The sequence below is a fragment of the Amborella trichopoda genome, chromosome 2 (genome assembly GCF_054954075.1).
Source record: "Amborella trichopoda isolate Santa Cruz 75 chromosome 2, AtrichopodaSantaCruz75HAP2 v2.0, whole genome shotgun sequence".
Classification (NCBI taxonomy): domain Eukaryota; kingdom Viridiplantae; phylum Streptophyta; class Magnoliopsida; order Amborellales; family Amborellaceae; genus Amborella; species Amborella trichopoda.
The window spans coordinates 14,530,527-14,674,705 of NC_142337.1; the positions used below are offsets into that span (position 1 = coordinate 14,530,527).

The 144,179-nt window shown below is 37.2% G+C and overlaps 5 protein-coding genes across 22 annotated transcripts in view; 3 read left to right on the top strand and 2 right to left on the bottom strand.

Moving 5' to 3' along the window:
• Positions 1 to 1,612: 1,612 nt before the first annotated feature.
• On the top strand, positions 1,613 to 23,177 carry LOC18445037 (ribosomal protein L11 methyltransferase-like protein). Of its 3 annotated transcripts, none has more exons than XR_016049291.1 (7): positions 1,613 to 2,073; positions 2,658 to 2,741; positions 4,269 to 4,409; positions 6,606 to 6,671; positions 21,420 to 21,553; positions 22,214 to 22,537; positions 22,781 to 23,177. XR_016049291.1 is itself a non-coding variant. In XM_006855184.4 (7 exons), the coding sequence occupies exons 1-7, from the start codon at positions 1,819 to 1,821 to the stop codon at positions 22,889 to 22,891; spliced, it is 1,149 nt and encodes a 382-aa protein (XP_006855246.2). In that variant the 5' UTR covers positions 1,613 to 1,818; the 3' UTR covers positions 22,892 to 23,177. The 3 variants fall into 3 exon arrangements, 2 of the variants coding, with proteins under 2 accessions (XP_006855246.2, XP_020529681.2); XM_006855184.4 differs by having other exon boundaries at positions 21,386 to 21,553; XM_020674022.2 differs by lacking the exon at positions 21,420 to 21,553.
• A 13,398-nt stretch (positions 23,178 to 36,575) lies between these two features.
• PRA1.H (prenylated RAB acceptor 1.H) lies at positions 36,576 to 53,196 on the top strand. 2 transcript variants are annotated; one of them, XM_006855183.4, is made up of 4 exons: positions 36,576 to 36,975; positions 48,158 to 48,294; positions 52,755 to 52,826; positions 52,903 to 53,196. In XM_006855183.4, exons 1-4 carry the CDS (start codon positions 36,596 to 36,598, stop codon positions 52,977 to 52,979), a joined length of 666 nt encoding a protein of 221 aa, XP_006855245.1. In that variant the 5' UTR covers positions 36,576 to 36,595; the 3' UTR covers positions 52,980 to 53,196. The 2 variants fall into 2 exon arrangements, with proteins under 2 accessions (XP_006855245.1, XP_011627347.1); XM_011629045.3 differs by lacking the exon at positions 52,755 to 52,826 and having other exon boundaries at positions 52,859 to 53,196.
• An 11,906-nt stretch (positions 53,197 to 65,102) lies between these two features.
• Positions 65,103 to 88,758, bottom strand: LOC18445034 (uncharacterized). 7 transcript variants are annotated; one of them, XM_006855182.4, is made up of 22 exons: positions 88,655 to 88,758; positions 88,177 to 88,273; positions 87,766 to 87,872; positions 78,646 to 78,702; positions 76,987 to 77,014; positions 76,747 to 76,869; positions 74,725 to 74,836; positions 74,515 to 74,552; positions 74,352 to 74,405; positions 71,843 to 71,911; positions 71,621 to 71,737; positions 71,423 to 71,491; positions 70,110 to 70,189; positions 69,787 to 69,912; positions 69,282 to 69,546; positions 69,080 to 69,172; positions 68,801 to 68,974; positions 68,567 to 68,694; positions 68,297 to 68,435; positions 65,833 to 65,957; positions 65,532 to 65,726; positions 65,103 to 65,436 (listed from the first exon to the last, which is right to left on the bottom strand). In XM_006855182.4, the coding sequence occupies exons 3-22, from the start codon at positions 87,852 to 87,854 to the stop codon at positions 65,397 to 65,399; spliced, it is 2,121 nt and encodes a 706-aa protein (XP_006855244.1). In that variant the 5' UTR covers positions 87,855 to 87,872; positions 88,177 to 88,273; positions 88,655 to 88,758; the 3' UTR covers positions 65,103 to 65,396. The 7 variants fall into 7 exon arrangements, with proteins under 7 accessions (XP_006855244.1, XP_011627345.1, XP_020529678.1 ...); XM_011629043.3 differs by having other exon boundaries at positions 65,103 to 65,460; XM_020674019.2 differs by having other exon boundaries at positions 87,766 to 87,877.
• Positions 88,759 to 109,565: 20,807 nt separating this feature from the next.
• On the top strand, positions 109,566 to 135,880 carry LOC18445033 (AICARFT/IMPCHase bienzyme family protein). 5 transcript variants are annotated; one of them, XM_020674020.2, is made up of 12 exons: positions 109,566 to 109,647; positions 109,876 to 110,002; positions 113,752 to 113,827; positions 122,675 to 122,771; positions 124,656 to 124,758; positions 124,996 to 125,129; positions 125,217 to 125,394; positions 125,475 to 125,629; positions 131,576 to 131,785; positions 132,322 to 132,669; positions 134,448 to 134,574; positions 135,478 to 135,880. In XM_020674020.2, the coding sequence occupies exons 2-12, from the start codon at positions 109,951 to 109,953 to the stop codon at positions 135,627 to 135,629; spliced, it is 1,632 nt and encodes a 543-aa protein (XP_020529679.1). In that variant the 5' UTR covers positions 109,566 to 109,647; positions 109,876 to 109,950; the 3' UTR covers positions 135,630 to 135,880. The 5 variants fall into 5 exon arrangements, 4 of the variants coding, with proteins under 4 accessions (XP_020529679.1, XP_088714271.1, XP_088714270.1 ...); XM_088858145.1 differs by having other exon boundaries at positions 109,568 to 109,647; positions 125,472 to 125,629; XR_016049294.1 differs by lacking the exon at positions 109,566 to 109,647 and adding an exon at positions 133,728 to 133,973 and having other exon boundaries at positions 109,770 to 110,002; positions 125,472 to 125,629.
• Positions 135,881 to 141,286: 5,406 nt separating this feature from the next.
• The window catches only part of LOC18445032 (ADP/ATP translocase 1, mitochondrial), a 7,066-nt gene continuing 4,173 nt past the window's right edge, over positions 141,287 to 144,179 (bottom strand). For all 5 annotated transcript variants that reach the window (XM_006855180.4, XM_088858148.1, XM_020674018.2 and 2 more), the window contains exons 2-4: positions 143,380 to 143,911; positions 142,368 to 142,739; positions 141,287 to 141,885 (exon numbers count right to left, since the gene is read on the bottom strand). In XM_006855180.4, coding sequence (XP_006855242.1) covers positions 141,586 to 141,885; positions 142,368 to 142,739; positions 143,380 to 143,892 — 1,185 coding nt within the window. In that variant the 5' untranslated portion in view covers positions 143,893 to 143,911 and the 3' untranslated portion in view covers positions 141,287 to 141,585. The remainder of the gene's footprint in view (positions 141,886 to 142,367; positions 142,740 to 143,379; positions 143,912 to 144,179) is intronic.

A 144,179-nucleotide genomic window follows, 5' to 3' on the forward strand; every position in this document is an offset into this window, starting at 1 on the left:
TAAACTCTTTTGCAACAAATTTTGGACGTCCATTCCTCTATTAAATTCGCACTAGCGAAAAATATAAAAAAAGAATTTTCAATAAAAAAAAAAGACCAAAATACCTCTGAAAATGTCAAGGGGTATTTTGATCATTATATTTTATCAAAAATTTATTTTAAATATTTTTTATAAGTGCGCCCCAGTCAGAAGATGACACGTACTAAATTTCATATTCATACAATTTGTATAAAAAGAGTTAAAAATAAAATATTATGAGATGTCGGATCTACGATGAAACGGTGAGTGGCTCTCTTGATCAAAATTGGACGGCTAGATGGTAGGAGAAGATAGAACTTCTGTGTTGTAGGGGCAGCATATAAACCTTTCCCAAGAGTGAAAGGGGAGAGGGAGAGAGGCATGCCTATCAATTCTTTTTGAAGCAAGTTGACAATGCCTTATCTTGCAGGGGACAATGAAATGTGGATTCCAAAGTAAGAAACACAAAGCAAAAGAAAAAAAAAAAAAAAAAAGGGAAAAATTTATTAGAATGCCCTTATGATGCAAAAAATAGTGTATTGTGTAACAAGTTATTTGGACAGTCTATTTCTAATATTTTCAAGTATTTATAAATCTGCTCAATCTATACTGTTTTTTAGAATTTTAAATTTTATAATTAGAGTTAAACATGGATTTTCAAGTCACTCTAGTTTTTTCAACACCAGTACAATATCTTATAGCAAACACTAGTACATTATCTTATAGCAAACACCAGTACAATATCTTATAGCAAAATTTCGAGATGCGCCTTTTTTATATAGTATAAGGTGTGCACCTTGTACACCTCAAATTTAACCTTTTACCTATATATTTTTTTAATTTCAACATCTGCCCATCAAAATGCCTCTAACTTTGAGTTGGAATAGTAGGGAAAGGAAAAATAGTTCTATTTTGATAGATTTTAAGGACAAATTTGAGAAATATTTTCACGTGAAAAAATTATCTTAGGTAGTTAAATGTGAGAATATTTTCATATTAATCGGTTCGGTCCATGTGCATTTCTTTAGACCGATTGGCAGTTAATTGGTGTGAAAAATACAGGGGAATTTTTCACATGAAAATATTTTTCATTGCACGCTTGGTTCGTATAAAAGAATTTGTTTTATTTTTTCCTGAGAAAATTTTACATGAAAAATTTCAGCATGTGAAAACTTTTAGGAAAAATTTTAGATAAGGATGAAACTTTATAATGTAGATCTACGAACGCACCTCAAAAATCCATCAGAAAAGTAGTTTTAATGTTGAAAAACCATTTGATTGATCATCTCCACATCGAAATGTATGACTTTGAAAAATAAAAAGATTTGAAGTCTCGGAAATAGTGCATTTTACAACATATTATCCACACCGTCTATTTTTAAAATTTTCATATGTTTATAGATCTATTGATTTTAACTATTTTTAAAATTAAAATTTTTTATAATTAGATATAAAAATAGATTTTGAAAAATCCTAATAACATTTTACACCATGCTAAAATTTGAAGGTGCACCTTACCTCTACGGCTACGGATGCATCCCTATGCCAAATGCACCCAACTTTTTAACACCGATTGATTCAATGCAGAAAAGTTGACCGTAAAAATCGACCGTCCGAAAATAAAAATGTATGAGATCTCTGTCATACGAGCTAAACATGCCCCATGGGAAAAAAAAACAAAGCGGAAATGACCCGTGGACTATTGACAAACACTTCAATATTTTCTTTTTAGGGACTCCCACTCTTCACGAATTTGCTTCCCAATAATCTCCATTTTTTTTTTGAATATCAATAATCTCCATGTTTCTCTGCAACACTCGCCTCCCTCGCTTCCTTTCACAATTCCACCACCACGCCCATCTTCATCTCTTATCTTCCTCTTTTTCTCAATCTCAACCCAAAAAAACTACCCAACCTTCGTTTCTTTCTTCTTCTTCACAATGGCGAAGCCACTGCAATTTGACAGCTTCGGTTATTGGGAAACTCTCACTTGAGGATGATACGGTTTCTGCTTCCTATCTCTCAGCTCGCATTTGGTGCCGCAAGGATATTGCAGTGAGTAATTCCCCTTCTCAAATCCATTCCTTCATTTTCTTTACTGGAGTGGCAGGTGCAATCCTTGCAAAGTTGCAGAAAGTGTTTGCCTTACTAATTTGAACTCTAGCTTTCCCTCTTTTTCCTCTGTTTCATCACATAATGCGAACACTTGCTCCGCATAGTTATATTTTTTCTGCCATAACATACGGAATGTTTTCAATTTGCATTTGATGAGGACTAAAATCTTTCAAGTAATGCTTTTAGGGTTGCATCTGTTTCATATGTGTCTGAAAACTGTGGGCCCACTTAGCTTATTTATTACTTATTTGCTTTCGAAGTTACAGTCTCAACTATAGCTGGTGAGTACCCAACCTTTCTTGTTTTTGCTACCGACAATAATTACATTGGTTTTTAGATAACGGAATCGCTTGTTTGCCTCATTAGTGCACCGAATCCTTCATATGCTATGGACTTGTTAGCTTTATTTGATTGTTAGGGGCTTCATTCTTTTTGAGCTGTTGAAAGGAAAGAAGTTGATGAACAGAGGTATCTGCTGTCTTTCATAGTATGCGTGAACTGTGTTATGTCAATACTTTGGATAGGGGTTGCTATCAGATGCTCTTTTGTGCTTTGGTGCAAGCTCCGCCAGCATTGATGATGGAGATGGTGACCCAGATGATGCTAAGGTGCAACCTTATTAATATAGTTCTTTTCTTTGGTATGGTTAACATTTTTATGTGTTTTTTTTCTGGCTTTTCCTGCTTTGTTATTTCTGTGAGGCGATCGAAATTTACTATGTTGCTTTTCTTCTGTTGGGAATCCCCGAAACTTGGTATAGGAACTGGAGGTCACTTTATCTAACAATCATCAACACCTTGTTTATGTTTCTTAATGAATTTCGCTGTATTATAGGGCATTAGTGCTATTCTAGAATTTTCTAGAGCCAGTATTTTTCTTGTCCTTTAAATAAATCTCTTGATGCTCCTCTAATAAGGTGCAAAGCAACGGGGATGCTTCAAAATGTATACTCAATTCTTTTGAGGTTGTTTCTGCTATTATAAGACATATTATATTTGTTGAATCTTCCTCACTGGCAATTCAACATTAGTGTATGGCATAAAGGGATATTGGCAACTGGAATGCTGCTGGATTTGGTCATTTTGACCAAATAGTTCATTGTGGGCATGTATTCACTGGCTTAAGATGTACAAATGTTAGGAGTTTTTTACATTGTTCTTACCCTAATTTATATTGAAATTGTACCCTAATTAAATTTTTTTATCAATGCTCCATTTTGTTTTTTTTCTTTTGAAAATTCTTCAATCCACTGGATTAGATCAACTTCTTGCAAATTTTTCCAAACTTGGGCAATCCTTGTCTGAGAAATGCCAACAGGGTTTCATTAGCATCATTTTTTTCATAAGTCCAATATATCAGAGATTTGAAAGCCCAACTTTGTAAGAATTTTCCAACTGCTGCAAAATGTGGACGGTTAAACCGCATTGAATTTTGAAATTGACATGGTATGTAACATGAACAGGAAAAGGAAATACATGTGTAGGGCTCTTATCGAATCATCTCTAAAGGCAACAATTATTCTTGATAAGGAATTTTATTAATCATTTTGGATTTGGAAAAGTGAATTTTATCCCTTTTCTGCTTATTGCTGCAAAATCAAGCCTTTATGACTGTCCAAATCAATCATTTTTCTATCAATAATTTCTTTTGAAAGTTCTGAGGTATGAAAATTCCCTCTTTTTTTTTTTCTTAGGAGCACCTATGAGAGCATTGCTATCACCCAGCATTAATCATTAAACAGTTTCTTATCTGGTTTGAATTAAGCCAATTACATTAAGGAGATAAGCAACTCCTTTTGCAAAATAAAGCTGAAGGGCCTTCTATGAGAAAACAGCTGTAAGGAAACAGATTGTATTCTTTTATCAAAAACACAAAATTGAAAGTGGCAATTTCTGAAATGTTTGAATTTCTTTGATCTTTGTATCCATCTTACTATGCTCCTCTTCAGTTTTTGTGGCAACATTTGGAGGTGTTCCTTATGTAATACAGATTTATGCGATGAATAACCTTTTTGTAGGCCTAAGAGAGGTTAAGAACCCTTTTTTGACATAGGTCACACGGAACCCTCACTTGCTCTATCGATTTGAGTATCTATGATCTTCCAAAATACCTGTTCAAAGGTTTTGTGCTTGCAGATTTGTGTCACTTCTTTCTTTGAGGAATGCCAAGATGTGGCTGGTTGCATCTCACACGCTGCTGATTCCATTGGCATGAAGGAGACTCCTAGTTATGAAGTCATAAATGGCAAAGAGCAGGACTGGGTAAAGATTGTTGAGGTTAGTACTGTATTTTTTAGGGCTGAGCATCTAAGAATGAGTAATAATGAATACATTCACGAAAATACCGTAATGCTCCTTATCTCTATATATGATACTACTGTGACGTTATATCATTGTGATTGAAGACCTTGATTCCCTTAGGCCCTTAGTAATAATAATAATTCTATTATATCCTGAGCGACCAGCACACCTGTGTTGGCCCCTCTACGGGGGAGTTAGAGAATATTAGCTCAGAGGATAAGAACATGTGGATAAACTCGGATTAATTCTTCTAAACTTTACAAAGAGGCTATGGAGTTTTGGACTGTTTCAGTTACTCTAGTTTCCCAAATAAAATTGTGAAAGGTATATGAGCCTATCAATAAATTTAAAGTTGCTAGAAAATATAGATTTTGAGATAACTTGCAAAATATTCATCTTAAATTTCAATTAATAGAAAAAGTTGAATTGATTTAAGAAAGTATACTATTAATGTAACTTACTGTTGTATATTGCATGCTGAAATCCACTTGGATGAAGAAAAATGCCTGACCTTGCCATTGCAGTTGAAATTCTAGTTTATGTTGCAGTCCATATAAACCATGAATGGGAAAAATACATAGAGAGAGGTCAAGATGAAGAAAGGAAGAGAGAGTAACTGCTCCTTTAACATTGTTAATGAATTTCTTGTGGAATGGGGTACTATAGGTGTGTATAGCCCCTTGACTCACAAACCCTAGGCACTCATAACCCACACCAGATCAATAGAAATATCTGAACTGCCTCTCAGAACACAGCCTTTAACTCAAATATGGACATAATTAAATAAATATCCACCTCTATAGAGTCTTATGCACATGTAGCCAATTACTCAACTCGGCAAATGTGACAATGTTAAGTTTGATTCCTACCATTGCTGATAGACTTTCCTATATGCATCCTGGAACAAGGTGACCATGGAGGTCCTTGTGATCATGCTCACAGTCTTGTAACTACTTAAAATTAGAGTGAGCATCATCATTCTTCCTCTGAATCCAGCATGGAGAAATCTTTCTTGTGAAAGGAAAGAAGTTGTGCTTTGAATTCTAACATGCACCAAATCCAATCTTCCATGAGCAAACAAATTGGTAAATTCTCATATAACTGGGAGGCATACATGAAAACTGAGTACTCATAACTCCATATATGATAAATGAAGATAAAATTGGAAAGTTCTTAACCAAGACATGTACTACTTCCCTTTCTTGATTGTTGAGTTGGATCTGCTAAATTTGCATTGTGTGACTGGAAAATGAATATTAGAGTACATAATTTCCTGTTGTAGTGTTTACTTTCATATCTAGGGTGGATTAATCTTTTCTTGTAATTTTTTGTTCTTATTAATAATTTCATCACATCACCAAGGAAACCTTTTTTTCCCTTCAATATGGATTAGTGTTGTAAAAATCGGCTTCGGCCACTTAGGTGGGCATCTAGATACTTAGGTGGACTTTTTAGAGAAGATGGGGGGGGGGGGAGGAGGGAGAGAGAGTGTAGGGGTCCATGTATGTGTTTATGAGAAAGAGGCCTTGCATCGAATAATTGGAGGTCATCTTGTTTTTATTGTTCTTCTTACATTTATAGAGAGAGTATGGATCTGAAAGAGAGCGGGCTCTCACATTGAACACTTGGAGGTCATATTCGTCTGTGAGAGAGAGAGAGAGAGAGAGAGAGAGAGAGAGAAGGAGGCCTCATATTGAACACTTGGAGCCCTTTGCCGAGGGCCTTTTTCAACCCTTGGCCAATGGTTCCATTGGGCCACCTAAGCAGGAGCACAAGCACATCTGAATACGGTCCGGCCCAAGGCTGATTTGTTTTGATAGCTCCCTAGCCTACCGAGGTGGCCAAGCGGGCAAGAATTTTGTTCACTTATCGACTTAATTCTCCAATTTCAAGTTGTTGTAATCATTTGTTTATGATTGAATTGATTTAGCAGCTTCTCTACTTATGTTGTATTTCTTTGTTTAACATAAATACATTAGTTAATGAGAAAAACACATGAGGCAAAGTATTAGTTATAATAAAATAATGTATGATGTGATAGTTTTGATCCTGACTTATGTTTGTTATGGTGCATATTATTTACATCTTAATTTCTAGGATAGTCCTAATTGCTTTTAGCAATAATGTAAGTAGCAATTTCAATTTTTGATCCTCTTTTTTAAATTTATACAGGACATGTTTCACCCAGTGGAGGTTACAAATGGTCTTTGGATAATTCCTGAGTGGAGAACTCCTGTAGTATGATTCTTGTCCTATAAATTAGAAGTTCTTTCCTTCATAATGAATATAATCTTATAAACAATGCCTTAGGGTTCATTGTTCTAACAACTTAGTAACTTACTCCTCTGTCTAATATATTTTATCTATTAATATCATTTGTGGAAGATAATTATATAAAATAATTGGGATAAGGCTTAGTTGATGATGAATTATATAAAATAATGTTAAGCATAATTAAGAAACTTGTTGATGTACTTGTCATGGTTTCAACGTATTATCATTTGGTCTTCAAGTTTAACTAAAGCTCATTAAAATAGGATTTATACCAAGCCTTATGCGAAAAGGGTCTTGTACAAAACAAACTTTAGAATCCAAATTTGATGGAGAGCAAAATTATTCTTATTTTTATTTTTTTATTTAATTTCAAAGGATGTTTGTTATAGTTTTAGTTCTAGGATTTAATTCTAGAGGTTTTTTAGTTTTTTAGGGATTCTAGGGTTTTTATGTTTTTTATTTATATTCACAATTACTGTTCATTAAATACTGTTCATGGGTACTATTCATAGGGGTAAAAACTGTCATTATGAATTTTAACTTAAGTTAGGATATATGGGTCAATGTATCATTTGTTTGGACACTTTTTGTACTTGGAACATTAAATTATTATATATAAGAGGTATGTGGGGCCTTAAGGGGGTCATTCCACATGATTTTTAGAAATCGAAAGAGAGAAAAGCTTAGGCTTTTGGAACCCTAGCTTGGGGTATGGAGAAGATACCCTAGGTTTATTTGAATTATGCTTGTGTTTGGCTTTGTTTCTTGCTGATTTTACTCTTCCCTTAAATTTTTCAACTTCAAATATGTATTAGAACAAGGAGCTCAACAACAAGGGCCAGGAACTGTAGCCAATGTAAGGTTTGCTGAATTTGGCCCAATTTTGCCAAATCAGCCTAGAGATTGCTGATTTTAGCTAGTTTTTGGTGATCATCGGCTTAGAATTTGTGATTTTGGTGAACCCATAGCAGCAAGAAGGGGCGGTGTAAGGGGGCTTTTCTTATATCCGCTCTGTGATCCTATAGATGAGAGAATTGATGAACTTGAAAGGTAAGTTTCAGCAGCTGATGCAACAGTTCACGAGCCTCAATAATGGGCAAGAGGGTGATCTTTCAGCCCAAGAGGATTTTGAGTACAAGCCTTTGCACTTTCGTGCTCCGCGTGTGGAGTCAAGTGATATTGATAGTGATAGAATACCTAGATGTTGGGATCATAAATATAGGGTTTTCGATTTGAAGGATGAGATTTTTTATTTTGACACAGATTGCATTGAAAACTAGCAAGTCGTGGATTGAGATTTACCACCAATCTTCGATATTGTTGGGATTTACCAAATTCTTTTTGGGAGTTTCCAAATTTTTGAATTGAAATTCAAATATTGAATTTCAAATTTGTAATGTTGTGCACTTTCTAATTTGGATGAGCGTTGCTTCCCATTTTTTGAGTTTTTATCATACCCAACCCCTTCACACACTGTTCACCCACATCCATTACCTGACATTCATACCAACTTAACATTACTGTACGCTGCTGATTCATCCCACATTATTGAGCAATCAACATCTTCTCCAACCTATATCATGCTTCCATCATCTCCATCTCCATTACCATCTATGCTTCCAAATGCCCCCTGGCGTTCCAAACGGTCTCACAACTTCCAAAATATTTACAAGATTACCATTGGTTAATCAATGTGTCTTCTCAACCAGCTATAATTTCTCCTCCTCAAGATGTTCTCTATCCATTAAGTATTGTCGTCTCTTATGACAGACTTTCTGCCTCTTGCAAAATTTTTGCCACTACCATTTCTTCTATATGTGAACCCACTTCTTTCAAACAAGCCTCCACTGATCCCAATTGGAGGGAAGCAATGAGCAAAGCGATCATTGTATTAGAAGCCAATAATACATGGTCCTTGGTTGAACTACCCCCCGGCCCCATTGGTTACAAATGGGCTTACAAGATAAAGTACAAAGCAGATGGGTCTATCGAGCGTTACAAGGCTCGATTGGTTGCCAAAGGCTTCTTTCAAACAAGCCTCCACTGATTCTAATTGGAGGGAAGCAATTAGTAAGAGGAGCTTGATTATCATGAAACCTTTGCTCCCATAGCAAAGCTTACCACTTTTTGTTGTCTTCTTGCATTTGTTGCTATTAAAAATTGGTCTTTGTACCAACTGGATGTCCAAAATGCTTTTTTGCATGGTGATTTATACAAAGAGGTATTTATAAAGATATTACCAGGTTTTTCACGTAAGGGAGAGCATTGAGTTTGCTGTTTGAATAAGTTCGTTTGTCGACTTAAACATGCGTCTAGGCAATGGTGTGCCAAATTTTCAGATGCATTACTAGCAGCAGGATATGTTCAATCAAATGCGGATTATTGTTTATTCGCTAACATTTCTAGCAGTTCATGCACATATGTCATGTTCTGTGTAGATGATATCGTGATCACCGACAATGACATTAATGTCATTAATACTCTCAAGACCTTTCTCAGTGATCAATTTCATATCAAAGATTTAGGTTTTAGGTCCTTTCACATACTTTATTGGCATTGCGGTTCCTCGTTTTAAAAAGGGAATTCTCCTCACATACACTCTCGAGATTCTTCAAGGCATGGGTCTTTTGGCTGCCAGATCTGTTGCTTTCAACAAAATTTAAAATTGAATGCAACCAATGGACCTTTTTTGGATGATCCTATGCCTTATTGGCATTTGATTGGAAGACTTATATATCTCACCAATACAAGGCTCGATATTATTTATCTTATCCACATCCTTAGTCATCATGATCCAACCTCGCAAACCACGTTTAGATGCTGCTACTCAAGTCCTTCATTACTTAAAAGAAACACCTGGCTAAGGAATTCTACTTTCTGCTACTAGTATTATGCAACTCTCTACCTATTGTGACTTTGATTGGGCTAGTTGCCCTATGACTCGACGCTCAACTACCGGATACTACACTATGTTTGGTTGGAAAACTTAGAAGCAACATACAGTTTCACAATCATCTGCAGAAGCTAAGTATCGTTCCATGGCAATTGCATTGTGTGAACTTATCTGGCTAAACTACCTCTTATCTGATCGTGGCATTTCTCATAATGGCCCTTGCGACAACAAATCCGCTCTACATATTGTCGTCAATCCAGTCCTTCATGAGCGAACAAAACATATTGAACTTGATTGTCATCTAGTTTGAAAGAAAATTCAGCAGGGCCTAATTCGTACTGCCCATTTCCATACTAGTCACAAAAGCTCTTGGGAAAGAGCAATTGCAGTTTCTTATAGGCAAGTTGGGCATTCTCAATGTTTACGCTCCAACTTGAGGGGGAGTGTTGGGATTTACCAAATTCTTGTTGGGATTTACTATATTTTTTAATTGAAATTCAATTCTTGAATTTCAAATTTTGTAGTGTTTTACACTTTCTAATTTGCATAAGCATTGTACACTTTTCTTTTCTTTATTGGATGCATTCCTATTATTATAGGGATCACAATTTCTTGTATCTTCCATAGATATCTTCACGATTGGGTAATACAATTCATTTAAATTTGCTCCAAAACTTGATATAAGAACAGTCCCTGGTTTGTCAGAATGATGTAAAAAATAAGGGGATTGGGTCGAAATAAGATTAGTACCATGAGGATTTTGTTTTTCAGACGAAAGAACTATGGTAGTGTTGTTATTGATGTCATTCATGGCTCACAAAACTTTGAAGAATGAGGAAGTGCAGCAGCGTGGAATCTCTCAAGTTTGTAGGGCGTGTGATCAAGATGGAGATACGTGTAGTGTCTCAAGTTGACTCTGATATCATGAGCCCTTGGTTGGTATGGTCTTAAACTTTGTGGATGCAAGTAGAGATCCTTCCCAAGTGGTGCAAAACGATGTTGTTGCAAGCATGCTTATCTCAGCGGCCTTGCTTTTTGGGTTCCAATATCTCTTAGGCTACAATTAGTATGCTATGTCAAGAGGTGGTCTTGCTAGCTAGACTGAGACAACTTGAGAGGTTCTCCAAAAGACCAACGGTGCAAAAATTAGGAGAAGAGAGAAAGTGTCAAAAGGTGCTAGAGAGAGAGAGATTGGAAGAGTACCAAACAATGGAGAGAAGAGGGAGAAGGTCCCAAATGATGGGAGGGAGACTTAAAGACCCAAAAAGATTGAAGAGAGAAATGATAGATAAGAGCATTCTGCTGCTGATGCAAAGTTCTTGGAAATGTGTATTAGGCGACAATATCAATCTATTGAGAAGGTAAACCATGTTATGATACCATGTCAAGTTTTGGTGCAAATTTGAATGAATTATATTTATCCAATTGTAGGAATATTTATAGAGGATACAAGAAGTTGTGATCCCCTTGATTTTAGGGATCTATCCAACAAAAAAAAGAAAAATGTATAATGCTTATCCATATTCAAAAGTGTACAACATTACAAAATTAGAAATTCAATATTTGTGTTTCAATTACAAAATTTGGTAAATCCCAATAGATATATACCTCGATGAACAAAAAAATCATTTAGGGGATTTGTTCTATGTTAAGGATCAAGATGATGATGAAGAAATTTTGGGAGAGGGTTGAAGAATATGAACAGAAGGCTGCAGGAGGACTGGTCCAAATCATGGCCTTTGAAGCTCCCATTAATATCAAAGAGATAGAGCATTCAAGAAATTTAAGGCATGGAATCAGAGTAGCGCAATGGAAGTGTAATCGTCTGATAAACCGTCGATTTTAAGTTTGAAGGACAAAAAATTGGGTTTGAAGTTTCCTCCACCATTTTTAATGGGAGTTCAAGAATAGCCGAATTTGATAAATTTGCATTGATTCCTCAATATAAATATTAGGAAACATATCTTGAGGAATTCTTTTTACCATGAATAAAATTTGAGCCGACAAAGAAAAAGAAGGTTGAAGAAGGTGATTTTTATGTTGAATTAATCTTAGTGCACTTCAAAACTCGAGGACAAGTTTTCTCCAACCTGAAGAGACTGATGGAGGGTAAAATTATTCTTATTTTTAATTTTTATTTAATTTCAAAGGATGTATATTATAGTTTTCATTTTAGGGTTTAATTCTAGGGGATTTTTAGTTTTTTAGGGACTCTGGGGCCTTTAATTTTTCTTATTACTCCATAGTACTATTCACAATTACTGTTTACAAGTATTGTTCATGGGTACTGTTCATAGGGGTAAAGCTGTCATTATGAATTTTAAGTTAACTTAGGATATATGAGTCAGTGTATTATTTGTTTGGCACATTTTGCATTTGGAACATTAAATTATAATATATAAGTGGTGTGTGGGGCCTTGAGGATGTCATTCCACATGATTTTTAGAAATTGAAAGAGAGAAAAGCTTAAGCTTTTGGAACCCTAGCTTGGAGTATGGAGAAGAACCTTAGGTTTCTTTGAATTATGCTTGTGTTTAGCTTTGGTTCTTGCTGATATGATGTAAAAGGGCATATGTGTCTAGCGCATATAATCCAATGGGGTTCACTTCTTAAGATTGCGGAGCCATGGGGTTGTGTCACCTTGGGACTTGTGGCCTTGGGCCTCATGGAGACCTCATGGCCATGGTTATGAGCCATAGGAGGTTATAGACTCATGGCAGTAGAGCAACGTCCTTGCAAGGGGGGCCTTAGGGTGGCAATAGGCCTGACCATGGTTAGCACAACCTAGCCTGGGACCTAGAGCCATAACTTGGACCGGGCCAAAGGGGCCATGGCGCTAGCTCTTGGCTAAGTGGCTTGGCTCATCCCAGCCTAGTTAATGGGTCGAGTTGGGCCACTGGATACTGAACCAACTTCTTAATTTTATAAATGAACACAAAAGAAGGGCTTGTCTAGGTTGGGCCGAACACTGGCCCAGTTCTGGCTGTGCCCAGCCATCTGCCCTCGAACCAAATTTAGTGGCTTGCGCCCCGCCTTCTTGCCAAATTTAGTGGCCTAGGCCTTGCCTCTCGCCGAATTCAGTCGCTCGTTCTGCCTAGGGCTCATTGCCATCATTAGAGGGCATGATTGCGTACATCACAATTGTAGGGTTACTATTTTCATACATTTTTCCCTTTGAAAATTTTTTTTTTTTTGATAAATTTAACTGTTTCATTGAATAAAGAAAGAAGTAAATACAAGTGTTGGGTCTAGCGTCCCTTACAAAAATTGGGATCTACCAGAACCCTAACGAGCAAAGTAATCTCTTTACAAAAAGCCAAAAAAGAGTTCAATACTGTGACAACAATGAGTTGGCTCAACAAAAACAGTGAGAGGGTTTATATAACACCCTATTTACAACATGTATGTGAGTAGTGAACAAAAGGAGAGAAAGGCTCATCGGCTAGCTTAGAGGGAGTCCAAGACTGTCTGAGAGGTTGGCTCTGTCATTGGCCATGAGATCTGCGAGCGCGTTGGACGTCCTGAATGTATGCTTCCATGAGACGCTGATACCCCTGCAAATGAATTCAATCTCATCAAAGATCGAAGCGATATACCTGGGTGGTATAGACTTTTCGGATGCCCAAGATATAATATTGTATGTGTCCCCTTCAACTATCAAGTGGGATCCCCAAGAGGGGTTAAAAAGCTTGAGCCCTAGCAACAGTGCCATTGCTTCAGCATGTTGTGAATTAGTATAGCCGAGGGATTCGGCGTACGTGAGCAGAATATTCCTTTCATGATCTTGGAATACTCCCTCAGCCCCATCTGGTCCTAGGTTGCCCCTTGAGCAACCATCGAAATTGAGTTTGATAGGTCCTCTCGGGGGTGGTTGCCAGTTGTTGGGTTTTTGAGATTTCCTAGGTTGATTAAAAAGGATGTTACCTCATTGGCTTAGAAAAAAGTTCGTGGATGTACCCGCAAAGACTGTGGTTGGTTGCCCAAAAAGTTACCAAAGTCTTAACCTTGTGGAGGAGTGCAGGCAGCTGTTGATAACATCCCTGGAATATCCTATTATTTCTTTCTATCCAAATAACCCAAACAAGCACGGCAATGACAGCCTTCCATATGATTTTTCCATCTTTGGGCCAGGGCTTGGCGAAATCTGTGGATAGAAGGGAAGGTATCGTGGGTGGAATAACCTTTTCTAGGCCAAAGAGTATTAAAAGTCGCATGTTCACAGTGAATGAACAGATGAGCATTTGATTCCTCCTCTTTATGACACATCTGGAGTATGTGTTCCCCTCTTTTGTAGTTGGTCCACTGTTAACGCTCTCTGTGATCCTGCTATCCAATTGAAAGTCTGAACCCTTGAGGGTGCTATGGAAGACCAAACTTTGGCTAGGATCGAGGGGGGGTTGAAAGACAGAGTGGGAGATTGAATGAGCCTCCTATAAAGAGAGCCGACCGTGAGGCGCCCAGAGGGGTCAAGAGTCCACACCATAGCATCATTCCCACTGATAGGAATGTAGCAGGCTTGCAAGGCTGCTAAGAGTTGGGTAAAAGAGGCTGATTCTGCTTCAGAGAGGTTCCTCCTGAAGGACGTATTCCAAACTCTTCTCTCTCCTACTATAGCCATTTCTTCTGCCACTAAAGATTCTTTATGTGAGGCAGTGGAGTATAGGGAGGGGTAGAGTTCCCTTAGAGGGGTATGACCAAACCACAGGTTGGACCAGAATTTTACTCTCGACCCTTCTCTGGCGTGGAATCTAACAAAATTATTGAAGAGAGGGAGGGAATGTGCGATCGAGTTCCACTCACCTGAAGCACGACTTCGACGCCTCACATGTGGTACCCAAGTAGTAGCTGGAATCTTATATTTGTGACGAATAACTTTAGCCCACAGTGCATCTGGTTGTGTAGCTAGGTGCCACCACCACTTTCCAAGGAGTGCCAAATTATGTTACTCAGGATTTTGATCCCAAGTCTTCCTTGCGATTTCGATTGGCAAAATTTATCCCACGAAATGTGATGAAATCTTACGTGTTCAGCTTGGACGGACCATAGAAAGTTCCTGGAAAGTTGCTCTAAACGTTTGGCTACTGAAGCAGGCATGTGGAATAAAGACTTGGTAGACAGGAATGTTTGCTAGAGTAGCGTTGATTAGAGTTTTGCGGCCTGCCATAGACAGGAATCTTTCTTTCCAACCTGAGAGACGTCTGTCTACCTTATCTATCACCTTGGACCACCAGCACTTTGTCGGTTTTCCTAATCCCAAGGGAAGGCCAAGGTAGGTCCTCGACTTGGCATACCCAATTTGGGATTAATGATCTAATCTGATTAGTCATGATGGCCACCCCCATCATTTTCGATTTATCCATGTTGATCTTGAACCCTGTGGCTTCCTGGAAATATCGAAGGAAAATCCTCAGATTATCAACTTCTTGTGAGGTAGCATCGAGGAAGACAAGTTTGTCATCTGCATACTGCAGGTGGGACACAATGGGCCTCTGAGAGGAACTCTTAAAGCCAGATAGCAAGCCTTCTTGATAGAGATGGGATAGGGACCTGCTGAAAACTTCGGCCACTATCGTGAAGAGGAAGGGGGAGAGAGGGTCCCCTTAGCGTAATCCCTTGGATGACGGGAAGTAGCCTTTAGGGGAACCATTTATGATAATAGAAAAGTAGGGATGTGAGTAACAACCTAACATCCATTTTCTCCAAGTGTGGCCGAAAGCCATTCTAGCCAGAATTTGGTCGAGTAAAGATCAATCAACATAGTCATAGGCTTTCTTCCAATCTACCTTGAAGATCAGGCCAGGCTTTTTTAAAAAAGACATGTCTGGAGTGGATACACTTATGTGCTACGAGAGCACCATCAAGGATTTGCCTATATCTGATGAAGGCTGTTTGAGAAGGTGAAATGATCAAAGGGAGTACCTGTTGAAGCCTAATTGCCAACACCTTGGAAAGAATTTTATAAGAATATTTGATGAGGCTAATGGGTCGGAAATCTTTAAGTTCCTCAGCGCCTTCCACTTTGGGTACAAGGGCAATAAAGGTTGCTTTGATAGTTTTGTGTAAAATGCCCTTAGTGTGGAACTCCTCAAAGAAAGAGATGAAGTCTAGACGGAAAGTGTCCCAGAAAATCTTGAACGGCGCAATGGGGAACCCATCAGGGCCTGGGGCCTTGTCTTTTGCAAGATTTTTTATGGCCCCAATAATTTCTTCTTCCGAGAAAGGTCTCTCAAGCCATGTTCTCCATTGATCCGATAGAGGGAGAAAGTCAAGAGAAGTCATCCTGGGCCTACTTGCCGAAGGAGCGGCGTAGAGGGTTTGGAAATAATCCAATATAGCTGCTGTCTTTATTTCCCCAGGATGAGTAAGAGAGATGTTGTCCTTTTTGAGGATGGAGATGGTGTTATCCCTTCTACGACAGTTGGCTACCCGATGAAAGTATCTCGTGTTCATGTCCCTTGCTTTCAACCATTTCACACGAGATCTCTGGAACCAAAAGAGTTCTTCTTTCTTAAGCTTTGCAAAATATTTCAATCTCACAGAGGATCTAAGGGTAGCTTCTTGGTCAGTTAGAGGTCTGGTTTCCTCTAAACAATCCAGAGATTGGATGACCTGAAGAAGGGATATTTTATTCTGGGAATAGTTCCCAGGCAAGGACTAACTCCAGATTTTTAAGGCTACTTTGAGGAGTTGCATTTTGGTTTGTAGCCTATACCCTGCCCTCTCTGTTACTAGTGTGGACATTGAGTTTCACCATTGGGGAATCGGTGTTAGGAGTGATTCCTCTTGAAGCCATACCAGTTCGAATCTGAACTGCTTGGGGCCTCTATGTACTGCAACCGTATCTAGGAGAAAAGGGCAGTGGTCGTATGTCGTTTTGGGAAGAGAGAGGGCATGAGAGCCAGGGATGGCCTGCTTCCATTCTATAGAGATCAGGAATATATCGAGCTTGGAACAGATGGGTTGAAGAGAGTGGCTAGACCAAGTGTACCGACTCCCCTGGAGAGGGATGTCTATAAGCTCCCCTGGAGCATCTTATAATGTTAAAATTCCCCCCCCCCCCCCTCCAAACACCAACAAGGGTGAGGTAGTGTAACAATATTGTCGAGTTCCACCCAAAATTGAGCTCTATCTGCTTCTGAATTAGGGCCATAGACAGCAGTGAATTTCCAGAGAAATCCATCTAAGATGCGGGAGAGTAGAATTGTGACTGAGAAGTCTCCGGAGTGGAAGGAGACCAGAGTGTTATCTGAAGGATCCCAGATGAACCAAATGCCCCTTGCCTCCCCATTGCAGGCCGGGAGACCCATTGGCTAGGTCTACGTCCCAAAACCTGCCTAATAAGGGGGAGGGTAGGCTCAGGAAGTTTAGTTTTAGAAATAGCCAGAATGGTTGGTGAGAACTTTACAGTCATATCCTTGACTGCAGTTCTTTTGCAAGGCTGGCCCAAGCCTTTGATATTCCATGGGAAGAGGTCAATAAGACTGACGTTCTCGGGAGCGAGGTAGGGTGATCCCACTGAGTTCGTGAGTTAAAATCATCAGGTAAGAGAGAGGAAAAGAGGTTCAAAAGTTCCCTCTGTCCCTTTGATCGCACCTTAATGCGACTCTGAGCATCAGCCTATAAGAAGAGGTGAGCGGGTCCATCGTGTTCGAAGCCCATAACTTTGTAGATATCCTTCATCTTTTCTTGGTCTCTGACATGTTCTTCCCTGTTATTTCCATCAGTGGCATTTGTGTTGACATGTTTGGAGCTGGTTTCAGCTATAGGTGTGCCAGCTTGAGCAGTGATGGTGGATGTGTCTACATGATGAGTCTCTCCATCAGAAGAAGAGGGTGCAGAGACGAGAAGAGTCTCTTCATCATTAGAAGCGGGTGCAGAGACTAGAGAAATCGGGTCCTGATGAGAAGGGGGAAGGACGTAGGGTAAGTTCTGGGTTGAAAAGAGGAAAAAAGAGGGGTTTGGTCGAGGGGAAGAGAGTGGGAGAGGGTTGGGTGGAGGGGAAGAGAGGGAATCTAGTGACCTGGTGGGGGGTGGAAGAGCGTGATACTTCATGATACCCGTAAACAAGAGGAGAAAAAGGTTCAAAAGGGGAAAGAGAGGAGAGGGGAGAAGGTGCAACAATGGAGGTCAGAGAGGGAAGGTAAGCAAGGTAATGGTGGATATGCACAGAGGAGTAGTCTGCCGACCAGTGTTGATAAGGGGGGGGGATACTGAACGTGCATTGTTCTTACTTGGTAGACCCGAACGAGGTGTGACTCAAAGTAAAGGTGAGGGGACAACAAGCCAGAGACTACGTCTGGTTCCAAAGGGGAAGAGTCAGAGGATTGAACCAAGGCAATACCAAAAGGGAGCAGGTTTCTATCCATTATGCTAGAAACAGCAGGGCTAAGAGGGAAATAAAAGAAAAGAAGGGAGGTGAAACCTAGATAGGGTAGAGGCAATGGGACGTTGGTCGATGAAGGGACCGTCGCAGGGGAGGCGGAGACAACAAAGGGAGCAAGGGAAGTGAGCAAGGGCAAAGAGGACGTAACAGGGAGAGCGTCAAGAGCTACAGGCGAGAGGGCGAGAAAGCAAAGGGAAGAGCTAGGGTCGGTGAGGGGAGCTACACAAGTCGCCTGGGGCCGTGTGGATGGAGAGAGATGGTGGCGAGGTAGGTGAGATGAGGGGTAGAGAACGGGGCGAGGGAGGGGCAAGTGTCAATCCCAAGGGATCCTGTCGACGCATGACAGGTGGGTAGGGAGACGATCAAGGCGAGGGGCTCGAGGGTACAATTGTCAGGGGAGGAGGGATGGCAGTCAAAGAGATGGGAGGAGAGAATGGGCTAGAGACTTGGGTCGAGGGGGGTGGGGGGGGGGGGGGGGGGGGGGGGGCACGAGTAATGGGATAGCCGGGATGTGCTGATGGTCAAGAACGTGTTTGGGCGAGCTGAAACCAGGCCCAACTGAGCCATCAGCGCCTATGTCTAGCCGGGGTGCTGAGTTGGACGTGGGGATTTTTGAAGTTTGCTGACACACGGCTCCTGCCTTGACTAGCAGGTGGCCGTTTGCATCCGGGGGGCAGAAGAGTGGAGGCCACCAAAAAATCTTCGACATTCCGTCTAGAAACTTTTTTCCATCGTCTTTTCTGTTTAACCAGGGTCCACTGAGAGAGTTTCCTAGTGCTCTCCCGGGGGTAGGAAGGCTGGTTGAAGAAATGGGGGGAAGGCGAGGATGCAAGAGACCAAGAAAGCGCAACCGAAAGTAGGGGTTGAAGGTATTTGGTAGGGGTCAAGCACTTCCAACATTAGTCGAATGGACCCGAGAGGAAGAAACTCTGGGGATTTCCAAAGGATTGAGACAAGATCCCCACAAGCTGCTACTATAATCTTGAAAGTAGCTGGAGATATGATCAAGGGTAAGCCAGACTCTCTGTTTGGAGAAAGAGCCGACATAAGGAAACCAAAGGCGAAGCTGAGCGGTGGCTCCTTTAAAAGAGAGAGGAGGAGCCTCGTTTAAAACATGCTGAGCTAGTTCTGGGGAGGGGAAAGAGAAAAGTACTTCCCCTCCTGAGAGCTGCCTACAAGAGAGATTTTCTAGGTGAGTTTAGCAAGCTTCTCAATCCCCCTAATGTCATATCGCCTTGGTGAGAAAGATCCGACCAAGGACGCCTCGAGCTTGGATTTGAGGGGTGTTGACACTAACCGGGGGACGAAAATACAGTTGCAAAAAGTTGCTGGGTGTTCCTGCATAGTTAGCTGTCGTAGAGAGGCATTTGGAGTAGGAGCCCGAGGAATCCTAGTTTCGACCTCAGGAGATCTGCTGTTCGTAGCCACCACCTTTGCATTACTAGAAGTAGTTAGGTTGGCTCGAAGTGGCTGTTTGTGAGGGAGAGGAGAGCGGCGAGGGGGAGGAGGGGGCTTGGGGTAGAGGGCATAGATCTGGTTCCAGATGAGAGAAGGAGACGCCATTGATAGTGAAATTTAACAAACAATGTTTTTCCCTTTGAATTATTTTGAGACATACAATAAATTGAAGGGATAAATGTAGATGCCAATGCAAGTTGCACTGGCCCCTACAACAAATGCTTATTTGTTACCGAACTATGTACTTACGTGCATGAATTAGAAACAACATTCAAGTGGAATGATAAATTATTCACCAAATTGAAGGAGGGTGTCAAACTATTTTAAAAAAAGGGGAAAACATCATTAAAAAGGGGAAAACCCCTCAAAATATCATTAAAAGGTCAAATTATCCTACTTACATTTGAGGTCATACTTTTTCTTTTCCATTTCACTGATATGGCTCCTTAAATAGTTCGTTTACCCAACAATGACGGGCATTTCAGTACTTCACCATGAGGCTTTACCCGAATGACAAATGTACCCCTAGTTGTTCTGCATTACAAATAAGGAACACATTGTTCTGTATTAAATAGATGAAAGAACTAGGGCTATTTTTTAATTTTATCGATGCAAAGCATTTAAGTGCAGAATTACAAAAAATACCCCTAGTTGTTCCACATTACAAATACTGATCAAAGCATTCTTTATTTGTAATCCAAAACAACTACGGGTATTTTTGTTATTTGAGTTGCCCACTTTAGGATGCCGGGGGGGGGGGGGGGGATTACTGAAATTACCCTCATTGTTCCTAATTCCAAATACTGAACAAGGGTAATATGGGTATTTTTAAAAGAATTGTTTGAGGAGGCATTTGAGTGAAATGAAAAAGAAAAAGCATGGCCTCAAATGCTAGCGGTGATAATTTACCCCCTTTAATGATATTTTAAGGGGTTTTGTCCCATTTAGTGTAAAAGTATGCCCTCAAAAAAAAATAAAAAATAAAACTATATATATATATATATATATATATATATATATATATATATATATATATATATATATATATATATATATAGATAGACACTTAAGAGGCTTGAGAAAATCTGGAAATTTTGTGAATCTATCATCTTTATGAAATTTGATTGCAAGAAAGAACTAAGAACTAGGCATTTTTGGGAACAATCACGTTATATATAATTTAGTTGATGACACCATTATGTTAAATGAATTTGGTACTTTACATATGAACTATTTACCTCCGACAAATTCAAGGATTTGATTGAATTGTTTTTTATATTTTGTTGGAGGTGCAGTTTTGGTGTACATATTTATCTATAGTCATTCTTACTCATTTTGTTGATAGTGATGAATTTAATATTGGGAAAATATCTCCGTACACCATGTTTTTAGGTTTCATTTCTCAACAGACCCAAGGTTTGAAAACATATCTGGTTGCATTAGAGATTTCATCTATTATATCTTCTAATCCCTTGAACCAACTTTGCCTACTTTAACCCCATCTGTTTAGCCCAAACATATGTTAAAAAGACACGCCTTTCTAAACCCTTTCTCTCTCTCTTCCTGTGTTTCTCCTCAAATTTCTCTCTCTCTCTCTCTCTCTCTCTCTCTCTCTCTCTCTCTCTCCGTACACGCCTAAATCACAGGGAGAAAGAGAGAGAAGTTTGGGGAGAAACAGGGGAAGGGAGAGAAGGGGTTTAGAGAGGCATGTCTTTTTAACATCTGTTTGGGCTAAAAAGATGGATCAAAGTGGGCAAAGTTGGTCCAGGGGGTTAAAAAAATAATAGATGCAATCTCTATGCCTCCAGATATGACTTGACTTTGGGTCTGTTGAGAAATGAAACTTAAAAATAGGGTGTATGGAAATAGTTTTCCTTTAATATTTCACCTACTGAAGTTTACTAGAATTTGTTATATTTCTACTTTGTTCTTAATTTATGGTAGGATATTCAAGCAACAAATATAATTATCAATCCAGGATTGGCATTCGGTACTGGAGAACACCCAACAACCAGACTTTGCCTTTTATTGTTGCATGAGTTGATAAAGGGTGGAGAACATGTCCTGGATTATGGCACTGGTTCTGGGATTCTTGGAATTGCAGCAATAAAGGTGATGTTAGTTTATAGCTAGATATTGCTGACAAGTTAAAGTTTTTTTCAGTAAGCTGAAGGTGGAATTTGAACCTAGGATATTGTGCATATGCTTATCAATATTGCCAGGTCCCCAAATTTTGAAATTCTCAACATTCATTCTTGGTGCTACCAACATGCAGTTTATTGGTCTAGGTGATCTGCACGATCTTTTGATTTATGTGAATTGCTTTTATCCCAGTTCATCAAACTTCCTCATATGACACTCAATTTGTTGGTTGACATATGATAAAATTATCATGTTTTGTAAACAGTTGTGTGATTTTGTACATGTTTTTTGGTCCTTCAAAATTTTTACAGGCATTTATGTTATGCCCGTAATGCATCCTTGGCCTTCATTGTTTTCTTAGTGAATATTTCACTTTATGCATCCTAGCTTCATTTTTTTCCTAATGATAAATTCATATCAACACCAAAACAATGAAGTTTTCCTTATAGGTACAGTGATGGGTTTGCTTGCAGCAGAATTACATAGTGTTTTCTGCAAACAGCTCTGCTGTAGAATGGCTAACATTTATATGGCTCAAACTTAAAACTAGTAAACATTCTGGTCTTTTTGTTAAGTTCCATTAAATTGGTTAGGGAGAAATTTTCAACTGAAGGGCTATTATTGATGCAGATGGGTGCTGCATTAGCTGTTGGAGTTGATATCGATCCTCAGGCAATAACATCAGCTCACCGGAATGCTGCATTGAATAACATTGAACCTGACCAAATGCATTTCTACCAGTCCAAGTTCAAAGTCCCCATGCCTTCGTCAGTTGGAATAGAAAATGCTATGGGGGAGAATCCATGTGATGGCGATATTATGGCTGAAACTGCGAAGTATGACATTGTCATTGCAAACCTACTTTTAAATCCTTTACGAGACTTAGCAAGCCATATAACTGCCTATGCGAAGCCAGGAGCATTCATTGGCCTGTCTGGAGTTTTATCTGAGCAGGTACTTTTACTGACCATAGATATCCGGACGTATTCAAATAGAGGTTATGAAATTTTGTATATTTTATCAACATCTCCAAGGGTCTATAGTATCCCCTTAATTCGATGATAATGAAACCCTAAAAGAAAAGGAATCTCTTGTTGGGTTTCCTTGGATGCCTTGTATGCTATAAAAATGAAAACCAAGATTTCAAGAGCTTTCAAGGAATGGTTCTTCATCATATTCCAAATCTGATTCCTGCAGGTTGCACAAATTCGAGAAATATATAGTTCGTTCTTGGACAACATATCGGTGTCAGAAATCGATGGGTGGGCCTGTATAAGGGGTATAAGAACTCCTGATCAACCTTGTTGAGAACCTCAATAGCCTGTTCTCAACCATCTAGCAGATTCCATGACTCAGAATTATTTGGACAGTTTGGTGCCTAGAGGATGGACGTAATCTTGAGAAATTTGCATCACACTGGCCCTTTGGGCTTCAAAACAAAACATGTTAGCTTGAGAATCATTTTCAAAGAAACAGATACAGTTGAACCAGATCTGTTATTTGTTTTGAACGCGGATAAGTGTAAAGTGGCAATGACTTAGATCCTCAGCACCATTACTGGTGGCTTCTCTAATAACCGAAAATATTTCCATAACTCTTTTAGTTTATGAATAAAATTCAAAAAGGGTTGACAAAATCCAACAAAAACAGTGTTTTAAAACATTGATATGAAACATCCAAGAAATAACATCAGCATGGAATAATAATATCCTCTCTATAAGACAATGCTTAGATAATTCATGAATCAAGGGGATCGGGCCTGGTCCTGAGCTGAGTCGAGTGGCCTAGTATTATTCAAGTTTTAGAAATACTTTATTTACAAAATCGAGGAAAAAGATAAAAACTAATGCTAGTTAGTCCCAGCCCAAAAAATTGGGTAAAACTCAAAGATTCAGGACCTGCACCTTTAGTACTTGGAAATCTGCCAGGTTGATTCAACCCAGATGAGTCTTCCGAGCCCTAAAAATAAGTTTTTTTGGATCATTTAAGCACAATAAAGACTTAGCATCTTGATCTGAGTGCCATGGATATAAACATCTTAACCTAAAAATGATAGAAGTGCCCCTCGAAGTAGCAAATATGCCTTAAAGAGGGGATAAGAAAGCAATAGAACTAAAACATTAGGCCGTATCGCACACTTTTCCAACTCTCATTATGCAATCCATGATATAATTTTCCAGCAAAGATTGTTGCTCTGAATATCAGGAGATATTTGTTAATTCTACGAGATAACTTCTCCAACAAGAATGGTGATTCTGAAAACTGGAGAGCTTTTTGATAGAATTATTCCTTTCATTCATGTACACACCTCGCCTAGAATATCGTCCAGTGTAACTCAATATGGTACTTTTTCTTGGATGAAATCTGCAAGGATGTAGTTTGTACAAGGATGAGGCCCTGAATAATCAAAGTAGTTTATCATCAATAATTATAAAATTTAAAGATAAAAAATAGTGTAAATGAAGCATATCTATGAATATTTGAAAATCTTGAAATTTGACGGTTTAGATAATACATTATAAGATGCATTATTTTTAAGATTTTAAATTTATTTTTTCTGATGTCCATACATCTTGAGGTCGAGATGATTGAATTAAGAGTTTTTCAACATTGAAAGAACCTCTTTTAATGAATTTTAAATTATTGAGGTGTGCCTTAATTTGATTGTTTAGGGCCTCACCCTTATATAAACTTTGCCCATTCTAGACCCTAGTTAGCAAGTCAGGCAATAATAAAATATCAGTAAATCAAAATATCAATTAATAAATCGGTTTTATTTCAAAAAGTTGAATGAAAAAATTGGGTGCAAAATATGGATCTCCAAAAACTAAAGTAAGTCATAGAATCGTGAATATCTTGGATTTGGTTCAAAAAAATGTAGCAAAAAAATTAGATATGTAAAGATACGTTATATAGGATTATGATTTGTAAGCTATTGCATAGATATATTAAAGCTATTAAACAATTATTTTATAGCCTTACTAGTGTCATTAGAATAATACTTGACAATTTTTTGTTGACAGTTTCAATAAATCTAGCAACAATGCTTACTTTGTTGTTAGAGTACAAAACATATCGTAGATTTATTGGGAGCATAAAATGAAATAACAAGAACGATACTAACATAAGAACTAAGAAGCAAATACTAAAAACTGTGAACCAAAGTTATTGGATTATTTTCAAAGGAAAAACAAAAAATAAAAAACTCCGTCAATATAGGATTGTAGTTAATTAAAAGAAAACACTAAAACCCAACTATGTAAAATAGTGGTCCATCCAAAATGCCATACTGTATATACCAATGAAATAAAAAATAAAACACAAAATCAATCGAACTTCTCTTTGCATAAAAAAAACAAAACAAAATGCTTAAGCAAATTCGAATCACACTAGATTCCTAACTGCCTAAATCTTTAGTATCATTACAATCTCTCTCTTGCTCTTTACAATTATGCTATGGATTAAAAAAATAATTCATTGGGTTACTCTTCTTCTAATTCTACCTATTATTTTGAGATATATGATTGTTTAGATACTTTTTTGGGGGAATATATTGCTTGTATTTTTTGGTACACTTTTCTAAAGGAAACTTTATGGTTAAACTTTTTATGCAATTTTTTGTTAAATCAAGATTCTTAATTTACTCTCATTGTTAATATACTTATATTTAAACCAAAATTTAATAATATTTAGTTAATGAAGAAATAAAGTTATAGAGAATAATCTATTTTTAAAAAGATAAAATACATATCTATATTGGTTACATTAAAAATGATTTTTTGAAGATCTTTTAAAACACTACAGATTTCAAAAAATTGTGTTTTAAATGGAGGCTTGCTAGCTATGTAGTAACCTTGTTTGTAGAAATAAAGTTACAATTTTGTACATAATCTTAAAGTGTGATTTGACATTATCTTTCAAGATATTGTCAAAAGAGACATCTTTTACGATAATGTCATATTTGTATTATTTAAATAAAATAGACGATGTAAATTTCTGCAACTTTGTACAATTAAATTTGCAACCTTATATAAGTTTTTTCTTTTTGTTAAACCTATTGATGAGCTATGAATTCGACTTCTCGTTCATTTTAAAAAAATGAACCCCTCATCAGAAATAAATATAATGAACAATTAAAATTGATTATTTTCCAAATATTCATGTTTACAAAATTCCATGTTCAACCAAGTACATATTCGCAAATTTTCATGCAAATTGTCAAACGCAATATATTTTTAGAAAATGACTTCTACCCACCACCACGTAATTTCCATGCCCATTAGACGTTTGGGTTCAAACTCCCTTGTACTTTTAGGTTAAAACTTTAATACCATTAGCCCCTCAATTATATTTGGATGCAGTTGGTATATAGCCGAGTAAATAGTATCGAAAAATATAGTTTCAATGTTGGAAATCTTTGTGATAACTTTAAAATATATTTTCATCACTAATTGTAAAATTTAAAACTTAAAAAATAGTATAGACCGAGCAGATCTATGAAAACTTGAAAATTTTGAAAATCGACGATCGACAATATAAGATGCACTATTTTCAAAACTTGAAATCTATTTTGTTCTCATATCATGCATCTTGAGGTTGAGATGATCAATTTGGATATTTGGGCATCAAAATGACATCTTCTAGTGAAAATTTTGAGCTGCGGCTAATTTAATTATTTAGAGCCTTGCACTTAATAATATTTTTCCATTGTTCTTTTATACAAATTTAATCTTAAGAAAATTATAGATACCTCCCAATTTCAACTTTCTACTCATCTTACCCACAATATTTTTTGTATTATACCCTAAACCTTAATACTATTTTTCTTTATATTTACCCCCAGTCAAATAGTCTATTGATTTTGAGACCAAAATACTCTTCTTAATACTTCTCCTATAATTTTTAGATTTTGGGGTAATTCAGTAGGGAAGACATGCCCATACCCGTTTTTAACTAGATTAAGAGTTAGCTTTTTTTTTAAGGTATTAGTGGGGTGGTGTTAGTGGTGGAAATGGAAACCACCCCTATCTATTTTTAACGGATTAGGAGTTACCTTTTTTTTAAGGTATTAGTGGGGTAGTGTTAGTGGTGGGAATGGAAACCACTACGTGGTGACTAGAGAGTATGGGGTGCTACTACTACTATCGACCTTTTTCCCAAAAGTGGCATATCAATGGGGATTTAGGCCCCCCTTTGGTGAAAATGGAGTCAGAGACCTCACATGACACTTGCTCTTCTTTCTCCACCAGACATCTCTCTTTTTAATCTCTCCACTGGTTTCTCTCTACCCTCCCTCACTCTTTTTCTCTTTACCCTCCCTCACCGTTTTGCTCTCTACACTCACTCTCTCTTTATCTCTCTCTCTACCCTCCCTCATTTTCTCTCTATTGTTCACACGCCTATAATGCGGCACAACACACCTTGTGTTAGATCCATAGTTAGCAAATCGCCATTTAATCGATAATTTTTTCAAAAAAAACAGTTTTAAACAATGATTTTTTGAAAATAAGGGGAAAAAATAGCGTAGTTTTCATAAAAACGTTTAAAATGCGCTTTTTTCATAATAATTTAATGCCAAAAAATCATATCTTTTTTTACCTATAATTTTTTTCTAAAAGATTTTTTTTTTTCTTGTTTTGTGTATTGCAGCCATTGCTACTTTCATGCTTTTGAAAAAAAAAATTTATTTTAAAAAAAACTAAAATAGAAGGTTTTATCCCCCTTGTGTTCTTCAAAGCTACAGTTGCAGATTGAAGGTATGAATTTTTTTTTCCTTTTTTTTAAAACTTAAACAAACAGATACAGATTTCAGTTGTTATAAATGAAATGCTATTTATAGCAAATCATTTGTAAAGTAAATCATGTGTAAAGACAATTATATACATGTAGATTTTTGTGATAATTGTTTTTATGAAAATACTATTTATGGCACAAATTAGAGCTCAAAACATAGTCTTTTACCGATGAATGAGAAGCAGAGAGTGACTAAAGGACCAAATAATCAATATTTTGTTTTTGTTATGTGATAACAACGGTAAACAATATAGTGTAAACTGTAAAGCGTTATGATGCCCAAATATGTCGAGGCTCTAAACAATCAAATTAGAGCCCACTTCAAAACTTTCACTAGAAGAGGCAGTTATGATGCCCAAATATCCTCAAATTGATCATCTGAACATCAAGAAGCATGGACATGATAAAAAAAATGGATTTCAAGTTTTGGAAATAGTGCATCTTGTAACGCGTTTTTGGACTGTTAATTTTCAAGATTTTCAAGTTTTTATAGATATGCTTGATCTACACTAGTTTTTTTAACTTTAAATTTTATAATTAAAGATGAAAATATATTTTAAGACTATCATAAAGATTTTCAGTATTAAAACTACATTTCTCAACATTATTTGAAGGTGTGTTTTACTTTGATTGTTTAGAGCCTTGGTTCTATACAAACTGCACCCTATATATAATATAGCCTCCTATTTTCTAATATCAAATTTCAAAGGGCGCACTAGTTAGGTAGTGCTATCTTGGGATGGTTCTTCATGGAAGGTCGGTCCTGGTTTCGGTCCTCGTGAATCCACCCCCTTTTTTTTTTTTCAGGGGAACTCAAAAAATGAGGGCGTTTGTTTGGGAAAACAAGCCCCTGATGTGATGGGAAAGGTGTGTGCCTGAACCACAATGTCATTCAAACATCTTTGAAATAAAAGTGACATATTAATGACATATTAAAATTGTTTATGGTTTAGTAATGGGGGATAGGAAGATCCATCTTTTCTCTTGGCAGAAAGTCTGCTGACCTAAATCTCTAAAAGGGCTCGACATATGAAACCTAAAAGACCTCTATCCTGGACTTTTCTTGTTGGCCAATGACTTTAACGCAACTGTGGAATCCCAAATCCAACTGATTGGCAATAGGAAGGTGTGGAGTCCCATCCTCATAAGATCCCTTTAGGACCCAGAACTTCACTGCCCTCTCCAATACTCTTATTTGGACCCCTAACCACTCGGGTTCTTTCTTGGTGGCCTTCTTTTACTCCTCTCTAGCTCACCTTATAACCCCGCTTCTCTCCCACTTCTATTGCAAACAAAGTTTGGATTCCTTTGGTCCCTCCCAAGATTCAATGTTTCAATTGGATAGCTGGGTCCTAGAGATCCCTCACAATGGATCAATTACAAAGAAAGGGACTCCAAATCCCAAATAGATGCATTATGTGTATTGAAGATGAGGAGACCAATACTCCTGTCTTCATCCATTGCAAGTTAGACTCATCAATTTGGGTTGACATCCTTCAGTTGTTCTAATGCCAGTGGGTGACTCCTGATGTCCCTCATCTCCTAAGTTCAACTTTCTCAACTCCTTGGCCTAAAGCCGGCACACTGCTGTTCCAGGCTTCAGTGGCTACCACTCTGTGGACAATCTAAACAGAGAGAACGCCAAAATATTTTGAAGCCAAATATCTTCGTTGGATGTACTACTAGAAAAGATCAGAGTTGCTGTCATTTTCTAGACCACCCACCGCAAACATTTCAAAAATCTTTGCCACATTGATTTTCTACATAGTTGGACTTCCATTTTTTCCTTTAAACCTCTGAGGCCCCCGCGCTATGCCTATTGGAGACCACCCGAAGCAGGCCAACATCAAACTCAACTTTGACGGGTGTTCTCTCGAAAATCCTGTCCTTGTAGGTATAGGTGGCTTGTTCCACGACCACAACAGCAATACCCTTTACTCCTTTTCTATTCCGATTGGCGACTCAGATTCAACAGTTGCAGAGACTTCAGCCCTCTGGGAAGGCCTCAATAAATTAAACACTACCTGGGTGCAGTCTATAACCATTGAAGGCGACTCTTATAGTGTTATAGCTTCGGCCTCAGGCATACCCCTTGGCCTTCGAGGTTCAGCAGTATCTTCGAGGTGATCTGTTAACTCACAAGGAATCTACAAATCTCGTAGAATCACGTTTGGAGAGAAGCAAATAGTGAGGCTGATTCCCTAGCAAAAGCAGTTGCAGCCTTGTATCACTCCAATCTGAGTCACCCCTAGGGGACCATTTTTTGCTCGGTTTCCTATCATAAATTGGAATTAATCTCATTAATGGCTCAATTCATGTAAAGCATTTTTGATCTAGCCATGGTTTTTGTGTAGGGCACCCGTATGTGTGTAGCCTATTTTTCAAGCGAAGCCCGTCTGTGAGAATCCTGCCCCCCCCTCTTTTCACACATTCTGTACTTGTTTTAAATTTAATAGTCAAAATATTAAAAAAATAATAGACAAAATACCTCCATAGAATTTTCAACTTTCGTTTCTTTCTAAACTCGAAATTTCAAAATCTACCGTCTAACTTTCCAAATAACTTTATTTATTTTTATTCTAACTTTTAACCTGAACAATTTAAAAAAAGATTATCTTTTTTCTAACTTTCTCTCTCTTCACGTGTTTAAATCTCTCTCCTCACGTGTTTCTCTCCCTAGACCGTTCTTCCTCAATGTTTTTGCAACCCATTTCTTTCCAACTCAACAATGGCGGATACCGGGAGATTGTAGAGAATGTGAAAATATAAAAACTTACAAGCTCTCTCTAAATCAGTAACGCATAATATGCCGCCTCCACCTTTGCCAGATTTGCAACACTCAGAAGAACTAGTGGAGGTGTCTGCTGCTTTCATACGTTCACAGACAAATTATTTTCTCAAGGTTTCACAGGATATCGCCCTTGGAAAGGACTCGAAGCTCTTTTTCAATCGCTGCTTATCTATGGCTAATCTCAGTTATAGGGAGCTGGACTGATTTCCTCACTCTAGGATACACAAGCCTCGTCTTGGTTCTCACTGTCCCAGCATTGTACGAAAAGTATGAAGATCACATTGATACATATGTGGAGAAAGCATACACAGAATTGTTGAAACTCTATGTAAAACTAGATGAAGAGTGCTCAAGCAAGATCAGGAAATGGATTCAGGCAAAGAGGAAATCAGAATAATATCCTATATTTTTGTGATTTCACTAAAATACGAGATTGGTTGGCTTCATGATGCAGAATCTTGATTGTATTTTTTGGGTGCTTTCTTTTTCATGTTTTGCTGAAGAATTTGAAGTTTTGATTGTTTTTGAGTGATTGATTTCAGGAGTATGCACCTCTGTTTTTTAGTGCAGATGCAGAGAGAGAAAGGTGGGGAGTCTCTCTCTGTATTTTTTTCTATTTTGCTTTTAGAGAGAGAGAGAGAGGGGTGAGCCAGTGAGAGGGGAAGGAGTATGTGGGTGAGTGGATTGACAATGGAGACGCAACTGAAGGTTGGTAGTTTATCTTATTTTTCTTGTTTGGAAAGAGGGGTACATAGCACTCGACTCGGAAGGAGAGAGAATCTCTCTCTTCTCGGGCCTTTTTTCTAACCTTTTTCTCTCTTAAGATATGCAGGGGCTCCCAATATTAACGTTATATGGAGATTTAAAGGTAGATATTTAGTTCGATCGAAATTAGTGTTTTCGGTTCGAGATTGAAATTAGATCGTTAATCCTGCGTTATTGGATATGGTGGTTCGGTGTGGAGATGTAATAAACTTGAATGAGATAAACTTCGACATCTTTTCTTTTACTTTCGTGTTTTTTTTATTTTATATTTTCAAACATAGTATTAAATTGAATAAATGCTATCAAATAGTTGAGTTTTATTTTATTGTTGTGCTGTTTTATTTTGAAATATTTATTAATTATAATAAAATCATCTGTAAGTGATATTTTTGTTAAAATAAAAAAATAATTATTATTATTAAAAAAAAAATTATACTCCTTAATAAAATATTAAATAGGTCTTTCTTCCATAAAATACATCGCACGAGCGATTCGATGAGTTATAATGCATAGGGTAAGGTTCTAAGCCACATAGGCGAGATTGGGTACAAAGCTACAGAGGGTGGTGGGCCGCATACCAGAAATACACGTAATGAAGCCACATGCCAGAAAGGCAAAGTTTTACGTGGTAAGGTGCCAGAGAGCCAAAACACGGATCGCTAAAAAAAGTAATGGAGCCGTCGGTATCACCGATACCCAATCTAGATAAATTTAAATATTATATCTGATACCATACCATAGTTACAATATTTAATGAATAAATTTATATAATATATTTGTTTTTGGTATGTGGTAAGTAGGTTTGATGTTTTGTACAGTATTTAATGGGTAGATTTATATAGTATATTTTTTTTGGTATATACTAGTTAGTCATGTATTTTAATATTAAAGTATTTAGTGAATGAATTTATATAGTATATTTGTTTTTGGCATGTAATAAGCAGGTGTGATGTTCCTTAAAGTATTTAATGAGTAGATTTATATGGTACATTTTTTTTTTTAGGTGTGATTTCTATAAGGTTACAACCTTAAAGAATCCAAATAAGGCACACCTCCAAATTTTATCATAACATGTAATTTTGGATGGCAAAAATTATTATGATTATCTCAAATCTATTTTTATATCTAATTATAAAATTTAAACCTAAAAAAATGATTAAAATCAAGATCTATAAACATATGAAAATTTTGAAAATGGACAGTTTAGATAATGTATTGCAAGATGCACTATTTTTTGACTCAAAATCTTTTTTTTTTCTATATTCATACATCGCGATGTTTAGATGACCAATTCGAAGTTTTTTCAACATTAAAAAAACCTTTCTCTGTAATTCTACATTTTAAAGATGCAACCTTATATAAACTTTTTCTTTTTTTTTGGTATATACTAGTTAATTATGTATCTAATATTAGATGATTGGATAAGAGTCACGGGTCATCTAAATTAATTATATTAGTCTAATAAAGTTTTTACGGATGAATTAGTTATTAATGGCTTTAACATAATTTTTATTTCTTAAAATTTTAAAATGTATAATATTATAAATTTATCCAATTTTTTTTAGCCTAATCCGATATATTAGCGATATCTTTATATAAAGTATTTTTTGCCAAACAATTTGTTACACGATTCGTTCATCAGACTTTTTAAAACAAAAATGATTTGCTATTGATTTTATCGTGAGCCGATCTATTCATGGTCCCCGGCTTGCTAACCGTAGTGAGATCGCATTGTATTCCAGTAACTCAATGCCCATAACCGGACCGCATTATATTGGCTGATATCTGAAGGTTAATTGAGATAATGGCACCGGTGTGGTTTCTAACAATGGGGCTCATTCTCTCTTTTCTCCTCTCTCTCTTTCCCTGCCCCTAATTCGGCTCCAAACAATCGTGGTCTCTTCGCTCTTTTCCTGCCGCTACAGCCGCAAAAGATACATTTTTTTCATGGGGTTTCATCTGATGTACTACTTAAAGGTGAGAGCTTTTGCACATTATTGCCCCTTCTTCCCTCTCTCTCTCTCTCTCTCAAAGCTCAACATCATTCCCGGCTTCTTTTGCAGATAGATTTACAGAAGATGTGGAAACAATATTGCCTGACATGAGATACTCAGAGCCCATGAAAAAAGGATGAGGTTGTGGCTCCATGAAGGTGGCACACTCCATTGAAGAGCTCCCACCTGCAAGGCACAACACACCAGCTAGTAGGTCACGGCCATTGAATTGTCTAACCCAAACATCGATATATCAGAGTTGAATGATTGCCATTTTTCCAAGCTCAAATGCCAGTCGTATTGGAGCTCGAGAGAAGAGGAGGAGGAGGAGGTTTCAGAGAGCTTGAGGCATTTTGAGATGGGGGTGTTTAAGGAGCAGGCAAAAGTACAGATGCATACATGGTGGATATGGATGCAAAACACCAGAATTCCGCGGAGGGAGAGATCGATTTAGCAGAGGGAGGGAGAGAGTTCGCGATATTTAGGTAGAGAGTGAGAGAGAGACGAGAGTTTGGGGAGAGATTGGAATTTCAGGAGATTATAAAATTTCGGTAGTGAGAGAGGTGACGTACTAAAAACTAAAAATTTCGGTAGAAAGAGAGTTGAAGCTTTAAAACCTAAAAATTATAAAATATAAAAAAATATTAATAATGGTATTTTTGATCTCCCAATTATTTGATTATTTTAGTGGAGGTCAATATAAAGAAAAATAAAATTGGGGTTTAAGGTATAATACAAAAATTATGAGATGAGATAGGTGGAAAGTTGAAATTGGGGATATCTATAATGGGATCATATACTTTGACACCATTTACTTTTAGTCACAATTACTTACAATAAAATATGATAGTTTGGATGTATTACATAAAATTTCTTCTGAACTTTGAGCGTGGTCAATGAAATAAAGAAAAAATTTATATAAAGCTGAGGCTCTAAACAATCAAATTAGAGCCTACCTCAAAATTTCATTAGAAGATGTTGTTTTGATGTCCAAATATCCTCAAATTGCTTATCTCGACATCATGATGCATGGACAAGAGAAAAAAATGGATTTCAAGTTTTGAAAATAATGTTAATACATTTTTGGACCGTCAATTTTCAAGACTATCATGTTTTCATAGATCTGCTCGATGTACACTATTTTTTAGCTTTAAATTTTATAATTAGACGTGAAAATATCTTTTGAGGCTATCCCAAAGATTTTCAATATTAAAACCACATTTCTCAACATTATTTGAAGGTGTGCTCTACTTTGATTGTTTAGAGCCTCGGCTCCATACACACTGCACCCATAAAATAAATGCACTCACACAATTTGAGTCAATATTAATTGTGACCACACTCTCCAAAAAAAATAAGGAAAAAGTTTATATAAGGTTGCAACCTTACCTCTACTACTACGGATGCACCTCAAAAATCTGTCGGAAAAATAGTTTTAATGTTGAAAAACCCTTTGATTGATCATCTCGACATCTAGATGTATGACCTTGAAAAATAAAAAGATTTTAAGTATCATAAATAGTACATTTTACAACATATTATCTACACCGTCAATTTTCAAGATTTTCATATGTTCATGGATTTACTTGATTTTAACTATTTTTAAAAGAGCAACCTTTCTATGCTTCCCCTGCAGCATAGAAGTTCTATCTTTCCCCTTATCCAACCATCCATTCTGAATGAAGGGCTAAGATTGCCCCAATCACAATGTCACGTCTCTACACTATTTTATTCTTAATTTTTTTTTATAAACTATTTTGACACCAAATTTTGGACGTCCATTCCTCTATTAAACTCGCACAAGCTAAAAATATTCAAAAAATATTTTCAATAAAATAAAATGACTAAAATACCTTTTAAAGTTTCAAGAGGCATTTTGATCATTATATTTTATCAAAAAAATATTTTTAATATTTTTTATAAGTGCGCCACAATGAGAAGATGGCATGTACCAAATTTCATATGCATACAATTTGTATAAAAAAAAAGCTAAAAATAAAATACTTTAAGACGTCGGATCTAAAATCAAACGGTGAGTGACTCTCTTGATCAAAATTGGACGGCTGGATGGTAAAGGGAGGATATAACTTCTATGCTGTAGAAAGAGCATAGAAACTTTTTAAAAATTTATAATTAAATATAAAAATAGATTTGAGGTAATCCTAAGAACATTTTACCTCAAAATTATATACCATGATAAAACATGAAGGTGCACCTTACCTCTACACCTATGGATGCATCCGTATGTACACTTGCGCCCATAAAATAAATACACCCACCCAATTTCAGTCAATATTAATTGTGACAAAAAGTAAATCGTCTTATCGAATACTTTCCCACAGCGTTTTAAAAAACGCCGAGTCGAACCGGACTCGCCCGAAAATCGGAAATCGTCCGGTTCTAGAGAGAACCGGACGATTCTGTACAGTGAATCGCCGATTCACTGTACGGAATCGGCGAGTCCGAACAGTGAATCGGCGATTCCGTACGGAATTTTTTTTTTTTTTTTTTTTTTTTTTTTTTTTTTTTTTTTGGTAATCCATGATAGATTTTTTTTGTAATCCATGATCGAATTTTTTGGTTTTTTGTAACCCATAATAGAATTTTTTGTAATCCATGATCGAAATGTTTGTTTTCTTTTCTTGTAATCCATGATCGATTTTTTTGTTTTTTTTTTTTTTTTTGTAACCCATGATAGAATTTTTTGTAATCCATGATCGAATGTTTTGTAATATATGATCGAAATGTTTGTTTTTTTTTTGTAATCCATGATTGAAATGTTTGTTTGTTTTTTTTTAATCCTTGATTGAATTTTTTGTTTTTTGTTTTTTTTGTAACCCATGATAGAGTTTTTTGTAATCCATGATTGAATTTTTTGTAATCCATGATCGAACTATTTTTTTCTTTTTTTGTAATCCACGATTGAATTTTTTGTTTTTTTTGTTTGTTTTTTTTTGTAATCCATGAACGAATTTTATGTAATCCATGATTGAATTTTTTGAAAATTTGTGATTTTTTTTGTTTAATCCATGATCGAATTTTTTTTTGTAATCCATGATAGAATTTTTTGAAAATTTGTGATTTTTTTTTTAATCCATGATAGATTTTTTTGAAAATTTGTTTTTTTTTTTTTTTAATCCATATTATTCAAAGAGAAAACGAGAGAGATGATGATTCTGAGGCCACCCTATCCCAGCCATATTATTCACATATCGAGTCCCAACAGCAACAGTGTAGGGATGAGCACGAAATACTGTAAATTAAATGCTGAATGGCGGTTCATGCAGGGAAAGAACATATCAATATTCGCATATTCATTCAAAAACATGAAAATTCTTAATGGAGTACCCTAATTTTTTATTGAATTCCTAAAAACCAATATTTATAATGAATTTTAATAATTTTTTCGGATTTTTTTGAGGTTTATTCTGACCGATTCACCCGATTCCGATCCGGATCGCCGATTCGCCTATCCGGATCGATTTTTGAAAAGCCCGATCCCGGTCACCGATCCGGTTTTTAAACCATTGCTTTCCCATGTATAATTTTCCCCTTAAATCTTTTTATTAACGGGTATCAAAATCACGGAACTAGAAACTCCAAACTTCCATGTCCGGCTTCTAGTTACCAAATTTCCCCACAAAAACACAGAAAGTAGGGAGCAACGCCATGGCCTTCTCAGCCAACCCTCTCTCTCTCAGCGTCCCTGAAGCCGCATTCGAGACATGGCTCCAAGAGACCGGATACCTGGAAACCCTAGACACTCGCAACATCCCACCATGTGTGGACCGCTGCACAACAAGCACAGGAGGGGCCACATCTTTTTTCTCTCTCTTTGCTTTCAACCCTTTCTCAAAGCTCACTGTGGAGGATTTAAAGCGCCAACCTGCTTCATGGACGGGAGAATTCTTTGACTGTGGTCTTGGTCCATCGCGTACTTACTCTTTACCTTCTTCAGTTTCACAGGCGCGGCTGAGAATTCAGGAGAACATCAGGAGATACCCTCGCAATTATGCTTATCTCTCTCTACTCATCTTGTGTTGTTTCCTGTAAGTGACACTTTGTTTGATGAAACCCTAATTTCTCTATAAATATTAGTTTCTAGTTTCTCTGTAAATATTAGTTTGTTTAGTGGTTGTTTGTGAATGATTAGGGGTTGATCAAACCGTTGTTTAAAGGAATTTATTGAAACAATGTGGTTTTTGTGCTATTTTAGCGATTTTCTCTATGCAAAAAATAGTTCCTCAAGAATGAATGTCACTCTTTATGCAATTGTAGTTTAGCATCATATATCATTTGGGAATGAGAAAATATTGTTGATGTGTTTCGTATTGAAGAAGGGGTAGCATTTTTCCCTTAAAAGCTTTGGTATGTGTGTTTTATCATGCTTATTAGGTCACTTTAAAATGGACTAAGTACTTGTTTGGTAGTTTTGGATTCTATGCTTAAATCGCAACAAAGCAAAAATGCAAAAAACGTACACAAGAGTGATCGGAGATTACATACCTTTTTCAAATCTGATCAATTTTCTTTGGGTTTGCCATCTCTTTTCACCTCAGGTGTGTGGTACTCCTCTTGATGGGTTGAGAGTTCGATACTCACATCTTTAGACTGCCCCATGATTACTAGGATCAAGAGTACAAGTTAACAGCGTAAATCCTCGAGCCCTTGATGGATGTCACCTAAATTTTTTTGCAAAGGGATGAAGGAAACTCTTGTTTTTTCTAGAGAGAAAACTTAGGTAAGGAAAGAGGAAAGTATAACACTTGAGCTCATGGAGAGAAATGAACGCTTCTAGAGTTTTACATGACTTTCCAAAAATGTTAGTCTCTCTCTTTCTCTACACTCTTATATAAAGGAGCCCCTTCTAAGATTCCTTATCATGGAAGGATTCTTTCCAATCTAGAAGTCTATTTTAGTAGGATGTTACTAGGAACAGGGACCATCCTATACGCCTCCATGATAATGACATTCACAATAAGACACACGTCATAGTGTAAATGATAAGAAGTACTAGCATCTACGTCGAATTTACACCATGTAGGTCTTAGTTTAGTCATAGTCGTGCATCCTAACCATAGTTGTTGGGTACGGGAAAAGGAACGGTTATGGGATTGGGGGCAGGATCGGCGGATCGAAGCTATACTGAAGATCCCTGTGTTAAGGATCGATGCCCGTATAGCTTCAAAGGTCGGGATCGAGGTCCATGTATGTTGGGGATCGAGCTCTTTTATTACATAGGATCAAAAATGATTATATAAAGGTGCGAGATCTTATACATAAGAAGCAAAGTTCCCAGGGGCATTTTTTTAGTCTCTTAACTCAGGGAGCACATTACTAAAAGTGATCCAAAATATTATGGAGTGAGGAATAACTTTTATAGGAGCGAGCTCCATTTTCTTAGAACACAAGTTCCTCGTGTTGGTAATAAGGATCCATGGCTTTAAAATGTAGCTCCTGGCATTGTTAGCCAATAACATGTAGGCTTAGTCCTTCTATTAAATAAATAAGGTACTTTAAAGCAATACCATATTGGTGGGATCTAGATGTCATATATGGCGATGCTTGTGTTCCGTTATTTTGGAATCTAGATCCCAATGCACTCTGGAGCGCGAACCATAAGACTAGGGAGCTAGATCTTATAATGTTCAGGAACACGAAATTAAATTGTAAAGGAACTCGTTCCCTTTTAAGATGGAGCGAGATCCCGAAAACACTAAATTGATTTTCAGACCATTTCTGCTCCGGGATCGAGAGAATCGAGGTTCTGCAAGGGATCACTGGGCAAGGGAGGAGATCTCGTTAATTATGATCTTGACAACCAATTTGGCCCAAAACCGCACCCAAGCAACTAACCTTTATATCCCCAATGTTCACACCTGGCTATCATACATGCTACATGATCTGGTGGGATGTCATATGGATCATTTAGATTCCTATCCATGGAATCTCATCTCAATCTCATGTTGACGTCGTTGTCACACAACCTATGTGTGTCTCATCCTCCAATTTTAGTGACATTGAGGACAGTCAAAGCTATGCAAGAAGCTGACCTAGCTTGGCGAGGATTTATTGCACAAGAAACATGCATCCGAATATTTTAGTGTAAATATTCATCCAAACTAGTATTTTAAAACCCGGATTGGGCAGGCAGATTAATCACCTAATGGACCAATCCAGATAGTTGATCCCAGCCAGATTGGGCCCGCTTCTCTAGGGTTGGAATTTGTCAAAAAAATTTAAATAGGATTTCTAAAGTTTGGGAAATAAAAAATGAAAAATAATAGGACGTCATAGTGGGTGGGAACAGGGTGATTCTGTAAATTTGGAATGCCTGGTTCCTTATGAACTCGCTTGGTTCATTTACGGAATCCGGTGAGTGCCTATAAAACGAGCCAATTCTTGGTTCCTAATCGAGATCGACATTTTTTTGGACATTGATCCAAACTATATCTATGTGCATCAAATGGAGCATAATTTTGTAAATCTCTCAAATGAATGGTGAAAACCAATCCAAAACAACATCCATCATCCATGTATTAAAAGATTTAGACGATGATGATGTTACAGAAAAACAATTAGCGACTTGTGGGTCGCAATCCCTTGACATGAGTCTTATGCTTGAGAGAATACTTTTCTCAAGCATAGGCTTAGTCATGGGGTTTGCTACCATCCTGCTCATGTGAATATATATTCCTTTGAATATATATTCCTTTTAGTGACGTCTTGCACATAATGATACCCGATCTCTTCCTACTACATCTTACTATAATACTCTCTGATCATTTGCAAAAGTCAATGCCATTGTGTCATTACAAAACATGGTCGCTAGCTCTTTAACACTTAAAACAATCGTTAAGCTTGTAGGAACCTTGTGTACCACAAGCCCTCCCACGATGCTGCAGAACTTTCCATATACTCCAATTCCATGGTAGACCATGTCGTGCAAGTCTCCCACTAACAAAATGAAGGAATATCCTGATATCGACCATCAATGACTTAGGTCACCCATCCAATTAGACTCGCTACACCCTAGCAACCGGAGATTATTTCTTAAAAAGATCTTCAAGTGGTCTATGGTTCTTTGGAGATATCAGAGTATCCTTTTCATAGTTTGCCAATGTGATGTAGAGAAGTTGAAAGTACAGGAAAATCAGCAAGAAAACATGCCGAATGCAAGCACTAACTAGGAGAAACATAGGGTTTTCTCCTCACCCCAAGCTAGGGTTTCAAAAGCCTAAACTTTTATTTCTTTTTCAATTATGAAAATCATATGGAATGACCCCCTTAAGGCCCTACCGCCTCTTATATATTATAATGTAATATTCAAAGATATTAGATGTCAATACAATAATTAAAATGACCCAACAAGTCCTAAATTAAACACAGTTTGTAACGGCAATTTTACCCCTGTGAAGAGTAACCCATGAACAATACCTGTGAATAGTACTTGTGACGCGTAACAAGTGAATGGTGAATAAAAAAAAAACTTAGAATCCTTGAAAAAGTTAAAAACCCTAAAAATAAAACCTAAAATGAAGATAAAAATATACATCTTTTGAAATTGAATCATCATCATCATCATAGCCTTTTCCCAAATAATTGGGGTCGGCTACACGAATCTTGGTCCACCATTCTGTTGTATTAAAGACCATACCCTCAGTGAGGCCATAAGTCCCCATATCTTTTTGGACTACTTCCAACCATGTCCTTTTGGGCCTACCCCTGGCCTTTTTCAGTCCTTTCACTTAAACTAACTCATACCTCCAAAAAGTGTTGTACTTGGTTGGTGCCACATATGGCCAGCCCACCTAAATCTACCTCTCTCATTTTATCGCCTATTGGTGCCATACCTAAATTCTCCCTAATGGATTCATTTCAAATTTTATCCCTTATTGTCTTGTCACTCATCCATCTCAACATCCTTATCTTCGCTACACACTCATTCTATGGGTATATTGTTTTTTGTCCGCCCAACATTCCGCCTTATAGAGCAAAGTTGGTCTCACAGCTGTCCTATAGAACTTGCCCTTCAGCTTCATTGGGCAGATCTTTTGAAATAAAAATAAAAAATAGAAATAAAAATAGAAATAATTTTATCCTGCATCATTCTCCCCTGATTGGAGAAAACTCGTCCTTGAGTTTTGAAGTGTGCTAAAGATGAATTTAGCATCAAAACCACCTTCTTCAACCTTATTCTTTGTTGATGGCTCTAATATTATTTGTCGTAAGAAGAAATTCCCTAGAAATGGATCCTGGTATGTATAGTAAGTAATTGATAGAAACTTATCAAATTTGGCTGTCCCTGAACTTGCATTAGAAATTGCGTGCAGAACTTCAAACTCAATTTTCTGGCCTTTGGAAGCTTTCTCGACCTTCATTTCATTACACTCTAAAACTAGAGCTACAATTAGTTGTGTATGAGTCGACCACACTTCTACTGCACTATTATGTTTCCAATGCCTTAAATCTCTTGAATGCTCCACCTCTTCAATATCCTTGAGATCTTCATCTTTCGTCAAAGATTGGTTTAACCACAAAATCTTGATCATCATCATATATTGGATCTCCTACAAGATCTTGTTCTTCATCTACATATGTATCGAAGATTGGTGGCAGATCCCAATATACAACCTGCTGATTTTCAATACAGACTAAGTCAAAATCAAGAATCTCCTTCAAATCAAAAAGCCTAGAATGATGTTCCCCATGTCTAGGGCTTCTATCACTTTTCTTTTCACTCCACTCTTCACACGGAGCACAGAGATGAGAAAGGTGGCACTTGGTATCTTCTTGGGCGGAAAGATCAATGTCTTGCCCATGAATGATGCTCGCAAATTGTTGCGCCAGTTGCTAAACTTGCTTTTTAAGTTCCTCATTTTTTTCATCTCTGGGATCACGAAGTGGGTCTATAAAACCTCCCCTCTTACGAACCCTTACACTGCCATGGGTTCGTCTAAATCACAAACCCTGGCCAGAAGATCAACAAAAACCTGCTGAAATCAGCAAGATTTAGGCTGATTTAGCAAAACTAAGGCCGAAATCAGCAAACCTAGACCCGACTAGCACTTCTCGGCTTCATTGTTGAAGAAAACTCTGGCTCTGACACCAAATTAATATAGAGAAATTGAAAGAAAAGTAAAATCAGCAAGAAAACATGTCAAATGCAAGCAATAGCTAGGAGAAACCTAGGGTCTCCTCCTTACCCCAAGCTAGGGTTCCAAAATTTGGAGCTTTTCTTTTCTTTTTTTTTCTTAATCTGAAAATCAGGTGGAATGACCCCCTCAAGGCCCTACCGCCTCCTTTATACTATAATTTAATATTTAAAGACAGTGAATGTCTATGCAATAATTAAAATGACTTAAAAGTCCTAAATTAAACATAAATTTCGTAGAAGTCGCCAAGCCGCCTCGGCTTGCCTAGGTGGTGGGGTCTAGGAGGGCATGCTTAAGGTGCCCGCCTAGGCAGATCTGGGTGCCCACCTAGGGCCATCCCTTTAAAAAAAATAAAATATCCACCCTTAAAAAAACAAAAATTCAGACATGTATAGTGCGCCTCTCTCTCTCTCTCTCTCTCTCTCTCTCTCTCTCTCTCTCTCTCTCACGGGCCCATGTGCTCTGTCTAGATATGAGAAGAAGAAGAAGATGGCCTCCAAGAGTTCGATGCACACTTCTCTCTCTCTCACACACACATATACATGCACAAACACAAAGATACTCATGGACCCATATGCTCCCTCTTACATGTAAGAAGAAGAAAAAGAAAAAAGATGATCTCCAAGTATTTGATGTGAGGTCCCTCTCTCTCATAGACTCTCTCTCTCTTGACATATTAGAAGGAAAAAAAGAAGAACGTCATCCAAGTGTTCGAGACCTCTCTCCCACAAATACAGATCCAAAAGGAAAGAAAAAAAAGAAAAGAGGATGATCTTTAAGAATTTCATGTGAGGCCTCAAGCACACATATACGCACACGCGCTCACACACTACACACACACACGCTCCTCATTCACAAAACACACACACAAAATAACATATGCCCCCCACCCCAACCCCCTATTCTTAGAGTCGCCCAAGTATGTGGGCGCCTGTTTAGGCGGCCAGCCGCTTAGGCCGTCAGGGCCCCTAGCCGCCTCTGCCTTTTTAACATTGGAACTTCTCAAAAACTTAGAGGTGTACCCGTTTGGCCTCTTCTTCTGCTTCAGTCCGGCATCCATGAAGATCATCTCATGGAATATTAGAGGTCTGGGACACCCTTCCATAAGAAAGGCTGTCAAGGATCTTACACATAAACATCTACCCACAATCCTCCGGGAAACAAAGCTTCCAGAACCAAATCTCCAGTTGGTGAGACAGGTGTGGGGTAGGTCGCCCTGCCAATGGGTGGCTAAACCTTCGGTAGGGGCTTCGGGAGGGTCTGGATAATATGGAACCCAACTGATCACCATTTAACTTCCTCTTTCATAGGGGACTTCACGGTCTCGGTCCTCTTCAGAATTGTTGACGGCTTCCCTTGGAAGTTTACAACAGTCTATGACCCAACTTTGGGTTCTCAGAAACTGAACAGTCACTCAAATCCTCCTCCAAACTAGAATACCTCTCAGTTCTAAAAAAAGAGGAAGTCTATTGGTACCAGAGATCCAGAATCCTCTGGCTTAAAACAGGAGACCTAAATACAGGCATCTTCCATCGGATAGCAACCTGTCACAGGAGGGATAATACCATCTCGATTCTGAAAGTAGGAGAGAATCATCTCACGGATCCAGCTGGAATAGAAAGGGCCATACTAGACTTTTTTCAGTCTATGTACTCAGCCCCACAGGCCCGTAGACCCCGTATGTCTGACTTGGATTTCTTATCTCTTCCTGCAGACAAGGCAGCTTTGCTTGAGAGGCCTTTCACTGAGGCAGAAATTCACAAAGCTGTCAAGGACCTGGCCAAAGACAAAGCCCTTGGTCCAGATGGTTTCCCGATAGCACCTTTCCAAAGATATTGGGAAACTTTCTGCCAAGATTTCCTCAGTTTCTTTGAGGAATTCTTCCACAGGGGTATCCTTCACAAAGCCCTTAATGCTACTTTTATAGCTCTGGTGCCTAAGAAAGAAGGGGCAGAGGAACTAAGAGACTTTCGACCTTTCAGTCTCCTAAACTCCTCCTACAAGATTCTAGCCAAAGTGCTGGCCACCAGATTACAACAGGTCCTGCCGTTGGTCAAATGGCGTTCATCAAAGGTAGACAAATTCTAGATGGATCGCTCGTGGCTCACGAATGTCTCCACTCAAGGCACAGATCGAAAAAACCGGGTCGGATTTTCAAAATAGATTGGGAAAAAGCTTATGACCATGTTGACTGGTCAATCTTAGAAGAAACAATGAAGAGAATGGGCTTCAAGGATACATGGAGAAGGTGGATGAGAGGCTTCTACTCCCATCCTCATTTTTCTATCCTAATAAATGGGACGCCTAAAGGTTTTTTCCCCTCGTCTAGGGGTCTAAAACAAGGGGATTCTCTCTCCCCATTCCTGTTCACCATCTCGATTGAAGTTTTCAGCCATTCGCTTTCAAGAATGTACTAGGCAGGTCTCTTATCTGGATTCAAGAGTAGCCGCCAGGGGCCAACTGTATCTCACTTGCAATATGCAAATGATATGCTGGTCTTCCTTGATGCTACGCTAGAAGAAACACATAATCTCAGGCTATTTCTCAAATGTTTCCAAGAGGCAACAAGATTCAAAGTTAACATGGCAAAATAAAAAATGATGGGAATAACACTCTCCATGGAGGAAGTAAAAGCCCTTATCACAAACTGGGGATGCACAGTGGAAGAGCTACCCACTTCCTACCTAGGACTCCCTCTGGGGTTGGGTAAACCTAAGAAGAGACAATGGGCACCCATCATAGACAAGGTGGACAAGCGACTAGCTGGATGGAAAGGGAGATATCTCTCAATGGCAGGTTGATCAACCCCCATCAAAGCCACTCTAGCTACTACACTTGTCTATCTTATGTCGCTCTTCCAAATTCCCAGCTCAGTATCCTACCGTCTAGAACAACTCATGAGGAACTTTCTCTGGTCTGGCCAACCAGAGAAAACAAAGTACCACCTCATTCCTTTGCACAAGATTTGCATGCCCAAATCACAAGGGGGATTGGGGATCCGTAGTCTAAGACAACATAATTTGGCTTTATTAGGGAAGCGGTGGTGGCGTTTCGCAACCTAACCAGATTCCTTGTGGGCACAGATATTGCGATCAAAATACCGCATCACCCAAAATGCTTGGTTACCCACTAGCCAACAGACCCCCAACGCCTTGGGAGCATGGAAGAGTCCCTCTCCTCTGTTCTCCCATCTTTCAAAAAGCACATCAGATTCCAAACCAAGGAAGGAACTAGAATTAAATTCTGGTCCGACCTCTGGGCAGGACATTCACCACTCAAGGACAGCTACCCCTCTCTATTCTCCCTTACCTCTAACAAGGAGGCAACAGTGGCAGAGGAAATGGTCACCCAAGGAGGTAGAAGGACTTGGAACCCAATATTCAGAAGAAATCTCACTGATGAGGAAATAAGCTCTCTCTCTACACTTATGGCCTTTCTCGACTCCTATTTTACCACCACCCATGGGCAGGATGCAATGATCTGGACCCCAGATCCAACAGGAAACTTTTCGGTTTCTTCTTTTTACAGGATGCTCTCGTATCCACCATCCTTCCCTACCAATCCCAACTCAGGGCTCGCGAAAGCTTGGTCCACTATAGCCCCTTCCAGAGTTCAAATGTTTAATTGGATTGCTCTTGCTCAAAGGGCACTTACAGTGGACCAATTGAAAAAAAGGGGTCGCCAAATGCCGAATAGATGCGTAATGTGTCAAAGCGAGGAAGAAACCAATTCGCATCTCTTCTTACATTGCAGCACTGCCCATGAACTGTGGACTCAAGTCCTTCAGTTGTTCAACATTCATTGGGTAACTCCGCCTTCCTTACAGGGCCTTCAGATGATGAACATAGCAGCATTCTGGCCAAAAGCAGGTAAGATCCTATGGGGGGCAACAGTAGCTGCAACCATTTGGATCATTTGGAAGGAGAGAAACTCCAGGATCTTTCAAGGCCATTGTAACCATACTCATGCACTCTTCCATAAGGTTACTTCCCTACTAATATTTTGGGCCTCCAATCACAAAGCCTTTTAAGGTATCTCAGCCAACTCCTTCCATACACACTGGCATTGCATACTCAAACATAGGCCTCAAAAACCAACAAGAGCTAACAACTGGCAACCCCCACGCGAAGGTACCATCAAGCTCAATTTTGACGGCTGCTCCATAAGGAATCCTGGTCATGCAGGGGCAGGAGGGGTATTCAGAGATCATAATAGTTAGATTCTCCTTACTTACTCAGAATACCTAGGCCACCATGACGCACAGTCTTAAATCATTTAATAGAGACTAGGGCTCACAACGACTGGTTGAAGGAGAGTCAAAAAATGTTATAGCATGGGCAGGTGGATCTGTGACACCACCTTGGTACCTAACATCTATATTTCTTGAAATTGCACATGTATGCAGGAGTATGGACGTCTTATGGAGGTATACTTGGAGGACGTCAAACGAGTTCACGGACTTATTAGCAAAAGACGGAGCTAGGAAGATACCTTAGCACGGCCTGCAGCTACCTCACCATCTCGTTTTTGAATCTCAGCACCAACTTCCTTATAGAACCTTAGCTCCAACAACACTTTGTGATCTTGTTTTTTCTACCTTTGTGGTATGCTTCCCAGTTAAGGGGTACATGTAAGGGGAATTTTCATAAGCCCATTTTGTAGTCTCACACAGAGGGACCCACTCTCAGGGTCCTCTCGTCTTTTTATCTCTCTTGTACTCTCTTGTAATCTTACTTCAGTTATATAAATGTTAACACTTATCCAAAAAAAAAAACTTAGAGGTGTACTCGTGCTTCCTCTCAGTTCTGAGAACCTTAGTTTTCTTCCTTGATTGGTTTTGAATCTCCAACTTAAATTCCTTGGAGCAATTGAGTGCCTCATACTTACGTCAATTGAGTACACGAACGATAATGTGAGTGTTCATACTGGCATTTGTGTGGATTTTCAGATCAAAGGGACCATATACCTAAATGAATAATATCTAATAGTTCTTTCGATCTTTGTGCCTTAGGAAATGGGTTTTCTATTGGATATTTCTATTGAACAAGGTTCTGACATACGTAGGTTTACTTTTATCAATGATCCTATGAGCTTTTCTAAGCATCCTATCTTTACTGATTTGATCCTATCTAGCACCATAATGAAGAAACAGAAAAATCATCATGTCTATAGAAGGAAGAAAGGGGTGCAACAAGACTATTTTTAAGTCCAAAGCAAATGAGTCATTTACATAAAAACAAGTAACCATGCGCTAGGCTTATCCGAATACTATCCCCTTCACCAAGAAACTGAGTGTCTTGTTAAGGAGGATCTGGACATTGACAGGAACATTGAACATATGATGGAGCAACATGTTCCAATCATACTGAAACAGTGATCCACATGACCCTATACCCACCACGTTCTGGGTGGCAATGTTTCTCATTGAGTGCCACGCCTTAACTACATGTTCTGGTGCTCCCAAATCCACAATCCAACCATTTAAAAAGCTGGTGAGCAACTAGCACCCCAATACATACATTGTTGTAGACAGTGGAGTCAATGAACGGTGCAAGTTTCGCCTTCTCTCGATGATCTTTAGCTGGACCATGGTCATTCCGAAGCTATTTGACGTTTTACCAGCCAGTATTTTCATTGAGGTTCCTTTTGGTTCATGGATCACCTGCCTATGTGGTCTTAGCTGTTATTAAGATGCCCTCCTTTAGTGAAATTTAATCTTATTGCATTTAATTGTTTACCATTATATTTGAGCTAGTAAATATCAGTTATCAAATGTTGTTTTGCATTATTAAGTAATTAACCAGTTGAGATTCTTGAGAAGATTAAAGGTATTGTCGTGGAGCATTGCTTTCTAGTTATTTATGGTGGTTGTGTTGCTGCTTGTTGCATCATATTGTCCATCGTTTCAAGAGCACGAACCCTTTTTTGAATGTTAAGAAAGATAACCGTAAAATTTAGAGATCCTTTTTGGAATGCATGCACTATAATGTTGAAATGTCTACATCCTAACTTTTTTTGCCCATTATTTTCCCCGTAAGTTTGCTCACTCAGCAATGTTTAATGTTGCGAATCATAGGTACAAGATCCCCATTGCTCTATTTGGTTTGGTTTCCACTGTAGCACTATGGGAGGTCTTAAGGATATGTAGCAACAGGTGGCAGCTTGAGAAATATCCTGTTATTCTACATGTTATGGTTCTGCTGATGCAACTGTGTAAGTTATTTAATACTACATATGACCACAGGTAGTTTGAAAAAATTAATATCATCACATTTTTCATGGAATTCATCACATTTTTCTTGGAATTGATTGAACTTGATATCTTTTTTGAATCGCTAGAAGCTCATCTAATAACATTGAGAGTTGCATGTACTGCTCTGTCTCTATTCATTTGTCTTTGATGAAATCACATTTTCCCCTTTTCTATCTTTGGTCTATGTTCTCCAATATCTTAGCTTGTTTCTTCTCGATATGAACGAAAGTGTACTGGTTCTAGGTTTTGATTGTACTTTTCATGTTCTAGAGTTTCTTTATGTTTTGAAGCAGTGCTTTAAAAAGCGGACCGCCCAGTGCCTAGGCGGTCCAGAAGGCTTGAGCGCATCGCTCAGGCCTAGGCTTCCAAACTAGGCAGTCGCCTAGGCGGGTGCTCGGTGCCCAGCTCTCAGTGGCCGCCCAGGGCTTGCGCCCTGCTCAAGGGTGGAAATACCGTTTGTTGAGGGTTTTTTTGAAAAAAAATTGTTTTTAAAAGTGGGTTTTAGGTTTAAGTTGAAGACCAAACCCGGTCCACCTCCTTTCTTGATTTGGACCACAGAGGGAACATCGAGTAGCAGATCTCTTTGTAAAGGGGCAAAACTATAAGGCCATGTTTTTGTAATCTCACTATAAATCTTTTGTTATCGGGTAGATCTATAAGCCCATTTTGTACAGGGTCGACTAACCTAATTTTTTTACTGAGAGTCCCGCCTAGTAGGGACTCTCGGATTAAACACTTTATGTACAACAATACTTTATAGCAATACAATTAACTCTTATAAAAAAAAAATTGGGTTTTAGGTTCATTTGAAACCTAAACCCACTAGAGCCCATTTTAGAGAGAGAGAAACCTAAAAAGAAAACTAGATTTTGTGATTTCATTGGATCAAAGTGTTTCTCAAAGTTACGGGAAATGGATCCAAACATCGCCCACTAAGATTAGATTTAGTTTTGAAGTTTTTTAGGCCTATTAGAGGGTGTTTTTGAAGATTATAGCACCAGAAAACATCTTAGAGGTGGAAGTTTATCTTGGCGATATTAAGGGGATGTTGCCCTATGTAAAAATGTTCCTAAAGTTATCAAAGAGGAGATTAACCAATGTATGAGTTCAATAAAACACAAACAAGAACAAAATTTTTGTCATTTGAATAGGTCTACTTCTGGTTCTACTAGAAGAAGTGATCTTGGTTGGAAGTATGGTTATAAACCGAAACCAAACAATAAAAATTGTGTAAGGTGCAATTTTTGTGAAAAGATACCAATGGGGGTATTAACCGATTCAAGAAACACCTTACCGGTATTAAAAGGAATGTTGCTTCTTGTAAAAAGGTTTTTGAAGCTATTCGAGATGAGATTAGACAATATTTGAATTTAGTAAAACCAAAAAAATGAAAAAAATGAGCCTTGTTTTATGGAAATATCTTCTACAAGTTCTTCTAGAAGTGGTGATCCGGGTTGGAAGTATGGTCATGACTCGAATCCGAATGACAAAAATCATATTAAGTGTAATTATTGTGGAAATGATACTAATGTGGATATTTACCGGTTTAAAAAACATCTTGCCAGTATTAAGGGGGATGTTGCCCTATGTAAAAATGTTCCTGAGGCTATCAGGGAGGCTATTATACAATATTTGAGTTCAGGGAAGCACAAAAGGAAAGAAAAAGGTGAAGAGGCACCAGGTAGAGCAGTCAATACTCCTAGGGCCTCATCTGCACAGAGTAAGAGGGAGGTAGAAGAAGAGGAGGAAGAGGCAGATTCAAAAGAAACAAAGGAGAATGAGCGCTATGTTGAAGAGGGAAATGACTCCGATGATGATGGCCTCGAATCTTATATATATGATGAGGCTTACCCTACTCCTTCTAATGATAGTGATGACTGAATAATGAAGAGTTGAAAACGCTGGACTCTTGGTGTTGACTATTTAATCCTAGACTGTATATTTTCTGAATTTCTATATATTTTCGTTTTCTTATTTTTAATTTTTAGTTTATACTATCTAACTCTTGTGTGTATGCTTGTATGGTTCTAGCATTGTATGAAAATATGGATTATGGACTATCTAAATTCTCCTCATTCATGGAAATATGGATTATGGATTTTGTTTTATAGTTATACTGTATGACTTTAACTGTTAGACACTTAAACTAACATTTTTCTTTCCACTGGGCTGCCCAAGTTCTGGGCGGCCGCCTAGGCGCTAGGCAGCCTGGACCCCCCGACCGCCTAGGTGCTGCCAGTGCTTTTTGAAACACTGTTTTGAAGCCACCTCATGCATCAAACATATCAATGTCCTAGTCCCCCAGAAATGAAACTGTGAAACCTATAGTGCTTTAATGACATATTCTCAAATTGTTAAAGAGTTTAACTTTCTGCACATCGAGGTAGTTAAAATGATCAGACAATAATTTGGTACTGGTCTAGATAGCAGCCATTTGTTTTCCTGTAAACTTTGGTTTCCCATTCTCTAGAAATGAGGAATCCATCAAGAAGTATCACAACTTGGTCTTATCGATTATGTCCACCTAAATAGTATTTGTATCAAAATGCCCTAGGTTTCTTGTGCATGCCGTTAATAGGAAATGTGGGTGTACCACAGCGGCTACCCCATGGCCATACTCATTGCAAGAGCCAAGGAACAGCTCAACCCTTTCCATTTGAGTGTCATCTAAGGTTCTACAACCTAGTTTCCAGAATGTGGTTGCTTAGTTTTGCCAAAGAAGTTATTTCTCTTTCCTTTTTTTTTTTTTTTTTATTGAAGTGTTAATGCTGGGAATGGAGCCTAGGACGTTATGTTGAGGCAACTGCCCCCCTAACTACCAATTATTTTACATTATATTGATGAAAAGTTTACTCGGGATTTCTTTTTATCATTATATAGGATTTGGGGTTAAACTTATAGCTTGCTGTTTTTTCTCAATGAAATCTGGGAAATTTCCAGCTTACCCCTAACCACACCCATCTCTGCGAAAATCCTCACCTTTAATGGCACAAATACATCATACCCAGTTTTCAACTTTTGTGTCAAACAAACCCCCACAGGACTCTTTGAATCCTTATATGAGAAATTTATTTTTGAAAAAGCTCTTTGATTCCTTATATGAGAAATTTATTTTTGAAAAACTCTCTCTCTCTCTCTCTCTCTCTCTCTCTCTCTCTCTCTCTCTCTCTCTCTCTTTCTCTCTCTCTCTCTCCTTGAATCCTTGAATCCTTATTTGAGAAATCTATTTTTGAAAATCTCTCTCTCTCTCTCTCTCTCTCTCTCCCCAACCCCAACAAATCCACAAACCCGCTCTCTCATGTCTGTCCATCTCTTCCCTCCCCACTCAAACAACCGGATTCCCTCTCTCTCTCTCTGTGAAGATCCGGAATCTCTGTACACTTCAAGGTTTGAGCAGCAAGGGGGAAACTAAATCTTGAAACTCCTTCCCAAGATATGCTGATCATCACATTCTCTGTTATTCTAGCTGTGAACCTGTGCGAGAATTTGCTTGTAGCTGAGCCTGGAGAATTAACCGTAAAATCCAGAGCCCCATCAACATGGCCTTAAAAGGGGCCATTGCTAACTAGAGTGAGAATGTTTGGGGAGCTTTAATGATCCCCAAAGAATATCAATAAAATGTTTCTGGTTTTCTATAGGAAGTTCTACACGGCATCATCAACAAAATTTTCTGACTTCCTTCTCTAAGATCCCATTCTTTTGTGAAATCACCAACCCATCATATCGTCGTGCTCTTCTTTGATTGCCACATTTTTCTCCCTCAAGAGGGAGGGAGGGGGTCTATGGTGGTGTTAAATGGAATGTAGGGTGGAGAGGGAGAGGTTTTACCGTTTTATGTTTTTTTTTTTTAATATATATATATATATAGAGAGAGAGAGAGAGAGAGAGAGAGAGAGAGAGATGGAGATTGATTTTTACAGCATATGATATACTGGATCCACTTAAGAATCACTAGGTAGTTCTTTCAAATAAAAACAAAAAAAGAATTTTGGGTTCTTTAGCACTTCAGTTACTAAAAATTGGACGATTTACATTAAATTTTAGGATGTTATTTTTTAGGTTCACATAGACTGATTTTGAATTTCTTTATTTAATTTAATTTCTTTTTTTGGAAGTTAGTGCTAGGTTGTTTCAGGTCCTAAAAGTTCTCCTATACTGAGTTTTACCTGAGAGAGCAAATGGACAGTATGCTCCCCCAGGGGCTGGAAATCATTAGAGGATATTTTGGTGCGAAACAAAATGTAGAACTCATTGGGGTTCTTTTTTTTAACATGAAAGTTGGATCTAAGGGGTTACTCATGTGCCAGCATGGTTGGGATATTTTGTAGGGATGATTTTGGGTTAGGGTTTGGATGTAAATTTATGGTTGGAATTATTTCCGAGCATTATTGAGGCATATATTCCTCTTCTTTCATTGCAGTAACAGCATTAATACTGATTTACTGCAAAGTTGTTATTACTCTGTGCTGGGGCGTCTTTGTCAGTTTTGGAGGTAATCCTAATTCCCTCTTCAATCTTGAGCAGGCTTTACTTTCCCCGTATCTTATTACAAAATGTTGTATTCCCAGTGATGATTTTGCATAGTTCGCTTCGGAGGTTGACACCTTCAACACAACAAGCAGATAAGAAATCAAAGAAAGCCTAGTGCCAGAGACATGTATGTATATAAGTTGAGAAGACAGCTTAGCTATTCAAAGAAGAAATACAATTCCCCAGTTATGGCCAAAGGGGACTCCTGCATGTTATCATGCTGTAAAAAAATGGTCACTATTCTGAGATATGAATCAGGTAAGCAGGTTAGTGATACTTCACATTGTAGCTTTGTTGTAGATCTTTATTGTGAAGAAATTTTGTTTACTCTCTCTCTCTCCCCTCAGCTTTTTAAATTGTTTCATGGGATCCGATTGCCCAAAGAGTAACTACCATACCATAAAAGCAAGGTGTCAATGCAGATAAGCTAGGTTTGAAGGCTGATAGCCATATAAGCTAGGTCTGAACCCAAATCCTCAATGTAACAAGAAGCATGAAACAACAGAGCTGTTTCCATAAACTTTAGGAGAGGACAGTATATCATAGAACGAAAATGTATTGGTGCGTTAGCTAACACATATATCTCTCTCGTTTCAACACTACATTCCCAAAAGAATCCATAATGTAAGAATCACCAAATTATACAAGAACCGTACTCTCTCACAAAAAAAGGTTCAATAACTTAAAAGAATGTAGTCTCAATCTATTATACCGCATATGGCCGTGTTTTTATGTGGGTATTGCATCATTAAGTTCCCTGGATTTTACAGTACATATCTAACTTCCACAATAAATACGATACTTTTTCAAAGGGTGGACTGAATATTTTCCCCATTTGAAGAACACCCAACTTTGCACTGGCCCTGAAACACAGCTAGAAGTTGAATGATTGGTTTTGAGATAATTTCAAAGTTCAGTAAAGACTTGAGGCATCCGAGTTGGAGCCAGGATGAACATTGTGGATCATCTCATCATTCCATTGAATTAGGCAGTTCCATTGATGGGTTTTGAGGTATCGATAATTTTGCATGCATGGTGAAGAGGAAAAGTTGACTGCTTTAGGCGCTCGATGAGCAGAGCTAATGTTGATCCACCATCTGTTACAAATTTCTTCCATCTGATAGAGAAAATGAGGGACGTCGCTGGGGACCAGTGTTAAGAGAGAGCGTTGTAAAAAATAAAACCCAATGAGGGTAAAAATAAGGGCGGCTAGTTGCCCATGTCTGGGTTGCTCATGGCAAAGGTTATTGGTGCCACTAGTTGGATACTGTAGATCTCAGGGTTTGGTAACAATTGCCGGCCTTTACGCACCAAAACTGAATCCATAGAAATTCTGGATCTATTTATTTCCTACAATAGGAATGCAGTTTTGATGAGAGCTCATCTATTCATGTGTTCCCCTCCCAATATCCATATCCGAGATGGATTTTGGATAAAAATTCAAGGCATCGCTAATCTCAACCGCAGTAATCATGAGTACGGTATATGGAAAAATACATAAAAACAAGTACTTTAAATAAAAAAGAAATAAATTATAGAAGGTATTAAACAAAATCAAGAAAATTATACCAAAATGATGCTTTGGAAAGAAATGGTTATAAAATAGTCAATTTGAAGCATTTTGTTATCGCTATTCAAATTTCAATGTATTTGTTGAAATCAATGGTTTAAAAAACAGATCGATGCACCAGATCAAGCATTCAAAAAACCCATTCGGATCGATGAATCGACAATTCGGATCGGGAATCAGTCGAATTGGTTGAATTAAGCGTTATAAAAAATTTTAAAAAAATTTTAAAATTCATTATAAATATTATTTTTTAGGAATCAATAAGAAATTGGGGTACTATATTATTAACTTTCATTTTTTTCATCAATATGCGAATATTGAGATGTTCTTTTTCTGTATGAACTTATTTTAACTATTAAATTTATATCGAAAAATTATAGAATTATCATGGATGAAGTATATAATCATATATGGATTTTAATAAACAATGGTTTAAATAGATAAAAAAACTGGCCACCAAAATCGGGAATCGGCGGAGAGCCCTAATCCTTTATTTTTTTGACAAGAAACACTTGTTGTATTACCTTTTTTTCTTTTTTTTTTGACAAGAATTTTTTTTTTTTTTTTACAAGAAATATTTGTTGTATTGCTTTCTTTCTTTTTTGACAAAAGCTTTTTTTTTTTAACAAGAAATACTTGTTGTATTACCTTATATATATTTTCTGACAAGAACGTTTTATTTATTTTTTTTACAATAACCTTTTATTTATTTTTTTTACAATAACCTTTTATTTATTCTTTTTGACAAGAAATGTTTGTGGTTTTTTTTTTTTTTTTTCCTTTTAACAAGAACCTTTTATTTTTATTTTTTTTGTTTGTTGTATTACCTTTTTTTTTTTTCTTTTAACAAGAACCTTTTATTTTTATTTTTATTTTTATTTTTATTTTGTCGTATTACCTTTTTGGTTTCTTTTAACAATAACCTTTTATTTTATATTTTTTTGACAAGAAATACTTGTTGTATTACCTTCTTCTTCTTTTTTTTCTTTTTTTTTAAAAAAGAAACAGAAATTTGACAAGAAAAAGAATAAAATAACGTTGCCAAAATTTGAACTAGCAACCTCCAATGTGAATGAAGGACGTGATAACTGCTACACCACGGCCCCATTTTGTGATGTTATTAATCCGAATAAAGTATTATATTATATCACCTTTTCAAATATTACATTTTATTCACAACATACCACATCGAAAAAGTGGAAGAAGATTGAAGTGGATAAATACTTCATTGGTACCAATTCAAATCACGTGCGAACGAATGAGGAAGCTTGAAGCCCTGTGGTTAGGGTCACCTGGCTTGGAGGTGTAAACCCTTGGTTCATGGCCTTTGACCCATGTCATACACACGAGCTAGGTTCATGGCCTTTGACCTATTTTAACCCAAAAATATTATAAGAATGCCCACGTCATACACGCAAGCTAGGTTCATGGCCTTTGATCCATTTTAACCCAAAAATTATATGGTTCATGACCTTTGACCCATTTTAATCCAAAAGTATTACAAGAATGCCCACGTCATACACACGAGCTAGGTTCATAGCTTTTGACTCATTTTAACCCAAAAATTACAAAATAATCCAAAAATTACAAGAATACCCACGTCGTGTGAAGTTTTCATTCTATATATGCCAGATCATGAATTAGTAACTGCACCCAATCTCTGAAAAAGTTCCAATTGTTTCGATCTTTCTATTTTTGGAATGGGATATTTACTGAATCCCCACGAATAGAATTAAGTTTTATTCCATGGTATTTCCATGAGATTCCTCTTTCTTATTCTTAAGCAAGCCCCCGAGAGAGCTTAGTTGATCCATCATTGATGTTTCATCTCTTCTTTTTTTTTCGTTTGTTTCAAGAAACATATCGATCGATTCCGATTCTTTCTTTTTCTATTGATTCTTTTCCGATCGAGATGTACGGATCCATGGATCTATGTGTCTATATAGATTCTTTTTCATGGATTAACGAAAATGTACAAAAGTTCTATTGGCATCTGCCATTCTATGAGTCTCTTCCTTTTAGCGTATGGCATCGCCATTCCTTTTGGCAGCATCCATTAATTCGGAACTTAATTTGAAAGCCATATTTCGACCCGGACGTTTTCGGGATGCCCCTAATAACCAACGAATGGCAAGTGCTTTTTCTTGTGTAGATCTTATTTCAATGGGATCTTGATGAGTCGATCCACTTACTCGTCTTTGACCATATTTAACCTAAAAATTATAAGATAATCCAAAAATTACAATAATGCCCATGTCAAATACACGTGCGTCATCATTTTAACCCAAAAATTACAAGAATGCTCACGTAACGTCCACGCCATACACACCCAAAATTTACAAGAATACCCACGTCATACACCCAAAAATTACAAGAATGCACCCGTCATACACACGAGCGTCTTGCAACGATTTATTGTAGAAGAACTAAGCGTCATGCAGCGATTTACTGTAGAAGAACCGGGGGATTCATGACATCATGCAGCGATTTATTGTATAGAATCGCCCGGTTCTAGAACAACGTGTTTTATATGAATTGACACTGGGGGATCGATTCTAGTGCCGACTTGGGCGAGTCCGTTGCGACTCACCGATTTTTTAATCACTAGTTGAAACAATAAGAGAAATGGAATGTTTTTATATCAAAATAAATTAACAATTGAAATTGGGACTTTCGTTTTCTTTTCACATTTGATAATTGGGAGATAAATTTGAAGAATGGTGGACGAGGATTTTCAAATCAAAAAATGAGGATTTTTTGTAGGAAAAATCTGTCAACCAAAATTGAACAAACAATGTTCTGATCTAGTTTAATAGAAGTTGATTGGTACTGCAATCAATCGAAAATGGGCTGATTATAGCCTCATATCAATATCAAAAACAAAAAAAACTCAAGGATTGGGCTAAAAGATCTATTATTGAAAATTATTTTACTTGAACTATAAGTATCAATTGGCTCATTTGGAATCGGGGCAAGATCCAACCTAGTACTTTCGAAACTCGGACGATTTCGAGTTGGCGTAGTGAGTTTCTATACTCTATTAGAACAAAATGTTATTCCAATGGCTCACGGGGGTGGTTTGGTTTTTCTTTGCTTTTCAAATCAATATAGAACAAAATGTTATTCCAATGGCTCACGGGGGTGGTTTGGTTTTTCTTTGCTTTTCAAATCAATATAGAAGTCGACATATTTCTTTACATGGCGAGGCTCACTTTTGCTACGATTGTTGGTAGAAACTTCAAAATTGCCTCCCTTTTTGATGGGCTGTCCATGAGTCAGCCAACTCATACTATACATATAGGGTCCCCTCTTAAACCATGCTAGAAATGGATTTTTAATCTAAAATTTTAAATTTCCTAGTTTTACAAAATTTTTAATTTCCTTTTGCATCCATATACGTTTTAAAACAATAAATAAATTGAACTATATTCTTATATTTATCTAACCGAATAAGTCTCTCTATCCAAAACCACAAGAGCTTGAGCTTCTCTCTCTACCCCAACCCACAGACTACTCTCTTTAAGGTCTTTTGTTTTTTGTTCCAAAACTCTGGCAGAGCCTCCTCTTAACTAGAATCAGTGAATAAATCCTTGAAAACTCTACTTCCCATTTGCCCTGTAATGATTAAGTTTCGTTTTAGGGTTTATGCCGACAAAGACACTCTTGTTTCCAATTAGACACCGTAGGAATTAGAACTGTTTCCAATTAAGTTAAATCCTATAGAATTAGAATTGGTTTCAAATGTTATGGAAAGCAGTGTTCACAAAATCGAACCGGAGCGGTTAACCAAACATGGGCTCGGAAGCTGTTTAACTGGCTTAACCGGTAAACTGACCGATTCAACTACTCTAATAGAGCAAGTCCGAGACAGTAAAAAAAGTGTTGAAAAACACAAACAAAATATAAAAAAATTCTATTAAAATATGAAAAGCATATAAAAAAATCAAAAAAACTGAGAGCACCCCCAGCATACAATGAGATCCTTCCCCGAGTATCTGAGATGCAGGCTCATAGTATTCGCTTAAAAGCACAGATAAGAATATTAATTCATCTTCCAATCAGTAATAGTGTCCAAAAACTTCAATGGGGAGAAACAGAGATACTGAATACCTCTCAAGTGCATTAGAAAATACAGGAAACTCACTGTTTTGCTTCAATCAAGATGACCAACCGACTTCCACTAATTAACAGAGATGTGGCTCACAATCGATGATGCAATATATACCATTTTAGCATGGATATACGATTATGAACTTGTAGATCCTACTAACTTCCTTGGATCATATGCTCTACATTGTTGGGTTTTGTTACATATACGTAACTCATTGGTATTATAATACGTATAACTCATGGCAACAAAAATTTCACCGAAAATTGCAAATAGGGTCTCAAGTAACCACTCATCCTCTTCAATTTGTTGTGTATGGGAAAGGGACCATTTATTTAACTTCGAAATATTTAAAACGAAAATCCATACCTCGTAGTACAAGGAATTTGTTGGTTGAAAGCACGATCATTATCGTCAAAGCCTTATCCCAACTTTTTGGATTCGGCTTCTTGGTAAAAAATCTAAGTTGGAACATAGTAGGAATAATTTAAGACAACAAGAGCAATCAAGACAATTGGGTGATGAAAATTCTTTGCCATCATTTTGGTTAAATCATTAGTCACTGTGAAGAGTCTCAGATTTATTTGATGAGATTCAAGTTCTATCGAAGATTATGAATATACAAGCTTGGCTTAAATAGATAAATACAAATGACAAAAATAGAATTAATCATAAACACCTATACTTTACACAGATTTATAATAAAATACAATATATTGTACCTACCCTTCCCATATATATCGATTACAATACACACCTTCCCAAATATACAAATTACTATGTACACCTTTTATATTAACCTAATAGGCAATATATATTTTCCTTTCATAATCTCCCTCAAATTCAAGATGCTATGAGAGAGAGCAGCTGGAGTTTCAACACTAATTGCAGGAAACGAGTAGGATCTTCTGGTGCATAGTGTGACAGTAGAAACAGTAGTTGTCATGCTCAGATTGCTCTCTGATCAAACATATTAGAGGGTTGAGGGAGAGGATATTAAATAGATTAGATAATTGAAAGACGACTCGGTAGAGAGACAGATCAGACAGTCAAAACACGACTCAGCAGAGAGACAAATCAGATAGTCGAAACATGACTCGACAGAGAGATAGATCAAATAGTCGAAACACAACTCGACAAAAGTTGCACCAATTGGGTGAGCAACAGACTCGTCTTGAACCTTACTCTAATACCGTGTAAAGAGTCATAAGTTTCTCTGAAGAGACTCAATGTCCATTGAAGATTGTGAATATGCAAGCTTGTCTTAAATAGAAATATAGATGACAAAAATAGAAATAAATCATAAACAGCTATACTCTATCGAGACTTACTATAAAATACAAGATATTGTACCTACCCTTCCTATATATACTGATTACAATATACACCTTCCTAAATATATAGATTACCGTATACACCTTCTATATTAAACTAATAGGCAATATATAATGGGTGCGATTTGCATAAGGTTGCAACCTTAAACAATCCAATTAATGTGTGCCTCTAAATTTTATCATAACATGTAATTTTGATAGAAAAAATTCTTAGGATGGCTTAAGAATCTATTTTCATATCTAATTATAAAATTTTAAACTCTAAAAATGGTTCAAATCAATAAGATTTACAAACATATGCAAATCTTGAAAATGGATGGTCTAGATAATATGTTGCAAGATACACTATTTCGCGGACTCAAAATCTTGTTTTTATTTTATATTCATACATCTCGATGTCGAGATGATCAATTAAAAGGTTTTTCAACATCCAAACAACCTTTTATGATGGATTTTTTATGTGCATCTTTAGTTCTACATTTTAAGGTTGCAACCTTATTTAAACCTTTTCCATATATAATTAGTCTCTCTTTCAAGGGTGTAGTTTCTATAAGGTTGTAACCTTAAACAATCCAAATAAGGTGCACCCCCAAATTTTATCATAACATGTAATTTTGGTATAAAAAATTATTAGGATTATCTCAAAATCTATTTTCATATCTAATTATAAAATTTTAAACTCCATAAATACTTAAAATCAAGTAGATCTATAAACATATGAAAATATTGAAAATCGACAGGCTAGATGATGTGTTGTAAGATGCCTTATTTTTGGGACTCAAAATCTTTTTTCTTTTATATTCAGACATCTCGATGTTGAGATGATCAACTAGAGGATTTTTAGTAATTCTACATTTTAAGGTTATGTAATTCTACATTTTTAAGGTTGCAACCTTATATAAACTTTTTGCCTCTTTCAATAAAGTATCAAACCCAATTCAAGTAGTTGGACCAACTTTCCTAATTCCCTCCGAGTAGCCAGATACATAGTTCCATCTCATCCAATCCCAACATCAGCCTATTTCAAGGTAACAATTGTCTATCAATTAAAAACTTATTTTAATAGAGTGCTAGTTTGCTTTAGTTTAACTAACTCGAATACTTTGCTAGGATCATCTTTGATCATTTTTTGGACACACGTCCCCAACTTTTTTTGACCAATGTTACAGAATTTTATTGATATTCTAAAAAGAGATTACATCAGCAGAGAGTATAGGCCAACACCTCCTTTAGCCAAAGCATTAGCAATCACATTAGCCTCTCAAAAAACATGGGAGAAAGAAATGTATAAAGAAGCTGAAATATCCAAGACTTGTAGCCGTAGAGATCGGAGTTCCCAAGGAATTGACAGCTCTTTCCTACACCATTGTATTACGTTCAAAGAATCTCCTTCAACAATGAGATTAATGCCCAAGTTACGATGCTTAAAAATAAGTAAACCTCTGAGTAAGGCACTCATCTTAGCAAGATTCGATGTTGCCCTACCGATAGGTCCTGCATAGGAGAGAATAGTGTTCCCGAAACAATCACGAATAATACCCCCAATATCCGCGGGACCTGGGTTACCAATTAAGCTACCATCAAAATTAATCTTAAGACATCCAAAAGGAGGAGCATACCATAAAGCCACCGTGATTTTCTAACCCCAAGTGAGAAAATACTAGAAAGATTGGTCATGACATTTACTTTCGTAATTCCCCATCCATCTTTAGTCACAAAAAGACATGACCAAATTGAATGTTGGATTATTAGAATAACCTTTTGATATGGTAAAACCACACCTTCAAAGGCCCTTCTGTCTGCGGCCTTGCCATAGACACACCAACCAAGCTAAAGAGCCAGTGCCAGATTCGAGAAGAGAAAATGCAATGCATCAACAATTGTGCAACAGATTCATCGTCTTGTTTGCAAAGTAAGCAAACGTTAGGTAAAATTTTACCCCGCTTGATAAGGTTATCTATAGTCAAAATCTTATGTTGTGCCGCTAACCAGATGAATAGCTGAACTTTATGGGGAATAGGCCACATCCCCAACTTGAGTTAGGAAGCAAATATTTTCACGATTTCATAATAGAAAGGTGCATATATAAATATGGAGTTTTCTAGTTTCATTTGATTAGATTTTCCTACACGACTTCAAATAATTGGGATAAGGCACGATGACTTGATTAGTTTTTCCATTAGTGCTTGTTGGATAGGAAGGATACGTTGCATACCTGAAAATCTTATGGGATACAATTGGCAGGCCGACTAACTCATTGAAAGTGCCTCAACACCCTTTGATACAACTTCATGACATATTCACTGATATATTTGATTAAATTGGTGTAGGTAAATGTTAGCTCAAAGATGCGCACTGCCTCAACATGCATGGTTCCATTTGCTCATATCGTGTTGTTCAGTACCATCTTAAGGAATTCCCGGGCTGTCGAACTCTGGCTCCAATATCTCAAATTGAGGTCGGAGCGAGAGTTATTCAACCATTGCCATTCATGGTTACGGAATATTTTGCGAGTTTACTTTTGGAATATGGAAGATGCCGTTCTAGATCTTGATAGCTCAATTTGTAATCCGACGTAGGTTGAAATCATCATACCCACATGTATATCGCATGACATTATCCAGGCGACAAGATGACCCGAGCATGTGTTAGAGAAGAGAGCTCTTGAAAATTTGGGAGGAGTGGCCAAGGAAAATGCAGTGGATGATAGTACTGAACCTCCAACAACTTAGCAGGGTTGACTGAGTTTGGTGGAAGACTGCATGATGAAATTGCAGCCCAAATCTTGGCCAATTTTAGGAATCATGGGAGATTTTGTACTTATTTTTTGCGTTGAAACCAATGGTTTAAAAAACGGATTGGTGATCCGAATCGGATTTCCAAAAAACCGATCCGAATCGGTGATACGGATCGGGAATCGGGTGAATAGGTCAGAATAAAGCTTAAAAAAAATCCGAAAAAATTATTAAAATTCATTATAAATATTTTTTTTTAGGAATTCAATAAGAAATGAGGGTACTCCATTAAGAATTTTCATGTTTTTGAATGAATATGCGAATATTGATATGTTCTTTCCCTGCATGAACCGCCATTCAGCATTTAATTTACATCACACAAAATGATAAACATATAATTATCATGGAATAAGTATATCAACATACATGGACTACAATAAAGCATAAAATTAGTAACATATGATCAAAAAATAAAATGATAGACGACGTTATTGTTCTTCTTGGTCACGCTGGTGCCATTGATTGAATTCGTTTAACAATTCATTGATTCGATCTAAAAACGAATCATCGATATTAGCAAGCGTCTGACTATTCTCAAATCCTTGAGTGTTAGTGTTTTGTTGTGTTCCCAATCTAAAATCCCCGAAGATTGTCCATCCTTCATGCTCATATGTACTGTTGTGCTCATCCCTACACTGTTGCTGTTGGGACTCGATATGTGAATAATATGGCTGGGATAGGGTGGCCTCATAATCATCATCTCTCTCATTTTCTCTTTGAATAATATGGATTAAAAAAAAAAATAACAAAATTTCAAAAAAATCGATCATGGATTAAAAAAAAAATCACAAATTTTCAAAAAATTCTATCATGGATTACAAAAAAAAATTTGATCATGGATTAAAAAAAAAATATCACAAATTTTGCAAAAATTCTATCATGGATTACAAAAAAAAATTCGATCATGGATTAAAAAAAAAAAATCACAAATTTTCAAAAAATTCAATCATGGATTACAAAAAATTCGATCATGGATTACATAAAATTCGATCATGGATTACATAAAATTCGATCATGGATTACAAAAAAAAACAAACAAAAAAAAACAAAAAATTCAATCGTGGATTACAAAAAAAGAAAAAAACAATTCGATCATGGATTACAAAAAATTCAATCATGGATTACAAAAAACTCTATCATGGGTTACAAAAAAAGCAAAAAAAAAAAAATTCAATTATGGATTACAAAAAAAAAAACAAACATTTCGATCATGGATTACAAAAAATTCGATCATGGATTACAAAAAAACAAAAACAATTCGATCATGGCTTACAAAAAAATCGATCAAGTATTACAAAAAAATCTATCATGGATTACAAAAAAAAAAAAAAAAAACGGTACCGGACTCGCCGATTCACTGTACGGACTCGCCGATTCCGCACAGTGAATCGGCGAGTCACTGTACAGAATCGTCTGGTTCTCTCTAAAACCGGATGATTTCCGATTTTTTAACCGATACGATCCACTTTTTGCGATTCCGAGTCGAACCGGACGAGTCCGATTCGACTCGGCGTTTTTTAAAACACTGGTTGAAACCATTAACTCTTTCCATTGATGTTTATATTATAATTTATTTTCTGTTGCATCTCTTCTTTGAGTGAGAACATAAATCGCTCGATTACATTTATAGTTAGCAAAACACTTTATGACATGCAATGAAAAGGATTACTTAAAAAGAGTGCTCTACTGATTTGATTTGAGGAGTTCTAATCAGCATCATGTCATTAAATGCTAAAAATTCTGACATGGTGTTGGTATTCCATTCCACTTGAGGGCAACTCTTTCTACTCATTAACCCACTCTTTATCGCTCCTATTTACCAATAAAAACATGAACATGTCGAATACAAAATACAATATCGCACAAAGACTTCAACCATTTTTTGGTAATCTTAACATCTATCTTGTTTGTTTACCATGGATAGGCTACGATTCAAATTTCATTACTATTCCACAACTATCAACATCTCATCGACTAAGTATTCAACAAATGGTTAATTTGACTAATTTTCACAACTCCAAAATCTCATGTTCAATAAGTAAGGATATTACAATCACAAGAATTTGAGAAGTGTGATTAAAGATCAGGTCTTGCAGATCCAAATCCAGAAACCTAGGATCCTAGGGGCCAGGATACAATTTAATAATTTTCTATTATCCATTATCAAATGAGCCCCAATTGCTCATTCAAATTCAGGAGGCATGCTGATCCATAAAACACAACCTTTATGTATGTTTTGGGAGCAGTGTGAATGCCATCGTTTTTTGAACAAGCAAAGGAAGGGGTCTCGCTTGCAACCAGAGAGCCGGACTGTAAGACACCACCACATTAGGTGGCTGAATTTGTACAGAAGACCAAGGGCTGTAATTTTTTCATGCTTCTGCACATAAAATAGTTGGTTACCCAACTTAACTCGTCCCACCACACATTATTTTTGTCACATAACTTCCTTTATTCAATGAAAAACAGTTAACAGAAAAATAAATAAATAATACAGATTTTCTCAACATGTCCACAAACAAAAAATGTATTTCAATATTATACATAGCAATCAAAACAATGATAATGATCATAAGCAGGTGTTGTCCTTATGACATGACATCAAAAAATAGAATAGGCCGCAAAATGGCAAACAAGCGGCTGCCAGACATTCCTAATGACACCTAGATAGAACAAATATTCACATAAACAAATTCTCAATACAATCACACTTCATGTTCCTCCCCTAAACTGAGTTAAGGTCACGAGAAACTTGACCCTGCCACCTGACAAATAAAGGCCATTACATCCTGAACATGGAAAGGAGATCTAATTATGTACAATAGAACATATGAAAAAATGAATGTAAGAGTATCAGTACCTTGATATTAGAAATCTTGCGAGGGGACTTAGGCCTGAATTCTCGGTCTGATCAACATTTGGTTGCCTCTTCCCATTGCTTGGCTTTGATGATGTTGCTTCATTGTTTGCACTCTCCATGTTTGGTGGAGCACTGGTTTTTGCAAAGATGCGTGCTGCCAGTTCTTGGAGCCCTTTCACAGAGGGTTCCTTTGTGCTGCAAAGGTTTTCCCTCTCATTTTAGTGAACAAAGAAAAAATGCAATATAAAAGTGATAACTTGAATAAGAGAGAATTGAGAACATGGATTAAGAATTCACAGACCTTCCAAGTTGTTGAAGCAACCTGCTGACAAAAACTTCACATGAACTGGGTAGTGCATGCTCCATTTCAATTAAAGAGTTGGTGACAGCACGCACCACCGCTCCTTCTGAATCGTTACCAGAGGCCTAAATATTGCCATATGAAACTCATGGATTTAGGGAGACAAAATCCAAAAACTCCCTCACCAAAATATTCACAATCGTGCATGCATTTTCATGCGTATCTCCCAAATACAGGTACTCACAATGCAGACAAATATGTAGAGAAATATTCTTAGACAGTGTAAAACAATGGCATGCAAAATGCATGTTGAATCTTAAAAGATGCTATTTTGACTAAAAATTCCAAGAGCTCATTAGTTTTCCACTAGCAGATTGGAATGTATTGAAACGGGAATATCACAACACACTAGATAAGCAACCCTATTCTATAGTAAACTTTTGGATCCATTCTTTTAGTCTGCAAGAGGCAACAGTTTCTATAGCCATCTTGTTATATTAATCTCTCTCTCCAATCATTGTTCAAGTGATATCTAATCCCCAGCTCAACCACCATAAGTAAAAGGGAAGAAAGGAACAGAAGTTTCCTGTCCTAAATTATGACAAATCTCATGATTGTTTACCAAAAGAGGAATAGCATGTATGGGAGGCTGAATCAAGTGTCCCGAGTCCCAACGGTGAAAAGAAAATCTCCTTAGTATTATCACATTCAGATCACCTTCTTCCATCAAAAAGGCTAAAAAATGATGTCAAGTCCTATAACCACCATATATCAACAATGATGGAAATATTCAAGGGCTTTGGCACTCAGAAGGCTCAAAATCGTTCGACCAAAATGCCAGACTCTCACCCACAAGAGTTCAACGCATAACTACACTAGATCCGAAATTCCTGAGTACTCCCTAGTATGCAGACAGGATCAAAGTACCAAAGATTTTGTTTATATGGCATCAAGAAGCATTATGAGAGGACTACGTCAACCTGTCTGAAACTCCCCATAAACCACGACGCAAGAACCTTGAAACAACAATTGTAATAGCTGTGATCCTTTTTTTTTTTCAACTCCTTCTCACAGAAAGTAATCCTAGTATTATCTTTCCAAACCTCCAGCAAGTCAAAGACAAATTCCACACCACTGAGCATCTAACTGGAGAATGAATACATCAGTGTAGGAATGGATAAGCCACAAGACATGCCTGTTCCCCATATATGGATGAGGAATGGTTTTAGAACTACTTGAAATACTTGTAATGAAGACAAATAATGGACCATACACACTTCTTCCCCTCAAGAAGAACAGAAACTACATACAACCCCAATCTAGGAAACAAACAAGCTACTTAGTTTGGCATTGGAATCACTAACTTTATTAACTATCATCAATCAAGCCATTTACTGGCTTCCTGTGTAGATAGGCAGGTGAGAGCAGCACAGGTTCCACCATGTGGCTTTTCCCTCCTCACAAGTTTGAGCCTTTCCTAAGTACGGTAATAGATAGCTGCTCACTGGGACTACTTAACAGCATCACAGCTTCAAGTTCCCAAACATTGAACTCCTGTCCAGGACATTTATGGAAACTCTGACAGATATTCTTACCATGCAATTTTGCCCGAGATATTATAATTTATTCAAGTTATTTGGAACCTATTCAGCCACTCCATATTCGTTGCCCCATTTGTGAGGTTCTGGCAATCATGGCATAGTTTCACGATGAGGTTGCGACATTTTGAGGATGTGCTCTCACTAGATATCATAAAGAGGATTTGAAATGTTCGCATTTCTAGGGGGCATTACCTCCCAAAATTTCAAGGGATTAGTGCTGGCAGTCCTTGATGTGAATGATCAATAGTCACTAAGAGTGAAGACACAACTTGACCTACCATTATGTAGCCTACCTCTCATATTGGACTTGAAAGCTTAATCTTGATGGTCGTTCTCTTGGCGACTCGACCTTCTAAGGTTGCAGAGTTGTGAAATAATTCTTAGGGATCATTAGGAGGCCATTCTCCAACTTATCAGCAAAATATTGAAGACATGTTGCCTCTTTTTCTGTAGAAAATCCCTTGTCAGTGCACCCCTGATGAGACTAATTTGGTGGCCTATCACAAGGGAGTGCACAAATAGAGAGTCTTTCACTTCCTTCCTAGATAAATTATTCAGTATTCTTCTCACAGCCTCTGTGCTCTTAAAATGCTTTATTCTGGTTTCTTTTGTTTCTGCCTTCAAAAGATATCTTTGTTTATCTGCACTTGAAGCAAGTCAATGTTATTGTGTCATTATATCAATTAATGTTTTTTCTAATGTTACCAAAAGAAGGCTAGCTACAAATTCTCAAGGTGGTACAACAAAATTCCCAGTACTATCCTACGCCATAGGTGCATATGAATGAGCATGCATGCAAGAGAATGGCAGTATTGGGGAAAAAACGAAAAGAAAAAAAAACAAAAGTAGCTCTGGTTATGAACCTCTTTCAGTGCAGGAATAAGCAATAAAGACAAGGATGGGGAAGACACAGCTGCTGCATAGCGGGCACCACTCTCATCATCACTTGATCGACCCAATCTCGACAATAAATTTGGTGCATCCAAATACTCATGAGAATCTCTGTGACAAAAGTGACATCAAGTTGAGAAAAAGAGAACACGTGAAAAATCAATTTATATCACATGCTCATAAAATATCACATGAAACAATAGTGTTACTTAAGTTATGCACTACAATATTGTACAATTCACCTAGAAGAATCCGAGCTGGTTGGCCTCTCTGCAACTTTGCTTTCCTGCCCATCTATATGAAGCTTTCCAAGTTGAAACCTTTCTCGAGTATTTCCTTTTCTCAAGCCAGCCTGCAGTGCTGCTTTTGCCTATAAAATTACAACCCCAATAGAAAGCCAATTTAAGGATCATATCCAATCATTGAAATGAATGATACTGTAAACATTAACAAAATATAGAAATCACAATAACAACCTCTGCTAGGTTGACAGCACTATCTTCTTGTGAAGCTCTTGATGCCTTCTCTTGAATTCCTAACCTGGACCTTGGTGTTCTGGAGGGCGGGTCTGCTTCATCAAGTGGCCCTCGAACGACAATGGTGCCACTGGGAGATAAATCACCACTAGATGAACGTCTGCTGCTGCTTGACTACAAATATCAAAAGCAGAGATGAATGGGCAATGTCAAAAAGAGAGATCAAATCTCAGGATATGTAACCAACAGACGCATGATCAAAACAAAAGTTAATCATACTGCAGTGCTTTGATCAGTGAAAAAGGATGATTTCTGTGTCACTCTAGGGGTTCGTGAAATGACAGTCCCAGAGCTGTTTGCAGATACTTTGCCCTGGTAAAGGAGTAATTCACCAATTTTAAGAAACAGATAACATTGCAAAATTGCGTGTTCTTGTCTTTGATAAGTACTAGGACATTGAGCATCACAAATGGGATCTTACATCTCCAAGTGAAATTTCCTCTCTCTCATCAGTTTGCTGATCTCTTCCTTTTATCTCAGTGGTGAAGTTTAAAGTTGAGTCTTGAGGCGTATTTCCCAATGTGGAGTATCGACTATCTAGTTCTGAGGATACCCTGGGAAGAACTTGAGTATATTGCGCATCTGAAAATTTTTCTTTGGTCGCATTGACTTGGGGTGGGCTCACAGCATTGCTGATAGTGCCACCACCAAGATTTCCACGCACACTGAAGTCCCAGCCAGCATTCCTACATATCCTTAAACAACTCAATAACAAATACACCATATATGACTTTATTGTTGATAATATATCATTGAAAAACTGAAGACAATATATAACATAACTATCCAATAAATATGTTAAAAAGAAAAAGTACAGCTAGTTTTCATTGATTTGCCTAATCTTCAGCAATATGATGAACATAGCATAGAACATTTAGACAAAACAGAAGAAATTTAATAATATCCATATCTGAGTTTATATGCACCTGGCTCTCACAGTCTCCTCATCTTTCAGACCTTTGGTTTCTCGAACTGGATTGGATACATCTTCAAAGGCAGTATGACCATTTCTCTGGGTATCCGGATTTCTAACCAGCACCTTTGGGCGTTCTCTATCAATTAAACAAATGTAAATATAAAGAGACATTTTGCTCAATCATATAAATAAACTTGACACTTCTTAAAGGAAGGACCAAATGAAAGTATGCAAAGAATAATATATATATATATATATATATATATATATATATATATATATATATAATTTAGGAAAAATGCTCTTTAAGGAAGGAATTCAAACATCTTGTACCTTATTCTTTCCAAAAGCCTTGGACTTCTACGGACATTTTTTATAAAACGATGCTTTAAAAGTTCCTTGGCACTGGGCCGCTGAAGTATAAGAGACAACCAGTCTCCATTAGAAATATATAAAGCAAAAAAAGTAAAGGTACTGTCTCAACTGGCCAATTGCACTTCATGTGCCTAATAGCATATTTCCGAGGAAAACTCCCATATAATTGTCACCCACATCAGGGACAATAGAAAGTACAAAAATGACAAGGATTGCTTAGTCATAATAAGTTATCAAGTGGAATTGCTAGCTTGGAAGTCCACATGCAACCAAAAAGTATAACTCCATGCTCACGACCTCAATCAATTAGTGCCAGTTTGGATCTACCCAAAATTGCAATATTTTTGGATTTGCAATTCAAAAATCTTGTGAAACAGATTTGAACCATTTGGACAACCTCAAGATTTTGTTAGATTTCTAGATTGAAATAAAAAATACTACAGTGTCAAGGCAAAAGTTACCATAAAAAAAATTCAAATCAAACTTGAATTTTTTTTTATGAAAGTGCAGCTCTCTCACTCCTGTGCAAACCTCAACCCATGACCCAACAACTCCGTGAAACCTCAGAAACCTCAAATCTAACCTCTTTCTCTCGATAAACAGAGCATTTTCATTTTCTCTCTCTAAAAAAACCAAAAAAGCTCAAGCCCCATCCATGGCAGCCCTAGGTGGCATCTTTGTAAAGTCAAGACCCTTTCTCTCTCTACAAAAGGCAAGCTTTTTCTCTCATACCACACCCATGGGAAGCCCCTTCTCTTCATGAATAAGGAGAAGCTCGGGTTGCAAAAAAACAGAGAAGCTCAAGCCCCATCCATGACAGCCCTAGGCGGCGTCTTTGTAAAGCCAAGGCCTTTCTCTCTACAAAAGGCGAGCCTTTTCTCTCACACCACAGCCATGGTAAACCCTTCTCTTCATGAATAAGGAGAAGCTCGGGTTGCAGGTCTGCTTATTGTACGGAAGCAAATTTTTTATTGCTGCGAGAGACACAAGAAAACCTTTTGGATTGGCAAGAGAATTTTGGAAGGGTAGAATGCGACTTTGCTTTTAGTATGTTAACTCCATCCAAACAGTCCAACATAATAATAAAAAAAAGATGGCAATGTTTCTTAATTAAGGATGAAAAAACTTAAGATATTTTCAATTTGAAGGTTCTATTATTTGACATCCAAACTGGCCCTTAGTCTTCCGTTTCAATTACCCTTTTTTTTTGTTATTAGTGTCAAAATATCATAAAAGAAGCCTAAAGAGCATCAGAGTTGTGAAACAACTACCTCAGACGGATTTTTTTTCAAGCATAAAGAGACGAATTCTTTCATAGGACGTGAGAAGTGATCATCTAGCTGCAAAGCACATCCATAAGATAACAACATAAATAAATGCCAAATATTTCAGAAGCTTGCACAAAATTAAATTGAAGGAAAAAAAAATTGTTTTGCATTGGCATAATATGATCTAGCAGCAAAGCAAACCTGCGGAGGGTTTTCTCTAGGTATGATGAAAAGAACCCTCATTGGATGGATATCCGCCAGTGGGGGTTCACCTTTTGCCATCTCAATAGCAGTGATTCCCAATGACCAAATGTCAGCCTGCATGAAGCAAAACAAGCTAGTATAATTTATAAATGTATAATGAACAATATAATAAGAAAAAGAATAGATGTCAATTCATTTCACCAGTGTACAACAATGTACCTTCTCGTTATACCCATCAGTATTCTGAATCACCTCTGGAGCCATCCAGAATGGTGTTCCTACGAAGGTCTGTCACAAGAGTAATAGTGAGAAGTCAACCAAACGATATAATCACGGTCCAAGCAGTAATAAACTAGCTAGAGAAGGAATTGATACATAAAGTCAAAAGGTTGTGACACAAAGATTAACTACTAACATAGTTTAACATCTTCAACATCCCAACTACCAAGTCACCCTCCATCATACTTGAGCCTTAAGAATTGAATATCTCGAACAATTGAAAAACAAAAGAATGGTCCAAAGTCTAAACAATGAGTCAAACAACAGTAGTGGCAGTAAATTGGGCTCTTCGCTGAAATTTCGTGGTGGTGAATGATGGATTAGGGAGAGAGAGTGGAGGAGAGAGATAAAAGTGAAATGTATACAATAAGACCACTTATTGTACGTATAACGAGATCACAATCACTATAGCCAATGGATATATTAAAGTGTATTCAGAAAAGACATCCACAACTACAAGTTTGATGCACAGATCATCGCATAATTATGGAAGGTTTCCATCAGGAAAGCTTGTTAAGCTGAATTGTGCTTTGATGGGGAGTGTTATAAATCAAAGAGCAACTGTCTTTGTTGCCAAAGGTTGGCCTTATGCTCCATCTAAGGGTCATGTGAAGCTGTCTAGTATTGTAAATTTGGGAAATGTAGGATTGCAACCAGTGGTAGGCAACCCAGTTATATCTATCGTCCAAGTAGTCAAGCCTAAAAGTCACAAATATGTCTGGATCCATGTAGATTCATAAGGTCACATGAATGTTTAGTAGTCAAGGGATTATTGAGAAAAAAACAGTCAAAGTGGATAAAATATAATAGAAGGCCATGTTTCTTTAAGTTAGAGACTGACTAACTTACAGCGAGAAATTTCTATTTTGTTCTTTGATAAGTGAGAAATTCTAAATCACCCAAGGATATTCTTCAAAACCAAAAGGCTTGGTTAACTAAAATAGTTCTGAATGGATAGGAACAATTTGAGAAATATAAAATGATGGCTACTTTTGATTCATAATAACATATAATGATGGTCTTAGTGTCTTATATTGTTTAAACACATAGAATCAGGCAGGACATGTGCCCAAGTGTTCCAGTTTGACTAGGGCAAGTTTCTACAGGACCCGATCAAGTCTGTAGAAATATACAAAGAAGGGGCAGAAAAGGTAAGACTTAAGCGATTCCTGAGTTAGTGGGTTACGACTTACCAGGGTCCCAAGCCAAGATAACTCAGGCAAGTCCCCAATCAGCTCGACAAGTGTTTAAATACTAGTCTTACGAGGGAGCAATCAGCTCGACAACTTTTAAACACTGGTCCTACAAGGTAGTTTTAGTAAAATGCTTTTGATCATAGAATAGTATTTTGGCTTCCAGTACATTTAAGTTTAGAAGGAGCGTTCTCAGAGACTCTGTCTATCTTCTAAACAAGTTAAAAAATATTATTAAAGTTAGGACAAATTAAAACTAGCAATTTTTTAAAATTTTCTAAGTTTTGAAATAATATAATTTAGAAGACAAAGCTTTCAAAGTGGGACCTAGACTTGGTGTTCCTATTTTATTTTCTATGTACTTCTGTGTAATCCGTCCAAGGTTGCAAAATGAAGGAGCTCCAAAAGGGAAAAAACAAGGTTCTGGGAGAAAATTTAGGGTATGAATGAAGGACAACTAAGGGTTTTGAATGGGAAGAATAAATCCTAGATGCAAGCCACAACTTGTGTTTAAGTGATATAATTTCCAATAAGAAAACAAATTGCAGAAGGGAACTACCTCAACGTTCCTTCTTCTTTCAAGCAACATTTACATGCCCTAGGAATGGCCTCAAGGCATAGGTGGTCAGGGTGGTGGGTGCCACATAGGGTTCAAGACCCCTTCCCAATGATTTAACCCCCCCCAAAATAAAAGAAATAAAAATAAAAATAAAAATTAAAACTTTTTCAAGTCTGCAGCAACTAGGCTCGGTCCAAGCTTCTACATACAAAGGAGATTTTACAAGGCCCAGCCCAGATTCACATCAGTGCAAATCTCCTCCATAAAAGAATTATCTATTTGAAACTTATGATGGCAGCACTGCCATATTGATTAGATAACAAGGTGTGTATTATATACTAAGAATGGGATGATAAATGTGAGGAACCCATTCTGCTTTGTAGCAACAACAGTAAGAAATTAAGACTAGGCTCAGCCCAGTTTCAACATAACAATATTATCAATATAAATCGTTATTAGGTGAGAAACAGAAGCCTCAATAGGTACTCGCTACAAGAAAAGAAAAAAAGAAGCCTCTTAAGGCACAAATAAAACAAAAAACAAATGAACGCAACACTAAAAATGAGACTGAAAGCAAACCAGAATTTCTACAAGATTTTTTCGAAGGCAACAATTTATTCAAGTTAAGAAGACAAATGTAAATACCCTCACAAATAAATAGTGGGACCAATGTCATTAAAGGAGATAGAACAATGACCTTTCTCCTCGATATGGTTCGTGTTAACTGTGCAGAAACGCCAAAGTCTGCAACCTATGGCACAAATGCTTTTAAGTAAATTTTGTATGAAAATGAAAAAGCTAAGGAAGAAGACTACGTCCTCTCCAGAAAATCTGTTTCAGATAAGTTATTTCATAAGTACCTTAACATCACCATTCGCTGTCAACAGTATATTAGCAGCTGAGGAAAGCAAGACAGAAAATTAAAAAACACACCCACAAATTTCTCAATAAACAAATTCGAATTCTATAAAGAAACGTTTAAAAGGGGAAGGTGTGATACATCATCAATTTATGCCATTAGAGTTATAACAGGCTCTATCTCCCCAAAATAAATTACAAAAGGTTCTGACCTTTGATATCTCTGTGAATCTTTCCCTCACTGTGGAGGTACTCAATTGCATGTAGCAAGTCACGTAGAATGCATGCGATAGACATTTCATCCAGAGGTGGTCCTGTTTGAATCTACAAATATGCAACAACTAAAAGTTAGCAGGATTAAGCAACAATGTACTTTAATAACCCCTGCAGTATGACCAATTTTGCTAGGGGACGTACAAATAAAAAACACCACCAAATTTGCTATGGGACATACAAATAAGAAACAAAAAAAAACTCTATAGCGATTGTATACTACATGACTATTTATTTTTAGTACAAAGAGGTCACAATCACTTTCAGCCATTAGATGTTAAATCCAATAGATGAAAGTATATCACAACATTCGAGAAATTCTATTTTGGACTTTGAGCCTAAACAATGACACATCCTCAACCACCCAATTTTAAATCTAACAGTCAATGATGATTGTAACCTCCTTGTATCAAAAGTAAACAGTCTCATTGTATACATGTTTTTGAGAAATAGTCTCATTGTATACATTACCAACTCTAAATGTGAAAACTCATGACTCAAAACATGATATGTAGTTCGATTTAAAGTAAATACAGGATGAAACTCAAGTTGGGAGCTATTCTAAGGAAATAAATAGAACTGCTTCAGGTCAATCACATCAAGGTATCCCTATCTCATAAAATGGTCAGTCTTAGTGCTGACAGTCCCACCTATGTCGGTCTTTGTTTTGGCAAATCTGTTTTCGAAAATGAAAGAAATTATATCTCATCAATCTCAAACTTCCGGTTCTCTTCAAGAATATTAATAAAATGAGCACTTAAGGAGCAGACATCTCTCCGTCACCAGTTTTCTCAAGCATCTCAGCTTTCTTTTTGCATCTCAACAATTAAGCAAGACCATGAAACCACAGTCATTACGCAAACCAAAAACCGAAAGTCTGGAAGGCCCAAAAGAAACCAACGAACTAGAAAACAATAGCACTATCAATATAAAACAATAGCGCTAGGGGGTCCAGGCCGCCCAGCGCCTAGGTGGGCGCTCAGAACCTGGGCAGCCCAGTCTAATCCAAAAAGGATGCCCAGTTAAAGATGCTTCTAAGGACTCAAAATCTTGTAAAAAACCCCCCAATAGACTTATAAAACATCAAAAATTAAATCTAATATCAATGGGTGATGTTTTGATCAATTTTTATCAACTTTGAAAAAAAAAAAAATTCCTCCTTTGAGCGGGGCGGCTGCTTAGGCGGGTTCCGTACCGCCTAGGCAGCCGCCCAGGCGCCAAGATTGGCCACCTAGGCCTGGGCGATGTGCCCTGGCCTTCTGGACCGCCTAGGCAGTCCACTTTTTGAATCACTGGTTGCAACCTTAAACAATTAAAGTAAGGCGCACCTCAAACTTTATCATGAGATGCAATTTAGGTGTCAAAAATTCTTATGATGGTGTGGGAATCTAATTTTATCTCCAATTATAGAATTTTAAACTCCATAAATGGTTCAAATCAAGCAGATCTATCAATGCATGAAAATCTTGAACATGAATGGTCCAGATAATGTGGTGCAAGATGTACTATTTTTAGGACTTGAAATCTCTTTTTTTCTCCATATTTATTTATACATCTCGATGTCGATCAATTAGAGATGTTTTTCCAACGTCAAAGTACCCTTTTTCGAAATATTTTAGTGGTCCACCTTAGTTCTGCATTTTAAGGTGTCAAGCTTATATAAATTTCTCCCTAAAATAATGTGAGACTTTTTTTTTTCTTTTTCAAAGTAAACATCAGACACCTCCAATACATATAAGCAGATGATGAATACGAATACTAACAAAAAGTATATCATATAATTATACATGAATAATTATCCACCAGTATAACCGTCAAAAATATTATCCATTTAAGTAGCAGTATACCAAATATTTCACATGCATCATTTTCTACTGGTTCTACAATAGAATATCCAGAGCAATCAAAATGGGTATTGAACAGTCGAGATATAGACCCAGCAGAAAGCATAAGTAACCTACTAAGTCTGCAACAGAGCCACCCGCCATGAATTCCATAAGTATCCATAATTTTGTTTGATGGAGGTAGGAGCCGTAATACTCAGTAATATAAGGACAACGGCACTGGGACAAAACTGAGATTTCCTGGTAAGAGACAGATATTATTACCAATCCAAAAACAACGATGGAATTAAAGGAAAACTCATTGGTTTATTCAAAGCACAAACAGATATGCAAGATTATACTGAATGATGGCATTACCTTATGAATATCCTCAATTTCATCCTCCCTGAAAACAATGAAAAATGTCTCAAATCACATCCATTAGTTGTGAAGTAGACATGCATTTTTCTAATAACAGGAAAAATACATAACAGAAAATCTATCCAAATTGATCATTTTTTTTATTGAACAAATGACAAAAAAAAGAAGTATAAAATGTAAAAACAAATTCGCCAAGGATATCTATGTTTTTTAATCACTTGCAGTCTTCAGTTTTTTTATATTAGGGTAAGCACTCCCATAGCACCCACAAATGAACAACTGAACCTATAAATGAACAAAGTAAAGCTCTTTCCACATTATATATCTTACAAGCCAATTTCTTCAGAGACAGGGCTCCACTCTAACTATGGTGATCCCAGGTGATTAGAAGGCATTTCCTGCTAAAACTTTAACCTTCTTACTTTCCTCGCTATACTACTGGATTTTAATGTAAGCAGCACATCTATATAGGCATGTCAAGGTCTATGGTTGAAAAATTTTAAAAATATCACACTTGAAATAACGTGTAGGGGCACCTTCCAGTTTTGGTATAAACAGGGTTTGGCATAATTAGGTCATGATTCCATACTCAGGGAGCCAAAAGAGCCATTATTTGTCAGTGTTTCCCCAATTATAAATTTATTTTAGGGTTTTGTTAGACTACACCACTTGTGGTGTATACCCTTAAAGTCCTCAACATGTTTGGACACTTAAATACCCTTGAATTGCAATACAAAATTTTTTGAGTAGGGGCATTTTTGGTCATTTAGAAGGGTAGAATGGATATTTCTATAAGAAAATAGTGGCATTTTAGTAGTAGCTAAAAAACAATTAATGCATCTTGTGAGTGATGCCACACACCATGTCGGTGATGTCATGGTCCACTATTGCTAATAAATGCTTTTGTTTCTATTCGGAATGTCTACTTTACCCTTGACTAATTACTTAAAATACCCCTAGACAAAAAGTTACTATACTATAGGATAAGGGTATGTAAATGTCCTATAGGATAAGAGTATCTAAGTGTCCAATAGTGTTGAGGACTTTAAGGGTACACACCACCAAGTGGTGTAGCCTAACAAAACCCTTTATTTTAAGAAACAAACAAATCTTGAATGACAAAAGCTACACATAAATGTCCAAAAGCATGCAGCATATGTAATCCCAAAGTAAATCACTATCGCAACCATATGTCTAACATAACCAGCACATAAATAACCTCTTCCTCTATTTTATTTGAAATACATACAGAAAAACCCCATGTAGCATTATCTCATATATGAGAAAATCAATTCCCAAGCAGCACTGAAAAGATCAGAAAAAGCTAAAACTTTAAATATCCATGTTGCCAGTGAGCCCCAAGTGTAAATGTATTGAAAGAGAAATCACCAAGAACAGCCGAAAGGCATGCATAAATTCTCAAAGAAAAAGAAATATTGGCAACATACCTCCTTTAGTAAATTCTCAAGGTCAGTTTAACATATACAAGAGATAAAGGAAGCAACCCCTACTAAAGTATTTGCAGCATATTTGATACTATGACAGTAACTTTTTTATGCGAAATGTATTACTAAACAGTTATTAGCAAATCTTGACTGTAAGGTAAAAGGGGTAAGGAGAGCTCAAAACAGAGATGCAAATTAGTTGTTCACTCACGCTTCTTCCAAATCAATAACTTTGATAGCGACATCTTTGTTCAACACTTTGTCAAAACTGCAAGGAAAATTAAGAATTAAATTAATAAAAGTTCATACAACAGAGAAAACAACTCACCATCAATAAAATTATTTCTTCAGGAAGAGTCATGAGATTTTTTTACGGGTTCTTTTTTTTTCTTTATGGGTTAGTATCTTTTAGTGACTAGTGGTGCAGGCAACTGTGTAAAATCCATTGGAGCAAAATGAAAGCTAACACATCAACCAAAACAATTCACCACAAATTAAATTTTTTTCTCCAAGAAGAAATATAAGATATGTGTGAATGATTTGTAATGCAATGTTACTGCAATGAACGAATATGTTTTAAATATTTCTCACAATAATGCGATCCACCCAAAGCAAGGTTTAGCTGCTCGGAACCTTAGACATGGCTCGAATTTTAGCCATAATGCAAGACAGAGACATATGTTTCAAAGTACTCAAACAAAATTTGTTTCAAACGATCTACACAATTTCCAAATAAATAAATATATATAAATAAAGCTAAATAAATGAAAAATCCTGACTGCCTACATTTCTCCAATAAGTTGTATTTAGATCTTCCAAGGTTGCTGCATAGCATATATAACTATAGTATATATAACTACATATCAAGGTTACCAAAACCATTGGGCAGCCCTTAGGTTCCTGGGGGAGCTCTAGAGTGCCCAGCACCAAGATGGCTTCCCAGAACCTCAGGCGTCTTAAAGGTGCCAGATATACACATATGTTATGCTGTCCAAACACACATATATGTAGATATATGCATCAAATATGTTTATTTATGCATTTATATGGATTGTAACTAACTTTTCTAAACAAATACATGCGCATGAATGTCCAAACGTGTTCAAGTCACTGAAAATTTTGATTCTTTGAATTATTGAAATAGTGAAAAATAAAAAGAAGTCCCTGTGTGTTAGTGAATTAGTGTACATATACCATACTTCACACTTCACAGTCCATATTTTTGTCATACTCATAACTCCAAATTTCCGATAAGAAGAAATGACCAATTTAGAATGATGCAATACAAAATAAAAGAAAGAGGAGATTCTCAATTCTTATTTTTTTTTTAAGAAACAAACTCATAGCATAGGTAGTCAGAGTGGTGGGTGCCACTAGATGATATCTAGAATTCCATTCCTACCATGGGTAGGGGACCCCTTCCCCACTGGTCCACCAAAAAAAACAAAACAGTTCCTTTTTTTCTTTTTTCTTTTCTTTTTTTAGCTCAGTTCAGCTGTAGGAATCAAACTTGAGATGTAGTGGAGGAGATTTTCAACTCTTTCTATGAATGATTCAAATTTCAAATAAGATGTGGTAAGTTTTCAGATGATTCTACAACCTTTTCAAAATTTTCTCGACCCTAAAAAAAGTCGATTTTGGGTGTTTCTAGGGCATAAAATGAGTATTCTTACTTTGGAGGATTAGAATTACCCCCTTGCCTTTCTCATGGGTCAAAATGAACCAAAATGCCCCCCATCAGAGTTCTTTCCACCATTTTTGCGGCAGCTCCTGGGCACTGGGCTCGTTCTGGGTGACCACCTAGCCCGCCTGGGCACAAAACGGCCTGCCCAAGCCAAAGCAAGGCACCTACGGCCTCTTGGGTATTGGTGGGCCGTTTCTTGGAACCTCATTTCATAAATTACATTAAATACCTGGATGCAATCATCGTTTATAGACAAGATAATATAAATTCACAAAATCATGAATCTAAGAGAAGTTGATGAACAACAGAGTATTACCCACACAATGAGTCACTACCAAGACCGTTAAAGGCAAGCTTGCGTACTACTGATGATATTCTATAAACATGACTTAAGATAATTGAAGCTATAAAAGCTAGAGGACGATGAGAACAGTAACAGTCTAGAGTTAAAACTAGTTTGCAGGCTGGTGTTCTAGTATGATTCAAGTAGATAATCATGAGTCCTTTAATTTATTTGACAAAGGTTTTCTGAGTTAAAGAACGAACATGAGCATGCACTTCTAGAGTTTTTGAGAACAGTTGTTTGGCCAGCAATCTTGGGTCGTAGCGAGATTAGAGAACATTGTCATTATAACTCAAGCCCCAACTGATAATGTAATGGAAGAATGGATGCAATCAGCATTGTCGCAGGACAATGCTTTTGCATTGTCCAGTCATTGATAGTATTATATAATTTGCCAAGGTACGCAAGAGACTCCTGAACTTTCCCAGGCTGAATAATGGAGAAGTCTGGTGTAAGGATTGAAGAAGAAAGGGGCAGGAAACCTTCTAGGAACATTTCATTGGTACATTACAGTCGTAGTGAAGAGGGCCTGATGTAGGGAGAAGCGGGAAGGGCACATGTAGAATGGGGTGAGATGGTGGGAGGCTCGAAGGGAATTAGTTAGCTGCTTTGATGGAGGACAACAGTAGGTGCAAAAGCCAGTAAGGAGAGATGGGATGGAAAAGATGAGAGCATAAATTTGATGTTACCAAATCCAAATAAGCAGTAGGATTGATGGTAACCTTGAGATTCCTCAAAGAACAGCTTGAAGGCTTCTAAAGTTTAGACCATAGAAATGGGGGCACTTATCTGTTGTTAATGAACTCCATAGCGCTTTAGGGAGGTGGAATGATGTTAATAAATTGAGAAAGATCCCTTCTAAGCAGACCGTAGTTACCAGGATCGGGAGCGAGGGAAGATCCCGAAGCCGAAGAGGGAATGTGGGATTGAGTGAGGCACAAAGATCCGTAGTTAGGGGATCGAGAACCATACATCATGTGGTAAAGGGATTAAGATCCCAACATGTAGGAAGCGCAATTTAAATTTGTCTAGGATCGAATGATGAAGCATACGGGATTGGGGTACTCTAGTGTATGTGATCCCGTATACTAGGAAGTGTCCTTTACTCTAATTAAGATCCCAACATGTAGGAAGCGCAATTTAAATTTGTCCAGGATCGAGTGATGAAGTATATGTAATAGTGGTGAACTTAAAATTGAGGCTCCGAAATATCACTTGAATAAAGTACTCTAGTTCAGGAACGACTTCCAATACAAGGATTCAAATCTCAGTGTCCTTGACCTTGTTTCCTCCTTTTGGTCCTTTCACTTCAACGTCATTAGTTGATAGGGTCAATGAGAGGGTAAAGGTCTCTTCTCTCTCTCCCCTTTATATTGTTAATGCTAAAAATTAATTTTTCTTTTCTTTTTACTTGTGCTTTCTCTCAAAAAGTGGTAGCGATGCCAACATTGCTTCACATTCACAATGCTTGCGACCTCTCTCTCTCTCTCTCTCTCTCTCTCTCTCTCTCTCCCCCACACGCACCAAAGAAAAAAAGGGAGGTGGTCAGGACCCAGTGAATTAGCCTCAAGGGAGTTAAGCCTATCAATCTCAACCTCTTTCCTCACTTATAATACCACAATTCATCTATCCTCATCATCTTCTTCCGTCTTTTTACCTCTTTCCCTGCCCTCTCTTGTCGCCTTTCTTCGAAACTAGTCACGAGTCATGACTCACAAGGTGTATAAATAGCAAAAATAAAATATATCAGGAATCCATGCCATTACATAAATAGGTCCCAAAAGAGTAAAGAACCTCCCTCAATAGGGAATCTATATTATATTGTCTATAGCTCATAGTTTAGACAAAAAAAATTCCCAGTCTCAACAACTAAAACATGCTAGTGATCCATGCTTCCATTGTAAATGGTCTCCAAGTATGGCAAAGAACCTCACTCCTAATGTAGAAGAAGCTCGATTCCAAGTTCGTGGAGGATCGATTCTAATTAAACATGGACCCAAGATTTGGATAAGATAGATCTGCATCCCATTAACCAGGGATCTAGACCCCAATTTTGCGGATCAAGATCCCTAAATGCAAAAGATGCCTAGAATCGAGATCCCTTGTCCTGGAACGGAGGATCGAGCTTCTAGAGCTGGAGTGACCACCTCCTTGGGAGATGCTCGTAACTACAGTCAGACCCCAAGCTCTCTTCTCTGAAGACCCTCATCACTGTAAATTGTAGGAGAGCCTAAATCTCACCCCCGGAAGTCCATACCACAATCTTATCCCCCCCCCTCCCTCCAGCAGAGAACCCTCCCTTACAAGAGAAATGTCATTCGTGGCTCAGATACAAATGCTACAATATTGAAGGATACTCTAACCAGGATAACTGCCACCATCCATCCCCACAAGATGCCCCTCATCCTCATCACTGGACTCAGCTACAACCAGCACACCACCATTACCCAAACTTTATGTATCAGATTTCCACATAAGGCCGAACAGAGAACCCAGAGATGAAAACCTTGTAACACCAAGGACAGCCCCCCAATCAGGCTCCAGTCACATAACCCTCCCTACCTATAGCTGCACATCGACCCTTCTCAACCCAGAACATGATACTGGGTCCTACTAACCTTTCTCCAAATTTGGGAATTCCCCTACCCTTACAAACGCACATTCCCCCTCTCAAACCCCAACTATCCTGACTGTAGGATCTCACCAGTCTAGTGGGAGAATAAATAACCCTTCTGAGGGATTCTCCAGCTGGTTTCTTTACTCCCCTGAGAAATGACCTTGGAAGAATAAAATAGCAAGGTAAATACCGGCGGATGTCACCTTAATGAATCTGCATATTTATTGAGGGCAGTGGAATCTTAGTCTCATTCCCAACTCAACGAAAAGCCAGGAAGCTCTAGATCTCATATCCAAGATTCAAAAGGGCAAAATTCAAGTTCTTTCCACAGACACCTTCATTTGGAGGCATAAGAAAGAGAAAAATGTGGATCACCGTGAAGGAAATACCATTGCATCCATGGAATCTCTACATTTTCAGACACATTGGTAACCTTTGTGGAGGTTTCAAGGTTAATTGGGCACTCTTCGTTCATTTCCACTCAGAGCTGTGCAGATTCTCCTCCTGATCCACAACTGATCCCTAATCCAATTCCTGGAAGTCCCACAGTTTTCGTTATTAGACCACATTAGCCACAAGCACTTAAAGGTTGGTGTTGTCCCCACGATCAAATGCTGCCTGACCACCATTGGAGGGAGCACAAAAACCATTGGGGATGATAGCATGATGCACGACACTGGTCACCTTGGAGGGAGCATGAAAGCCAGGAGTACGATAGTAGGGTGCAGAATAGTGGATGGCAAACTATGATCAGGAGATGAAACCAACGTGAAATTTTAGACTCCGAAATTTTGATAGGAGGAAGTATTTTGGACAAGATTTTACGTGTGAAAGAGGTGGACCCTGGTCAGGCAACACAATCAAAAAACAATCGCCACATCGACCCAAATTTGAAAGTCACAACTACCATTAAATTCAAATCAAATTAGAAAGCCACAATTATCCATTAAATGGTGCTCCCAATGATTAGATCCCCAGGGGAAGGCACCCCATAATTATGGAGCTTTCATAGGGTAATGGCAAGAGGAATTGAATTATGACAACTAAACTTGGTGCTGTTCAAGGAGCAATAGTTTAAGCCATTGTTGATTTCTTTAAGAGGGTACACCATAAGAAAGCACCTTGAATTAGCAATGGTTTCCTATTCACTCCCTTACCAAGTAATTATGATTTAAGGTTGGAGAGTTCATCAACAAAAGAAGAGCTTGCATTGCAAATTATTGTGACTAACGATATTAAACCTTGTTGTGATGCCTTTTTGGCCGCTCCTTTTAAGCACACACCAGCAGAAGTTGGAGAATATCCTTTTCAATTTTTTTATTGGTGGACAGTCTTGTGTCCCACTCAAGAGCATTGGCATCAGTAATGCCACCTTCAGTTCATGAATATCCAAATTCAAAGGCTGCTATTCAAGTTTGCGATATTAATAAAGGAGTACCAGGTTTTTAGCCTAGGAAATGTATCAATGGCTATGTTGGTGGATCACTTATTTTATTTTATTTTGATAACGTTAACTGTTTCATTGAATAAAGAAAGAAGTAAATACAAGTGTTGGGTCTAGCGTCCCTTACAAAACTTGGGATCTACCAGAACCCTAACAGGTAAGGTAATCCCTTTACAAAAAAGCCAAAAAAGAGTCCAATACTGTGACAACAATATGTTGGTGTATCACTTATTATCAAAGTTTACAGGTTCTAAGAAGGATTTATGGATTGAACTTGAAAAGACTAATGATCATGTGAGCATGAACTTTTTGAAGGACATCACAAAACAAGGGTGGGAACTACACTTAGCATCACTATACCAAGCTTCTTTATTATGATCAAATGCATCAAAAAAGTCACAATAGAAACAAAAGAACAAAGGGATGGGATACATCAAAACCTTGTTTTTTTTCCTGTTGCATCAGAATAATAAGGCAAATTGTCAATGGTGCTTCCCATTATAGATTTCATTTACATTTATTTTGCAAGTGAGCTAGTTGTTGTATAGAGAAGCTTTAGAGAATCAGGTCTTAGCTTTTATTTTTGTCTAAAAACGATGTTTCGGAAAGGAATTATCCAACATAACCAACAAGTGATCGATGGTAGACTTAAATTTATGGGCTCAAAGCTGAGGGAAAACTTGAGGAGGTGGCTAGAACAAGAGGAGGCATTTGACAGTCTCCCGTTTACAAATTTGGGTCAGGTGATGTGTACATACTTCACAATTTAAATATTTGAAATACAATATAAAAAAGTGAAGAGTAACAATTTTCCACTTTATAGAGAAGGTTCTCCCAAGAAGGAAGCTTAACCTTTATCAAGGTTTCATAGGCAAATATGTAGCTTCTTTTCTGAATAGTAAAAAGAAAGGCATTAAAAGTAACTTCCGAGACATGCAAGAGGTGAGGACCTCCAAATTCAAATTATGATTGTCAAAAAAAGTGAGCAAAGTAATGTTATCTAAAATGATAGATGTTTTTGGCATGTCACCGAAAAAGACGACGTTAATGTGTACAATTCTGAGATGACAAATGGAGATACATTTAAGTTTGTTTCGAACGATGGAGAGCAATGATTTCAAAAAAAGACGTAGTGTTTTGATTCCCCCAGAGTTGAAGAGCACCAAAAAAGAGAGATCAGCATGATGTTGATTTGGAAGGAAGAAGGGTTCATGGGAAAGCAAGAGGCAATACTTTCCCATGAGGCAATACTAGAGGTCAATTACAGGGATAGAGTGTCAAACCAAGGGGTCAATAGATAAACAGATAGGGCTATGTAGGAATGAAAGCCTTATGAAGTTTTGTCAAATAGGCAAATTTATAACATAATATGTGGTATAAAGTATGTCATTTCCATGAGATCAACGTACATAGAAATGAAAGTCTGACTACATCATTCTGTTGTCAGTCAACCAGCAAAGAATTATCACCTTTGGCATAGGTTCATAACTTTCAAGTTCTTATCCTCTTATTCAAGGTATAGGATGGAACAGATCATTTGATTGCACTACCTATTAAAAGATCAAGGGAGTGTTTTGATATTAATTTTTTATGGATGTATTTTCAATCTTTTCGCATTGGATCCTTGTTTTGGTGGACACACACACACACACAGACACAGATTTCAATCTTTTGCAGTGGATCGTTGTTTTGGTGGACAAACACGTGCACACACACGCGTGTATTCACCCAGAAACATAGTAGTTACAAAGAGAGGTTATAAAATAACATCATATCATAGGGGGTAAAGTTCAAATGAGGTCAAGATTATGAGGGTCATAACAGACAATAGCATATAGTGGTGATTCAAAAGCTGGTGAACTTGATTTACAGTTGTTTCCCTAAGTACGATCTATCCCCTCTACCCTTAAATGCATTAAAGAAGAATTCTTATCGTAGTACAGAAGGTATCCTATGAAAGCCAAGTTCGGAGAAGTCTCACTTATAATGACAAGGGAGATACGGCGTTAAGTTTCACATAGACCATCCTGGTTCAGTTAATTCAACATGGGAGGGAGCCCAAGCACTCTTTTAGTATTTTGATTATTGTAACTCTTAAGGGACTTGTCAACACCATGCAATGCAGTACACAACTCACTCAATAGAGTCTATTAACCTAAAAAAGGTTTTCCCTTCCCATTGGACAGCATCCTGGATAGGCAACCTTGTTAGGTTATAAAAAAAACTCTCTTTCCTTTTGCTAACACTTTGTGGTGCACCACTTAAAGATGACGACGACATGATATATCTTTTTAGTGAACCGCAGAAGTTTTAGATTTCATATATCGTTTTGGTGAACACCAGGAGTTTTAGATTCACCAACGTGTTGTGAAGAATTTAGTCGCAAAAGCATAAGACCATGTTGGGGGCTCTAGATTCTCCAAATCAAAATACCATCATGAAGAGAAGTCTTTCTTGTTTCCGTAATGGATTCCTATTGATAATGGTGTTTCAATTGTGTAAGTTGGTTAAGCCAGTAAGGCAGAAAGTCCAGAAGATTGGTGGCCTACTAGAACAGACTCCGATACACAAAATTGTGCATATGTGGACAAGAAACCAGTAAGGCATGCTTTCTTTTTTCTTTTCATTTTTTGACATTCTCAAAAAGGCATACTTTCATACTTTGGACATAATAAGCACGGGTCATATTCTTGTTAAAATATCAGATCTCTAATGCAATGGGAGATGGATACAAAGTACGTCCTTAATCTCTTTGAAATATGTTAAAGTTTTCATTTTCCAAGCATTAGCTCTAGTCCGACATAACTCTTTGAGAACATAAAAGGCATAAAGAAGGAAAAGAAAAATAAAAATAAAGAAATCAATGGACACTCTGTATATCTCACCAAGCCAAAGCCTTCTAGATCAAATAAAAACTTTCAATAGAAGCAAGAAACTAACATTAGGCACCAAATGCCAATGCAACTAAACGCCATCGTAACACATTCATACATTTCCAAACAATACAAATCCACAGGCAACAGAAAATGAAGACATGAGCGAAACCAATTTAATGATAGTGGGACGCTCCATATTTCAGCTCAAATATCAGTTAAAGCATTTCTTAAAACAAAGCAGACGAAAAGAGATGCAGAATAGGAAAGAAAACCAAGAACAACCGCAATAAACCACAATATAGGAATGAAAGCCATGCGCCTATGATAGGAATACATAGAAACAACCACAGAGAAGAGAAATGCATACCCTTTGTAAACATCTCCAAATGATCCTCTTCCAATCTGCTCTAGAGAAGAAAATCGTAACTCAATATCATTGATTGATGAATCAGACATGTCGCCCCCAAGTTTTCGCTGCACTTTCAAATTTCAATTAACAGCAAATCCTTCAGTCACATGAATACCAACAACAAGACTGCATAAAACTCTCCCATTCCTATAGCAAATTGTGAATTCCCCTCACTCATTCGTTATTTTGAAGAACATAGGATATATAATCATCTCAAATCATGGAAGCATCATCAATGTTCACTTGACTATGCCCCGATTTTTTCCCCCAAGGTCAAACTCTCAGCTCATAATCCCTCATACCAAAACCAACTTCACATTGCAGAGAAAAACTGAATAACAATCACTAGTAGATAGAAACATAGAGTACCTTACTCGAAAGCCAACGTCACCATTCTATTCCATCTTCTGTGGAACGAGCAATGGAGAACTGTGAAACTTAGTTTCTTACGGAATTAATAAACCACCTACATCGAATTAAATTAAACAAAGTTAAACAAGTCAGTAAATACAGGTTTTCGTCTACTCGAAGAAAATCGCATACTTTAAATCGAAGAACCATATTTAACCAAAATACAGGTTAGGTGCAACAAATACAAAGAGACCTCTCGATATCGGCTACCTAACCATTAGAAACAAGCATAATCACAAAGTAAATATCAAAATACTCAATGAAGAGCAGAGAGAGAAAGAAGGAAAACAAACACTACCCCTAGAAAAGTAAAAGGAAAGGACAACCCAAGTATTTGGTGCCAAGTCTCTGTAATCGCCATTGAAATTGCATTGTGAGGGCGAAATGGTACATGCAACATGTAGAGAGAGAAAGAGAGAGAGGAAGTGGGTCATACCAGGTAGAGAGAGAAAGTGATGTGCTGGTTAGTGTTTGTTGATGGGTCTTCTTCTCTCTGTTGTTGTTGGTATGGAAGAGAGATCGAATCCCTCCCTGCCCAACAACGCTACACCTGCTTCAGTATAAAAGCATGTAACAGAGAAGGGGCCTCGTGCTAACGTTTTTCCTTTGCGTTTTATATTTCAGCAGCAATCACTTCGTAACAATCCAAATCTCTCCCTCTCTAATATCTGTCTAGCAATCCGAACGCTCCCTCGCTCGAATCCTGGCTAAATATTTTTTAAATAAAATAATATTTAGTGGGGAGAGGTTTCTATATACTTCCCTGCAACACATAACATCCATGCTTCTCCTACTATCCAGCCGTCCAATTTTGATCAAGAGAGTCATTCATCGTTTGATCTTAGATCCGACGTCTTAAAGTATTTTATTTTTAATTTTTTTATATAAATTGTATGAATATGAAATTTGGTATGGTCAGCTTCTCATTGAAATGCACCTATAAAAAATATTAAAAATAATTTTTCGATAAAATATAATAACTAAAATACCCCTTGAAACTTTCTGAGGTATTTTGATGATTTTATTTTATTGAAAATATTTGTTTTATATTATTCACTAGTGTGAGTTTAATAGAGGATTGGACATCCAAAATTTGGTGTCAAAATAGTTTATAGGAAAAAAATTGAAAATAAAATAGTGTATAGACGTGACATTGTGATTGGAGCAATCTTAGCCCTCTATTCAGAATGGACAGTTGGATAAAGAGAGGTATATAAGTTTTATGCTGTAAGGAAACATAAAAAGCTTGCCCATATTTAAATTGAAAAATAAAAAAATTAAAATTAAAATTTATATGCAGGAATACCCCAATCACACCTAAACCATCTCTCTCCTACAACTTATCCACCTCTTCTCACTCTCTCTCCTCTCTCAACTCCACATTGGTGTTTCATGTTACAAACACTTGGTGAATGAGAGGAACCAAAAAAAATTATTTGGAAATTTATATATATATAAAAAAAAAAAGGTTATGCGTACTAAATGCGTTATTTCAAGACAATATTGGCTATATGGTGATGATAATTAGTGTATATAAGGTTCTTTGAGCAAATTTGTCTTCAACATATCTGAAAGTAGATCGAGCATTTATGTTGCCTGTTTGATGTATAGGAAAAGCAAGATCTTTGATCTCGAGAGTTGCCCTAATTTAAAAGGAGAAAGTAAGTTAAAAAAAGGAAGAAGATTGTATATTACTTAAGGTTGTAATTGTTCATTGTAAGCATCTTGAATAATCATGTCTTTATTGTATTAACGCTCATGTAAAATTCTTGTACAATCACAGGCATTTTAAATAATTACACTCCACTCCTTTAACAGTTATTTATTGTTCATGACTTACAATTGTCATATCATCACATACTTAATCATCACGCACTGTGCACATCATTGCACGTACATGCTTCTAACATGGTCATGCAATATGATGCTCAATTCATGACATCATGATGTGATACCTATTTACAACACTCAAATTGTCACCAAAGAGTGACCCGCACAACATCGCAAGGCCCAACCAATCGACAAGCTAAAAGTGCCTCTATAACGAGTGTGTGAAGTGCAAAGTACACCTCACGTGCCTTTGCACTATCGCACAAGCATGTGCACCTGCAAATAACACGCTTTGTGTATTCCACATTAGCCTTCTTTTCCTTGGTTCTTCTAACACAAATAGAGGAGGTATTCTGATATTGAATCATAACCCCAATTTGGGATTGAAAACCTATGCAACGTCTATCTTAAGATGGACGTCAAAAAAAGGGCACCCATACAAATGATGCAAAAAAATTATTTAAAAAATAATTTTTAAAATTAAATTTTAATTTTATTATTTATATTCAAGGACCAAAGCTTAGATCAAGAATCTCTAAAACATTTAGATCTTACATCTATCTTTAATATTGATTTTAGAGGGGGACCACTTCTGTCATAGAAACCATATCCTTTCAAACTAATATGATAATTTGGGCAGCCATATGTTATTTTCATGTCATGAAAGTAGCTTCTAATTTCAACCTTCATTTAGTTTATGTACTAAAGAGTATTTCAAGTTCCATAGTAGCTAGCTTATGTGCTAACGCTCAGGGTTGAATAATAGAAGAGGAACCATGCCCATAGGTGCCAATCACACCTGTGGACTACGGAAGCCCGCACTAACAAGCCTGACTTTTGAGCAATTTCAAAAAGGTGTCTCCCTAGCCTCAAAAAGCATGAAAGTGTGGCATTTGATGTTCTAAGAGTGCCCACCAAGTTTCGTTTCAATCCGATCAAGATAAAGTCGATCACGACAAAAGTTATATTTCGCAGTGCTGCTCTCTACCTTATAGCTAGAGCTATAATGCCAAGGTCTCTTACTAATGGTTGGTTGGGCCTCAATCTCGTCCGGTTCGGGACCGTGAGCAAGGACCCGTATGTGGGGTCCGGCCCAAGATCGCTCTCTCAGAAACCACAATGTGTGTGGTGCACGTACAGGTATGTACCAACTAGTGAGAGAGAATTATAGGGTGTGAGGTGGGACCTATCACACAGTGGATTCATGACACGCTCGGGCATGCGAAGACGTCCTCTTAGATCATGACGAAAAACCCGCCAAGCATGAGGTTGGTTCGGCTCTAGCTCCCTTGCTGCACTCTGCACCTTATGAACACACATGCGTAAGATGACCAAACAAGTGGGTCGGAAGTCCCTACCTTGTCGTTAGATGGGTAATTTATTAAGAGTGTAATGGGGGAATGAAAGAGAAAGTGCAAAGGAGGAGATAAAGACAAAAGCGATTTGTGCCCACGGCTAAGCCATGGACTTGGGCATGAGATGGTGAAATGAGTTGGCATGGTGTAAAACGAACATGAATGTGAAATTTATGGAAGCATGAGGATATGAGGTTTCATGAAGGTGGGGTCTAAGACAAAGTTGATGGTAGGAGATCTCATGAGAGTCGAGTATAAGACAAAATGGTAAGATGGGATGGAGAGATAGTGTGGAATGAGCTAATGGGTGCATGAAATGGTCATGGCCGTGGTGAAAGTTGAGGTGAAATAAATGAGACAAAACAAGGGAGTATATGAGATGTCATGAGATGGTGTGCATTTTTAAGACAAATCCTGGGGAGCATGATGTAGCATGACGGTAGGTGACACATGGCGAGATGCAAAGCTCCCATGAAGTGGGTTTATAAACGTGAGGAAAAATGAGGCAATAGTGAGGTAGTTATGAGGTGGTAATGAGAGGTAAGGTAGGTGGATGAGACAAAATAAATAAGAATTAACTAGATGGGGAGGATGTTAAGGTGGTGCACGACCACGTGAAAAGATGGGGATTTAAAACTAGTTATGGAATAAATTATAGGGGTGAAATGAATTAAAATAAAATGGAGAGTTAGAATAAAAAGAATAGGAGTAAGACAAGAGAGAGAAGAGAAGAGAGGGGACCGGTAACTTAGCTGACGATCCGACCGAGGGGTGAGAGAGAGAGAGAAGAGATAGAGAGGAAGAGAAAAGAAGAGAAAGGAGGGTACCGGTGGCTTAGCCACCAGTCCGACCAAGGGGTGAGAGAGAGATAAAGAGATAGAGGAAGAGAGAAGGAGAAAGAGAGAGAAAAGAGGGGACCAGTGGCCTAGCTGTTGGTTCGATCGAGGGGGAGAGAAAGAGAGCGAGAGAGAGAGAAAGAGAGGAAAAGAAGAGAGAAAGAGGGATGGATTGGTGGCTAAGCTGTCGGCTCAGTTGGACATAGAAAGAGAGAGAAGAAGAAGAAGAAGAAGAAGTGAGAAAGAGGGGCGGCCGGTGGCTCGGTTGGGCGTAGAGAGAGAGAGTAAGAAAAGAAGAAGAGAGAGAAGCGGGCCGACAGTGTCAGCCCGGTTAGACGTAGAAAGGGAGAGAGAGAGAGAGAGAGAGAGAGAGAAAGAGAGAGACATCAGCGTTAGCCACCGACCCGATTAGGCATGGGGAGAATGGGAGAGAGAGTGTGAGAGAAGAAGGGAGAGAAGAAGGGAGAGAGATGGGTCGATGGCTTAGCTTGGGCATGGAGAGAAAGAGAGAGAGTGAGAGAAGAAGAGAGAAAGAGGGGCGCTGCTGGCCCGGTTAGGCATAAAGAGAGAGAGAGAGAGAGTGAGAGAATAAGAAGAGAGAAGCGGGCCGACAAAGCCACCAGCCTGGTTAGGTTTGGGGAGAAAGGGAGAGAGAGAGTGAGAGAAGAAGAAGAGAGAAATAGGTAGCTGCCGACCCAGTTGGGCATAGAGAGAGAGAGAGTGAAATAGAGAGAGTGAGAGAAGAAGCGAGAAAGAGGGGCGGGCCGACCACCAGCCCGGTTGTGCATGGAGAGAGCGAGAGAGTGAGAGAAGAAGAAGAGAGAGAGAGAGGGAAGCAGAGCGAGAAGAAAGAAACAAGCCGTCGGCTCGATCAGGTTGGGGGAGAGAGAGAAAGAGAGAAGGAGAGGAGAGAGAAAGAGCAAGGAAGAGAGAGAAAAAGAGAGGAAGAGAGAGAAGGAGAGGAGGGAGAGGAGAGAGAAAGAGTGAGGTGTTACCTGGTGTGGCCCTTGAACCGGGGCTAGGTTGGGAGTGGGGAGTTCCAAGTGGGAAGTGAGGAGTTCTCGGTGGGGAGTGAGAAGTTCTAAGGGTAGTGACTTGTGGGGAAAAGTTTTCTCTCTCCTCTCTTTGGGTGAAAGAGGTAGAGACAAAAATATTACCAACAAAGAAGAACTCAAGCTAATTCTATTAATTTTTTAGCTTATCGGAAGAGTCTCATTAGCCCTTTTTGAACTTAGGGTTACAAATGATTATATAACATCCCTTGAAACAATGGTGGATGCTCAAAACTAACCCTAATTGCAAAAAATTATTTTTTTCTTGATTTAAATTTAAATCCCGTTTTTGGGGCAAAATGATCATTTTGCCCCTACCCACAATCTTTGAAATTACAATATGGTCCCCAAAAAGGGGCCATAGGCTATGGTGGTCATCCGGGGCCCATTTCAGGCCTTTCCGGCAACCCTCCAATGAAAAGAATGCCACAAAAGTGATGGTCTCGACGAGGTGATCGTTTTGACATATTACGTAATCCTCGAATCGAAGTTTTGAGCTCTTGACAAAATCCGACAAAAGATAGGTAATTTACAATCTTAGATCTTGTCCATTCCTTGATGTTTTGGCCCGATCTTTTCATCTTAGAATGACGAGGAAGCCGCCATGATCATTTGGTGACAAGAATGACTCGATTTGGTGACCGGACCACCACTTTTCGAATTGGGAATGTCGTCAGAGTATGGATTTTGATCGCCAAAAAATACCCATTCTTGCAACCTCAAAATAAAGTATTTTTTATCATTTATCACATATGATGTTTACTTTAAATCGAAGCCCTCAATGTCACAATGGCAACAGACTCATTCTCAAGTCGATCCGAGGTCGGGGCTTCGTGATACAACCGTTTCGTTGAAGGGATCTCCCTCTTGTAAAAATCTGTAACACATAAGTTTTCTCGAGTATCTTCTCTTTAAGATTTCTTCCATCTCAGGCCATGTCATGAGACGTGCCATATATCAAAACATGCATGCCGATGGGACGAAAGTGCACCGTTGGGGCACCAAAATAGTGTGTAGCCTACCTTTTTTGGGTAAGTTGGCCACATAATGTCTAGAAGTATTCGAATAAGCTAAAATTTGATATTTGGGGGTTTTCGGACCTTCTGAATCAAATAGAAGTAGTATAGTGTTCATCTGAAGCTCTGGTGATAGGGTTGTAGTTATAAGGTGATTTTTCAGCATGTAAGATACCGAATCTGAAAACTGGTTTTGCTTCTGATCCACCTTAACATCATTGAATCGTGACAAACATTGGCAGGTGATCTTAGGGAGTCAAGTGTTACCCCCACGTGCTGTTTGGGACCCATCCATCGCCTTTCAAAAATTCGCTCCAAATTAGGGTTTATTTGAACAGTGCTTTCGTGGTCTACAGGCATTTTGATACCCACGGCCTAGTTCGCGATTGGCTTCCTCTTTATTTACATTGGGGATACAAGTGTCAAAAAATATCCTAAAACAATGGTGAAAGAGTTTTTTGCAAGGGGGTTATACATAAAGGCATTAATGCAACTTTCATTGATTTGATACCTCAAAATATGCCTATCTTAGTTATATCAGATGTTAGGCCAATTAATCTTTTGACTAGTTTGTATAAGATAATACCCAATATTCTAGCAGAGGGGTTGGTTGAAAAAGGTGCTAAAGCATGTCATTTTAGGGCCCCAAACAACATTTATCAAAAACAAATTATAACTGATGGAATTTTGATTGCACAAGAATGTATATATTAAAGAAAACTATGCAAAGAACCATGGATTGTATTGAAGTTGGATATAGATAAAGCTTATGACTTAGTCGAATAGGACTTGTTGCTGGAAATTATGAAGTGAATGGGATTTAGTGAGAAGTGGAGATCTTGGATAGCAGGGTATCTGTCCAACACACACTTTTCGATCCTAGTTAATGGGAGCCCCAATGGATTCTTCAAATCATCTAGCATATTGAGACAGAGCGACCTATTTTCCCCATTTTTATTCACTATGGTAGTAGAGGCTTTTAGTTTAATGATTCGTAATGTGAAGTCCAAGCATCGATTCAACGGGTTTAAAGTCTCTAATAATGGTGGTCTTACAATTTCACATCTACAATATGTTGATGATACATTGCTCTTTTTTTATGCAAAGGTTGAGCAAGTGGAAAGCATAAAGATAATGCTTAGATGTTGTGACATGACATTGGGTTTAAAGGTCAACTCTGGCAAAACATCATTGGTGGGAGTAGGCTGCTCTCGAGAAATAGTGACTGCCTTGGCCGCACACATGGAATGCAAGGTTGAGTATTTCCCTATTAAGTATACTTGGGGGTGCCCATTTCAGATACAAAGATGTCAAGGTCAATATGGGATCCGATTGTACAAAAGGTTCACGTAAAACTAGATCTTTGGAAAACTAAACATCTATCTTTGGGAGGGAGAGTCACTCTGTTCCAAGCCTCTTTGTCTAACTTGATAATTTACCAAACGTATGTTTTAGTGATGCCTAGCTTAGTTTGCAAGTATATATAACAATTGATGAGGAATTTTTTATAAGGATCACATGGGGAAGGTAAAAAATATCATTTGGTAAAATGGGATAGGGTATATACTCCTAAGAAGGATGGTGGGTTGGGGATCCGAAGACTAAAATTGGTCAATCAAGCTCTTCTAGCCAAGTGGTGGTGGCGGTCTGCCCATTGTGAAGACCAACTATGGAGGGATGTATTGGTGGCAAAATATGGAATCGATCAAATAACCAAGTGGATTTCCAGGGGCAGACAAGGATCAGTCTCATTTGTAGAAGGGCATTATGGGGACTAGAACTCTAGTACAGAGTCGTTCAAGATGTGTGCTAAAATTTTTATTTTTTGGGATATTTGCTCTACATAGCATGTGGCTAAAGTGATGGAAGTAGGTGATGTTGGGGGTGGAAAAATAGAATGAAACATTCAGTTGTCTTATAACAGAGTGCCTGATAGAGTGATTTCATAATATTCAGAACTGTTGAGTAAACTTCAAGGGTGTTGATTATCTCAAATGATGAAAGGTGAACTGGTGTGGGAAGCTGAGAATGATGGATTTTAATCTCAAATCCGCTTTCATAGTATTCAGAATTGTTGAGCAAACTTCAATGGTGTTGATTGTCTCAAATGATGAAATATGAATTGGAGTGGGAAGCCAATAATGATGGAGAATTTAGAGTCAAATACGCTTACAATCTATTGTTTTATGGTAGTTTCAGGTGGAACCGATCATCTCTCAGCAAAAAATTTGGAGTTGTTCGATCCCATTGAAGATTAAAGTTTTTCTTTGGATTCTGTTTCAAGGGAAAACAGTAACAATGGATAATTTGATGAAGAGAGGCAAAATTACGGTTATTGTCAGATGAAGAGTATGGAGATCATCTCTTCCCACATTGCCCTTTCTCTTATAATATATATAAGGTTGGGTATTTCAGTTATCAGGGTTGGCAATAGATATTCCAAGAAGTCATGTTGATATTTTGGAACAGTTGAGTGGTAGGAGTTTATCAATAGTGGGGAGAATGATAGGACAAATATCTAAGGCTATGGGAATTATTGTTGGAAAGGAATTATGAGTGATTAAAATGGTGCAATTATTTTATGTTATGCTAGTCCATGTGGTATGACAATTGCAAATCATACAAAGTTTGAAGCCTTGTTACAAGGTCTTCACTTGATACAACAGACATTTAGTTAAGGTGATTCTCTAAATATCATTAACTAGTGTAATAAGGAGTCTAGAATACCTTAGAACCTTAGAACAAAATGGATGTGCTCAGTAAGAAGTGTCTTTAAAGCATGTTTATCGAGAAGCTAATGAGATAGTATATAGTTTGGTTAAAAGGGGGATGCAATTGGATGATATGGTGGTCTCTGAGGCTTTGAGGTATTGTTTGCTTGAGAATAATTGATGTTTGTAATTGTCTTATTTATAATGAAATAGAAGAAACCTTGTCAAAAAAAAAAAATCCATAAATTCCCAAGAGAATCTACTCTTAATCCAAAATTTTTGGGATCCATCTAAAAATCAACATATGATTATTTTCAAGAAAATAGTTGGTATTTGAGTTATCAAACACTTCAATCTTGCCCTCCAAAAGTTCAATGGTTCATGTTCAATCTTGGAATGTTATTTTGTTGTGGCACATAGAGATTGTGATTGTTTTTTCTTTGAAGCTTTTTGTTAGGTTCTAGAGATTATATCCCCAAAATTTTGGGTCCAAAAAATATTCGAAGCTTGATTTTCACTAAAGTGAGCAAATTGCACATTATGCTCCCATAGAAGGTAGCAAATATTTTCACTATTTTTTAGTACGTATAGCGGGCTCCCATGAGAGCATAATGGTCAACAACTCCTTGTCAAAAGAGCTAATTCGAAGAATATTTATTTATACTGAAATTTGGAATCCATCTAAACGTCCGCTAATGATTATCTTCAAGAAAAAGATTCGTATCGTGAGCTATTAAAGACCTCAATCTTGCCCTAAAAAATTGGATGGTTCTTCTTCAATCTTGGGATCTATTTTAGGCACATATAGAGCTCCAATTTTTTTTTCATTGAGGTTGTTTGTTGGGTTCTGGAGAATTACACTACTAAAAATATAGGGTCCAAAAAAATATTCAAAGCATGAGTTTACCTGAGGGAACAGTTGCACAATATGTTTCCCATAGAAGCACCACATCTTTTCACTCTTTTGAATGCATACAACATGCTTCATGGGAACGTGCAATACGACAACGCCCTCGAGTAATAGAGAAACTCATTGGTTTTTTTTTTTAAAAAAAATAAAATTTGGGACATACCTAAATATCACTAGATGATTATTTTCACGAAAAACATGTATTTTGATTTATTGAACAACTTGATCATTCACTCCAAAAATTGGATGGTTCATTTTCAATTTCCGTACATTATTATTTTTAGGCATATAAAAAGTGAGATTTATTATTTTATTTTATTTTTCCTTTGAGATTGTTTCTTAGGCTCTAAAGGTTACATCCAAAAAATCTGGGGTCGAAAACATATTCCAAACTTGAGTTTTACGCGAGGAACAATTGCATTGTATTCTCCTGCAAGAGCAACAAATCATTTTACTTTTGTTGGGCATGTACAGGATGCTTCCTTTGGAGCAGTGTTTAAAAAAACGTCGAGTCGAACCGGACTCGTCCGATTCGACCCGAGAATCCCCATGGACGGATCGAATCGGCGAAAAAAACGGTAATCGTCCGGTTCTAGAGAGAACCGGACGATTCTGTATAGTGACTCGCCGATTCACTGTACGGAATCGGCGAGTCCGTACAGTGAATCGGCGAGTCCCGTACGGAATTTTTTTTTTTTTTGTAATCCATGATCGAATTGTTTTTTTTTTCTTGTAATCCATGATCGAATTTTTTGTTTTTTTGTAACCCATGATAGAATTTTTTGTAATCCATGATCGAATTTTTTGTAATCCATGATCGAAATGTTTGCTTTTTTTTCTTGTAATCCATGATCGAATTTTTTGTTTTTTGTAACCCATGATAGAATTTTTTGTAATCCATGATCGAATGTTTTGTAATATACATGATCGAAATGTTTGTTTTTTTATTGTAATCCATGATCGAAATGTTTGTTTTTTTTTTGTAATCCATGATCGAATTTTTTGTTTTTTGCTTTTGTTGTAACCCATGATAGAGTTTTTTGTAATCCATGATTGAATTTTTTGTAATCCATGATCGAATTGTTTTTTTCTTTTTTTGTAATCCACGATTGAATTTTTTGTTTTTTTTTTTTTGTTTTTTTTTGTAATCCATGATTGAATTTTATGTAATCCATGATCGAATTTTATGTAATCCATGATCGAATTTTTTGTAATCCATTATTGAATTTTTTGAAAATTTGTGATTTTTTTTTTTTAATCCATGATCGAATTTTTTTTTGGAATCCATGATAGAATTTTTTGAAAATTTGTGATTTTTTTTTTTAATCCATGATTGAATTTTTTTTTGTAATCCATGATAGAATTTTTTGAAAATTTGTGATTTTTTTTTTAATCCATGATCGATTTGTTTGAAAATTTGTTTTTTTTTTTTTTTTAATCCATATTATTCAAAGAGAAAATGAGAGAGATGATGATTCTGAGGCCACCCTATCCCAGCCATATTATTCACATATCGAGATCCCAACAGCAACAGTGTAGGGATGAGCACGACAGTGCATGTGAGCATGAAGGATGGACAATCTTCGGGGATTTTAGATTGGGAACACAACAAAACACTAACACTCAGGGATTTGAGAATAGTCAGACGCCTGCTAATATCGATGATTCGTTTTTAGATCGAATCAATGAATTGTTAAACGAATTCAATCAATGGCACCAGCGTGACCAAGAAGAACAATAACGTCGTCTATCATTTTATTTCTAGATCATATGTTACTAATTTTATGCTTTATTGTGTTCCATGTATGTTGATATACTTATTCCATGTATGTTGATATACTTATTCCATGATAATTATATGTTTATCCTTTTGTGTGATGTAAATTAAATGCTGAATGGCGGTTCATGCAAGGAAAGAACATATCAATATTCGCATATTCATTCAAAAATATGAAAATTCTTAATGGAGTACCCTCATTTTTTATTGAATTCCTAAAAAACAATATTTATAATGAATTTTAATAATTTTTTCGGATTTTTTTTAAGCTTTATTCTGACCGATTCACCCGATTCCCGATTCGGATCGCCGATTCGCGCATCCGGATCGGTTTTTTAGAAGCCCGATCAGGGTCACCGATCCGTTTTTTAAACCACTGCTCTGGAGTGTACAATATAACAAGGGCACGGTTTCTGTTAGGGCGGCCTCCATATTGTAGAAATGCGGTTTAGCGATAAACATATTTTTTAAATATAATTTGGTAATATATAATCTTTAACATGGAGATCATGAATATGAAAAAAAACTAAAAAAAGAAATATTAAAAAAACATTTGGACTGGTAGTTACAATTTTTTTTAGATGGACCACATATTTGCATCCATCTTTAAGATGGATGTTTTATACCTCTAGACCGCATATTAGAAAAATGCGGTCTAGCCGGCATGAAGCAATTTTATATATAATAATTCCCTTGGGCAAAAAAGCTGCTTAGTAGAATTTGTTGAGCACATATAACATTTCTTTCTCTGTTAGGGCGGCCTCCATATTGTAGAAATGTGGTTTAGCAATAAACATATTTTTTAAATATAATTTGATAATATATAATCTTTAACATGGAGATCATGAATATGAAAAAAAACTTAAAAAAAAAATTCTATTAAAAAAACATTTGGACTGGTAGTTACAATTTTTTTTAGATGGACCACCTATTTACATCCATCTTTAAGATGGATGTTTTATACCTCTAGACCGCATATTAGAAAAATGCGGTCTAGCCGGCATGAAACAATTTTATATATAATAATTCCCTTGGGCAAAAAAGCTGCTTAGTAGAATTTGTTGAGCACATGTAACATTTCTTTCTCTGTTAGGGCGGCCTCCATATTGTAGAAATGCGGTTTAGCAATAAACATATTTTTTAAATATAATTTGATAATATATAATCTTTAACATGGAGATCATGAATATGAAAAAAAACTAAAAAAAAAATCTCTATTAAAAAAACATTTGGACTGGTAGTTACAATTTTTTTTAGATGGACCACCTATTTACATCCATCTTTAAGATGGATGTTTTATATCTCTAGACCGCATATTAGAAAAATGCGGTCTAGCCTGCATGAAACAATTTTATATATAATAATTCCCTTGGGCAAAAAAGCTGCTTAGTAGAATTTGTTGAGCACATGTAACATTTCTTTCTCTATAGTCAAGTATTTTCTCCTCTATATGTTGCAATTTAACTTCACCCACTTTTGCTTAGTAGCTTTTTGCCTTTTCCCTATTGGTCCTTTGGAGTTTTCCCTCCATACTTTGCAATCAAATAGACAACAATCATTTTGGAAAAAGTTCATATAAAGGTGAAGCCCTAAACAATCAAATTAAGGCACGAATCAAAACTTAACTAGAAGAGGTTGTTTCGATGCGATAAAATTCTCAAATCGATCATCTTGACCTCAAGATGTATGGACATGAGAAATAATGGATTTCAAGTCTTGAAAATAGTGCATCTTGTAATGCATTTTTTTTAATTATCAGTTTTCAAAATTTTCAAATATTTATAGATCTACTCTATCCACACTATTTTTTAAGCTTTAACTTTTATAATTAGAGATGGAAATAAAATTTCAGACCATTGCAAAGGTTTTCGATGTTGAAATAATATCTTTTGATATTATTTAAAGGTGTGTCTTACTTTGATTATTTAGGGCCTCAACCTTATACAACCACACCCTTTATTCATTTTTTAGGGAGTTTTCACTCTTTGTATTGTGTTGAGCATGCATACCACATTCTCTATACTTTTATTGTTTCTCCACTATGCTTTGCAACTCCATTGCACCCACTTTTGCATTGCGGCTTTTTGCTTTTTACCCTATATACCATTTGGTGTTTTCTCTCTATAGTTTGCCATTAAATATGTTGGACGTTAGGAGGGTGAAATGGGGGCAAGAAATGGTATGATTTCAAAAAATTAGATATCGAACACTTCTTGTTTTGGGGCACGCAAGAGCGTTATCTTAAAACGATATTTACCCCCATTCAATAGAGTGTTTGATGTGCATAAGAAGGGCAATTCGTCCTCGGGATAGAAGAAAACATATAGGTGTTTTACAATATTCCTGAGCTCTATGCACCCGAGCTTGGAACCCACACATTAGATACTAGAGTCTTGATAGTTTAGAGAGAGAAAGAGACAAAAGCGAGTAGAGAGAGAGAGGGAGTTAGCCCATTGGTTTTTCTCATTGGAATTACAGAGAAATTGAGTATTAAGAGAGATGCAAGGGCTATGAAAGTGTGTATCTCGTATGGCAAAATGACTCCTTTATATAGAGCCACATGGTGGCTATACATTTATTGTAGTGGTGGTTACATGCACCACCAACAACTACAAGTTACATGCAACTCTTTAACTCAGTTGATGGCTACTGTTATAGCCTCCTTTTGCCTCCATGTCATCAACGGCTATATGACTGTTGGGTGACCCACATGCATCAATAGTTAGATGACCGTCCTTTTGCCTACATGTCATCAACGGTTATATGACCGTTCGGTGAACCACATCCATCAATAAATAGATGACCGTTGGTATCCCACATGAGCTGGACTCACAAAAAGAGATTGAGCCTCAAGCCCAACCCGTACATGTTCTCGGGTGAGAGGCGCCTCTCGCTCCGATTTGAGCGAAATGCAAAGTGCGCCGTCAAGTGCCCTTGTGCCCACGCACACGCATGTGCACGTGCGCATCATACACTTCGCGTGCTCCGTACATGCACCTTCTTACACATTTGTACTTAGAGTATATTGCATGGAATGCATGCTCTTAAATACATCTCAATAAACTCTCACCTCTTCAATGTGGGATTCAAACCGACATCTTTCTCTCTCTACAGACAATTTAGGAAAGAACAATAAAACCATAGTTAAAGCAATTTAAAAAAGAATAATAAACCAAAGTTGTTGTTTTGAAATACACTTAAGCATTTTTCAAACAAAAATACTAATAATTTTCTCTACCAATTCAAAATAACAAAACAAAACATATGAAACATATTATTTGCATACCATGAAGTATCTTTCAATTTGAACTTTCACTTAGAGTGTACACCACAAAGTCCATCAAGTATTGTGGTAGCATATAGCTTTGAACCAGGATACTTATCTAACAGATCGATAGTATAACTCACAAAAATATTCAACTCTAGTATCTTTTTAACTGCTAGCATGTCTTGGGCCTTTATGCTTATATCCTGATTTTATAAGTGCTCTAAAGACGAGTCCATCTTATAGGAAGCAACATCACTTCCACACTTCTATAAGTGTGTCTATCAAGAGTGCCCCTGTATATAAATCACCCCGATTTATACATAGTCCATACATAGCTCATCTTACTAACATACAGGTTATTATTAGACTTATCTATCGTATGGATTTCCTTATAATGGGTACTAATTATATTTTGTCATCTAGTGACCAAACTAACCATGCGTACAGCTTGTTTTTACTATATTGAATTTAGAATTTTGAGGTTATAAAAGACTAAGTTGGGAGACTCTAGCCCCATTCGATTTGACATCTTACTAATATCATCCCTTGCAAGGCCTTAATCAAAGGATCAACCAAATTTTCCTTTAATCTTACAAATTCTACACTAATCACTCCATCCCCAAATAATAACTTACTAAAGTTATGCCTTTTACAATATGTGTAGATTTTTCATTATATATATCATTACAAGCTCTCACAATATATTATTATTACAGGTATTAGTTTTGGCCATATGGGAATGTCATATAACAAATTCTTTAGCCATTCGACCTATTTGTCGGCATAGTCTAAAACAATAATTTCAAACTCCGTAGTAGAGCGTGAAATATATGTTTGTTTATTTGACCCCCATGATATTGCATCACTCACTAATGTAAATATTCATTGGGATGCTGATAGTGGATCTTGGATTTCTTTATTCCAATTAACATCACTATGCCCTTACAACACACCGTAATAACCCAAATATTTTATGTCATGATTGATAGTTCATTTCAAGTATCATAATAGTCGAGGTATAACATCCCCTCTTTTATTGGGTAACTTGTACATCTACTAAGTTTGCCCACGACATATGCAATATCAGGCTTCATGCTAGTCATTGTATACATTAAATGACCAATTACGCAAGTATATTCAAGTTGAGATATACATCTCCCATAAATTTTTTTTAACTTAATATGATATCATTAGGGGTACAGACTGACTTACTATTAGTATATTCAAATTTGATAAGCATTTTTTCAATGTAGTGAGATTGAGTCAAAATTAATATTTTTTTTGTTTTTCACCATTTTGATACCAAGTATCGCATCTGCCTCTTCTAAGTCCTTCATATCAAAGTTAGATGTGATGAACTTTTAGTTTCCTCCAAAATTTCTAGATTAGGGCCAAAGATAAGAGTGTCATCCACATATAAACAAATTATGGCACAATTTTTTTTTTCTTATTATACACACATTTATCAGCCTCATTTTTTTTAAAACAAATTGAACAAATTTCTTATGCCGTTGTTTAGGTGCTTGTTTTAGTCTATAAAGAGATTTAACCAATTTACAAACTTTCTTCTCATGACCTGACATTACAAACCCTTTGGGTTGTTCCACATATATTTTTTCATCTATGTCACCAATTTTTTACATCCATTTGATCTACGACTAGATGATTGATAGAGGCCATTGCTAAGAACAATCTAATGGTAGCAATTCTTGCTACTGGTGCATATGTATCAAAATAACCAAGCATTCTTTTTTTAAAAAAAACCTTTAACAACTAATCTTGCTTTTTATTTATTAATAGAACCATCAAAATTCATTTTTCTTTTAAAAATCTATTTACAACCAATTGGTTTAGAACTAGGTGGAAGATCAACTAATTTTTAAGTTTTATTAGACATCATGGAATCCATTTCATTATTTATAGCTTCTCTTCAAAAAATTACATCTTGAGATGCCAAAGCTTCATTTAGAGATATGGGATCATCATCCACAGTTGAGAATGTAGGTCATGAATTAAAAAAATTTATTTTGATTAGCCTCAACAAGATAAATATAAAAGTCAGGTCCAAAGTTATAAGATGGATCATCTCTAATTCTCTTACTTCTTATTGGTTCTATTATTTCATAATCATTATTTTCTATAACTTCTTCATCAACATTATTATCATTTTCATGATTATTTTCATTTTGTATTCTACTTGATTCATTCAATTCACTTTTACAAGTGAGATTTTTAAAAAAATCAGCATTTCTGAATTCCAATATTGTGTTAGAGTTTAGATCCAAAAATCTATATGCTTTACTGTTTTGAGAATATCCTACGAAATCATATTTAGATGTTCTAGGACCCAAATTATTTCTTTTAGGATATGGAAGTCTAATATATGCAAAACAACCCTACACTTTGAAAAAAGTTAAAACAAAAGTTTTCTATCAAACAAAAGCTCATAAGGAGTCTTATCACACTTTTTATATGGAATTCTATTCAAAATAAAACATGCAGATAATAAAGCTTCACCGCGCAAGTTTAATGGCAAAGAAGAATAAATAAGCATTGCATTTACTACAACAACTAAAGTTCTATTTTTCATTTATGCTAGTCCATTTTGTTGATTGGTATAAGGAACAGTTACTTGATGAATAATACCATTAGTTTCACAAAACTCATTAAAGTATGTAGTACACATTTTCTAAAGTGAGTACCTTGCTTGAACTAGACTTTAGTTCCACCGTACCCTTTCCAAGCATATTTGTCATAGCTTAGGTTCTAAGTTGAACTGAATTACCGTCATCCATTGGTTCAAAAGTCTTACAATGTCTTGATTGTTAGACACATGAATGGTAGCACCAAAATTGACCCACCATCCATTGTCTTTATCGATCATATTTACTTCATTGACTATTGCAACAAATTTTTCTTCAGTGGTTAGGTTCACTTGGTTTCTAGGCCTTTTGAGCCATTTCTGGTGTTGGCACTCTCTTGAATAATGTCTCGATTTTCCACATACATAACAAATGACTTTCTTTTTGTTGGCAATAGACTCTTGGTCCTTATAATTTCCATTATGGACTTTGAGAAAGAAAGTCTTTTTGTTAGAATGAGCCCTTGATTTTTGCTTAACAAAGTTTGCCTTAGAGTGAAAATTAATTAATTTTTCTTTCTTTTCCCTAAGTCTATTCACTTCTTAAATTCGAAGAGATCTTCGAAGTTGAATCAAATGAAGATCAATTTTCTTGCGTTCCATCTTCTTTTGATACTCTCTCCAAAATAGGGGTATCTTATGAGTTATATAGCCTACTAGGAAATATTTATCAAAAGAAATCACACAATCTTTAAGTTCATTCACTACAAGCTGCAATTCATATACTTGAGAGAGAATATGTTTGTTTTCAATTAATTTAAAATCTAAAAGTTAGAGATCATAAATATTTTGTTACCATACTCTTTCATTAGGTACTTGGTTTCAAGTAGTTTTCATAGCTCTATTGTCGTACCAATGGAGGCATACATGTCATAGATAGGGTCCGCCAAGGCATTTAGGATATGACCCTTGCATATATAGTCATCCTCCATTCATATCTTGTATGATTGAGTTTGCTCGTCAGTGGAATCATCCGATGTGGCGGCGGCATAGGCATTGACTCGATGACTATGTAAGCCACTTTGAGAGTGGTAAGCAAAAAGAGAACCTTTTACTGCATTCTCTTGAAATTCAACCCGTTGAAGTGTTCGAGTTAAGTAAAATCGAGATTCATTGACTTTCAAAGAAATCATGGCAATCTCCTTTCTTTCACCCATAAATATTGTCTTGAATTGTTGGAGGTTAAGTCGGTGAAATGGGGGCAGAGAATGGTACAATTTCGAAAAATTAGATCTCGAACTCTTTTTGTTTTCGGGCATGCAGGAGCGCTATTTCAAGATGATATTTACCCCCTTTGATAGAGTGTTTGATATGCATAAGAAGGACAATTTGTCATCGAAATACATGAAAACATAAAGGTCTTTTACAATATTCCTAAGCTTTATGCACCCGAGCTTAGAACCCACACATTAAACACCAGAGTCTTGAAAGTTTAGAGAGAGAAAGAAACAAAAGCAAGTAGAGAGAGAAAGAGTTACCCCACTGGTTTTTCTCACTGAAATTGAAGAGAAATGATGCTTCGAGAGAAATGCAACGGTTGTGAAAGTGTGTATCTCATATGGCAAAAGGACCTTTTTATATAGAGCCACAAGGTGCTTGCACATTTATTGTAGCAGTGGTTACATGTACCACCAAAAAGAGATCGAGCCTCGAGCCCAACCCGTACTCGGGCGAGGGGCGCACGATGTGAGCAAAGTGCAAAGGACTCCATCAAGCGCCCTTGTGGCCATGCCTTCGCATACGCACCTGTTGTGTACTCCACACATGTACCTTCCCTCTCCTTTGTATTTAGAGAATATTTGCATGGGAATGCGTGCTCTTAAACATAGCTCAATAAACTCTCTCATCTTCAATGTGGGACTCAAACCAACATCTTTCTCTCTTTACAAAGCAATTTAAGAAAGAATAACAGAACCATAGTCAAAGTAATTTAGAAAAGAATAATAAACCAAAGTTGTTATTTTGAAATACATTTAAGCATTTTTCAAGCAAAAAATACTAACAAAATATACCACTCCCATTTTTGTTTCGCCTTTCTTATTTATCCTTGGAGTTTTCCGTTTCTATATTTTGTGGGCAAGTTTTTCTATTTTTTTTCTCATGTTTTTGCTTGTATAGTCTAATCTTGTGGGAGCATATGATATGGGAAAGATTTCTATACTTCCCCTACAACATAGGATCTATGCTTCCCCTACCATCCAATCATCCAATTTTGATCAAGTGAGCCACTCACTGTTTGATTTTAGATCCAATGCCTATTTGATTTTTAAATATTTATATACAAATTATATGAATATGAAATTTGATACGTGTCATCTTCTCATTGGGGTGCACTTACAAAATATTAAAACTAATTTTTCAATAAAATTATAATGACCATAATAACCCTTCAAACTTTCAAGGGTATTTTGGTTATTTTATTTTATGGCGAATTTTTTTTTATATTTTTTAAAAGTGCGCTTTTAATAGAGGATTGGACGCCCAAAATTTGGTGTTAACATAGTTTATATAAAAAATTAAAATAGTGTAGGGAAGTATATAAGTTTTATGTTATAACGGAAACATAGAAAGCTTGCCCAAATTATGTACTTATTCTCTTAGGCAAAAGACCTAAGGGGTTCATTGAGCTCAAAATCAGAATAGGTTAGTTTTCCTACTTTTTTAGTTTAATGTAGGAAAGCTTTCTCTCTTTATGTATCACATATTTTTTAGTAGTAATTTAATTGAAAATATATAATTGCGCTCTCCATATGCCTTAAAAAAATTAAAGCCTTAAGATTGAATTGGAACCATCCAATTTTTTTGGAGGGCACGATCAAAGTGCTTTCTTGAAAATAATCATCTAACGATATTTAGAATTTAGATGAATCTCAAAATTTTAGATAAAAAAATCAACTGAAAGCAACTCTTAGTTCTATTTATATGCTTTTATGGCTCAACAAAAGTAAAAACATTAAGTGGTCCCACTGAAGCATATACTGTACAATTGCTCCCTTGGGTAAAACGCAAGCTTGGATTCCTTTTTTGGACCCCAAAATTTCTAAAACCCAACACATAATTTCAAATACAAAAAAAATCAAGTTATGTTATATTTGTGCCTCAAAAAAAAAAAAACAATAAAGTCCCAATTTTGAACATGAACTCTCCATTTTTTTATAGCAAAATTGAGGTGTTCAAGATCCCAAAATGCAATTTTTTTTGTTAAAAACAATCATTGATGATATTTAGATAGATCCCAAAATTTTGATAAGTAAATTCCAATTCCAAGGGAGTTGTTATTTTACCATATGTTGCTATGGCAGCATGCTATACGCGCTCCAACACAAGTTTGTTTTGCGTGAAAATATTTTCTGGTAATGTGAAAGAATGTATAGGAATAATTTCACACCAATTGATCACAATATATATTTTTACAACAATGGGCAACTAATTGATATAAAAATATTCTTACATCTGACCACGTGAATGGATTTTTTATGTACAAATATTTATCAAGAAATAGTTAACACAAACTAAACATGCCATAAATAGATAATCAAGTCTAAAGGATAAAAAAAAGGCTTAGATGCAAAGCCAAAAAACAAAGGTGTGGTTTTTATAAGATTGCAACATTAAATAATCTAATTAAGCCACACCTCCGAATAATATCATAACATGTATTTTTGGTGTACATTTTTTTTAGTATTATCTAAAAATCTATTTTCACAATTAATTATAAAATTTTAATTTTAAAAATATTAAAATCAAGTAGATCTATAAACACATGAAAATTTAAAAAATCAACAGTCCAGATAATGTGTTGCAAGATTCACTATTTCTGAGACGCAAAATCTTTTTAGTTTTTCGATCAATTAGAGGGTTTATCAACATTAAAACTAACTTTTTCCTTTTCCATTGGATTTTTGGAGTACATGCAACTTTGTATAATTTTTTTTTTAAAAAAAAAAAACAGGTGCAAGATGAATTGTTTGGGATATAATTCGCGACGGAAAATGTCCCCGTCTAAAAGACAACTTGTTCCCGCTCTTGGAAGGTGCACAAAATTGCAGCTCTCTCTCTCTCCTCAACGCCAAAACTCCATCTGCCGCAACAAAACCCATCTCTCTCTCTCGCTCTCTCACTCATATATCACTTAGGAATGGCCTACTGCTCACTGTCCACATCAAGACTCCAAAACATTTTCTCCCACTCTTCTTGCTTCCTGTTTTCTTCTCCTCCTCTCCCTTCCTCTCATGGATTCTTGGGCTTTTTTTTCTTACAGCCTGTTCCTTTGCCAATTGGCCATCGCTCATCTTCACTCTGCTGTCGCTCCATCTCACTAAGGCCTCTGCAATCCATGGCTGCCTCCTCTGCTCAGAGCTCAGCTCCTGCAATGGCCAATCGCACCGGTACATTTAGTTCTCTCAAATGACTGTTGATATTGATATTTTGTAAATTATTTTTGGTTGTTTATCTGTATCGTTTCTTATCTACTGGTTAGTCGCAGTATTGGTTAATGGATCAAAACATCGTTTTGGTTATCTTTTTATTTATTTTTTTAATCATTCCCTAGACACTGACTGCCCAATCCATGGTTGGATTTCACTGTAAACTCTAGCAGGAAAAGCCAAAATAAAAAAAAAATAATCATAGTAACCTTCATAAAAGAAAAATCATAGTAGCACGATGTTTTCAGAAATGACAATAGTAGTTTGTCAATGTCGTCATTTACTGGAATTGTTCTCCTTCTTTAAGGAAAAGCATCGAATTTGAGCCTTCTGTAAAAATGCCTTGTTGCTGCGATAGTATTTCCACTGAGATGCTGACCTTGCAGTTATGTTCCTTATTTCTTTTTTGTCTACTTAAATTTACTTAAATTTTTGTTTCGAGTGTTGTATACCTCGACTTTAGCAAGGTTTATGACAATTATTTTAATTCTCATTGCATAAAATTGATTCATACCTTATCGGAATGTGGCTTGAAAGTCAGCATTAGGCTAGAATGAAGTCCATGGGAGGTGTGAAGCTACGACATTGTTGTTAGAATTTTTTCAATGGTTATATTCATTTAAACCTTCATCCTGAGATGCAATCTAGAATCAGGCCAAAATTCAGTTTTCCAATTTTTTCCCAAAAAAGGCTAGAGTATTTTCTGAAGCTTGGATAGAAATCTGAGCCTTTTCTTCACCACTCAATCTTGGTTCTCTTTCATTTATTTGTCTTTTCTTTTACACATGTGCATACATGCACATACACACGAATTTATTCACAGATATGCATATTTGCAAGTATGTCTGTGTGTCTTTCCTACATATTTATGTAAGGATACATGCATGCATACATATGTAAGTGTGTTTCTTTCTCTCTTTATGTGTATGCATGTGACATACATATGTAAGTGTGTTTCTTTCTCTCTTTATGTGTATGCATGTGACATACATATGTAAGTGTGTTTCTTTCTCTCTTTATGTGTATGCATGTGAGCATCTATGCTTACATATTACACACATATAAACACTTATATGTTTACACATTTGTTCTTGCGCATCTGTGTGTGTAGGTGTGTCTGCACACACATTTATTTATATAAATAGATAGTTGGATATAGAGACAGACAGACATATAGATAGATATCTCGCATGTTTCGATGTATTACCATATAGTGATAGATATACAGAGAGATATCAAGGATTCTCAGCACATAAATGGTTGTAGGAAAGGAGTCTATGTGGAGGTACTATAATCTGTAGCTTGTAGTTAGTGTTTAGCTTTTCTTGGTTATCATTTGAAGGCAGTATTACCATCAATCTTGGCTGGCGTTGGCCAAAGTATCTATATTATCCATTTATGTAGGATAATGCTTTTTTTTTTGTGTCAATTCACCTATTTTTTAGATTTACTATCATTTGTCATCTGCATATGTATTTATGAATGAATTTTGTTTCTCTTCCACAACTTTGGCTGATATAATGGAGATTCAGCTGATTTTTTCTTGTATTACTTGGTTGAACTTTCACCGATATTTATAATAAAAAAAATCATGAATAATTGAAGTTGGATATTGGAAATTAAATTCCCAATTCATGTTATTTTGAATTGTATGCTATATGTATCATGGTTTGATTTCAACGTAATTTAAGTATGGGAGTGCTGTTTAGCATGTCTCTCTCTCTCTGAAGCTCTAACAGTTAAGTGGAATGTTGATGTGCTGGACTTTCCCAAGGTTATCATTTTGAATATTGCTGGTTTGTTTTGTGGAAATTTTTCTTAGAATGATATGAGACCATCATGTGCATGAATTGCGGTATGAAAGTTTGTGATATTTGGTGGGATTCGTAAACTTTGGAGATGACCAGAACTGGGCTCCATTAAGCTTAACTTCGATGGTTGCTCCCTTGGGAACCCTGGACCATCCGGAATTGGGGGTCTGTTTCGATTGAGTAATGGATGCACCTTTTTATCCTATTACTGCCCTATCGGTATGGCGGACTCCACTCTTGCTAAGGCCCCAGCCCTCTTGGAGGGCCTTCGCAAGTTTGACCACACATGGAGTCCCGATCTGGTGGTGGAAGGGGACTTCAAGAAGTCATCATTTGGGCATCTAATCTTTCCTCTTGGCCATGGCGCCTAGACAATGTATTTGATGAGATTTCCCCCTTATCCCGTGGTTTTAGAATCTCATGGTGCCGTGCTTTTAGAGAAGCCAACTCTAAAGTAGATTGACTGGCTAGGGAGGGGGCCTATTCCAATGCCCTGTTGGGGCCTTAGCCTTTTGCAGCACCCTTTTCTTTCCTCGCTTCTTTGATCTGTAATTTTCTAATTGTAAGAATTTTTGGACCCTACAGGTTATGTATAGAGTGCCCTTACAGGGTCACCTCATTTTTTGTATACATTCAGTAGTGCAATTATAGTAAACTTTCTAAAGAAAAAGATATTTGGTGGAATTTGGTTTTATGGCTCTTTGGGAATGGTACTACCTACAACAGATACTTCTGAATGTTTATAGGTTTTGCGGAATCCTATTCCACTGGATAATGCTTTTGAATCTATTCCACCGGATAATGCTGATGTTTTTTTGTCTATACCACTTTACTATAATAGTAGATGTGCTCTTCAGTTGGCTTACCAACCTGCTGTTTCGTAATTGTGCTGAGCACATTGTTCATGATTGACACTTTACTTGGAGAAGCGCATGGACTGAATGCACCAACTATCCTGCATCTCCTACCTTATTAATTCTCAAGTTGTTCCCAAGGCCCCCATAGTTGATGCACAAGGTTTTAGTGAACAAGCTCTTTGCTTATTTCTTGTCATTGCCTTGAGTTTGAAAGGGAGTGTTCAATAATAGTGTGGTGGTTCTATCTATTATTATGTCTATTATTCTTTATGTTGTCTATATCATTTAAAACCAAACATGTCATGCTGGTAGTCCTTGTTTCTCTCCCTAATCCATGTTGGTTTGTTGACCTAATCTCGTCAAGAGAATTACAAGCTATTCTCAACTTCCTGCCAGAACTAACAGCTATTTGTTAATCACAATGATGTTCTTAGCATCATTGGGTAATTGTTAATTCTGTATGCTTTTGGAGCCTTGAGAGGCATTTTTGATGAGACATAGATCCATTTGCTACTGGAAAGCCTATGAAAAGGTGGTGATTTGCCGCTTTCAGTTAGTCTTGGTCCTTTCTGGGTGTTTGGATTTCTTGTCTAGTTTAATCTGTGTTCAGGGTAGCAGAATTGATTCTTGGAGTCCAACATTCCCATATATCTTCCATTGCTTTTCTGTGTTTCCTTCCTGGCATTCGTGTATTTAGTTTGTGCATCTCTCTTTCCTTCAAGAGGTTATGTTTTAGGTTATTGTTACTTATAAATGGAAACATTTATGATGCATGCTTTAACATCCTATGATGCCTTCCATTCTGTTTTTTCTTCTGGTTTAGTCCAGGATTTCGCACAATTACTCTTAGGAACGTTCTCTTATGGCTTTTCTTAGCAAGTTAATTTTTCATGCGTCTACTTGGGCGTTGCAGTGATAACACTTAAAAGTCTTTAACATTCGGTATTAGAGTAGTTTTCTGCTCGTATTTGGAGGGTGAGCCTTCTTATGTTATTCTCCCTGAGTATAAAGAAATATGGTTATTCATTTGTTACTATGACAGGAAGTAAACAAGCATTGATATCCTTGTCAGACAAGCGAGACCTGGCTTTCCTTGCCAAAGGACTTCTAGATTTAGGGTGAGTTATTTCATTAATTTCCCTTTATCAAATGCTTAAATGATACCAAACTGATAGCAATCAAGAATTTCTCTATGCGTCTGTTTATTTTTTGTTTTCATTTTATGCATCTGTTTATTTTTTGTTTTCATTTTAATATTTCTAACTGTTTATTTTCCTTTTTGATAAGAATAGGTAATGTGTTTATGTGATCTGTACCCTGATTATTTAAAACATTTTGAAGATTCCTTCACCTAGCCACTAATGGATTAATTGAAATTGGCTATGTGGAAAAGTTCTTAAAAAAAGAAAAAAGAATTCGATTTTGTGAGAAGTTTCCGATTACAATGTTTTGCCTGAGAAACAATTTTCTGGAGAGCTTTCAAAAACTCCATTTCACATGGGTTGTCCTATGTTAGAGACATATTATTGCACCTGAGTGTAAACACTAGTTTAAGGTGACTATTGACATTCAAAGTTGCACCTTTTATGCTTTAAAAAGTTTCTTGTGCATGCAGACTGCTTTCTGAATGGCATACTTTTCACTATGGATGTGGCTTAGATCGAATATCTCTTCTGGATCTACAATCCTTATCTATATGAATTTTCCTTAATTCTTACTTTTTAGGCTTTAAATCACAGTTGAAGCCTGCTGGAAGAGTCAATAATGAATTTTACTTTCTGAGTTTTTTATTTTTCTCTTTCCATTATGGAATCCAAGAAACCTAAAGGTGGGTAACATAGGCAATCTTCTTAAAAATCACTCTTCGAGAAGATTGTACACCCCGTAGATCAGAAAGTTGAGAGCCTTTTTAAAATTTATGTTCTTTCCTTGTTTTTCCAGTTAAATTTGTTTCCTTATTTTATTTAAAAATCTAGTATTCTAAAACTATAAGGAACTAGTTATCATATTTTCAAAAAATCTAGAAGATCAGGAAGTTTAGGGAACTAGAGTTTGCTTGTGCCCCAAGCTAATTAAAATGAGGAGACTTTCAAACATCAAATAAATAGCCATGTAGGTCTATTGCCAAATTAAAATCAAGTAATAAAACTTGCATTGCAATTGTGGTGAGAGGCCACCTTTAGAGGAGATGTTCCTCAACTATTTTGTGGAGAGAATGATTCTAGAACTCTACCCTAGGATTAGGGAAGTATACACTTAATTGTTAGGGCCCGTCTCTTCCTTTGGTTGAGACTCCCCAAAATCCAAGCTTTTGTGTTTGGAGGTTCTCCCCATTTAAGCTTGGGTCCCTTCTTCTGTGTCACTCCCCCATCCAAGTTTCCTTGGCACCCTATTTGTACCCCATTACATCGACCCTTCCCAAGCCCTGATAACAGAGCCCACCTCCTTCCCAAAACCAGTGCCAATTTCCTTAAGCCCCATCAGTCTTTTATTAGCCCTAATCTTACCTCATTCCCTTCTTATCTATCAATTGCACTTGCTGAACCTGAGCAACTTCAACCCCCCTCAACACCCTTTGAATCGATCCCTAATTGTTTCCCTAATCATATCTAACACTTTCGTGTCACCTCACCTAATTACCTTCAATCCTAACATATTCAGACGTTAAATTCTCCAATCCTATTCGAACTAGTAGACTTCAATAACCCCAAAACCTTGCTGTTGCATATTCTGTTAAGTTCACCTCATGTGTAAAGGCAGTCCACATCCACCATTTCCAGTTCACTGTTAAGACTATTTGTTGATTTCAACAACAAAATAATAATAGAAGGCCATCGTTGTCAAATGTGGGATGTGGACCCAATGTGCTAGGTGCTCTGATGCACTATGCAGCTCAATGCTTTCCCAATGTGGGCACATCACTTACAATGCAGTCAACAAATATAAAAAATTATAAAAGCATAAAAGTACAAAGAATAACAAGAATATGCGATTTATATAATAGTTAGCATTTTACTTTAGTATTTATCTCCAATATATCTGTTGTCTGAGTAATTGATAGCCTAAAAAGAGTAATCGAGTTTGTTGTCTCCATTCCCTAATAGTCTAATGCAATTAACAAGTAAAATAAATCAATCCATTCCATTCATTAAATTAAAGAAAACAAAAAGAACATGTATTATACCGAGTGACCAACCAAGCACTAAAAGCGTATATTAGCATCTAGCAGTAAGTACAATATACTGTAACATACAGCCCAAACCCAAAATGCCCATGAGTCATGACATAACATTCAAAAAAAGAAAGTAAATCACAAGCACAATTGATCCTGGTTCCAGAATGAAACCCAGAATCAAAAGAAATTTCGATAGCTAAGTTTTAATTTCCTCACTCCTTGAAACCCCCAATTACTTGGGAAATCTTTGCCCTAAATCCTTCAAATTAATGCACAAATAGACTTGAATGTTGCACAAAGAATCCTCAAATTTTATTGGAATCTTTGTATCTGATTTTTTTAAAAAAAAATCAATAATAGCTTGTACAATTTTATCCCCGTAGAACCATGAAAAGATGGTTTTAAGGAAAAAAAGACAGGAGGGGGGGTGGGGGGGTGGGGTGGGGTTTGAAATGCTGCTACTTGTGGGCATTTTTTCTGCCCATGAGCAGTTAATCTAGAGAGATACCTGTATATGCAATCAGTGTGCCCTCATACATGGGAGCATCATGAAATGTTGCATCTGCAGGTGTATGCATTCCGCCTGAGGGCACATCCACTTTTATGTGGTCGCATTTGATAACTATGATAGAGGCAAAACAAGCGAGGAATTCAGAGTTTAGAGGCTGAGGTTTATACACTACTAAGCACATAACATGGACCATTCAACAATGGTTGATGTTACATGCTGATAAATGGTTTTGGTTTTGTCGTTGTTCCTGATTTTTGTTCCAAGTTGAATTCTTTACGCTTGTAAAATTATGTTTTAGATAGAGAGACAAAATGCTACACTTTATTTTCATTCCAGATGTGCTTAAAGGCTATTCTATTGTTGGATTGTGTGTGAGTCCAAGTTGTTACTCAGTGCTGATTAGTTTAGTAACTCAAAAACATACCTTGATAGTTTTTAGATGATAATAATTGCTTCAGTTTCATCAAGTGGACCTTAGACAAGGGTACTCCTTGTCTCCTTTCCGATTCGCAAGTGTAGCTGATGTCTTTAGCAGGTCCATCGATAAGCTTTACAAGGATGGTATGCTCACAGGTTTCTCTTCGTCCCCTCGTGGTCCCACCATTTCTCATCTTCTATATGCAGATGACCCTTTGGTGGTCCTTGATGCCTCCCCTCAAGAAGTCGGCAATATATGGGCTATTCATTCATTGTTTCAAATTAGAGATGGGCCTAAAGGTCAACATGCATGATTGGGGTTTGCAGCCTGTAAAGGCCTTAAGAATATGTAAAAAATAAAAATTATAGTGGATGCACACTTCAGTGGGAGTGTATGAACCATTGGTTGAGTCACCTAGGGTTGAGCGGTATTGCATAGGTCATGTCTAAAACCCTTACCCCTCGGCATAAGCACTACCGTTGAGGGTTGTAATGCAAGGTCATTGGTATCAGAGTGGGTCCTCTTGCTATCATAGTTTTAGGAATTTTCTTTATTTCTTTAGTCAAGAGAATGGCAGCCAAAGGTTTGATGGCTGAACGTTTAAAGACTGAAAGGTTCAATGGGAAGAACTATGCCTCATGAAAATGTAAGATTCTCTATGTTCTCTTAGAGGAAGGACTCAGTCAGGTGCTAATCAAGAATCCCTCACCTGAGCCAAGCCACTGTAGAAATATCTAGGGTTACCCCTCTGCTTGGGTAAACCAAAGACGTCCCAGTGGGACCCCACAGTTGAAAAACCTGTAAATGTCGCTTACTCTCTGTTGGTGGCCGTATTACCCTCATCAAATCCATCTTAGCAAGCATCCCAACATTCCATGTTCCTTTTTTTTGCGTGCCAGTCATAGTGTCACTGAAACTTGAACATCTCATGCAGAATTCCTTTAGAATGTAAGTTCAAAGTTCAAACTCTCAACAGATTCAACCTGTTTAGGTGGGACCAGGTATAGAAAACCTGAATCCTCCAGGGACCTAGGCTTCTGAAACGGCCAAATTGTCAACGCCACCTCGTGGGCAAATGGTGGTCACCACTAATGAGGATCAAGTATGGAGATCAGTAATATCTGATAGTTATGGTATTCAACTTTTTAGATTGTGTGTGCTTCCTACCAATATCTGGGGACCATACTAGATTCTGGAAAGACCTCTAGCTTGGAGATTAAACCCTTGCCTTCGCTGCCCTCTACAGCACTGCTATAGATAGTGAGGCCCTTTATTGCTGACTATGCTTCTTGAGTGGCTGGGAGTACAGTTTGGACTCCTATCCTATGTTGAGACCTCACTAGGACTGAAGCTTACCAGCTTGTCTCCCGTCTTGCTCGGTTCAGGGCTTTCGTCTTACGCCTCTCTGGTGCCGATAAAATTGTTTGGGACGAGTGGCTCTTTCTCAGTCTCTTCTTTTCTCGAAAGCCTGGCAACATCCACTCCCAATCCGGTGACTGTAAACAGAGCTTGGCTCCCATCGGTTCCATCGAAGGTGCAAGATTTCCCTTCTTGCCGCTTTGTGCAAAGTCCTAACATTGGACAAGATAAAAAACGAGGATCCCATCTAACCAATAGTTGTGTCCTATGTGGTAACAAAGAGGAATCCTGCTCCCATCTCTTTTTGTTGTGCCCCCAGTTAGTCACAATTTAGGCTCATTTTGTGAACCTCTTTGGCCTCTCCAGGTTAAAACCCCTTTGGTGGAAGTCCGTACAAACAACACTTTTCTCTTCCCATACCGTCCTCTGGTAGGCTACTTTGGCACCTCACCATCAGCTCAAAAGGAATCGAAGGATCTTCAAGGGTTGTCATTGTACCCATCCACCATCATGTTATATTTTCGGCTTCCTCAAACAAACTCTTTGCTGCTAATCTACCTCGAATTCCCTCTCCAATTGGTGCGTTGCCATCTTTTAAAATCGCTTCTGCCATCACCACCTCCTCAATGGTTACCCCTGACCTAAATTAGACTTCGATTGGCAATATCCATGGGAATCAAAGCCGTGCTGGCATTGGTGGCCTATTGCGAACACATAATAGGGACTTTCTTCCAGTGTTTCAAAAAGCGGACCGCTCAGCGTCTGGGCGGCCGCTAGGCGGATCTGGGAGCCTGGGCGCATCACCCAGGTCTAGGCGCCCAAGCGGGCTCTCAGGAAACCTCTAGGCGGCTGCCCAGCGCCCAGACTTGGGTGACCGCCCAGGTCCAGTGCCCTGCCCAGAGGGGGAAAAAGCTTTTGGTGGGGGCTATTTTTGCCCCTTTTTTTATACTAAGGGTTCAAAAATGGGGGTTTTAGGTTCATTTGAAACCTAAAACTCATTAGAGCCCATTTTAGAGAGAGAAAGCCCCCAAAAAACTGGTCTTTGGTGATTTCTATAGGATTGAAGGGTTTCTCAAAGTTATGAGAAATTGATCAAAACATCACCAATTGATATTAGATTTAATTTTTAATGTTTTATAAATCTATTGGGGGTGTTTTTTTAGAAGATTTTGATTCCTTAGAAGCATCTATAAGGTGGAAGTTTGGAGATTGAGCAATCAAAGTAAGTGTTTTTTTTTATTGCTTGTATAAGTTGCATTATTTTGAGATGTCTTCTTCGGGATCTAATAGGAGTGGTGATCCTGATTGGAAATATGGCTACAACCCAGATCTTAGTGATAAAAATTGCATAAGATGTAAGTTTTGTGAGAAGGATACAAAAGAGGGTATAAGCTGGTTCAAGAAACATCTTTCCGGTATCAGGGGGATGTTGCCCCATATAAAAAGATTTTATGATGTTGTTAAAGAGGAAATAACCAATTTTTTTAGTATGGTAAAAATGAAAAAAGATGAGAGATTTACCTCTATAGCAGAGATTACGTATGGGGTTGGGGCCAATTATGATGATGATGATAATGATGAGGATGGGATTGGGGAGGGGTGTCAAGAGGTAGAACAATCCATTATTAGGAGGAAGGGAAAGGGAGTTGTAATTGCTTTTGGTTTTGGGAGTAAGAAACCTCAGGTTAGAGGCCCAATGGATAGTTTTTGGCCTCGGCCTGACTCTGAGGTTGTAGGAGAGAAAACAAAGAAGCAAACCACCATTGAAAATAGAATGATGAAGGAAGAGAGAGATAGAGCTGCTTATTATGTTGCTACATGGTTTTATGAGGCGGGCATTCCTTTCAATACCGCTCGCCTAAGCAGCTTTTATGCCGAGGGAGAGGCAATTGGCCAATTTGGGGCTGAGATGAAACCCCCAACCCTATATGAGCTTACAGAGCCTCTTTTGAAAAAAGTGGTGAGTGTCACAAAGGACGCTGTAGAAGTTAAGAAGGATGCATGGGCTCAGTATGGGGTTTTTATTATGACTGATGCTTGGAATGATAAGTAAGATGAATTTGCTTGTGAATTGTCCTTTAGGACTGGGTTTTGGAGGTCTATTGATGCCTCAGATCCTATCCATGATGCCCATTACATATTCCAAGTTATAGAGGAGGGAATCAAGGAGGTTGGGGAGCATCTTGTTGTACAGGTTGTCACAGACAATACTGCTCCTAATGTTGCTGCAGCTAATTTGTTACGTATAGCTTATCTTAGAATCTTTGGACACCATGTACAGCACATTGTATAGACCTCATGTTTGAGGCTCTTGGTGGTTTAACCAAGATATCAGGTGCAGTGAATAAGGCAAAGTCAGTTACAAATTTCATTTATAGCCACCATGTCACTCTCAACATGATGCGTAGATTTACAAAGAAGAAAGAGATTGTAAGGCCTGGGGTCACGAGATTTGTGACCTGGTACTTATGCTTAGATAGCATACATTCGAGGAGAGTGCAGTTGAGGCAGATGTTTACCTCGGATGACTGGAGAGCATGTAAGTGGTCTAATGATCAGGTTGGGAAGAAGGTGAGAGATATTATCATTTCTAAGGCTTTTTGGCGAAGGGTGTAGGGTGCTCTTAAGGTATTTTTTCCTCTTGTCAAAGCCCTTCACATGGTTGATAGTGACAAGGCTTCTATGGGCTACATGTATGAGGCTATGAGAAATGCAAAAGAGAGATAGCCCAAAATTTTGATGCTGATGAGAACCGCTACAAGCCTGTTTGGGAGATTATTGATGAGAAGTGAGATAGGCAGCTACATCGGCCATTGCATGCAATTGGTTATTATTTGAACCCAGCTTTTTTTATCTTGACAATGCTATATAAACAAATAACACAATTATGTCTGGATTTAATAAGTGTGTAGATGTGCTAGTCCCTGATCCTGATATCCAAGATATTATTGAAGGACAAGTTTGCTAACAAGGATAAGAGAGACCCCATCAGATAAAAAAATATAGACAATGTTATGGAGTGGTTAGTTGATGATGATGAGGTCGAGGGGCATGAAGGATTGACAAGGGACATGGTCATGGATGCTTCAGTGACATTAGTTGACCCTCCTAGAGCTACTAGATCTTCTACACAGAGGATGAGGGTGGAGGAAGAGGAGGAAGAAGAGGCAAATTCAGAAGAGACGGAGGAGGACGACCAATACGTCGACAAGGGTGACGACTCTGATAGCGCATTGAATATGATGCAAATGCAGCTGACCGTACTTTTCTGATGATGAATGATGAAAGTTGAATAATGATTAAACTTTGAACATTGATTGAAATATTGAAGATTCTTCTGAGTCTTCAAGTATTACTTTCATTTTTGGTTTCTTCCTCTTGATTGTGTATTGTGGTCTTGTGGATAGTGGATTTGTAGTTCTACTGGTTTAGTATTTGGTAACTTTGGTTTGGTAATTTGGTTGGTAAATTTTAAGTTTTATTTGGATATGGACTCACTTATGGTTGTGCTTATGGAGTGTGTGCTAATGTGTAGTATATTTTGAATTTTGATATGCCCTAAATTCCTAATTCTTATCTTTTATACAATATATAACTGTAGAATCCTTTTTGGATTCAACTGTGCCACCCAAGTTCTAGGCCTGGGCGGCCTAGACCCCCAGGCCGCCGAGGACCAGCCTAGCGCTTTTTGAAACTTTGCTTTCTTCTATCACTCATGGGTCCCATTGGCAGTGGGGATGCCTCACATGCTGAGTCTTTGGCATTTCTTCATGGTCTTTCCCTATATAATGGAGACTAGGATCCTCGATCCTCATTGAAGGATATTCCTTCAGCATCATCCAATGGGCCACTAAAGCTGCCCTATGCCCATGCAGATAGGATAACATCTTCAAGCAGATTTTCCATTTTTTGCAAAGGAGTGGTGATGTCCTTTGGATGCACTTTGTGGGAAGCACACTCCAAGGCAGATTCCTTGGCTTGCCTAGGAACTATTCTTCCCTCTATCATCATCACTGAGAATCTTCCACCTGTTTAACACTTCCCCCAAATTTTGTACATACCTCCCATGATATTGCTTAGTACCTATTTCATAATCATTTTTGTAATTTCCCATTCTTGGTGATGTGCTCTTTGTCCCACCTAAGAAACTGTATAATCTCACAGAATCATTACAATATTAGTTACAACGAACAAGAAACAGTTGCTTCAGTTACTAGGATCTCCACATTATCAACCACGATTCTCTGCATTTACTAATTTGCACTATAGTTGTATGTTTTCGTATTTTTATTGAAATAGATCATGCATTTGATTTGTGTGGGACATCAGTCTCCTGAACTATTGAATTTTGAATTGCTGATGGTATGCTTCGAAATAAAACTAATTGAAAATGCTGGATAGATGCACATTTAGAAGCTTATATATATTTTCTGCTTGGGATTTCACCTAGTAAATTAAATTGTCATTGATTGTTATCTGGTGCGGGCTTCTTGTGCTTATAGGTATTCGATTGTTTCAACTGGTGGAACAGCATCTAGTTTAGAAAAAGCTGGAATTCCTGTAACTAAAGTGGAAGAAATTACTCGCTTCCCGGAAATGGTATGTTTCTAGGCTTTATTCGTTCCATGGTTATTTGAAAAATATTATTTTGTTTGGCTTCTTATGCATTCTCGACAGGCAAACTTAGTGTGTTGGTTTGTTGTGGATATTTTACCCATACAATTTTAAAGTCATTACTCGCCTATCTTAGAAAAATGGTCATAGCATCAGTAAATACAACCTCAACCTATTGAAGTCTCTGACATCTTTCATCTTGTTTTCTGAAGATCAGCTTTAGATGCTATTCCACATTTTCTTTCTTGAAGTAGATCTCTGTCAATTTTGTTGCTTGATTTGCAATTATATCATAAAACGCAGGTGAGATGCAATCCCTAATGTTCGGTCTCACTTTCTGGTAAATTGTGTGACATTACAATAAAGTGAAGCTATTGGAACAAATCCAAACTCTTGCTTATAAGAATATAAGGAAACTTTTTATGCTCATAGTATTGTTTGATGTGCAAAAGTCAGAGGCATACTTCCAAGTATTGGGCTGACAACAAGGAAGCTTCACTTTCTGAAGGTTATTTGGTTGGGGGACATCTCAGAAATGATGACTCTATAATACATATAATGCATCTAGTAGGATTATGTTTTCTTTAAAATAGTTACCAATGCATGGACGTAGATTTATAGTTTTTTTTTCTTTTCCTTATCTCCTATTGGGACTGGTCTATCCCTTTGTGTTCCTTTCCTTAGAGTAATAGGGCTTACCCATTTCTCATCATGAGCAGCATCCCATCCTCATGAAATGCAAGGATGCGGGCTGTTGGTTCCCCTTCTTGAATTATACTGGGGTACGGCCTCTATTGTCATCATCATCAGATGAGGATGATGCTGTTAGTGGTCATAGATCTTTGCAAAGTAAAAGCAATGGAGATTGAAGGTTGTACCCCACATTGCCCTATCACCATGATTAAAAGGGGTTGGCGCTCCCAACCATCTCGAATTTTGTGGGGATGAGTGTTGCCACTGCATTATCATCATTAGTGAACAATGATTATGTATTTAGCTTCTATGAGGTGTTGGCTCATGAGAAGACATTTTTTTAATAAAACCATAAGAAGAAACATATTTTTCGATAAAGCATAAGAAGATAGAAGAAAATTGGGAAGAGATACCTGCCCCTCTAGCCCCCATCCCCATATTTTATGGGGATGCATTATCACTGGCGATGCAACTTCATATCATGTGCGCAATAACTACTTAGGGTCTCGTTGCTGTCACTTGCATAAATAATTGCATCATAATAGGCATAGTTCTTTGGGATTTACCTTTTATGATTTATCTTTTAGTACATTTGCCATCTTCGTGCAGCAATTGTAGTGTACCTGAAACCCACATTTGTTCTTCACAGTTACATCGCAAGTGGCGGAATTTATATCTTATGAATAATTTTATGCATGCAATTACAACTATCTTCGTTGGTTTGATGCTTCCTTACATGTCGTTCTTTTATTACATGTAATGATGGCTTCTTCAGTTGTTTTCCCCTGATAATTTTTTGTACATTAAAAAATTCCACCTCACGCATTCTTGATTGAACTCTTTGGTATGTATTCTCACTGGGAATTTCACGTGAGCTCCATGTTTGTTTATGAGTCTAGCTCCATTATCCCTATTCAAACAAAGGGATGTTTCTCTATGGCAACTTATTCCTGTTGACGCTGCAGGAGATATCTTATATAAATATTTTTCAAGGTATAAAATGATTGGTGAGTCATTTATAAGAATGTAATTTGTTCGAGTTTTGACCTGCTGATCTTTGAGCAGTTAAATGACATGTGCCAAATGGATTACAAATGTTCTTTTAACAAAAGGCAAATGCCTGAGTATTCTTTTTATCAGATCAGATAATCGTACCATTTATTTTTCTTTCTACAGCTTGATGGTCGTGTAAAAACTTTGCATCCTTACATTCATGGGGGCATACTAGCAAAAAGGGATGAGTGTCATCACATGGAAGCTCTAAATATGCATGGGATTGGTGAGTTGAGGGTTCTGGTTTTACCAAACCTAAATTGTGCTTGCATTATTGCTTTGCTGCTAGTAGCTACAAGTACATGCTACCACTTTGTTTTCTCGGTTTTAATCAGTTCTATATAGCCTTTTTGCATTATTGGAAACCTTCTGTCTTTTGCTTAAAACAAATGCCTGTAGCACTTGGAATTTTAGATGAAATGCCCCATACTTGAATTTACCCTTGTCAGTGTTTCTTCTGCAGGAATGTTCGATGTTGTGGTGGTAAACTTGTACCCTTTTTATGAGAAAGTTTCTTCTTCTAGCCAAATCGCATTTGAAGATGGTATTGAAAACATCGATATTGGTGGACCTGCCATGATCAGAGCTGCTGCTAAGGTCATTGTCTTTATAAATATACTCTGTTGAACACTTCAATATATTGTGATAAAGTTTGGTTTTGTTTTTTCACTTTTGCTTGTGCAGAATCATAAGGATGTTCTGGTCGTTGTTGACTCCAAAGATTATCCAGATCTTTTAGATTATTTAGGGGGTAAAGAAGAAGGACAGCTGTTCCGCAGGAAGCTGGCATGGAAGGCATTTCAGCATGTTGCATCTTATGATTCGGCAGTGTCAGAATGGTTATGGAAGCAATCCGGAGGGGGTATTAGTTTAACCTGTTTTTGGTATAATGGTAGTTGATCTCCATACATTAACACCTTCATTTGTGATTTTTGTTAGCAGATAAGTTCCCTCCGAGCTTTACTGTGCCTCTCTCACTGAACTCATCACTTAGATATGGTGAAAATCCCCATCAGAAAGCTGCATTTTATGTTGATAAAAGCCTTTCTGAGGTGAATGCTGGTGGAATTGCTACTGCTATACAACACCACGGAAAGGTGAAGTATATTCATGGATGTCTTTTTTAAATAAGTATATTCATGGATTGCTTGCCCTTTTTCCATGGTTGCATGGCCCTTTTCCATTCTAAATGCTGCTAGTAGTATATGGGTGTGTTCTGTATGCTACTCTGATGCCCAACTCATTTTCAAGGGTTCTTAACGTTCCCTCTCTCTGCTTCAGATAATTGAGGGTACCCATATCCAACACATGAGAAACATAATGGCACCATGCTTAACTGATGATTCTATTGTTGATGATACTTGCAGCATCAATTCACTAGCTTTGATGGCAAAATTTTTGTTTGCCATATCAAGGTATTCTCTAAAGTTTGGTGTTATGTACAATGAAGAAGATGAATAGTCCTCAAAGTCGAAGCTTCCCCCAATGGTTAGAGTAGAATTCCCAACATTGAAGTATCCCAACCGACTCTATTCTTGGCAACAGATTGAGCCTCATGGTTGGTTGTTGGCCTTAGAAAGGTATCACTGAGGACTTGCGTATCTCAGCAACCTCATTTAGAATGGCCACGATCCTCCATGGAGGGACTGGTTCGCATCATGCCCAACTAATACTACTAGAGGAATATCCTTTTGATAACTGGGTCCTAAGGGACATTGTGCAAAGACCTTAATGCCTATTAGCAAAGCCTTTGCTTCTCCTGTAGTTGGTCCTAAAAATATCTTTGGTATGCCATGCTCATTTCTGAAGATGCCTAGAAAATCCAATGGCCTGGAATTACTAAAAGAAACTCCCATCTGGTATAGCCCTTCAAATGGCCTTCACCATTGGGAGACAGGTATGGATTTAGTAGGGCTGAGAATTTAACCGATTTAGATCTGAAACCCGAATTTCAGACCCTATCTAGATCCAAGATTTGGATCCCATGGGTTGGATCTGTATCCAAAATTTGGATTTGAAGAGTAATTCAAATCGGATCTAGGTGCAGGTGGATCTGACCCGGTTATTAAAATATTATATATTATTTTATGTATATTACATAAAGGGTGTGGTTTCTATAAGGTTGCAACCTTAAACAATCCTATTAAGGTGCATCTCCAAATTTTATTATAACATGTAATTTTGGTGTAAAAATTCTTAGGATTATCTAAAAATCTATTTTCATATCTAATTATAAAATTTTAAACTCCAAAAATGGTTAAAATCAAGTAGATCTATAAACATATGAAAATCTTGAAAATGGATAGTCTAGATAGTATGTTGCAAGATACATTATTTCTAGGACTCAAAATCTTTTTTTTTTTCATATTCATATATCTCGATGTCGAGATGATCAATTAGAGGGTTTTTCAAAGTTCAAAAAAAAAAATAGATGGATTTTTGAGGTGCATCTTTATTTCTATATTTTAAGGTTGCAACCTTATATAAACTTTTTCCTTACATATATGTTATTTATCCAGGTACAGGTGGATCCAACCCCGTTATTAAAATATTATATATTATTTTATATATATTATATATATGTTATACATTATTTTTTGTTATATATTATTTTATAGATATAAAACAATATATAAAATAATCTTTTGGATCCGGATCCCACGTATATTCCGATCCGGATTTGGATCCGATTGGGTCCGGATCCCTTGTATACTTTTAGGAGCCTAACTGTTTGTCATTGTTGTGCAATATTGGATGGGGTCCTTCATCCTGATTGCATGGAATTCCTTTAAGGCCCCCTTTGGGTAGGAGGAAAACTGAAGTTCAAGGGTTTGAAGTTCAAGTTTTTTTTATTTTTTCTTTAATAATAATTTAGACAAACGCAATAGCTGATTCATTGGCAAAAAAGGGAGCTGTCTTCACAACCACATCTTTTCAATTGTAATTTTGGATATTTTCTCAGTCTGCTATTTTGCGGTTTGGATAGAGCTCGGGGATGTGGGTTCCCTACAGTGATCTTTTCTCTGTAGTCTTCCCTCTGCTCCCCCACGACTATAGTGGGTTGTACATCTTCATCCCTTTCCCTCCTCCCACTTCCCCCCCTTCTCTTTCTCTCTCTAACTTACCTGATTTTTCTCCACTTTCTCATCTCCACTTCCATACGCCTGCTTCTCCTACCCTGATTGTACAGATTTGAGCACCCAGTATGTGGGATGCCTACTTCCATACCTTGTGGGTTTCTGTAAAAGCACATATTATATATTAATATATTGTCACCAGATCTTCAAAAAAAAAAAGAAAAAAAAATTGAGCTCTTGGATTGAGGATGAAAAGAGCCCAGCATCTTTGGGCTTGAGAGCTGGGCAAACTTGCTCTAGTGTCTCTGGGCCTGAGAGGTGGCATAGAGAGGGCTTTTAGTGGGAGAAAACGGGGTTTTTTTAGGTGAAAACAGGACCTCACCATGCCCTTTACTGTGCAGCTGAAGCACATGGATTTCATAGAGAGCCTGTGGTGTTCTGAAGCCGGTAGAGATGTGAAGCCTATAGTGCTCATGAAAATCTGGAAGATTTACCAGCTGTCACAGTTCTCAGCTTCCTTCCCCTCGATATCAAGAACATAGTTAATGAGCTCTGCTCCCTCAGTGTATCATCTAAAAATGGAGTTATCTGGCCCGCCTGAGAATTTGGCCATAAGGCCTGGATTTCATACTATCATGGTCTCTGTTCCAGATCCATGACCGCAGCTTTAGGAACCGACATTCTACAGCGCACTTCACTTTGTTATGTTGCATATCTGAGTTACCATTGTGGTGCCCAGTTGAATCATTGCCATGCTCAATGTTCGAAAATTGGCTGCTTAGCCACCTAGGCGGTCACCTAGGCCACCAAATTGCTAAAATGCCTAGGCAGAACTTAGGCAGGGCACCTAGGCAGCTTGCATCTAGGCGCCCGTCTAGGTGGGCAAGGCACCCCCTAGGCACTACAGTCAAGGCAGCCGCCTAGGCGCCACCTCGATGTAGGTTACCGAGGGCAGAAAAAATGCCCTTGTCTAGGGTCAAAACTCAAAATTAGTAATTCCCCCCCTTTATGGATTTTAGGGGTATTCTAAACCCCCACAACCTAATCCGTGGCTCCTTGGGAGATTAAAACTCCCTAAAAGCCTCGAAATCTGTGATTTATCGAAAGATCGATAATTTTTTTATTTTTTCCCAAAACAAAGGCAATAGTTCGTTGGTGTTTTTGGAGCTTCTAGTAGTTGATTTTGAGGACTTTTGGCGACTCAATAGCCGAGGTTTGCACCAACATGCCGACATCTATTTGATTTTGATATTTTTAAAGCATTATCATATTTGAATAAGGGTTTTGCTTTGTTTTCGTTGTAACGTATTATGTTGTGAATCATTTGTTTTTTTTTATTTTATGATGATATATTTACTTATAGTTGAAAGATTGTGAATTTTTTTGTGATTAATTGAATTTTTCCTCATTTGGATGATGAAATTGGGCCCATATCGAATTCTTTTGATTCTTGTTTTGTACAATGTGTCATGTTTTGATATTTTATTTTTGTTTTACTTTATTTGATAAATTAATAATTATGTTATATCTTAATTCTTATGTGAAGTTATATGTGATTATTTTTTTCAGATTGACATCATATACTCATTGTTTCTCGGGACTAGGGTGTCGAGAAAACTAACATCTTATATCTTCATTTCAAACTTATATCGAGTTTCTTATGTTTTTCTTCATTTATAATTTATGTCGAGCATTCATTTAAAACTAAGGTCCCCTGTTCCTAGGCGGCCAGACCACCAAAACGCCTAGGCGCCCCCACTTGTGCCTTTTTGAACATAGAGGTGGTATAAACAACTTCCCAGCACCAACATAGAGGGCGTTGAGAAAGAATGGCGTAGAGAGAGACAGAAAGGGGTAGAGAGACAAAGGCATAAAGAGAGAAAGATGGAAAAGGGTAGAAAGAGAAGGGTATAGAGAGAAAACGGGTAGAAAGAGATGAGAGTACAAAGAAGGTGTAGAGAGGAGAGAGAGGAGTAGAGAGAGCAATAGAGCAGGAGAGACAGGGAGGGGGTGAAGCAGAGAGAGAGGTTAGTTCTAATACTTGCATTCCTTTCTCAATATTAAAATTTCAAAAAGTTAAAAGAGTGGGTTCCAACAAGAATTTTATAATGAGGAAAATGGGTAAGGCTGACATTATTTGAGAAAGCTTTGTTTCAAGGAATAGAGCATTTTAGAGATGCCAAACAATGGAAACTAGAGAATTCATAGATTTTAAAAATCCAGGGTTGGAAACTAGGAATCCTCCTACCCAAATGGGCCCCAAGGATAATGGCCCATGGAAATACATAAATATCTTATTCCTTCTTTGACCAGATTGCATGGTACACGTGCTATTCAAAATCCCATTGTTGCATTGTTTTTATATTTCCAAGAGGTTGTCATGTAGCATATCTTTCAAAGAAGACCTCTCTGGAGAAAATGGGCCAGGAACCCGCACCTCATGAGATCAACCAACATCCTCACCCAACACTTACCAAATAGGGTCTAGGAAAAGGGCCCAAATTTGTCTCGCAAAAGGGAGAGCAGATGGTTTTCTGACTCTATTATAAAGTGCATATGTGAAAGCATGAAACCTCATTTCTTGTGATCAGCACTCTTCCGAATACCAGTCTACATGGGTACCCAACCCAAAGCAAGCACCTGGCCAGAAGCTGGAATGCCACAAACAAGACAAGTAATGAAGGCTACCATCAAACTTCTGGTCAGGGCATTGAAAAAAGATTTGTTAGTCTATATCACTGCAATCTCAAGGTAAGTTGTGGTTATCAACACCACCCTTAGGGACAAGTTAATACTTGAGGCAACTTAGTTGCCTGTCTATGTCATCTGCTTTCTCATCCCAAGAGTTTGTTTGAACAAGGAACCAAAATCACCCATCCACCCTTAAAGAAGTCCTTGGGCAACGCATACAGTGGGTATCAATAGAAACAAAAAGAGAAATTTGTGGTTCCATTTACCTGCCACATATTATAATAGAATCTAATGTGAGACAAATCTCCAGTTGAACTCTTCTCTTCTAAACAAGTGCCCCTCCAAAACCTAATTGCTCTACTGTGCTTTAACCAAGGGCATGTCTCTGTTCTACTTAAGACTATGATTGCCAAACCAATAGATCCTTGAAGCCTACTCCCGTATCAAATGCCATTTCCTAAGAAGTGCTTTCTTGGTGAGCTTCAGATGCCTAAGCCCCAAACTGCCATGATCAAAAGGTTTAAATACCTGCTAATAGCAGGCCTGGTTAAAAATTGTCTTAAAAGGTCCCATATATTGGCACCTGATATTCATGTAATGTACCTGAATATTGTAGAGTTGCCATGATGAGAGTAATCTGTCAGTAATGAAAGAGAAATGGTTTTCCAGGGAACCCAGTTTGTTCTCAAGCATTTCTATTAGCGGTCCTTGTTCAGTTTACCAAAGCAAAAAGGCAAATCCACGGTAGACATTGTGGCTACCCACACTCTCAAAGGCCAACTTAGAGGCAAGGATATCCTGCAGCCCGGTTGTACTTTAAATCAAATTGGTCATCTGACCAGAAATCATCTTGTATCACCTTAGCACTATCCTCAGTTTCATAACCTAATCAGCCTTCTCATCATGTAAAGCCAGCTTGTTGTCACCAATCTGGAGATGGAAGATTACCAGGTTCCTAGGGCCCAACTTATAGTGTTTTCAAGTGTGCATGTGCATGCACAAGTTGGGGCATATGCGCTGAATCCTAGAAGCACTTTGATGAGTATGATTGTCTGTGTGTTATTTGAGGTGATGAAAGCTGTTTCATATATCAGAAGTTTGAGACTTTTCTCTTTACAATAGAATGCACCAGAAATGCCATTAAACTGATATCCAAGTCATATTAACATGCTAAAATTTGAGACTTGAAGCCATGCATCTGATTGATGTCACTACTGTTTTATGATTTTTTGATGTGTAACATGTTTTATTTCTAACAAATGCCTATGATTGTAGGAAATGTCATACAATAACTATTTAGATGCAGATGCAGCTTGGAACTGTGTCTCGGAATTCAAGAACCCCACTTGTGTGATAGTGAAGCACACGAATCCATGTGGGGTGGCATCGAGGACTGATGCTTTAGAAGCTTATAGACTGGCAGTGAGAGCAGACCCAGTCAGTGCATTTGGTGGGATAGTAGCATTTAATATTGCAGTGGATGAGGTAATTAGACCATTCGAGCAATTAGACACTCTTATTAAAAAGGTTCATTATCAGGGAAAATATCTGGTCATTGCTTGGAACACCTGCATAAATGATGCTGGTGGTCAAGAAATATGGAATCTTAAGCAGGTGTATGGACCCATCACATTTTTCAATGATGATTTTACCCCTAGTATTTTGCTAAAATGACCCTAGCAAATATATTTTAAATAAATTTTCTATCCAAATGCAGTGATAGTATGCCAAAAAAAAATTATCTGAAGTGTCTCTTTACCTCCCTCAAATTTGAAATTTATATTTTGGTATTTTACCCTCAAAAAACTCGTAAATTAACACAACATTGTTGTCTTGTATTTTAAACTACTTCCAAGTGTTGAAATAGTCACCCAGCAGAAATAGTTGGTCCAAATATCTGCATGAGATTTGGGGTCCTTGTACTACCTGATGATTTATACTGGTCTTGTAAGTATGTTTTTAACTTGATTTATTTTTTCCTTCTCCTTTATTTGATTCACTAATAGCCTCTTGCTGTTTAGGCTCTAGCTAAAGAGATAAGGGAGTTCAGAAGCCCAGTAGATGGTGAAACACGAATGTTTTATGAGATTGTGGTTGCTCCCGAGTACACAGAAAAGGGTCTGGAGGTTCTTAAAGGCAAGTCAAAGACTCTGAGGATCCTGGAGGCAAAGAAAAATGAGAAAGGGAAGCTCTCCCTTAGACAAGTTGGTGGAGGGTGGTTAGCTCAAGAGTCTGATGATCTAACCCCACAAGACATTGAATTCAATGTTGTCTCCAAAAAGGTTCCTGAAGAAGCTGTGCTTCGTGATGCTGAATTTGCTTGGCTATGTGTTAAGCATGTGAAGAGCAATGCCATTGTATTAGCCAAGGTTGGTTACTTTTCTATACATTACCCAAATTTCAAAGGAAAATCACCATGATCTAATGTACAATGGAAAAACCACAGTCCTGATGCAAAACAAAATTCACAAAGAATAGGCTACAAATAAGAATCTGAAACTCTGATTGAGAATTGAAGGTGTAAGTTTACAAGCCAAAGCTTCTTTGCTCTCTTTGGTGAAACCAGGACCTCTCAAAACGAATATTAAGGAAAATGTCATGAAGAGATCGTAACCTCTTACAAAATCATCAAGGGGGTCAAAGCATCTTAAATATCATTAGATTATTTTTTATTTCACCCAGGTATCTCCTCAAAAAAAAAAAAAAAATGCCAAATTTTCCCTTATTTAGGCTCGACAAGAAGGGTCTTTTTAGTAATTTGACCATTCTAAGAGGCCCCTACCAAATGGCTAGAGTACCGCTGTGTTTTTAAGGTGGTCAAATTATTGAAATTCTCTTGCTTGTTCAAGGTTCCTGATCCTGAATGATGGCAATTTAGGTATTTTTTACTTTTTTTAAGGGGATATGTATGTGAAATGAAAATTAAAAAGTGAAGCCCCATAATGTTAATTAAGATCTTTGGAACCCCTTAATGATTTTTTTAAAGGGGTTCGACCCCTTCAATAGTATTTTCCCCAAATATTATTCATATCTAAAAAATCTCTCAAATAGCCTCTATTTATATGCCAAATATCCTCCTTTCTGTTACCCACACGCTCTCTAAATCCTACATTAAAGGACTCTATCCCTATCCTTTTGGACTCCTGCATGAATCCCTTTTCCAAAACTAATCAAACTCCCTGCAATTCTCGTATGTTAGGACCTCATATAATAGGTAGCTCTTCTCTCCAAAATAGGATTCCTAAAGTCTTAGAAAATATTAAAGACGAAAGTGTTTTACTATCTTGATCCCTAACAAATAAATCAAAACCCAAATTAATCTTCCCTATGCTTTTATTTCCCAAATTAAACCAGTAACAAAGAATTTAAAGCAACTCTGCCCCCAAAAATGTTATTCTACCCTAAAAATTATACCCGAAACTTGCAGAGACCATAACTGTTTGATCCCGCATTGTGAGCCCATTTCGGAAACGACAGCTGAAGCTCTATAATGCCACAACCAGCTATGCTGGTTTTGCCCAACAAATCGTGCCAGAAAAAGGCCTCTAAGGGCTTCAACACAGCCCACTACATCACCTGGGTGCTCCCAACGAGAGATAGCGATGGAGGGTGGACACACCATTCAAATTATGTGATATTCTAGTGCAACTCACTCTCTCCCTCACTATCCCAGGTGATGAATGTAAGGGCTTTGATTGTTCCATGGTCCTTGGGATTGAAGTATGCTTTTTCATTTGATATGAGATGCCATGCTATTAGGAAAGTTCGATTTGGGATGCTGTCATGTATTTCCTTAGTGAGCTCCACTAGCTGTTGGGAGTGATATATATATTCATGCTTATAGAAAATAAAAAAGAAGATCCCTGTGAGGCTGTTGTTGCGATTATGTCGTATCTTGACTATGACAGTGCTTGTATGAAAATATGTGGGCTTGATAGCAGATAAGTCATTTTGTTCTTTCATTCAAGATAACCATGAAGTATTAAGTTGTATTTTCAAAGACTTAAAAAGTTTCTTGAGATCCCTGAAAGAGAAAAAAGGGAAATGAATCTTAATCTGTTTGTTTCTTGTATGAGGATGCTTATTTCTTTCCACATCTGTTCGTCCAAATTTCCAATTTATGAGTTTTGGGGGTGATGATTGACAGGATAACTGCATGCTGGGAATGGGGAGTGGCCAGCCAAATAGGGTGGAGAGTCTTAGGATAGCTATGAAAAAGGCTGGAGAAGAGGCTAGAGGCGCGGCTCTTGCCAGTGATGCTTTTTTCCCATTTGGTAAGGATCCTTGATAACTTTTTGGCAGCTCAGAGAAAGGGGGAGTGGAGGAGAGAGAGTAGTCTCTTTAATAGGGAAGTCTTAATCATCTAGTCTTGCTTACCAGACCTAATTTAAGTATTGGAAAATAAGACCGTTTATTTGTAGCACAAGGATGTCACATTCACAATTGATCATTAGATGTGAAATCAGGCTGTGGGTGTGTATTTGATTAGGCAACACTCAAAATAAAATTTCTTGCAACGTGTGACATACCCAAGCTATCGGATTTCATATCCGATTGTTAAAGGTGATTGTGATCTCTTTGTACTGAAAGGTGAATGATCTCATAGTATAGAATTCCTTAAATATTAAACTCTCTCTAACTCATTGGCATGGTAGGAGATTTAAGAATTGAAGATAAGAAATTCTAGAAAATATTTTGCGCCCTTTTTTTTTTAAGTTGTGGTTTTTCTTTTCCAAAAAGGTTAAATGCCATTGCAATAGCAAAATGTAAATTTACAGCCCCAAGTACAGCCAGGAGTTAAGGGACAACTCTTTAGACGGATACAATGTGCATATCTGAGCCTTTTTAGATAGAATCAAGGTGCATATACGCACCTTTTGAATCTGTCTAAAACGTTCCATGTGATTGCTCATTCACTTTCCAATTCTTGGATGGTCAGATCTAGGTGTTTAGGTACTCAGAATCCATTTATTTATTTTTCTTTGAAAAATACCCATTTTAAAATGGATCTCAAAATTCATTATCAAGAGAATCCTCTTACATAAGTCATTTGCCCGAGGGAGTACCTACACATTTTGTTCCTGATTGTTTTTTTACAAAAAACTCGAGTGATGTAAAGTTTATGAGCGTAGTTTTGTGCTGGGGTTCTGAAATATTTATAAATTGTGCTTCAATAGCTTGGAAAGATGCTGTTGAGGAAGCTTGTGACGGTGGAGTAAGTGTAATAGCAGAACCAGGTGGGAGCATAAGAGATCAGGATGCCATTGACTGTTGCAACAAGTATGGAGTTTCCCTTCTCTTTACTCGAGTGAGGCACTTCAGGCACTAATACATCCTCAATATTAGGGTTTTTTGAAATAGTGGAAGGGCTGCCTCCATGGAAAGGAGCATCATTAGAGAGCTTAAGGGGTTTCTCAAGGATGTGCCTTTAGAAAACCCCGCACAAGCAACCGGCATGTGGATTTTGAGCTTGTTGATCTTTTTAATTTATGTTCTTATTTTGGATATAATTTGCATGTAATGGAGTTCTTGTGTGGTGGATATTGTTTTTATTGATTTGAAATCTCACTTTTTCTGCTACATTCACTTGGTATCTCTCTCTCTCTCTCTTAATGCTACTCTCTCTCAATCATTTCATCCATCATATTCTTGATGATAAATCCTATTCGGCCTAGGCGTGTTTTTGGAATTCAAATCTTGCGGATTTAACCTATAACTAACCTTGAAATCCATCTTCTTCATGGATTGAGAACCCAAAAACTAATCTAAATGCAAGATATATCCACTTTCAACTTTAAGCAATTCGAAATCCATTTTATCACTTAGCAAATCAGATTATGGAGCTCAGGTAAAAGAATCTAATTGATTTAGGGTTGGCTTCAACGGACAGTTCAAATAGGATATTGAGATGGTGTTCAAGATTGGGCATTGCTTAGGGTTTAAATCTATTTTTCTTCTAAGATACTGATCTTAGGCTTAAGAGTATCAATTTGTTAAGTTTTGGATTGTCAATTATTTTAAAAGGAAATGTTTATATCAAGCCGAGGTTCTAAACAATCAAATTAGAGCCTACCTCAAAAGAGATTGTTTTGATGCTCAAATATCCTCAAATTGATCATCTCGACATCAAGATGCATGGACTTGAGAAAAAAATGGGTTTCAAGTTTTGGAATAGTGCATGGTATTTTGGACCGTCAATTTTTAAGTTATTCAAATTTTTATAGATCTGCTCGATCTACACTATTTTTGAAACTTTAAATTTTATAATTAAAGATAAACATATATTTTAAGGCTAATCAAAGATTTACAATATTGAAACCACATATCTCACACTATGAAGGTGGGTTCTAATTTGATTGTTTCGAGCCTCGGCTTTATACAAACAGCACCTTATTTAAAACATGGATTACGGAGAAACAAGAGGGTGTCATACTATTCTCAGCTTAATCCCTCACTTCAGCGATTAACTTTCCTTACTTTAATGGGCCAAATTTAATTTAAGGTGTGTCCACATCAAAAATCAATGAAGTGGTTCCATAAACTAAATCGCCAAGTTACCTCTTAAAAATCTTTTCACATAGGAACCTTTTATAACTTATGAAGGAAAATTGTTTCATGAGGGCTAGACTGCATTTCTACATATGCGGTCTAGACAGTGTAAAGCATCTATCTTAACGATGGATGCAAAGTAGGTGTTCCGTCTAAAACAATAAAAATTAACGGTCTAAATGTTTCCATATTAGATATAGTATTTTTAATTTTTAAAATTTATTTATTTTCTCATATTCATGATCTCCATGTTAGAGATCACATGTCCTTAAAAATTAAGTATTAAAATCCATCTAAAAAATAGATTTATTAATAGGCCCGCAGTTCTACACACGTGGGCTTGGCCTCATAGAAACCGGGTCCCTTACTAAAACCTGATTATTTAAGGAAAAATCTGTAAAAGACCATTTACTTTTGATACAAAGTCATAATCACTCTTGCCTATTAGATATCAAATGAGGCGAATGTGACTAGACTTGAAGTTCAAAAGAAAATTATTGAATACCGTGGCATGACCCAAGCCATCCAATTTGATATTGAATGGTTATGAGTAGTTGTGAACTCCTTGTCATAAAGATAAATGATTTTGTGGTATGCAGTCTCATTATTTAAATGCCCTGTTCTTTCTAGATTTCAAATTCAAAACAATTTTTTTGGTTAAAAAATTGTATCCCATGTTTGTTACCAAGAAAGCAGGGTATTAACTATCTTTTCTTGTTGGTGACTTTAAGGGAGGCCATATTAGCCAAATGAGTTCGTTAATAATACTCAAATAATCTTGCCCGTTCCTATTTTCAAACTCAAAACAAGATGTTTTCATAACAAAATATATTTTGAATTTTGAGTTAGAATAGGGTGTTTAAATCATTTGGCTGAAGTTAAAATATTTATTTAGGGCAACGAACATTCCGCTATTAAGAAAGTATGTGAAGAGGCATCTGAATGAAATAAAAGTTAACAATTGTGTGCTAAAATATAGGATCTAATCTCATGGACCTTTTGAGGTGAATAAAGTATTTGAATGATGTTTTCCCTTTAATTTATTAATCTATGACATAATAATACAAGCACAAACAAGAATATGTGAGAAGAGGTCAATAGAAGTGGTTTGACCATGATGCTTTCGTAGATTTGAGTTGCAGACTTTGGAGAACTCCTCACGTAAATAATATTTTAGTGCATAATTATCAAGTTTCTTATCAAATCGAAACAAAGTCTTTTTTTCATTTATTTCAAGTAAATAGGCCTGCAATAATCCATTCCTTTCCAAACATGAGATAATAATGACTTATTGTTAGAGCTCTTAATAAAATTAGTCCATCCATCCACCCCATATTTCTCTTTAAGCACATTTTATTGAGTATGTATACTCCACCACCATTTGACTAACAAACCAGAGTTCATAATTTTTAATCTTCTAATGCCCAGGCCTCCTTCTCTCTCCACTGTATAGACTTTCTCCCAACTGACTGCAATTTTTAAATCTTATCAATGCTCCCCCATAGGAAATTCCTCATAAGTCCTTCCAAGCACTTCACAATCTGTTTGGGCATACGAAAAAGAGACATAAATCACATTGGTTAGTTGGACAAAGTGGATTTAATTAAAGTATATCTACCTCCCAATTAAATCCAACTTTTTATGAAAACTTTTTAAAACCGGATTCCATATTGGAATCCATTGTAGAAATACCCAAATACTTGCAAGTTAGTCTTTCAACACCACATCCCAAAAAATTAATCGACCTCTCAACAATTATTTCTTGGCATCCAATTCCAATCAAATTTGTCTTGCTAAAATTGACTTTGACGCCAGTTACTAACTCATCACACTTTAGAAATATCCCTGATTTTTTTATCTCCTCCTTACATGGATCACAAAAGGTGATTGTGTCATTCGCATATTGCATATGAGATACTACTAATCTTCATTCCTAAGATGATTCCCTTACTAACTGTTGTCGTAAACATCACGCTAAAACTTTCAGCAACCAGTATATATAAAAAAAGTGAAAGTGGGTCACCTTGTCCCTAAAGAAGTAAGTAGCTTTACCATTGACCCATACAGAGAAGTGGATAGAAGTTAAGCATCATTGGATCCACAATCTTCATCTCGATCTAAAACCTATCCCTCCCATAATAAAATATTCTCTAGATCTAGGAGAATCCTAAAAAACCCTATACTAGAATCCTAATTTTAATCTTCTCAAATTTTCTACAAAAAATTCTCTAAAAGTTTATTAATTCAAAACCCTAGGAACAAGACCTTCTAGGATCCCAAAACCCTTCCAAACCCCTTCTTCAATATTCTACAACGTATTAAGAACCCGTCTTGATATGTGCCCCAACTCTAGGTTCCTCGGATAAGTATCTCCTCCTCTCTTTGTTTAGAAATTTATTTTCTGTTTTAATTTATTTCATAGATCTAACTTTTTCAGTGTGTGCACAAATCCGAGCAGATCTTATCCAAGGTCTCGTCAGATTTGGCACGTAAAAATCTTCTATCTTATTTTGCCAGTGAATTGTCATTTAAGAGAACATAATGCCTTACAAAGGGGGTTTAAAGACTCGAAACATACCAATGTTCTATTAATACTCATACACATGTTGGTATCTAGCGTATCCAAGTGTTAATAATATGTTGGAAGAGCAATTCTGGCACATTCATATAAGGACAGTTTCTATGCGGCCAGCGTGCATATTGTTGAAATGTGGACTTGGTAATAAATATATTTTTCAAATATAATTTGATACTAATTTTTAGAGAATATACGATTTTTAATATGAAGATCATGGATATGAAAAAAAAAGAAAAAAAAGAAATAGTAATTATATTAAGAAAACATTTGGACCGTTAATTACAATTGTTTTTAGATGGACCACCTATTTGCATCCATTTTTAAAATGGATGTTTTATACCTGTGGACCGCATATTGTAGAAATGCAATCTAGCCTGCATGAAACAATTTTCCTTCATATAATACATATGGCCAACCAAATACTTTGCTCTCTATCCCAAAGTGTGCAATGTCACAGTTCGAAACTCTATACAGGAGTTCACTTTCCTAGAGGTCATGAGTTCAAAACCCAGCGGGCATTGCTGTATTTATATATTTTTTAATACAATAATTAAAATATATTTTCACATAATCCTAAGTTTTTTTACACCAAAATTACATGTTATGATAAAATTTAGAGGTCGCCTTAATTGGATTGTTTAAAGTTGTAACCTTATAAATAGAAACCGCACCCAAGAAAAAATTATCCAAAAGCTCACTATTAAAGTAACGGTGGATTTACCCATCTCACACTACAACATTTTCTTAAAAGCAAGGGTTTATATAAAAGGAAAAATTATAAAATTACATGTTAAGATAAAATTTAGAGGTGCGTCTTAATTGGATTGTTTGAAGTTGTAACCTTATAGGTAGAACCACCCAAAAAAGAATTATCCAAAAGTCCACTATTAAAGTAACAGTCGATTTATCCATCGCACACTACACATTTTCTTAAAAGGGTTTATATAAAGGAAAAATTATATAAGATGCAACCTTATAATATAGAACTATGGATGCACCTCAAAAATCCACCGAAAAATGTAATTTTAATGTTAAAAAACCCTTTGATTGATCATCTCAACATGAAGATGTATGACCATGAAAAATAAAAAGATTGAAAAACCCTTTGATTGATCATCTCGACATGAAGATGTATGACAATGAAAAATAAAAAGATTTTAAGTTTCAAAAATAGCACACTTTACAACATATCATTTACGCCGTTCATTTTCAAGATTTTCATACGTAAAAAGTTGATTTAAACCTTGAAATTAGTATGCATCTCATAAACATGGTTGTTTTGATATAAAAAAAAACATCTAATTAATCACCTGGACACCAAGGTGTATGTATGGACATGAAGAAACAAAAGACTAAGACCCAAAAATGCTACATTTTGCAACACATTTTCTCAACCGTCCAATTTTAATACCTCCATGTTTATAGACCTAGTTGCATGGAACCATTCTTGGAGTTTGAAATTTAAAATTGAGATGGAAAATAGATTCCCCCACCATCACAATAATTATCAACACCAAAATCATCTTATGACGGTTTGGAGGTAGGCCTCAACTTGATTGTTTAAGATTGCAACCTGATGCAAACCTAAAATATACATAATCAGCCTCACACCAAAGCCCAGTAGTCGTTTGAACTGGTACAAAATATAACCGCATAAAACCATAAGTTTCAATTTGGCAGTAATTGGCATCGCCTAACCATGACCGTAGGGAATACAGTTGACCACAGGACCTCCAATTCTTCTCACGTAACGAGGAAATAATACTGTTTGAGAATAAACTACTCGCGGAAAACCATTTTTCATCTCTAGGATCCATAACCACATTTATATTTCTTCTCTAGACCCAAACAAATTATGGTTGTGCATCAAGATGGGGCATGAGAATCAAGCACATGCCATAGAATTATTTCAATCAATTGTTATCACCGCAGAGTTTCCCTCCTGAATTTGGAAAAAAAAAGACACACAGAAAAGGCTGCCGCTCAAAATTATTCAGAGGAAAAAAAGGGGAAAAGCAACCAAAATTACACCTCTCCAATCAATGGTAGGCGAATAGTGCATGTAAAGAAAAAACAAAGCACAGAATCGATCTAAAAAAGTTACTGTATGCCTTTTCATCACCATCACGAGAACGGGGTAGCTGGTGCAAAAGACTAATTAGCCCCCACCTCCAGATCCGTACTTCTTGCCAAGAACAACCACCTGCAGCTTGTCGTAACCTGCTAGCACACCAGCACCTGCCACAGCACGGAGGATGTTGGCACCGGCACCCTTGAAGAGCGACTTGGCACCCTCATTCTTTAAAATCTGATTAAAGCAATCCAAAGAGCTCTTGTACTTGACTGCTTCACCAGAGGTCATCATCATCCTTCTACGGACTGTGTCAATAGGGTAGGATGCGAGCCCAGCACCGATTGTGATACCCCAACCCAAAAGGAAACTTGCCAAGAAACTGTCCTGTAACCGCATCATAGATAGGTATGGAACCAGATGTAAGCTTCTTTTCTTTAGTATAATTAAACCAGCTAAAGCACGATGAACATATGAGACAATAGCCAGTAAATAGACAATCTACAACACGCAGAAAGAGACGATCAACAGGAAATACCAGGTTAGGCCTTAAAGGCCTGAACAACCCAACTTTATGTGTGTGAGAGAGAGAAGGGTACAGGGATGAGGAATGGAGAGGAAGATATGGGAGGTGGGATGTCTAGAAAAGCAGATGCCGCTAGATGCAAGTGGGTAGAGAGCGAGAGAGAGATGCCTCTGATTGCATGTCTGAGGAGGAGAGCAGGGAGTGAGAATGGTTACCCATTCTACCAACAATAATCCCTATCCGATGGAAAAATGGACAGCCCATTCACAGGACCATTCCTCTAAACATGTAAATAGAATGAAATGAAGCTGCAATCTAGGCTCGGCACAAACATGGTACTGACCTGCAAATTCCCAGTAAGTACGACAGGCTTGAGAGAATCATACATCCCAAAGTAGAGACCTCGGTACACAATGATACCAACACATGAGATGTTGAAACCACGGTAGAGACCAGCAACACCATCTGATTTGAGGGTCTTCTTGTATACATCGACCAGGCCATTGAATTGCCTCTCCCCACCCTTCTTTGCAGCCTTAGCATCATTTGCCAAACGGGTACGAGCATAATCCAAAGAATAGACAAAGAGGAGTGATGAGGCACCGGCAGCTCCACCAGAAGCCAAGTTGCCCGCAAACCATTTCCAGTAGCCATCTCTGTCTTTTTTAAAGTTGAAGAGTCTCTTGAAGTAATCCTTGAAGGCAAAGTTCAAAGCCTGCTTATTGAAATAGAATTAGTCACCTTGAATTTTTATGTCCAAACTAATGATAAATAATGATGCAATTTTGAACCCAGTAATGTAACATACTATACTACAATCCAATGAACCAAAGAAAACCCACTGTCCACAGCATCATCATCATCAGTCCATCTTAGATGAACAATATTGATGAGGAAATAGCAGAAGGTCACCCTCCTTGGGATCATGTCCTCTTCTGGCCCACTCCCCATCATCCACCACCTCTTAGTGATGATCCAATGTACTATGGTTTTCACATTATCCATTTGATTATTGTATAGCATCTAGTGAAGCAACAAACATCGGCAATTGTGGTAATTATGGTTCTGGAGTCAAGCAGGGTATTAAAACCAAAGAGGAATGTCACCATCAAAAGAAGCACAAATATGAAGCTCCCAAAGAGAGGAGAAAATGCACAAATACAGGACCGAGATTAATCAACAAAAACAATGCACAGATAAATAAACACGAGCGCACACAGATCCTCCAACAAGAGAAGATAAAGTCAACAAAAACAAAACCGTTGATGGAGAAGAAAAAGCTCGTGGATAGAGACCAACTCACACAGAAGAAAATGCGAATAAACAAAAGAAACCGCCATAGAGAAGTATCACACCTGGGTAGGGAAGTAACGGATGACATTTGCAGTATTTCCTCTCCACAGAGCAAGGAAACCCTCTTCCTTGATTGTTCGGCCAAAGCAGTCTCCGATACCCTTGTAAGGCTCTGAGAGCCTACCAGCCTTAATCATCTCATCCTGGTTTTGGATCAAAAGCTTCACACGCTCAATGGGAGCAGCAGCTGTCTTGGACACAGCAGCAGAGACTCCCCCCATTAAGAAATCAATAACGAATCCTTTTGCACCTTTCTCGGAGGGAGCTTGGACCAAGACAGGCGAGATAGGGGCAGCCATTGATAGGCTCTGGCCACCTCGGCAAGCCTCCAAGAACGAGTTTTGCAGTGTCGTATTGCCATATACAGCTGGCAATGGATTTGTATCATGAACAATGGCCATGCGATGGATGCTGCCGCAGTTTGGGGCTTGCATCTTTGGGGATAGTCTTGAGTAGAGGTAAGATTGCCCAAAAACTGTCTGGGCGATGGATGGATGGCGACAGTGGTCAGCCATGTTTTAAAACTCTGGAGACCTGATTAAATGTATTCAATGTTACGGTTGATATGTGTTGATACTGTGGTGAACCATGAACATGCAAAAAATAATAATAATAACATTTAACTAGGATATAGATGCAGTCACTATTACAGTTGACAAAATATGGTGACAAAATATGGTGATAGCATTAACCATCAACATGCAGACTAAAATAATCTCATGAGCACCAAGTGACAGGTAAAGTCTATTCCTCTACATGAAATGGGACTCAGGTACAGATACTTTACTAGTTTGGAGACAGT

What these genes read in the sequence shown, in the direction of transcription:
- LOC18445037 (XM_006855184.4), top strand. Translation starts at nt 1,819, where the DNA reads ATGTTTCTCTGCAACACTCGCCTCCCTCGCTTCCTTTCACAATTCCAC. An exon ending in CTGAGTGGAGAACTCCTGTA is followed by an intron (nt 6,672 to 21,385) that starts GTATGATTCTTG and finishes AATTTATGGTAG; the next exon opens with GATATTCAAGCAACAAATAT. An exon ending in CTGGAGTTTTATCTGAGCAG is followed by an intron (nt 22,538 to 22,780) that starts GTACTTTTACTG and finishes TGATTCCTGCAG; the next exon opens with GTTGCACAAATTCGAGAAAT.
- PRA1.H (XM_006855183.4), top strand. Translation starts at nt 36,596, where the DNA reads ATGGCCTTCTCAGCCAACCCTCTCTCTCTCAGCGTCCCTGAAGCCGCA. An exon ending in CTCATCTTGTGTTGTTTCCT is followed by an intron (nt 36,976 to 48,157) that starts GTAAGTGACACT and finishes TGCGAATCATAG; the next exon opens with GTACAAGATCCCCATTGCTC. An exon ending in CGTCTTTGTCAGTTTTGGAG is followed by an intron (nt 52,827 to 52,902) that starts GTAATCCTAATT and finishes TTGTATTCCCAG; the next exon opens with TGATGATTTTGCATAGTTCG.
- LOC18445034 (XM_006855182.4), bottom strand. Translation starts at nt 87,854, where the DNA reads ATGTCTGATTCATCAATCAATGATATTGAGTTACGATTTTCTTCTCTA. An exon ending in GAGGAGACTGTGAGAGCCAG is followed by an intron (nt 69,547 to 69,786) that starts GTGCATATAAAC and finishes AAGGATATGTAG; the next exon opens with GAATGCTGGCTGGGACTTCA. An exon ending in TTGCTTCAACAACTTGGAAG is followed by an intron (nt 65,727 to 65,832) that starts GTCTGTGAATTC and finishes AAACCTTTGCAG; the next exon opens with CACAAAGGAACCCTCTGTGA.
- LOC18445033 (XM_088858145.1), top strand. Translation starts at nt 109,951, where the DNA reads ATGGCTGCCTCCTCTGCTCAGAGCTCAGCTCCTGCAATGGCCAATCGC. An exon ending in TGCAATGGCCAATCGCACCG is followed by an intron (nt 110,003 to 113,751) that starts GTACATTTAGTT and finishes TTACTATGACAG; the next exon opens with GAAGTAAACAAGCATTGATA. An exon ending in TCTAAATATGCATGGGATTG is followed by an intron (nt 124,759 to 124,995) that starts GTGAGTTGAGGG and finishes TTTCTTCTGCAG; the next exon opens with GAATGTTCGATGTTGTGGTG.